Source organism: Phyllostomus hastatus, unplaced genomic scaffold, assembly GCF_019186645.2.
Source record: "Phyllostomus hastatus isolate PE091 unplaced genomic scaffold, TTU_PhHast_1.1 phas_contig_90, whole genome shotgun sequence".
Lineage (NCBI taxonomy): Eukaryota > Metazoa > Chordata > Mammalia > Chiroptera > Phyllostomidae > Phyllostomus > Phyllostomus hastatus.
The window spans coordinates 4,380,200-4,496,217 of record NW_025333984.1 but is presented as its reverse complement, the minus strand read 5'-3'; the positions used below and the strand labels follow the sequence as shown (position 1 = coordinate 4,496,217).

Sequence of the window (116,018 nt, the reverse complement as noted above, 5' to 3'; positions counted from 1 at the left end):
CCTGAAAATCACTAAAAGAACTAAATCAGCTTAAAAAATCACTTCAAATCATTTGATTCAATCAATAGGCAACTAGTTAAATAGCCTAGTTTTCTGAGCTTGAGATATTTACTGATGTACTCAAGGGTTCTTATGCTCTGAGGCACTGAATATTTGCTAGATAGAAAATTGTTGGAATTCTGGCCAAGATGAAGGTGTAGGTAGAAACCCTTCACTTCCTCACACAACCAAAAGGAGGATAACAATCAATCTAAAATCATCACTAAGTTACCCAAGATTAAAGACAAAGAGAAAATCTTAAAAGCAGCAAGAGGAAAGGAGAGAGTTACCTACAAAGGAGTGCCCATAAGACTATCAGCTGACTTCTCAAAAGAAACCTTACAGGCAAGAAGGGGCTGGAAAGAAGTATTCAAAGTCATGAAAGGCAAGGACCTACATCCAAGATGACTCTATCCAGCAAAGCTATCATTTAGAATGGAAGGGCAGCTAAAGTGCTTCCCAGATAAGGTCAAGTTAAAGGAGCTCATCATCACCAAGCCCTTATTATATGAAATGTTAAAGGGACTTATCTAAGGAATTAAAGAAAATAAAAAACTATGAACAGTAAAATGGCAAGAACCTCACAACTATCAACAAATGAACCTAAAAAAAAACATGGAAAACAAAAACTAAGCAAACAACTAGAACAGGAACAGAATCAGAGAAATGGATATCACATGGAGGCTTTTCAGTGGAGAGGGAGAGAGGAGGAATCGGGGGGAAGGTGCAGGGAATAAGAAGCATAATTGGTAGGCATAAAATAGACAGAGGGAGGTTAAGAATTATATAGAAAATGTAGAAGTCAGAGAACTTATATGTACAACCAATGGACATGAACTAAGAGGGGTGGATGTTGCAGGGTTGGGGGATGCAGGGTGGAGGGAGGATAAAGCAGGAAAAATTGGGAAAACTTTAATAGCGTAATGAAATAAATATACTTAAAAACAATAACAAAAAATTGTCATTTTACCTTCAATATTTTATCAAGGAAAGGAAATGTGTACTACCTAAAACATTCCTTCTATTCTAATGTAATAATTAATCTATTCGGGTAGCTATACTGGAGAAAATGGAGGAAGAGGAAGAAGGAAATAATGCCAAGAGCTAGAACAATTCCAAGACTGAACGACAATATCCCTCACTTCTGAGAAAAGCAGGTACATTTTAATCATTTTGAAGTTCTGCAAAAGGAAAGGCCACTTTACTACTGGTATTTACAAGTATATTTTTCATAAAATTAATGGTATTGGATAAGTAGGGAAGATTTCTGGAAATGAATTCCTGGTAATTATTACTAAAAAAGTTTTCTGTAAAAAGGGATTCTCTAGGCACCCTAGGAATGTTTCCCTCCCAAAAAGATTGGATTCTCTACTAGTATGCAACAAGGCAGTGTTGTTTCATAGTCTTTAGACAGGAAAAAACAGAACTAGACTCATTTCTGACATTAGAGAATTATACCACATGTAATGGAAGCACTGTGATAAAAAGTCATCCACCCAGAAGTTTGGAGGAATATATTGCGAGACCTGGAACTATAAGCCAAAGTTACAGATAACCACAGTGCTTATGGACTCCCAGTAAAACTGTCAATGAGAAGATTCCACTGCTCTGTAGTTTCCACGGTCTCCTCTCAGCAGTAGTAATGGTAACAGCAATGACAGCAGTAACAGTGGGAACAGCAGCAGGAAGAGTGCTGACATTAGTGATAGTTGTGTAAGCAGCAGCATGTCATTGCCTACTTTTTGACAGGCCAGTGGCAAATTTATCTATCTGCCTGTCTCTGCCTGCCTGCCTGCCTAGATAGATAGATAGACAGATAGATAGATGGATAGATAATTCATGATCCTTATTATTACATGCCTTCCACTGATAAGGAAGTTGAGACTTGACAAGTTTAGGTAATTTACTTGAGGCTACCCAGCTGGTTAGATACAAAACCAGGATTTAAATCCAGTTTATTTAAACCTTATTTCAAGGCTGAACTCCTTTCTCACTACCACACATCACAGCAGTGTGGATAAATAGATATTTTTCAGTGTGGAGGGTTAAAAATAGTAGAAGAGATGCACAGTAGCTTGTTGAGGACAGCAAGCTTTTTTAATCGTTTTAAACCCCTGTTATTTCCCACCTGAGTTAACACAATAGTGATCCTAGCTGATTTCCTTGATTCTGCCCTTGATCCCCTGAAGCTTATTTTCAAGATAGCAGCTAGATTGGTTCTGTTAGGACTCTATTTAAGGAGTTTTGTTTTTCGTTGAGGTGTAACACACTCCTCTGATCAAAATCCACCAATGGTTTCCTATCCCAGGATAAAGGCCAAATCCTTGCAATTAGCTTTAAGGTCCTATACCACATGGGTCGATATCACACCTCAGGCCACATACTGTACTACTCTCTCCTGCAGTCCACCCCCACCAGCCCCCCACCCCCGACACTCTACTGTAGTGCCATCAGTCTTGTTGCTCTTCCTCGAGTCAGGCATGATTCTCCTTTAAAACTCCTTTTTTCTCCCTTCATCATTATGTTAGTTGTAGACTGTTATTAGGTTAGGTTAAGGAGTTTGACTTCATATTCCTAGTTTTGGTACAAGATTCACATATCATAAAATTAACCATCTTAAAGTGAACAATTCAGTGGCGTTTTGTACATTCACAATGTTGTGTAACCACCATCTCTATCTAGTTCCTAAACATTCTCATCACTGGAAAAAGAAAAAAAAAAAACTGTACCCATTAAGAAGTCACTCCCCATCCGCCCTCCCCTCAGCCCCTAGCAATCACCAATCTACTTTCTGTCTCTATGGATTTGCCTATTCTAGATACATATAAATGAAAGTATACAATGTGACCTTTTCTTATTTTTTCATTTAGCATCATATTTTTGAGGCCCATCCACATTGTAGCATGTATCACTACTTCATTACTTTTTATGGCCAAATAATATTCTATTGTATGGATATACTACAATTTATTTCTCTCTTCATCTGCTAATGACATTTGGGCTGTTTCTACCTTTGGGCTATTGTGAGTAGTACCATTATGAACATATATGTACAAGTACCTGAGTCCCTGCTCTCAATTCTTTTGGATCCATACTTAGAAATGGAATTGCCAGGCTATGTGGTAATTCTATGTTTAACTTTCTGAGGAATTGCCAAATTGTTTCCCAAGGTGGCTGAACCATTATACATCCCCATCAGCAATGTATGGTGATTCCAATCGCCCCTTCAGGGCTTTTGCATTTGCTATTCTCCCCTGAAGGCTTTTCTGATAGATACCTAAGTAGCTCACTTCTTCACCTCCTTCAGATATTTACTCAATTGTCATCTAATGGAGGTGACCCTGACCATCAAATTTAAAATGGCAGCCTCCCAACCCCTACTCACCATACTCTTTCCTTAATTTTTCTCCATGGTATTGATCATCATATAACATACTATATAATTTTCTATTTTCTATTCTTTGTCTTCCACCACTGAAATGTAGGCTCAATGAGGGCAGAGATTTCAATCTGTTTTTCCACTACATAGAACAGTGTCATGTACATAGTAAGTGCTCACGTAATATTTGCTGAAGTGTTTTGGCAAAGTGTGACAATACAAGAGCAAGAAACTAAGTCTCTGTACTTTAGAGATTATTTTTCTAATATGGTAATGGATTGAAACTGAGTCAATCCCACCTTTTATTCAGCTGTTACCAAAAAGCACACATGCACGAGATGGCTTTTTCTGAATCAGGTGAAAACATTACTATTAGAATATGCTGAAGGTAAAGGGCTCAGACTGTCAAACCAAAACTCTCAGCACCAATTAAAACCCAACTGACTATAATAAGTAAGCTTAGTACTGATTGTCTAAAATGTTTTATTTAAACAAGTAAAAATTATGCTACAGGACACAGAACTTTAAGTGTATTATACTTTAAGAAAATGAATACATCCCATGAGAAATATGATCATATGGAAGAACACAAATCTGTACCCCTATCTAAAACATTGCTATAGCAAGAATGTAACTTATAATTTTGAACTGTAACAGAAGCAGATAAAATATTCACATAAAAAGAGAACTTATGTCAAAATCACAAAGAAGTTATTTCTGGGCAAAAGCTTAAAAATTGATGTAATTAATACTGCTGAATTGTTCACTTGAAAATGGTTTAAATGGCAAACTTCATGTTATATATTTTTATTACAACTTTTGAAAAGTAAAAAAAAAAAGGGGGGTAGAAAAATGGTGGATGAAAAAACATCCTAGAGACAGATATGGAAATAAACAGTTGAGTATCATCAAACCCATTACTAAGAAAGAAGCCACTTTTGAAGATTTTGGAAAATCATTTATAGCAGAAGTCAGTCTGGAAAATTAAAACTAAATAGATTCAACTCTTTTGACCGTTAATTTCAAAGATTAGACTATATAAGAAATGGTCATTAAAACTGGTTTTCAATATGTTTGTTATAGGCTGAATATTTGTGCCCCCCCCCCCACCAATTCAAACACTGAAATCTAACACCCAATGTAATGGTGTTTGGAGATGGGGCCTTTGGGAGGTGATTAGATTATGAGGGTGGAGCCCCCAGGAATGGGATTGTAAAACAGACCCCAGAGAACTCTCTTAACCCTTCTACTGTGTGAGGACACAGTAAGAAGATGACCATCTATGAACCAGAAAGTAGGTTCTCACTAGACACTGAATCTACCATACCGGGATCAGAGACTTCCCAACCTCCAGAACTGAGAGAAATAAATGTCTATTATATGTAAGCTACTCGTCTATGATATTCTGTATAGCAGCCCAAACAGACTAAGACAGTTTCATAGTTCAAGGGTTCTGACGTTAAGAGAAAAACCACTCATGACTGAATCAAACTTCAGAGCCTACCCACCTTCATGGTTCTTAAGATCACAAAGGAACTCTTGTCAGTGTTTAAAGTTCAAGAAATTAGTAAACTATAAACAGCGGGCTTTTAACTGTGCTGGATGGAAAAGAGTAACATGTACTCAGTAGATAGAGCTCTCCGTCTGTAGGCTAAATAATCAGGCTTCCATGTAAGAAGCAAAACAATGTTCCTAATGGTATGATGAAATCTACAGCTTTTATGTAATGGTATTTGTTAGAAAATAATTCCTGAGGCATTTTAACAATACAAATTTTATTAAAAAAATAGGTAATAACATCAAAACTGTTCACCAAATCTATAGTCAATGTAACCAAAATACACACCAAATTAAAAAATATATACATCTATGTATATATGTGTGTGTATATATATATATACACACACACACACATATGCAAGAAACAAGTGCATTTTTGGTCCCAATAGTTTTGAATATATTATCTTTATCCAAAGGAATTACATTAATGGCTAAGAAGATATTATGCATTACATGTACAGAAATGTAACTTTAAAATTTGTTTTAAGGTCTACAGAAAGGGTTTTTTGCCAATTCCTTATGTCTTTGAACTCACAATCACTAAAATAATGTTAATAATAGTTCTAAGATTGACAGAGGGTGTAATAATGTCTAATGTGTGAAAAATAACCAAATTAAGAAGATACCAATAGGTAGCTACATCAAATCTGTAGAGAAGTCTAAGGAATTTCTTGGTGTTCTTAACAAAACAAAATGAACGCAAAAGTTGTAAAGAAAAGAAATAAAAGGTGGACAGAACAGAACAGACCTCAATAAATTTGTTGAAGAACAACATAAAACCAAGATAAAATTAAGTTAAATTAAAAAAATTAAAGCCCTGGCTGGTGTGACTCAGTGGATGGAGCTTTGGCCTATGAACCAAAAGGTTCATAGAAGCAACCACACACTGATGTTTCTTTCCCTCTCTTTTCTCCTTTCCTTCCCCGAGTTCTAAAATTAATTAATTAATTAATTAAAAAATAAATTACAGTTCCAAATTTACAGTTATTAGTACTGCCATTTTAAGTTTTATCCAGTATTAACCCTAGGGGTTTTTGGCAATACTAATATTTTTCAAATTTTTAAAAAGGTTTTATTTATATTTTAAGAGAGAGGGGAGGGAGGGGGAAAGAGAAGGAGAGAAACATGGATGTGTGAGAGAAACATTGACTGGTGCCTCTTTTATACCCCCTACTGGGCACCTGGCCAGGAATCGAACCGGCGACCTTTTGGTTCTCAGGCCAGTGCTCAATCCACTGAGCCACACCAGCCAGGGCTGGAACTGTAATTTTGGAAATTTGTTTTCCAAGGGCACAATTTTACAATCTACACAGGCAGATTTTATAGTCCTTGAACTGCATACATGACAGAAGAAGATTAAAGGGCAGCAGCCTAAATGATTAAACTTCAACTTGGGTGTTAAAAGCATTGATTTGATGGGCTTTTCTTGGTCAGAACTGAACTATAAGCTTAAGGTAAAAAACCAAAGCCCCCAGTGAGAAGTTGTGTTCAATTTGGTGGTCATCTCTGGCCAAATTAGCATGATCCACCATGAAGGAACGGACTCTTCCCAAGATATGATTTCCTAGGGCCACAACCTAGAGGAGGTCTCACAGTTAAACAATTCATATTTCTTGGAAAGAGAGAACAGGCATCAGTTGTGTCCAACGAAGGGGGACACTGACCAGGAGTACCCTGGACATTTTTGAAATTTCTGTGTTGCTTCTCCATCTGAAAAATATGAAAAACAGAACAATGACAGACAAAGAACAAGAAGAAAGACAGCTACCTGGCCTAAAAATGTAAGATTTGTATGAAATTAACTATGAAATCAGACAGACAAAAAAAAAAAAGATGAACAGCCACAGCATTTGAAATGCAATATTCTGAAGGCAAGTACAGCAGAGAAATACACAAATTATTTTAAGCAAAGCGATAAAGACCATAACAAACAAAAGTTATTTTTGGAGAGAGCCAACTGGAGGAAAAAAGCATATGTTAAGATATGTTAACCTGACACAAAGATAAGGTGGAATAAGAATCTAGTGCCATCTGAAAGCTGAAAAGAGCTGAATGAGAGCTAGTGTCATGGACTTGGCTATTTAACCGTTTTTGTGTGAGCAAACACTTCAGAACTTTGAACTTAGGAAACTGGTTCTGTGTAAAAAAAACACTTCAGAACTTTGAACTTAGGAAATTCCAACTTGTCTTGCACCAGGTTGCACGAGCTCCATAGAGCAGGAATCTATTTCAACAAGCAGCTTTAAAAACAAAAACAGAAACAAAATACTTTAATATTTTTCATTTCTATTAATGATACATTAAAAATATGCAAGTGTTAAAAATCCATCAAAGAAAAATACAGCAAATGAAAATTCAACTTACTCAGAAGCAGGTTCAGAAGTTGAGGTACTTTTGGGAACTGAAATTAGAAGCATTTAACACTTAAAATAGCACACGTGATGAGTGAGACTATCAACTTAATAAAATTAAGGCCTCATATTGTGGTTGATCCAAAATAAAGGAATAAATATCAGAAATCCAAAACAATGCAATTATATATACATACCATTCTCTGTTACAACTTGGCAAGTATGATTTTTACGTTGACTTAAGTGTTTAGCCATACGATCTAAACTAGAAGAATCAGCCAGGAAATCACATTTAAGGCACACAAGAGTAATGCCCCTATGGAAAAAAGAAGAGAAAAAGAAAAGTGTTTTTATCTTTCATAAAAATCTATACACAGGTTCAATAATTGTTTTTCCATGTAATAACTTTTTTCCATTTTTATTTATTTTTAGAGAGGGAAAGGGAGGGAGAAAGAGAGGGAGGGAGATATCGATGTATAAGAGAAACATCGATTGTGTGCTTCTCACATGTCCCCAACTGGGGACCTGGCCTGCAACCCAAGCATGTGCCCCGACTGGGAATCAAACTGGTGACCTTTCAGTTCACAGGCTAGTGTTCAATCCACTGAACCACACCAGCCAGGGCAATAACTCCTACACCAGCCAGGGCTCCATATGTAATAACTCTCGATTTTCTTTTTATGCAACATGACCATTACTTTTCAATTTTGTTATATAAGCCTGATATATTTGAAACGGTGCTTTAGAAAATGGCATAGCCATGTCTAAGTTATGCTAACATTTAGTGCTTTATAAATTGTTCGCTCTCAGACCAGTTGCTAAAAGATAAGAGTCAGGAGACCTAAAGCCCAGTTGTGGATCTACTAATGACTTGTATAACTTGTGCAAGGCACAATATTTCTGTGCCTTTGCCCATCTGCAAAGCAAGAATACAACATTCATTCATGCAATATATATTTGTTGAGAACTCTTTTTTCAGCGATATTTTTATTGTCGTTCAAGTATAGTTGTCTCCATTTTCCTCACCACTCCCCGCAGCCCCACACATCCCCACCTTTCACCCTTGAACCTACCCCCCTTTGGCTGTGTCCACGTGTCCTTTATACCTGTTCCTTGATGGCCCTTCCCTTATTATCCCTCTCCCCACTCCCCTCTGGCTATTGTCAGTTTGTTCTTTATTTCAATGTCTCTGGTTATATTTGTTGAGGACTTTATGTACTTTGTAGAGCCTACAATATAAAATCTTAAGCGACAACAAAATCATAAAAAATGGGAATGCTTTAAAAGGAAATCATTAAACATAATGTAATTATTGTTATTATCAGCTTATGAACAAAGTGTAAATATACTTTCACAATTCATTTTAAATTTAAGTATTTGATGTATCTAGGAATAAAAAACATTGGTATACCTTAGACTGACTTCTCCCCTGCAGCTCTAGTCTTAATAGTTTGTTGTGTATTTATATCTGGCTGTCACGTTAGCGCATCAAGAAGGATCTTCATAAGAATGTGGCGTGGAGAAAATTAGGAAAAGCTGAACAACCCAAGGAAACTACATGTCTGACTTGTAGCTTTCCATGAGATCAGATAAGCTCTTAGGATTTTTCCTTTTTCTTTTTTTTTAATATTTTATTTTATTTATTTTTTAGAGAGGGAAGGGAGGGAGATAGAGAGAGAGAGAGAGAGAAACATCAATGTGCGGTTGCTGGGGGTTCTGGCCTGCAACCCAGTAATGTACCCTGGCTGGGAATCGAACCTGGGACACTTTGGTTCCCAGCCTGTGCTCAGTCCACTGAGCTACGCCAGCCAGGGCTGGATTTTTCCTTTTGCTAAGTCATTCCAAATATGAACATTAAGTAAGTGATCATTACTTGGAGAGGTGCTTCCTGGGTCTACTTGAAAATGATAGGTAGGCAGGGGCATTTTTGATGCCGGGGACCAGATAGTATTGCTGTGAACTCCCTGGCATTCTGTTCTGTAACCTGAATCCTGATGGGGGATAGGGTAGTCCAGTCCAAATGGAAAACCCACTAGTTTCTTAGTTTAATGGCTAAAGAAAAGGTTGGGTGCCCTCTAGTGTGAGTCCCCCTTATTTCATGACATCTCATTTAGATACACAGGACTGCCACAAGATGAAGAAAGACTCCTTGAGGAGCCTGGCCTTACATCAATCAGAGCCCCTACCTTAGTACTAACTTAACATTGCTGGGAGAAGACTGATGGTTGGATTAGAAAACAATGGAAATTTGGCAGAGGCCATGAGTGTGCTGGTCCAGAAGTGCAGAATGTGCTCGGGCTGTCAGACTTTGTATAAGATCTGGGAGGTAGCGTTTTAGATCAGTGGACATTCTAAAAGAGCACTTGATGTTATTTTCAAGGAAGACTAGAAATTTAAAGCCAAGTTCGTGAAGAGATGGGGAAGCACGATTCCAAGTCAATGGGATAAAAGCAGAGATTAGTCAAACACCACTTACAAAGCAAGAGGAGAGGGTGGAGCAAAGGAGATTCACCCAAAGGTCTGGTTGCTCTCTCAGTTGGATCTTATTGACCTACCCATGTTTTGGGAAGCTTTGGGAAACCATCTCTGAGGCGGTATTTAAAGGAAAGTTTTAGCCCTGGCTGGTGTGGCTCAGTAGATTGAGCACTGACCTGTGAACCAAAGGGTCACCCGTTTGATTCCCATTCTAGGGCACATGCCTGGGTGGTGGGCCAGATCCCCAGTTGGGGGTGTGTGAGAGGCAACCAATTAAAGGAAACATTTATGACACATAATTCACATGCTATCCATTTCGGTCATTTAAAGAGTACAATTTATTGAATTTTGGATTGTTCACAGAGCTGTGCAACCATCACAACAATCTAAGTTTAGAACATTCTCATTACCTGAAAAAGAAACTCCATATCCCATGTCCCACATAAGCATTCACTTGCCCCTACCTTTCCTAACCCCCAGCACCCCAGCCCAAGGCAATCACTGATCTACATTTTGTTTCTGTAGATTTGCCTATTCTGGACATTTCATATAAATGGAAATACACAGTATGTGACATTTTGTGACTGGTTTCTTTCATTAATAGGTTCAATGAAATTCTATTTTCTCTGTTTTGCATGTGTATGTATTTATTATTAAATTTAGACTATTTTCCCCACTAATAAAGTATGTATATACATGGAAGTGTCCTGATTAAGAAAGGCTATGGTTACTATGATCCAAATTTTAAAAATTCAAATAAAGTAGTGTCACAGGTTCGATTCCCAGTCAGGGCACATGCCTGGGTTGCAGGCCACGGCCCCCAGCAACCACACACTGATGTTTCTCTCTTCCCCTTCCTTCCCTCTCTAAAAAATAAATAAATAAAATCTTTAAAAAATTTCTATAAAAATTCAAATAAAGTATAGTACATAACATTAAAAAGTGATCTTCATACAACTCAAGTCATGTGCTTTCCTCCCCACCCCTGAAAGTCACCCCTCCCAAATGGTCTCTCTTATGATGTCATATCAACAACACTCCCTCAAAATTGTAGTTTTCTCTGACACCTTTTTATTTAAAATTGTCAATATTTCAAACATTTTATTTTATTTTTTAAAGATTTGATTTATTTACTTTTAGAGAGAAGGGAAGGGAGAGAAACATCAGTGTGTGGTTGCCTCTCATGTGGCCCCCACTGGGGACCCAGCCTGCAACCCAGGCATGTGCCCTGACTGGGAATCGAACTGGTGACCCTTTGGTTCACAGGCTTGCCCTCAATTCACTGAGCTACACCAGCCAGGACAAACATTTTATAGTATTAACAATTCATTGAGCACTTACTGTGTCAAGCTGAAGGTTTAACATATCATTTCATCTAAATCTTAGAGAAACCCAAAGAAATAGTTGCTATAATGATAATTTTTAAAAATAGAGGACAAGGCCAGGTTTGTTAACTTAGCAAAGCAAGGGCCAGGTTTGAAACTCAGCCCTTAGATTCCAGAGCCCATATTCTTAAACATGATGTAATACTACCTTGCCACCTTAACCCAGGTTATTAAATCCGTTTTAACCACAATAATAGTCTTAACTAGTCTATGTGCCCTACACAGCTACAACTGACTTTTTATACCCCTCCAAACTGACCTTTGTTCGGTACTCTTGGTTCTGCACAAAACACCAGTGGTTTCCCCAATGTCTTCAAATTAAAATGAAGCTCAAATTCCTTAGCCTTTTCCATGGCTTCCACAATCTGGATCTAAGCTAAAAACTATTCCCTCAGACTTTGATCTCAATACTATTTATATAAACTTCATGCTCTATCTAAATTGTACTATGACTTCTGCTTTTCTCCTTTCTGCATTTTTATTCATGCTGTCTTCTACCTAGAATGCCCTTGTGCCCCTTCATATAAGTAGAAACCTCTCTTTCCTTTGAAACCATTAACTCTCATGGCACTCATTATAAACCTCCTTGTATTACTGTAGTTATTTAGTGGATTCTGAGCTAAGTGTGTGATATAACCAAAGTTAATTATAAGTACTTTTAGAAATGTTTGACAATTCCTTCTGTACAGTAAACAAGTTGTGCATTTTCCTTTATTTCAAAAACAAAAAAACCTTACAAATTATGAGGCTATCTATTGATAAAAAAGTGTTAGTTACTTTACTAGGAATCTTAGATATCTTTTATATTCAAATATTGTTGGAGAGCCTGAATTTTTATTTTTTATTGCAAAGCTACGAAAGTTTCACCTTAATGACCAACACCACTGAAACACAGTTCAGTCAGAGACTATATTCCCTCTTTGATCCAAGGATATAATGAACAGAACTCTATATATCCAGGAGCAATCATTTCATTTTCCAAACGAGGCACTCTAGCATCAGGTTAAAAGAAGTTACTCTAGTCTGGACCGGTGTGGCTCAGTAGGTTGGACACTGTCCCACAAAGTAAAAGGTTGCCAACTTCAATTCCTGGTCAGGGCACATACTTAAGTTGTGGGTTTGATTCCCAGTTGGGGTGTGTATGAGAGGCAACCAATCATTTCTCTTTCACATCGATGTTTTTTTTTTAAGATGGATTTTTTTAAAAGTAAACATTTTATTGTATCTTTTCTTTTCTTTTTTTTAAGATTTTATTTATTTATTTTTTTTTAGAGAGGGAAGGCAGGGAGATAGATAGAGAGAGAGAGAGAGAGAGAGAAACATCAATGTGTGGTTGCTGGGGATTATGGCCTGCAACTCAGGCATGTACCCTGGCTGGGAATCGAACCTGGGACACTTTGGTTCCCAGCCCACGCTCATTCCACTGAGCTACGCCAGCCAGGGGTATTGTATCTTTTCTATTATTTTATTCTTGTTATACCCTCTTCCACTTCCACCCATCCCCTCCTTCCCCCACAATCATCATCATTGAAGTTTCTCTCCTTCTTTTTCTCCCTCCCTTCCCCTTTCTCTAAAACTAAATACAGCCCTGGCTAGTGTAGCTCAGTAGACTGAGGGCAAGCCTGCGAATCAAAGGGTCACTGTTCGATTCCCAGTCAGGGCACATGCCTGAGTTGTGGGTCAGGTCTCCAGTGTTGGACATGCTAGAGGCAACCACACATTGATGTTTCTCTCCCTCTCTTTCTCTCTCCCTTCCCCACTCTCTAAAAATAAATACATAAAATATTTAAAAAACAAAAATAAATAAATACAACTAAAAAAGTTAGGTACTATAATTTTTCAATAGAGAGAATGAAAAAAGATCAACTAGTTACCTGAGAGTTCTACAATGCTTCTTAAAAATAGAAAACTGTTTACTTGGATGGCTGCTATGAGAGCTGGAAAATTAAGAGACAAATGAGATTTTATTACATAATAACTTGTATTAATTTTATGATCATATTTCAAGTCTATGTACAGTTTATTAGTTTTGAATAAAAGACTCTGGTCTAAATTGTAAAATTCTATTAATCATCTGTTTACTTCAAAATTTTTATTTTATATCACTCTGTACCTGTGTATTTTTAACAATATACTGCCCTGAGAATATTCTTAAATGATCAGTACCACAATATTGTGTATAAAAAATCTCATAGTTAAAATACAAAGACCATCAAATGGAAATTTCCAACTATTAAGAGTTGAAAACAATGTAAAAGATATTTGCTAATAATGCATTTTGTTATAATATAAAGTTATGAATAATAATGATCACTTTCTAATCATATTGAGTACTTAGTGAGTAGGGACAATCTAAATGATCCTCAAAGTAACTGTTACCTGGGCTAAATGACATTACTTACCATTAGTAAAGCAAAACATTTAAATAATCTTTTGCAATTACTAGGAGAGCTTTTAAGGAAAGTGAATTAAGGGAAGCACAGCTCAGGAGTTAAAACAGTAATTCCTATACACATAGAACAGAAAACCACTAACCAAATTTTGTAGCCAATGATAATAGCTTTTATATTCCCTTTTAAATTGATAAGGAAAGCTTTCCTATATTAGAAAGCCAGGCAGGATTAGCTACGATTGGCATACCACAGTAGTATTAACCTAAAGTGTGGTCCATTGGACCAGCAGTGTCTGCATCACCTAGGAGCTTATGAGAAATACAAAGCCTTAGGTTCCACTCCATACCTACTGAATTTATCTCTGGCAGTAGGGCCCAGAAATCAGTTTTAACAAGTTTTCAGGTGGTTATTATGCATGAGGGAACATAGCTAAACATGATAAAGGCCATATATGACAAACCTACTGCCAGCATCATACTCAGTGGGCAAAAACTGTAAGCATTCCCCTTAAGATCAGGAACAAAACAGGGATGTCTGCTTTCATCTCTCTTATTCAATGTAGTACTGTAAGTCCTAGCCACAGCAATCAGGCAAAAAGAAGAAATAAAAGGCATCCAAATTGTAAAGGAAGAAATAAAAGTGTCTTTGCAGATGACATGATACTGTACACAGAAAACCCCAAAGATACCACCAAGAAACTATAAATGAATAAATGAATTCAGCAAATTAGCAGGATACAAAATTAATATTCAGAAATCAGTTGCATTTTTATATGCCAATAATGAACAGGATAAGAAAAGAGGAAAACAATCCCATTCACAATTGCTTCAAAAAGAATAAAATACCTAGGAATAAACCTAACCAAGGGTATAAAAGACCTGTACTCAGAAAACTATGACACTGAAGAAAGAAATTGAAGAAGATACAAATTAGTGGAAGCATATATACTGTGTTCATGGATAGGAAGAATTAACATCATTACGATGTCCATATTACCCAGAGCAATTAATAGATTCAACACAATTCTTATTAAAATTCAAATGATGTATTTCACAGAACCAGAACAAATAATTCAAAAATTTATATGGAACCACAAAAGGCTCCTCATAGCAACAGCAATCCTGAGAAAGAACAACAAAGTTGGGGGACTTATACTACCTAATATCAAACTATATACTGTAAGACCATACTAATCAAAACAGCCGGGCACTGGCAAAAACAAAACAAAACAAAAACAGAAACAAACAAACAAAAAAACAGATACAAAGATCAATGGAACAAGAGAGACAGCCCAGAAATAAATCCACATTTTATAGTCAATTAATATTTGACAGAGGAAGCAAGCACATACAATGGGCTAAAGACAGTTTATTCAATTAATTGTGTTGGGAAAATTGGACAGATACGTGCAGAAAAATGAAACTAGACCATCTTCTCACACTGCACATAATAAAAAATTCAAAATGGATGAAATACTGAAATATTAGACCTGAAACCATAAAAATCCTAGAAGAAAATATGCACAGCAAAATCTTGGACATTGCTCATAGCAATATTTTATCAAATATATCTCCCTAGGCAGAGAAAACAAAAGAAAAAGATAAACAAATGGGGCTTCATCACACTAATAAAAAGTTTTTGTACAGCAAGGGAAATGGTAAATAAAATAAAAAGGCAACCCACTGATTGGGAGAACACATTTGCTGATACATCTGATAAGGGGTTAATATCCAAAATGTACAAAACTTAATACCAAAAAAACCAAACAACCCAGTTAAAAAATGGGAAAAGGACCTGAATAGACACTTCTCCAAAGAGGACACACATATGGCCAATAGACACATGAAAAGATGCTCAATGTCACTAATTATCAGGGAAATGCAAATTAAAACCACAGTGAGATAGCATCTCACACCTGTTAGAATGGCTATCATCAATAAGTTCATAAACAAGTGTTGGCAAGGATGTAGAGAAAGGGAATCCTTTTGCACTGTTGGTGGGAATGCAGACTGGAGCAGCCACTGTGGAAGCAGTATGGAGGTATCTCAAAACATTAAAGATGGATCTGCATTTTGACCCAGCAACCCCACTTCTCAGTATATCCGAAGAAATCCAAAACACTAATTTGAAAGTACATCAGCACCCCTATGTTCATTGCAGTGTTATTTCAAATTGCCAAAAAATGGAAGCAGCCCAAGTGTCCATGAAGACATGAGTGGATAAAACAATTATGGGACATTTACACAATGGAATTCCACTGAGCCATAGAAAATAAGAAAATTTTACCCTTTGCTACAGTATGGAGAGACCTGGAGAACATTAGGCTCAGTGAAACAAGCCAGTCAGAGAAAGAGAAATATCATAAAATTTCATTCATATGTAGAATCTAATGAACAAGCTGAACTAATAAGCAAAACAGAGATAGACTCATAGATGGAGAACAGAGGACAGCTAATGAGGGGGAGGTTAAGGGGTGGAGAGAGTGAACGAAAAGGAAAAAGGACTCACAGACATGGACAGCAAGTGGTGATTGCTGGGGAGAGGGGATGTAAGGGGACTAAATGGTAATGTAAAAAAATTAGTAAAGATTACATTAAAAAACCAAAAATTGGATAAAAGATTGAAGGATAGCAAGGTTAAACATGACTAAGATATAAAGGATTACGGGACAAAAACAAAGCAACATTCAAACAGATGATTTTGAGGGTGAGGTTGACTATAACGATGGATTGGTGCCACTATTTAAAAAGATGGATTAAGATGGAAAGTTGTGGAGTAATGACAATTCAAAATAAATATTGTATATGATGAGTTAAAAGGGGAGGGTAGTAAAGAGAGGGGTAGAAAATGTCACAGGTGGATGTGAAGTGCTGGCTTAAAAATGTCAAGGTACCATGAGGTCAGGCTGATCATCAAGGAAGGAAAAACCTTGCAAGGCAAGTGCCAAAGCCATAAAAAAATGTGGGCAAATCCTAGGAAGTAGAAGCTAACTATGCCCAGAAAGTAACAAAGGTCTCATCATGATTTATGAGAAAATCACTTTTATAGGTTATATCTTATTTCTGAATAAAAATAAGTAGAACTACTTTAATTTGAATAATCAACTTAGCATAGTTATATAAAAAATTTTTGTCTATTAAAAAAAAATTCATCCTGAGGAAGAGCTACAAATGAGATCCAAATGAAAGTAATGTGGGCTCTGAAGGCTTTTTCTAGTATAAAGTATATGAGGTCTGTCCAAAAAGTATCCAGCCATGTAATATGAAAAATAAGAGACATTTATTGAAGGTATAAAATACAAGAAACATTGTACATAGGAAAATGACACCTCAGTCCCCTTCAAAGTAGGCTCCTTGGGACCTCACACAGTTCTCGCAATTGCCATCTACTTCCCCATAGTATTTTCCTGAATCTTATTAATGGTCTGAAATCTCTTCCCATTCAAAGGTGATTTTAGTTTTGGGAAAAGCCAGAAGTCTCAGGGCACCAAATCTAGGCTATAAGGGGGCAGAGTCACTTGGGTGATTTGATGTTTCACAAAAAAATCTCTGCATGAGACGTGATGTGTGAGGGGACGCATAGTTGTGATGAAGCTGCCAATCACCAGTTGCCCATAGCTTTGGCCTTCTGAATCATCTGAATAGTTTCCGCAGAGGAATGTTCAAACTTAATGCAAAATTTGATGTAGATCTGTTGGTCTACTTGCTTAGTCATTTTGAATGTGACAGCCACACAGTACACAAGCTCACTCAATGACGTCTATAGCCCCCTAGTACAGTGAGGTTGTCATTGTTTCATGCATGTGCATTCCAGTCCACTCTCTTTGGCTGCCAGGTTACACCAATGTCATGCAAACTGTTCCTGTTATATTAACAATGATTGGACTTTTTCTGGACAGACCTCATATGGTAAGTGCTAAAGTACGTAATTTAAATTGAGTGGATGTATGAAAAGAAATTCCAATAGTAGCATCACGAATATTCCTGTAGTCTCTCATGTCACATTTCACTGAATGAAAGAAAAGATGGATGACTTTAAAGGCGAATGGACAGAGGGATGGATGAGAGACAAGGGTATGAGGGAGAGGAAGGGGTAGATAGAAACAGAGAGCATGCATATGTAATCACCAATAATGGGTCTTACCATCTTTGACAAATCTGATGTCTCTCAAAGTGACTGCTCACTTGGGTTACATGTATTTATTGAATAAATATTTTTAAAACATTTAAAATTTTATGTTTGGAAATAACCACTTTTTGAAAAAGTTAGAAAAATAAATTTCCTTAATAAACTTATTTTAATTTCATTTGCCTAACCTCTTGAAACTTTTGTGCCATTAATTTCATGAGTCATTATGCTAGCAAACAGTATTGGGTAATATCTTAGAATCCCTATTGGTAGATCCCTTTAGCTCTTTGATGTGACAAACTGGCTTCTAATAGGATAAATTTGGTTTAAAACAAAAAACACAGATACCTTGAATGGCAGTTTTGATTGGCAATGTATAAGTTTAACTCACCTCGCCATATGATTTACAAAGGCTTTGTTACAGTTAGTGTTGTATTTGCAAAAATTACAGTGGATATATATTGAAAAGTGGCTTGCAAAATCTTTTATTTTGGAATGACACTCAATGCACTTGTGAACTCCTCGACAACACCTTATGGAGACAGAAAAAATGATAAAATTTATATTGTAAAATAAAAATAATAAGGTAAAGCTTTATTAACATTTTATTAACTGAAGCTAAGATATTTAAGCTAACATCTTTAAATAGAGATTTGTTAATTTGAAATTTTTCTATGAAATAAGCTAGGATAAATGTAAAAAATCTAACAGCAGTTAACTTTTCCCTGAAAAGAAAAGGATCATATTAACCAATTCAACTATCATAAGATATAAGCACAAAATATAAGGTTAGTGTAAAAGATGACAATTATACAAACAAACATAGTAATTCAAGTTCTGCCCAACAGTTGTAAAAAGTACCTTTTTACTTGCTTGATGTTTATGCCAGATAAAATCAACACATAAATGTGCAAGAGTTTTGTGATATGGTAAATCATATTAAAATAAACCTTTCATATTTAACATAAATTGAAATTGCAAATCAGGAATAAAATATATTACCTTAAATTCTTCAGAGCTATGCTGATTTTGTTCTTTCTGTTGCGTTGTTTCTTTTGCTTGTAAGAGGTTTTTGCTTTGCATTTAGATGCACCTCTACCTTGCTTACTTGCATTGGATGCTTTACTTGCAGTGGACGCAGTTGCACGAGGCTTACACATCCTAGCCTTAGTTGCATTAGATTTTGTGGAATTTTTAGCAGTGGTATTTTTAGACTTTGGAGGTGAGACCTGAAGAGAAGAAGTGCTTGGAGTATCACTGGAAGATGTAGTTGATGGTTTTGAATGAAGGTGTCCCAATGATGCTCGAATAGTAACCTATAAATATGATGGCAATGTATGTTTTATAAAATTAATCATCACCATAATATTAAAAAGATCACTGCAAGCACTCACAGTATGATCCATTTCTTTTTGACAAGGGTACCAAAACAATTCAGTGAGGGAAACAATAGTCACATTAACAAATGATGCTGGGACAAATGGATACCTACATGCAAATGAATGAGGATCCCAACTAGATACGAATATTAACTCAACAGGTATCAAAAAAACCAAACTGTAGGTGCTAAAACTATAAAACTTTTAGTAAAAGGTGAAAGATTTATATGATTTGTAGAGAAACCAGAGCATAAAAAAAACTATACAAGTTTTAGAAGCAAACCTAATAAATCTTTGTGACCTTGGGTTAGGCAATAGTTTCTTAAATGTTACACTGAAAGTATAATTAGCCAAAGAAAAAAATAGATAAATTGAACTTCATAAAAATTTAAAACTTGTGCTTCAAATGACACGATTAAGAAGAGAGTGAAAAGATAACCCACAGAATGAGAGAAAATATATGTAAAACATATACCTAATAAGGAACTTATATATAAAATACATAAAGAATTCTTACAACACAATATAAAAACAAATAACCTGGGGTGGTGAACACACAATACAGTGTACAGATGATGTGTTGTTGAATTGTGCACCTGAAACCTATATAATTTTGTTAACCAGTGTTAATTAAAAGCAGCAAAACACAAATAACCCAATTTAAAAATGAGCAAGTATATTGTAATAACTATGTATGGTGCCAGGTGGGTACTGGAAATATCAGGGGTAACACTCTGTAAAGTATATAATTGTCTAATCACTACGTACTACACCTGAAACTAATACAAAAATACTGAGTGTAAACTATAAAAAAATTTTAGAAAAATGAGCAAGTGATCTGATAAGCCTTCCTTCAAAGAAAATGTATGCATGGAAAATAAGCACATGAAATATGCTCAATATCACTAGTCATCAAGGAAATGTAAATAAAAACTCCAATGTGATATTACCTCACACCATCTAGAATGGCTATAATAGAAAAGGCAGATAAGGGCAAAGATGGAGGCATAGGCAGATATGCTTCACTTCCTCACACAACCAAAAGGACAACAGGAAATTTACAAACAAACAAACAAACAAAAACCAAACAGCCAGAACTGTCACAAAATGGAGCTGTATGGACATCTGACAACCAAGGACTTACAGAAGAAACATTCATCTAGACAGGTAGGAGGGGAGGAGAGGTGTGGGCAGCTGGTGGAACGGGTGGTTCCACGTTTGTGTGTGATAAACCAGGAGGAACAACTAGGGAGTGAGACAAACCAAACTACCCAGGGTTCCAGCACCGGAAATAAAGCCTCAAAACCTCTGGCTCTAAAAACCTGTAGGGGTTGCAGCAGTGGGAGAAACTGTCAGTCTCATAGCAGAGTCTGTTGGAGGGGCTTATGGGGTCCTAGAACATGCACAAACCCACTCATCAAACAATCAGAACCAGAAGGGTGCAGTTTGCTTCTGGGTAGCAGGGGGAGTGACTGAACACCAACCAAGAGCTGAGCAAGTGGTACTGTCCCCTCTGAGACCCCTCCTGCACAACACAGTGAAGTGGGTTGCCCCACCCTGGTGAATACCTAAGGCTTCTCCTCTTACAATGTAACAGGTGTGCCAAGACAAAGAAATAGGGCCCAAATTAAAGAACAGATCAAAACTCCAGAAAAACAACTGAGTGAGCAACAAGGAGATAGCTAACCTGTCAGATGCAGAGTTCAAAACACTGGTAATCAGGATGCTCACAGAACTGATTGAGTTCAGATGCAAAATAAAGGAAGACGTGAAGGCTATACAAAGTGAAATAAAGAAAAATATATAGGGAACCAACAGTGAAGGGGAAAAAACTGGGACTCAAATCAAACATTTGGAACAAAAGAAAGAAATAAACATTCAACCAGAACAGAATGAAGACACAAGAATTCAAAAAAAAAGAGGAGAGTCTTAGGAACCTCTGGGACAACTTTAAATGTTCCAACATCCAATTTATAGGGCTGTTGGAAGGAGAAGAGGGAGAGCAAGAAATTGAAACCTTATTTAAAAAAATAATGAAGGAGAACTTCTCCAGTCTGGGGAAGGAAACAGACATGCACGTCCAGGAAGCTCAGAGATTCCCAAAAAAGATGGACCCAAGGAGGAACACACCAAGACATATCATAATGAAATTACCCAAGATTAAAGATAAGGAGATCATTTTTTAAAGGTAGCTATGAGTTTAAGATTTTATTTATTTATTTTTAGACAGAGGGAAAGGGAGGGAGAGAAATATCAATGTGTGATTGCCCCTTGTGCGCCCCCTACTGGGGACCTGGCCTGTAAACCAGGCATGTGCCATAGCCTGGGAATTGAACTGGTGACCCTTTGGTTTGCAAGCCAGCGCTCAATCCACTGAGCCACACCAGCCAGGGCAGGAGAGTATCTTAAAAACAGCAAGAAAAAAAGAGTTACCTATAAAGGAGTTCCCATAAGACTATCAACTGACTTCTCAAAAGAAACCTTACAGACAAGAAGGGGCTGGAAAGAAGTATTCAAAGTCATGAAAGGCAAGGATCTACATCCAAGATTACTCTATCCAGCAAAGCTATCCTTTGGAATTGAAGGGCAGATAAAAGTGCTTCTCAGATCATCACCAAGCCCTTATTATATGAAATGGCAAAGGGATTTATCTAAGAAAAAGAAGATAAAAAATATGAACAAGTAAAATGACAACCAATTCGCAACTCTCAACAACTGAATCTAAAAAAACAAAAGTAAAAACAAAAACAAACTAAGCAAACAAACAGAACAGGAACAGAATCACAGAAATGGAGATCACATGGAGGGTTATAAATGGTGAGGGGAATGGGGGAGAGTGGGGGAAAAGGTACAGGGAATAAGAAGCATAATTGGTAGGTACAAAATAGACAGGGAGAGGCTAAAAATAGTATAGGAGCCCTGGCTGGCGTAGCTCAGCGGATTGAGCGCGGGCTGCGAACCAAAGCATCCAGGCTTCATTCCCAGTCAGGGCACATGTCTGGGTTGTAGGCCACGGCCCCCAGCAACCGCACATTGATGTTTCTCTCTCTCTCTCCCTCTCTTTTTCTCCCTCCCTTCCCTCTCTAAAAAAAATACATAAAACCTTTTAAAAAATAGTATAGGAAATGGAGAAGCCAAAGAACTTATATGTATGACCCATGACATGAACTAAGGGGGACAGTGGTAGAGGGAAGGGGGTACAAGGCAGAGAGGGATAAAGGGGAAGAAAAAAGGGACAACTATAATAGCATAATCAATACAATATACTTTAAAGAAGATTTTATTTATTTATTTTTAGACAGAGTGGAATGGAGAGAGAAAGAGAGGGAGAGAAACATCAATGTGTGGTTGTCTCTCACACACCCTCCCCCCTCACTGGGGACCTGGCTCGCAACCCAGGCATGTGCCCTGACTGGGAATCAAACCAGCAACTCTTTGGTTCACAGGCCAGTACTCAATCCACTGAGCCACACTATCCAGGACACAATAAAATATACTTAAAACAAGGCAGGTAATAACGAGTGTTGCCAAGGATGTGGAGAAATTACAACCCTCATTATTTCTGGTTGTACAGTAGTTTTGAAAAACAGTTTGGCAGTTCTTCAAAATATTAAACATAAGAGGTATACAACCCAGCAATTTCACTCCTAGGTGTTCCATTCTAGCAATTTCACCCAAGAGAAATGAACTACATTCACATAAAAATGTGTGCATGAATTTTCAGAGAAGCATTATTCATACAGCCAAAACCTGGAAACAATCCAATGTCCATCAATTGGTAAATGGATAAATAAGATATGGAGTATGCCTACAATGAAATAACATTCAGCTATAAAAAAGAATGAAGTACTGAAACATAAGTGGTGGTACATAAATACTGGTACAGCCATAAGAGGGAATGAAATATTGATACAAGCTACAATGTGGATGAACCTCAAAAACATTATGCTAAGTGAAATATGTCAGACATAAAAGATCACTTATTGTATGATTCCATTTATATGAAATGTTCAGAGTAGGAAAATCCACAAGGGCAGAAAGAAGGTTAACATTTGCCTGGAGCCAGTGGAGGGGAAATAGGAACTGACTGCCAATAGGTATGGGGTTTCTTTTGGGGGTGTTGAAAATGTTCTAAAATGGATGCTAGTGATGGTTGCACAATTCTGTGAATGTGTTAAATTTTAACACCGAATTGTACACTTTAAATGGGATAATAGTATGGTATATGAATTATATCTCAATAAAGCTGTTTCAAAAATACAGCAATACAAAAAGTTAAAAATCATTCCTTTGAAAATGACAAATATAAAATACAATCAGTTAAATCTTCCATTTATTCTGAGTGGTTATACCAGTTAAATTAAATTTAGATCAATATTTACTTACTGTTATATTACAGTGTTATAGTGATAGTATTTATATGATAACATAGGTATTAATGGATAATTAGGGATTAGTGTTAATTATTATCATCATCAAAAAAGCATATTCCATGGCTATTTTATGCTCTGATATAGCTAAATAGCTTTCACAAATTAGAGGTCAAAATTTGAATCTCAAAGGCTTGAAATAACAACTCTGGAAAGGCCTATATCACTCTTTTTTTTCTTAAGATTTTATTTATTTATGTATTTGCTTTTAGAGGGAGGGGAAGACAGGGACAAAGAGAGGGAGAGACACATCAGTGTGTGAGAGATACAACTGGTTGCCTCTCACACACTCCCAACTAGTGACCTGACCTGCAATCCAGGCATGTGACCTGACTGAGAATCGAACTGGCAAACTTCTGGTTCTCGGGCAGCACTCAATCCACTGAGCAACACCACCCAGGGCTAGAAAGGCCTGTATTACTCTTTGATGACTATAAAGCAGATCTCCAGATCTCCAGTAAATGTGACCTGCTTTCTCTGGGGGCTCACAGAGCAAAATTTATGGCTCCAAAGGTTACTGTGGAGGTTATATCAATTCATCATATATCATGGAAAGTTTCATAATATTCAGAATTTCCTTTAAGGGAGCTAATATAAAATTTATCATTTAGTATTTAAAAAAAGAAAATGTTCAATTACACCCATTGGTTAATAATGAAAAGCACAGTTGTCTATTTACCTTCTCTTTAATCGTTACTTGACTATGCAACCTCCATGTATTTGAGAAGCAGCCAATGAAGACGTCATATGTAATACATGTGGTTTGGTATACTATAAAAACCACTGAGCTAGGAGTCAAAAGACCCAAAGTGAAGTCTCAGTACTACCTATTCCTAGCCATGTGACCCTGAGTAACGTATCCTCTCTAAGCCTCCTCATTTATAATAAGGGAATCATACCTACCTTGTCTACCTCATTAAATTGTTACATGGATTAAATAATGGAATGTATGAAAAAGCACACTGAAACCTTAATTCTAAAGTACTGTAATCACTATGATTAATATTATAACGTAATATACTAATTATTACTACTAGTATGAGAAGATCTGAGGGAGGACTGCACTGCTTATATTAGAATTCTGCACGTCTAGTCCCAGCATGGAAGGAATGGACTGCATGGAAGGAAGGATACTGGATAGCTTCTCTGGCTCTACATATTCAGAGCATTACTTTACATTATTTTAGTTCATTGAAATAGTAGACATATTCACATTCAAAGGTAAGTACTCAAAACCAAATATAAATGTTTGGGAATTTTTTCAATTTGGATTAGGCATCCCTCCACTGGAGCACAGCCGCCAAGAGCTGACTTTACATAAAGAGGTCAGAAAAAGTGTACACAAGGCAATCATGGAAAAGGAAATTTGCAGTCAAATGTGTTTGTGCTCTTACAACAGCAATGCTACTCAGAAGCAGAACCTGCTTTTCTGAGAACACTCAGTAATACCAACTTCAACAAACCATGGCATTCAAGGAACTGTGACACATGCTAGAGACACAAAGATAAATTAAACATGATTCCTGACCTTATAGTCTAGTGGCTGAAGCAGACATATATGCTGCCAACTGCAATAGCTCAGAAAGAGACTATAGAATATTGAAAGACTATTCTACCCGTTGACTCAGGCTGCAGTTAATCTACTTGCACTCAGTACAAAGAAATATGATCCAGGTTAGTACACGTCAATCAACTCAGAAAAGAATGGATAGAAGTTTTTCTTTCCAAATGTAAGATAAATCTTAAAATTAAAATCTTACTATTATATTCAATAGATAAAACCAGGCAGGAGTTTATTCCTATTATCATACAAAATGTTAAAATACAACATATTTAAAACTCACTTTTGAACCAGGAGGCAAGCCTTCTAGCTCTTTAGGTTTTATAAATGTCCGATGCTGTGCCTTGTGATCCAGTTTCTCCTTGCAGGTCAAAAACTGTAGTCTGCATTTTGTACAGCGATGAACTCCTTTTTTCTGTTTACAAACAATATTAGAAATAAAAATTTCTACTACCACAAAACCTGGGACCTGAAATTGCTCTTAGTTCTAATAACTAAACAATTTAAAAATCAGTGTTTTGCCATATTCCATCATAAATAACATCAAAATATCATTTCATTATATAAAAGCACTTCTTGCATTAGTATTTGGGTTTCAAAAGCATTTGTTACTATATAGGCAATCAACATGAAAATTATAACAATTAGGTTCCAATGGGACAAGTTCTATAGCATTTATAGGGTGAAAGCCTTTTGAATTTACATTTGAAGTAGAAATTATTCAAACACATGGTAACATGAAAATGAGCTAGACTGTATTTTTATCCATGAAAACAGATATTCTTTTTTAATGTTGTTATTTCCATTTATTTCACAAGTTGGTAAAATACATTGAACTTTCTAACACCAAAAAATTTTACCCAAACTCTCCCATAAAAGTTATGTAGAAATGGTTGTATAAAGCAGGGCTGCCCAATAGGACATTCTAGACTGATGATAATGATCTACAAGTGCACTGTCCAGTTTGGTAGCCACTAGCCACATCTGGTTATTGAGCACTTAAAATGTGGCAAGTCCAACAGAAGACTTAAATTTTGATTTAAAGAGACACATATGGCTAGTGGATCAGCTGAACAGCTGATTCCAATCTACTGCTTGAGAACCCCTCAACTGCGTTCCCTCTCAAACCCAGTCCTGTTATTATTTTACCAATGGGAAATAGGACCCAAGAGATACCTAAGTGATTTGCTTATAGCTAGTGTTTTTCTACTATAAATTATATATTATCAATTTCAATCTTTATATATATGCTTTCATTAATTAAAGTTATATTTTATGTTTATATGTAAATTTAAAACAACATACAGATACAAAATAACTTTTTCTCTAAAGCTGTCTCTCTTTAGGCCCATCACTATTTACATTTGAAACAAATAATCATTTAGGAAAAGCAAACAAGGTAAGGTACATGAAAGTACCTAACAGTTTCTAGTGCATAGCATGAATGTTATAAATAAAAATTCTTTACACATTTCAAAGCAATATATAAATATAAAGTGTTTATATTACTAGTTTAGTATAATTTTATGACGTTAATTTTTTCCTTTTATTGATTCTAGAGAGAGGGGATGGAAGGGAGAAAGAGAGGTAGAGAAACATCAATGTGAGGGAGAAACATTGATTGGTTGCCTCTTGCAGTGCCCTGACTGGAGATCAGCCCCATAACCCAGGCATGTGCTCTGACAGGGAATTGAACCTGTGATCTTTTGATTTTCAGGACAATGGCCAGCCAACTGAGTCACACTGGCCAGGGCTCATTTTAAGACTATTTTAGAAGTAAGGTGCATTGGATCATACCATAGGTACAGGCAATATAAACAGATGCACCTATATGTGCTCAAAAGAGAGAAAGAGGGGGGAAAAGTCTCAAACAAACAAATCAGTAAAATAAAACCAGAGGCATGGAAACAAGGGACAGAATGACAGAGACCATAGGGAAGGTGGAGAGGGATGAAGGGGGAAAGAAGGGGAAGGGTCTGATGAACGAGCATGTATGAATGACCCATGGATATGGATAACATTGTGGGGATTGACTGTAGGAGGGGGAGGGTGGGTGGGGCAGGGGAGAGCAACAGGGAAAATTGGGACAACTGTAATAGAACAACAATAAAAAACAGCAAGATAAAAGGAAAGATAGGAAGTTCCCAAGTATAGTTCTCAGAATTTTTTTCCCTCTACTTGTACTTATACCTACCTCATCCAGTTTCGTGATTTAAAATTATCACCCATCCAACTGTCTCCTCAATGTCATTACTTGTTATCTAACAGGCATTTCAAATCAACATGGACAAAACTGAACTCTAGATTACCCCCCAGCCACCCTGCAAAAAAAAAAAAATCTGTCCCCTCCTAGTTTTTCCAATCTCAGAATACGGGAACACCATTCTTATTTATAGCTGTTTGGGACAAAAGAACTTGGTCATTCTTAACTCTTTCTTTCACACCTCACATCCAACCTATTAATAAAACCTGTCAGCTCTGCTTTCAAAAACAATCTTTTCACTTTTCATCCCCCCATCCACTGCCACCATACCAGTCTAAGCGACTCATCTGGACTCTTGCAATAGCCTTCTACCTTCCCCTTGTTTCCATTTTTTCCTCCCAACAGTCTACTCTCTCCATAGCTGCCAGAGTAATCTCTCACATGCTTAAACCCTCCAATGGCTTCCCATAACACTCCAAAATCCTGACTCTGGCTTATGATGCCCTATACTATCTGCCCTATATTCTAATGCTACCACTTAATTTCCTATTATTTTTCCTCCCAGTTGTTTACTGCGCTTCAGCAATACTAACTAACCTCTTTGCTGCTCCTTGAACATTTAGATACATGCTCACCTCACTGCCTACTTACTGTTCCCTCTACCAGGGGCATTTTCTCCCAGATATATACATGGCTTTCTTAATTTTTTTTTTTTGGAGAGGCTCTCTTTGACCACTCCATTAAAAAAACCCCAGAAACTACTCATTTACCTCCTAAGCCCTGGCACTCCCTATATTTTCTTCCCATGGTACTCATCACCAACTGGCATACATATATTCAGATATCACATACACACTCTTCTCCACTATAATGCAAATCCTAGAAGGCACAAACTTTGTTTTGTTCATTTCTGAAAAACAGCCCCTGGCATATATTAGGCACTCAATAAATACAGGGTGGGGTAAAAGTAGGTTTACAGTTGTGAGTATGCAAAAACAGTTTATTCTTGTATTATTATTTATTAATTATTGTATTATTTTCCATATGAAGAATTGTAAACCTACCTTTGTCCCACCCTGTATTTGATAAATAGTGAGACATACAGCAAGAGACTGACATAGAATGCACATGAAAAGCAGGCACAGTTTAACTAGTTCGAATGTCTGCCATTCCATTCCATGAGCATCTGCCCAGAGCCCTGAGATGGGAGCCCTGAGCAGATTAATCTACTGTTCCTTTAGTTGGACTCAACTCTGCATACCTATTTTACTCACGCATGCTTGCAATGTGCTAAGGACAATAAAGTACATTTTTTAATAGCATAGTATGTTCAACCAAAGACAATAGTGATCTGTTCCAGGGACAAAGAAAAGTATCTGTTGAACTTTTGACAAGTGTACTGTATCGTTTGGGTGATCTGAAGGATTTTCAAGGTTAATCCTGACTACCTGTAAATCTGCCTTCAGACCTAATATCAAAGAATATGACTCTGAGATAAAAGCTTTGGCTGTAAGACAAATTTTGGTCCTGCCACTTACTAGAGAATGTGACATCGGGCAAGTAACTTATTTTCTACAAAGCTTTGTTCCCTCATCTATGAAATGAAAATGACAATATGCCTGTTTTGTAGAGTGGTGGTGAGGATTAAACAAAATACAAGTAAAAACATTAGTAACTGTCATACAGCAAGTGATTAGTGTAAGTTAACTGCTCATTATTATAAAGATCTACTGAGGCTATATAATACATCTGAAATCCTTCATCCTTTCTTAAAAGTTGTACAAGCTGTACTGTTAGCTCTAAAATCACTCAAAACATAATACATTCTTTTACAAAAAAGTTACAACCACAGTCTTCAAAAAGAATCAAATTTTATCTAGACTGAACAATTCTTGTGTAAAATTGCACTAATGTCATCACAATTACAAGCTTATAATCCTGCCACGGTTTCTGAGTATTTTGTGAACAATTATACAAATTATTTGAAGGATGCCTGATGACCTTTCATATTAATAGAGCCTTTCCTCTATTGACTCCTGACCGCCTCCCTCTTAAGTACTTGAAACTTACAAAAAAAATGGGTACGCAAGGTTTGTAGGTAGTCCCCAAGACTACTCCCAGGTTTGATGATCTAGTACAGAGGTGTCAAATTCATTTTCACCAGGGCCCCATCAGCCTTGCGGTTGCCTTCAAAGAGCTGAGTATAATTTTAGGGCTGTATCAATGTAACTACTCCTTAACAGTTAAGCAAGAGCTCGACACTGCTGCTGGACAGAAACAAGGTGCCAGGCTGGATAAAACAAGATGGAGGGATGGATTTGGCCCATGGACCTTGTGTTTGCCACCTGTGCTCTAGTAGGAGGAATTAAAAGACTTAGAAGTTGTGATACCCACAGTTCTGATTTATTACAGTGAAAGGATACAGAGAAGGATTAATAAAGGGAAAAAAGTACACGGGAGTCTGGAGGATACTGGTGCCAGTTTCCAAGTGCCTTCTCCCAATGGAGTTGTATAAGACACACTTAATCCCCTAGCAACATCTATGCAGTGTTTTTTGTTTGTTTGTTTTGCTTTGTTTTGTTTTGTTTTGTTTTATTTATTTATTTTTTTGGCTAAGGAAGCTCTCTTGAGTCTAAGAGCTGAGATTTTTTCATGGGTTCAGTCGCCAAACCTTTAGATGCCCAGAAGAAAAGCAAGTGTTCACCATAATTGTATTTTTTTGCACAAATGATCTAGAAAATCTGGTACAATGTGGTTCAAGGTTGCAGGCATGTAAAACACTTCTCATTTAATAACAAAGGTTCTAGGAGTTAGCCAAGACCAGTTATGCAAGTAAACCCTTCTGAAAATGTGCATGATTTGAGCAACTCAGTCCTGCTAGGTTAACTCTTTCCTAGATACATGGCAGGTTCAGATGTACAACTTGAGGTATGAAGAGTGACCAAGATCATATGAACCACTTAAGAGACACAGTCCACATAGCAGGCCCATCCTTCTTTTTCTTACCTTTCTAAGCATGTATTACTCCCTCCACACCCACACTTTACCCTGGAGTTTAGTAAAGCATGGGAGATAGAATTATGTTAAAAACTTCATAATGAAATAGAGCTTTTATCTCCTACTTCCTTTCAAAATCAAAGGTCAAAAGATTAAATACAGAGCACCAAGACCATTGTTTCCCAAATCCTAATCCCCAAGAAATGGTGATAGGTATTGAGCAAATAAAGGTTTCAACGGTCAAATAAATTTTGGAGATAAAATATACAATACCCCTTTGCTTGGACATTTATGATTTTTAGCGTATTAAAAGCTCTGAAAAGTTTTATTTTAAAAATAAACAAAAGTCAATCATTTAATTTTATAAATCTAGCCATTTACTGAATTTTTTCCAGGAACAATTTTAGAGCAGACGTCTACTAACATTTGACAGAACTTTGGTGCAGACCCTAGAACAGAAAGATCTTGTCAGAGGTTCTTAAGGGTAAGGTCGCATACCAGGATAAAAAACTAAGCATGTCGGTACCACCCCAGTCATAACATAGATGGTCCTAAATGTATCTGGATATGCTGATTTTATGATTTTTTCCAATTAACAACTACAAGTTGATTTTATGATTATCAGACAACTGGAATTAAAAGCAATGTTAGCAGTAGTGCTGAATAAATCGGCTGTGACAATGTAATCAATAATATGTAGTAAACTGATCTGTGAGGAGACAAACCTTGATTGCATAATCAGATTCTGTGAATTCATGACTTCTGGTTTTGGCAAAGGTACCACTGCTTTTTCAAACACTCAAGAATAGGTTTACATCAATGTTTTCAGCCAAAATAAAGGATGGTCTAATTGTGTCAGGAAAATAGCAAGAGGCATAAAATGAGAATTCAAAGGAAACATGAAAGCAGTAATACGGGCATCTGAGAGATTACACAGCAGGACTGGCAAGTCATCCAGAAAACAAGTTATAACGTAAACATAATTCTCTGGCATAGTTCACATATCTAGAAATAAATCTCATTGCTGTTTCCTTTGTCACTGACTGCTACAAAAGGCCATTTCAAGCCACTGAAGAGAACCACATCTTTGCATAATTAGAAATGGGCTACAAATTGGAAATAATGTTTGAAGAGAAAAAGGAAAAAGATTATGAGCCCTAAATCTTATCTTACTCAGTTCATACTTATCCCTTTCCCTGCTCCTGATTAACTACTTTCAGAATCAGTCCCATTCTTACCACTCTTAGACCCCTGGAATAGCCAACTTAATATTCCACTCACATTCCATCTTCCCCTCCATTCTAGGGTTCCTATGTCTACCTGTCCTTCAGAATTTTCCCTATCCATGAGCCTCATCATCACCAGGAAACAGACAAATAAAGGAAGTGGAAATTTCACAAGTAACAGCATAAATTATAAATGGTATCATTTGCAACAAATTTGCTTTCCTTCTAGAACAAATCTAGCCAATGCTTTAAGTGACATGTGCGCGCGCACACACACACATACACACATACACACACACACACACACACACACACCTTTTCAGTAAGACAAAATAAACACATAAGAACTGCTAAATCTCACCTGATGTTTCATGTAATGATTCATGTACGGGGTTGCCATTCTACTAACTTTGAGGCAAAATGGACACAGCAAGTTCTTTGTGTTTTCATGGGATGCTCTAAAATGACTTTCTACATCAGAAAATGTTGATGATCTAAACTGGCAAACCTAGAAATATAAAGAAGGTTTAGTTTAACTTCAAAATTTATAACTGATACACAATTACATCAAAATAGCAATGATGAATCCTTTGTTCAGAGGAACATTACATTCTACTAACTCAGCTCTGCTGCCTATATGATGAAGAATCTTATTACTGTAAATAATAATGATAATCTTTGAAACAGAGAAGTTATCATTCAAAGTTTAAAAATATATTCCTAAATGTAACTAGATTTCTTTCTTTTCAGATCTACTACCCCTTCCCCTGACTTAAATTTTCAAACTCTGATACCTCTTATCTTATAAAGTTTATCCAGCTATATAAAATGGAGTATTCTTTTCTTTGGATTTTAAATAGCATCCAGGATATGACAGAGGCAATTTATCTTTATCTTGCTATCTTATTGGGAACCAGTTCAAATTCTGGGAAAATAAAGGCCACAAAGCATTTAGTTGAGTTCCCCATAATTAGCAGCATTTGTTATTTCTCTAGCATGTCCATATTGTTCCCTACTTGGTAATTAATAAAGTCCATACGTTTGTCTTTTTCCAACAGAGTATTCTGTTTTTCTAGTATAGGGGCCAGTAAACTATGACCCACAGGCCAAATCCAACCCACCACCCACACATATGTTAATTAAACCAAGGGAGTTTCCATGACTGAAGAGGCTCTTCAATTTTAGTAACTTTTCTTTGAATAGTTAAAAAATTCAAAAAACAACATTATTTCATGGCACATGATTAATTAAATGAACACCTAAGTACACAATAAAATGTGTGTGTGTACCTGGCAAATATATGGCATTTCACCGGGTTTATGAGTGTCCTTCATATGTTGTAAAAGAGTATGTTCTGTTTCAAATGATAATTCACAGATTTTACAAATAGCTGAAATTGGAAAAAAACATATTGCACCATATTAAGGATGTATATAAATAAGAGGTTCATTTTGTACACCTATAACAATAGCAACAAGTAATAATAGTAACAGTGATGATGGTTCCAACAATTCTATAGTGTTAACACTGTTAATGCTGTTCTAAGAACTTTACTTGTATTAGCTTACTTAATAATTCCCATTCCATCATTGAGAGTGACTGCTATTTTTATTCCCATTTTTCAGATAAGGAACCCGAGGCACAGAAAGATTAAGTAACTGGCCTAAGATCTTGCAGTTGCATTAAGAGGCAGAGCTGGAATTTGAATCCAAGCCATTTAACTCCACACTCTGATTTTAACTTTCATTGCCATTACTTTTCTTATTCAAGTATAAATCAAGACCATTGATTTCATATTTGCAAACCAGGGAATCTGGTTTTCTAATTTAGCCCCTTATACACAATGCATGAGTTATGCCCTACTTACAAAAGGAACTTCAATTTTAGCAAGTAATTGTATTGAAAAGTTTCTACAAGTTAAAACTTGTTTTCCAACTTTGCCCTCAAACTACCAAGTCTATTTCTTATTCTTATTTTTTTCTATCAGATTTCTCAAGGATTCCTCATAGTTTAGATGATGAAAATCATTAACGCTCAGGACTTCAGTAAAATTGTGACTTACTAGAAAACTCATGAGGTGTGTGTGTGCTCTCAATGTGACACTGCAGCTGGAATGGTGTGGGATACTGACGGTAACAGTGCTGGCAGGTGGTGTGGCTTTCCCAGCTCTCACTGTTCTGCTTCTCAAGTTCTAAATGGTGTTTCATGTGGTTCATAAACCTATAAATAATTGTCAACAGGTGCGAATATTCAGATTTACAACCAACGAAAAACCTCACAAATAAGTATCTGGGCCTAAATGTTAAAACAGCAGTTGTATTACTCAAAATAATATCTCCAAGCCACAAAATCGTCTAGAAAAGTATGCACTTTATGTTTTTTAAAGATTTTATTTATTTTGCACAGAGAGGGGAAGGGAGGGAGAAAGAGAGGGAGGAAAACATTGACCGGTTGCCTCTCGCATGCCCCCAACCAGCCACGTGGCCCACAGCCCAGAGTTCAACCCACTGAGCCCAACCAAACAGGGTGAAAAGTGTGCACTTTAAATAATCACTTTCATTAAGTGGCTTAGTAAATCTGTTTGTACAAAATAATCTCTTTGTTTTAAAATAACCCATTAATAGTTAATATGAAATACCACTAATTTGCTAGAACTCTCCACCATTATTTCAGGTTAATTTTTTTTTTGTAAAGAAAAACAGCAGGCTTTTTTTCCATATATGAAATACAATTTACATTTTAAAGCAAAATACTTAAAGGAAGGAAACCCTACCACCAAAAGCAGTTACTATAGAGTCAGGAGAGAAAACTTCTGAAGGCCTTAAATATATAAAACAGGTTTCAGCTGCTTAAAGGAAAAATTATTAGTATTTTTATGTGTCTTGGTTTCTAAATGCATGTAATGCATTAATAAGTATTAAATTATAGCATTTTAATACTGATAATTTAATGGTACTAGTTTCCTTTTAGCAGAAATTATTCCTTTTAACTTGTGGGCTATGAACTTTTTTGTACAATGTCATCCATTTCTAGATTCTACTATGTCAGAGTCCCAAAAAGGCTTCTCATAGGAAGGAAGTATGACCTTCAATGGCAGAGAGTACTATTGAAACAGGCATATCTATTTCAAAGGCTCACTGAAACTTTTTACTTAATTTCCAAGAAAAGTTAATCCATCAAAACAAGACTGTGTCAAATATTAACCGTTATTCACTATTAGTCCCTAAAGGAAGTAATGAAATGAATTGATAATGTCATCAATCTAATAGCAATCATTGTGGAGGCTTTGACATTTATCTTTTCATACTTCCAAAATACTAGTTCATTTTAGAGCTGCTTATGGTGCACTTTGAAACGTCTTTGTTCCTCTCATTTTAACTTTACCTCTATTCAAATTTATTTTAAAAGTTTTAGTCTTGCCTAAATACATATAAAGGACATAAGCCACTCAACTTTCAGCTCATGACTTTAAGAAATAAAATCTATTTGTATAAAATAATCTCTTAATCAACTAGCTATCTTTCAATTATTACAATGCCCCTATCAGCAGCTCACACTGCTTAAACCCCTTACAAGGCTGTTCTCAGAATAAAATAGCCCTATATTGGTTATACTCAATGTAGAAAAAAATATCCAACAATATGTTGATAGGGCAGAGAATAGAAATCTTGAGCTATTAGCTTCTACCATTCTCTAAAACCAACAATTTGCCATCCTAGTTTTTACTATTAAGGTAAAATGTTATTTAACACATACGACAGTGTTTACTGCTCAGGTTTCATTTACTAAATAATATGTCAAAAAAGCTACAAAATTCCTAGATATTATAAAACATGGTTAGCTTAAACTTTCTAGATAGTCTGATAATATAGAAATCTGTAACCAGTCTTTTGAAATGATAACAAAAAGAAAATTTCTTGTTTAATATTAAATGACTAGTCTTAAGGGAAAAGCCAAAAAGCTTTTGCTAAATAGAACTTCTACTGTCATATGTATAACATTTAAGTATAATAAGGAACTTAACTGTGAACTACTTTCCATGAGTTCTACCAAAATTACTAATGTATTTTCTGATGTGTTTTACTATAAACATGGCAAAAACATGGAAGGAGGTCACAGTGTTTCAGTGTTACATCTCAAAGTACAACTTCTCTTCTGTTAAGCTACTGAAACCATTAGCAATTGAAAGCTATTAGGGCTTGATAAAAAGGAGGTAAAGAAGTGTGAACACTCATATGAATAATATTTGAAAAACCTTTGGAAGTTATAAAGCCCTACCCTAAACATAGTATTCATAATTTGGTTTATGCTTATATTATAGTACAGTTCAGCATTTTTCTATGTACTTCATTCTAAATCTAAAATTCACCAGAAAATAAAATAAACCCTGGGCTTACAAATGACCTATAGGATGCCTATGAATGTTACTTACATATGATGGTTATCAAGGGTAAATATTTTTAAAAGTTTACATATGTGTATGAGTCACAATATAGGTATATGTATTTCATGTAAGGGAAGAGCACTGATGCCTGCAATTTACTCTGAAAAGTATAAAAAAAAATCAGATGGGTCTATGGATGAATAAATATGTAGTAATACAAGTATAGTAAAATGTTAATGGCAGAACTGAGGTGGATAAATACATACAGATGCTTTTTGTAACATTTTCAATTTTGCTGAATAGTTGAATTTTTATAATAAAATATTGGAAAAACAATGTCAGGTTATATGGTATAAACAATGAAAATTACCTATCAATGTCTGGTTACTTTGTTTTTGTTACTATCTCACTTAGGATGATAGATATGTAATATGTCATACAACTCAAAGGCTGTCAAGTATAAATTCCTAAAATTTAAAGCATATATGTATAAACCTTCAAAATTCCACTGAGAATTAAATCTCTACTTTTAAAATGTGCTAAACTACAAAATCAAAGCAGACATGTTTCAAAGAACTGGCCCTCCTCTAAAAAATCATTTTGTCCCACAAGGTAAATGTGCTAAAAGTTATAAATATGAATTAAAAAATTAGTGCATTAAATAAGACTATTATGAAGGAAGTCAAACTGGATTAAGTGGTTCTTCTTGTGATAGAAAAAGTAAGATTGAAAAGCAACTAAAAAATAAAAATGTCATTTCCCCCTAAATTAAAACAAATTTTGTCCTTTCTTAAGTTATCTGAAAGAAATACAACTAAGTGGACCCAATTGTCAAAATCCTAAAATACAAGAAAGGACAAAGGCTTTTCAGCATGATAATCACCTTTGCTCTTTGTAGAAAGTGCTAAAATTGCTAAAATGGCAACAAAATAAATATACAGTATTATATCCGTAGCATCCCAATTTTCAAACAGAAATAGAAATATATACATACCTAATATTATTTTTAAGAACTTTCAAACAACTGAAGCATTTAAAGGTTGTGTAAGTTTTCTGCTCATTGTCAACATCTCCTTCATGTTTTCCGTAGTAAAAGTCACTAACTAACATGATCAACTTTTCCTTCTCTGTACCAGTCTTATCTTTACTTTCAGTATTTGAAATTTCTACTTTGATCATCTCCAAAAATTTATTTAGCATGTCCGGACAACAACGCTGAAAGAGAAAAACATATAAGCCATACTTACATCTCTTTTAAAAATTAGACAACAAAAAATGATTTTGAGTTTAAAACTAGGGCCAGTTCATGTAAAACTGTGCTTGGCACTATACCTGGAATGATAGTCACCAAAATGTTGGCTTCTTTCTTTATATAGTCTAAAAATTTCAAATAATATACACCCTTTTTATCTTCATAAAGAAATAAATAGAAAACTTTAAGGTCAGGGATGGCTATATATCAACTTTTTTCCTTTCAATTAAATTTTATTGACGTAAATATCTAGTAGTAATTTGCAAATTGGCCAAAAATCAAACATTTCATATATGTGTCAAAATATAGCTCAACATAGTAGTATTTCAGTAAAGTCTGGTTGGAACTAGACTTTGAGCACAGGTAAATTGCCATTCCCCAGACTCAAGGTACCTAGAAAATGTATGGGACCCAAGGAAAGAAGCACCAGTTGCATCTTGAAAACCTCAACACATTCTATCTAGAATGCTGAAATATCGTGGAAATCTACTTCATGAATAAAATCAATGCTGCATATAAACTGACCCTAATGGTGAATACTTTCATACACGAGTTTTTTATTGCCAATGAGATAAATTGTGTATAGTAATCCCCTTACTGTACACAATTTTCAGTTGTAGAATTTCCCCGTTGTTCTTTAATAACTATTTCCTAAACATACAAACTACATATACACAATGCAATCACAAAGTGAAAGACTTTAAAAAATAAGTTACAAGAAAAATTATGACAGAATCGAGACAAGTAAAACCTATCAAACCAATTAAATCTATCCTACCAATGAATACCAATGTTTAACTCAACCACTACAAACAAGCAACCAAAACAGAACCAGGCACACTGAAATAAAGAACAAACTGACAGTAACCAGAGGGGAGGAGGGAGATGTGTAACAGGGGAAAATAGGGGAAGATATATAAAGGACACATGGACAAAGCCAAATGGGGTAGGTCTGAGGGTGGGATAAAAATGGAGACACTCATACTTGAACAACAACAACAAAAAAGAAATTTCATGTAGGATCACAAAAGAAAAAACAACTCTGGTGAAAAAAAAAACGATTAGCGTTGAAAATAAAAAAGATAAACACAGATTATAACAGGCAAATGAACATCATAAGAAAGCAGAGGTTGTGAGCCTGATATCAAACAAAATAGGATCAAAGCCAAAAAAGGGACAGTTTATAAAAACACAAAAGGGTACATTCATAATGAAGTTTATAAACATAGGTTCACCTATATTCGTAAATGGCAACAACTGTAAAACAGAACTGGAAGATATCAAAGAAAATAGTGGTGATAATGTGAGACTTTGAGACCTTCTCAATCCATGACAGAACAAGCAGACAAATATAAGCGAATATATAGGAACCTAAATAACGTATTAGTACATTAGATCTGATTGATAACTATCAAATTTCATACCTCCCCCAAAACATCCCTTATTTTCAAGTTTCCAAATAACAATCATATATTTTTAAAATGGAAATCTCTACTGTAATCTTATACAATTTTAACTGATATGTCTCCCATAGTTTTAATCACAAGCAATGCTACAATAAGATAAAAAAGCTACACATCGGAGAATGTTTGCCACTTTCTCTAGATGCAGGGGTATATATAATACGCTATGTTTTGTGCATAAAAGGAATAAAAAATAAGAACATTTATGTGTGCCTGTATATAGAGAAAGCAAATGAAAGAGGATATAAATTAATAAAAGTTATTTCCTTTGTGAGTTGTATTGGGAACTAGGCAAATAAGGAGAGGTGTGAGATTCTTCACTGTATACCTTCTTATACTTTTTTGAATCATGTGACTGTATTACTCCCAAAGTTCAAGAAATTAAAAGTAACTAAGAAACTCAGCCTTTTTCTGTCTCTCCATCTAATGCAAAACATAAAACATCAAGTATCTGTATATAATATTACAGAGATCAGAAAACCAAAAGCACCTGTACAAGTTACTTCTTACATAAAACCAAACCCAAAGTCTAGTTGGCAGGCATCACTCAGAAAGGTCAAAATAGTGATAAATCAAATACAGTTTTACATAAGAAAAAAAAAGATTGCATTTGGAATTTTGGGATGCCCCTTTGTTTATAACATGTTTTTAGAAAATTCTGAATTTCAATGAAAAATCTGTCAAACTTTGAAATAGTAATAACCTTTCCTAATTTGCTTCTTTGCCTTGTCCTCTTCTTATCCCTTCTCTCCTGAATATAATCTACACTGCCTTTTTTCTTGCCTCCTTTCCCCCTTCTGTCATTTATGCTGGGCATACAAGAAGAATACAGATTAGCTTTATAGATCAGACACACAGAACACTGTAATATCTACTAAAATATTTTAAGAGGATCGATATATAAACCCCATACTTCATTAATACTTTGAAAATTACCAAAAACCTAATTCCAAGAGCTTCCTACACTAATATAAAGCTAGAATTTATAGCAACTATACAAACTACATTCTGGATTGAGTTAAAACAATTGTTTAAATAATATGAAATGATTCACCATTAGGAGTTTACATCTGAGTGTTAAAAATTAAAATGCGTGACAAAAAATTTCATTAAGTACTGTGACATGCATATGAAAAAATGGACAAAAAATAAAAAAGGAAATTTTTAAATCACATATAAGATTAAGCACTTGAAATATTCTGATTAGTACATTGTTTTCATTAAAAATTAAAATGCAATGTTATACTATAGTGTATATAAACTTAATTTTTAAAATTTGATACTTGAGAAGGATTTTAAAATCTTATATGAAGATGATCATTATAAATATCAATTTTTACTTAAGTTATATGAAAATACCAATGAGGAGATTTATCTAAATGTCTAGACAAACTAGTATTTACTATTTATCAATCCTTAATATTTTTAAATATTTTTATTTCTAACATAAAAATTTGAAAAATTTTACCTTCATGTGATATTTCAAAGCATCCAAAAGATTGAACTGAACATTGCACTTTGGGCAAGGTCTTTGAAAAGGCATTCCAGTTTTATGTTCAATTGATGAGGTATCTGAAATAAATTAAGGATTTTTATGATTCAAATTTTTCATCTTAAACCTTAAACAACCACTAATAATAGTTTCAAAATTTCTCATAACTTCTGACACTTATATTTCTTCTTTGTACACCATATTCATGTTTACCTTTTGATGTCATAACTGGTGAGGATGTCACTGAAGGAGAGCTGTCTAAAGATAACGAAGCACAAGAATCTATTTCAGAAACATCTTCGTTGGTCTTTGGCTTTTTTGGATTAAGTCTGCTTGCTATAACAGAATGTTTTTTTATAGGCAAAGTTTCATCCAGAGCTACAATTTAAAAAGTAAAAAAAAAATTGTGAATATTTTAGTACAGAACATTGCTTACAAATGCTACTAAAATGGTCTTACATTTAAAACTTCAGTAAAAATACTTCAGAGTTAAATTAAAGGCAATACAACTGAATTACCATATCATACAAATGACAATAAAGAATGATCAAAATTTGCCCTGGCTGGAGTAGCTCAGTGGATTGAGCTCGGGCTGGGAACCAAAGTGTCCCAGGTTTGATTCCCAGCCAGGGTACATGCCTGGGTTGCAGGCCATAACCCCCAGCAACCGCACATTTAAGTTTCTCTGTCTCTCTCTCTCTCTCTCCCTCCCTTCCCTCTGTAAAATAAATAAATAAAATCTTAAAAAAAAAGAATGATCAAAATTTATATGATCAATAGGTAGAAACTGCACAAACAGCTATTACAAACTACACATATTTAAACTCATAAAATAAACTTGTAAGCAAAAAATTCTAAAGACACTTTTGAATAAAGAAATATATAAATAGGTAGCAGGAAAAAAAATCAGACCAAAAAATAGCTTCCAAAATTAAATCACAGAGAATATTCTAAACTCAGTTCCAAAAATGAATTTATTTTTAGACGTGCAAATGCTTTTGTGCTTGTAAACAAAAACAATTTCTAATCTAAAAATTTAGAGAAACATTTTAAGATACTTATGGAAAACTCAAGTTTGTTCTTTTTCCACTTAACAAGCTGACTGGTGGTCTAAATGATCTGTTTATTCCCCTGAGTCTAATGCAGGGATGTCAAACTCATTATCACTGGGGGCCACATCAGCCTCGGGGTTGCCTTCAAAGGGCTAAGTGTAATTTTAGGACTGTATAAACGTAACCACTCCTTAACAGTTAAGCCAGAGCTTGGCGCTGCCGCTGGGTAGAAACAAGGTGAGGCCAGACAAGGTGTGGCTGGGTAAAACAAGGTGGAGGGCCTTGTGTTTGCCACCTGTGCCTTAAAGGCTTCTGGATGATGCAATTCAGGGCATTTGCAAGAGAAGTGGGGCTACTTAGGGTACAACCAGATCCAGCAGAAGTCCTTTAGAAATGAAAACACAATTGTAATTTGTGATAAAAATTCTAAAACTTCACATCAAATCCGTGTTTTAGTTTTTGAGATAACATAGAAGTAATTTTTTCCATCTTCAAATACATCATACTGCAGGAACTTGGGACTGATTTTTGTCTGATCACACTAACATTGTTCTCACATGCTTAGGTTACCTGAACAACCAATGAGCGCTGGTTATTTTGGACTAGGCAACTGAGTATCTAGCAGGCTGTACAGTAAAAACAGACTTTTATATATAATTTTTTAAAGTATGGGTAAATTTCCAAGTTAAATAAAATCACTCTGGGCTCAACAGTTTAAAATGCTGACTCTAACTTATTTATATCTGTTGCTTTTGACTTGTGCTGTTCACTAGCCTCAATGATGCCAATAAAATCCTGTTCTCATTCTCCAAAATTAAGTTCAAGTCCAATCTTCTCCAAGAACCTTCTAGACAGAAGTCTAGTAATCATTCTTCTGAACACATAGCACATATTAGCATCCATAATTCTCATGTGAACAATTGTTTATTGTCAAGTCCTTTAAGGCTTTAATGTATTTCTTGCTTCTCACTTATCTCATTTGAGCCTCAAAAAAGCTCTAAGTAGAGCAGGAATTAAAATTGTATCTCCAAATGGCTGATTTCAGGTCTGAAGAATGCATTATGTGAGAAAAATAAAAGTATTTATTTTAATAATATGAAAAAAATAGGTGTAAAGATGGTAGTTCATTTGATAAAGGCTATGAAAATGTTTACAATAGAGTCTGAAACTTCTATCTTCCTAATCAACTATAACCTTATTTACTATCAGGGCAATGTTCTGCTCCTCGTAGTACTACAACTTATGGAGAGAGAGTAGGAGTCACTATCTTTACCCCTTAGAAGCTTCAAGAATTCAGGCTTTTTTATGAATAAAGATCATGTGCTGCCCTGGCCGGTGTGGCTCAGTTGGTTGGAGTGCCTCCTGTAACCGAAAGGTTCAGGGTTTGATTCCCGGTCAGGGCATAGGCCTACATAGTGGGTTTGGTCCCTGGTCCAGGCATGTATGTGAGGGCAACCAATCAGTGCTTCTCTCTCACTTTGATGTTTCTCTCCCTTCACCTCTCCCATTCTCTAACAGCAATGAAAAAATGTTCTTGGGTGAGGATTAAAAAAATAAAGACAATGTGCTTTTAAAAAAAAATATTTTATTTATTTATTTTTAGAGAGAGAGGAAGAGAAGGAGAAAGAGGGAGAGACAAATATCAATGTGTGGTTGCCTCTCGTGCGCCCTGTACTGGGGACCTGGCCTACAACCCATGCATGTGCCCTGACTGGGAATCTAACTGGTGATCCTCTGGTTCGAAGCCTGTGCTCAATCCATTGAGCCACACCAGCCAAGGCAAGACCATGTGCTTTATAAAATCAGATTTCGGACAAGTACTTTTCCTCCTAATTTATTTTGGTTCTTGGCTATTTTACTCACTATATCCATATACCTAGATAGATGACTATCAAACCAAGTATTATCAGAATGGGAAAATATTTTTGGTATACATATTACCATAAATTTCTCACTATTTTTGGTTTGTCAAATGCATACCAATTTGTAAAGTAAACAAGTTAAACATGCAAAAAAATTTCTTCTGAACGTATCTCCATTTTAGTGAAATATATCAAATTTGCTAATATAGAAATAGAAATTGCTTTGATTATAGGGAATTCTCAACTAGACAAAATTCCTTTAAGAAATACGAAGAACAATAATAAAACCTTGAAAAGTATACCAAGAATGGTAGCTCTTCTTCAACTGGAAATTTTTATTACTCTTTAAATGGATATTTATTTACTATTTCTTATATGTAAATCAAAGTTTCTTTAGTACTGCCATTTTATAATACCACTCTATAATCATATTTAACTGTCACATCTCCATCATTTATTTGGATAGAAAGACACTAACTGAGCTTGTGAAGAAATCAACTACAACCATGCAATTTTTCTCATACTAAAAACCTCCCAAATAATTAATACTTAATCTATAATATTAGGGCATCAAGGGACTCCCCTGACTCACAAAAATTAAGATTTTTTTCAGCCTATGACTGGTTCCAAGTGAGAATGAGGTCAAAGAATACATGTTAGTCAACTTAACAGAAAGAAATAAAATATTCTATTATTAAATACAATGTTATATACAATCACCCAAGAAAGTCAATCATAAAGTATTAGCTTCCATCTTATAATATATGAAAAACTTAACATGAAGGCATGGGCTTCAGAATAGAAATTCATTCCATACATATATTCAACAGTTCTCTTTATGTATTTATAAAAAAGTGCTAAACCAAACCTTCTATATAAATTGTTGATCTGTCTTGGGACAGTGGCACTGTGTCCTGGGTCAGGTCAAACAGTAAATCTGAAGAATCATCCGATTCAACCTGTGATGAGTTCTTTGTAAAATCCTGTAAAAAGTTATAGGTAATTATTACTCTGTCAAAATTAGCATCTACTAGGTAAGGAGTATATGGGAACTCTCTGGATTATTATTATAATTTTTCTGGAAATATAAAATTAGTTAGAAATAAAAGTTAAAATTAAAACAATGATATTATTGGCAAACTAGTAGTTGTATTTTGGTAAAACTTTTCTGCAAGAAATTTTGGCAGTATCTAACAAGGGATTTTAAAAGTTCCTATCTTTTGATCCAATTGTTTCAAATATTCTGCTTCTAAGAATTCATGCTAAGGAAATGAAAATATTTAATGAAGAATTATTTGTTATAGCAAAAAAATGAAAATCTGTATGTCCAACAATGGAGAAATGGTTAAATTAAATCAGAGACAATCATGCAACATCATGTTTTTGAGAAATATCCAGTGACAAAGAAATGTTTCCAATATAAATTTCACTGAAAAAAAAGAATAGTAATCTGCACATAAAATACAATCCTGATTAATGATATATTCTATATACTACGCTAACCATTTGGAGAAACAAAATCAAAATACAGTCTGCATCCTCTTCTGTTTCTTCTCTACCTCCCAAACATACTGCCTTCATAATGGGAATATAAGAATCTTGCTTGAGCGTTTTGTGCTTCACAGATGAGAGACAATCAAGTTTTAATAATCTTACTTTGCTCCTAAGTTTTCTGTTGACTGACCCAAGCCATTCCATTCCTAGAATTGAGGTACTGCAGGCAGATTTCTGCATTTGAGACTTAATATGTATTATATAAAATCAATGTCTTTATGACTTAATTGTAACCAACCACAATGTTACTGCAAGGTAGATATTTTTCCAAATGTCCAATATAGTTCTTCAACAGAAGTTCCTCCAAATAAATGTTAATACTTTAAACCCTTTTCTAGGTGATAACTCCTGTAAATTAAGTACCATCATTTCAGGGAGCAAATAACATGCTAAAATAATTCTCCAAGTGGAAATTTTTTGAATCTTATAAAATAGTTCAGAAAGATACAAAATACAATAGTAAGGTACCTAATACTATAAATAGGTAACTTAAATACGGTTAAGTAAGGTTCCCAACACATCCCAGCTTGTTATTGATGATAAAGTTGGAATTAGAACCTAGGTTGACCTGATTACAAAGCCTGTGCCCTTAAGCTTTATCACACTGACTTTAAAAAGTATAATAGTAATTATCTCCCTGATTGCTCAAAAGAGTTGTTGAGGTAAAGAGAATGAAAAAGTTTAAAAATTTCAGAGAATATCATAAGAATCTCAATTCATTTGAGAATATATATGGGTTCTATTCAACCCTGGCTGTACATTAAAGTCACCTGGAGAGTTTTTTTAAAAATCTATCATGCCCAGGCATCACCTTACCCCACAGGAACTGACAAAAACCTCTATTTTTAAAAAGCTCTATTTTCTAAAAGCAGAACTGGGAACCTGATTGGGGAGCTTTGATTAAACAACCATGCTCACAGAAACAAAAATTCTGAGTTTGAATAAGCTCTAGTTTCTAACTTTTCTAACATGAAATATTCTACCCTCTACTCTCTGCTAATCTTTCTCCCTGGGTCCAATGTAGGGATTATTTTCATTTGTCTGCATTTAAATCATGATGTATCCTTTTTGTTCCCCCCCCCCCCAGTGCCAAACAGCTTAGGGCAGTGTGAAAACACCACTAGGTTAATCTGATTCCAACTAAAATAAAATAATTTACATTTCTGGTAGCCTGCCATCTTCAGATACACCTATTAAGTTTTTCTTTTGTTTTAATTAATTTATTTTTAGAAAGAGTGGAAGATACGGATATAGAGAGGGAGAGAAACATCGATGTGTGAGAGAAACATCGATTGGCTGCCTCTCACAGGCCTCCAACCAGGGAGCAGGCCTGCAACCCAGGCATGTGCCCTGACCAGGAATTGAACAGGTGACCTTTTGGTTAGCAGTCCAGCACTCAATACTGAGCCATACCAGCTAGGGCTTAGTTTTTTTTTTTAAGTATTAAAAACAGTCCATGGATGCTTAGAGGCTCTAAATTTGAGAGCCAGTAGTCTGATTAAATGTTCTGATTTCAGAAAGGGAGGCCCAGGGGGATTGTGACAATATTTTAGTTAGGATCAAAGGCTGAATCAGTACTCCTGTCTCCTCTCATTTTCAATCCTGGTTTCTTGAACTACTACTCCAGAGCTCATATTATTACTGGTAAGTGTTTCAGAATGCAGATACAAGTTTACCAAATTTCTATTTTTTGCTTCAAAGTTCAAATTTTATCATGGGCATGAACACTATTAGTGCTTTTCTGTGATGGGCACACTTTGCACATTTTTGAGGACTGAAAAATTGTGTGTTTCAGACAGTCTCTAAGTAGCCCCCAAGGCTCCCTCCTGATATTTACACCCTTATATAATCTTCCCTAGAGTATGTGTGGGACCTGTGACTGTTTCTAACCTACAGAATATGGCAAAAGTGATGACATGTGTATGATTGTTACAAAGCCCATCTTGCTGAGGACTCTTTTCCTTGCTGGTTTTGAGGAAGCAACTAGTCATGCCAGGAAAGCCTACATAGAAAGGAACTGAGGGCAGTTTGTGGCTGACATGAACAAGACACTGACACTTTTAGTCTGACAGCCCACAAAGAACTGGATACTACCAACAACCAAGTGAGCTTGGAAGCAGTCTAAGCAGTCTTAAATGTTACTGCAACTCTAGCAAACATCTTGATTGCAGCCTCATGAGACCTTGAGGCAGAGAAGCCAGTTAAGCCATATCCTAATCCAGACTCACAGAAACCATGAGATAATAAGTATATTGCTTTAAGCTTTGAAGTTTGTGGTATTATTGTTATTCAGCAGTAAATAATTAATATATGGTGCTTTGTCCATCATTCTTTCAAATTAAAATGACATTCCATTAAAAAAGACAGTGAGGTCAATTTGCAATTGAATCACACAAGTGATTAAGAAAACCCTATACTGCATATACAGAAATGCTTTATGCACCTTACCCATTTCATTACACAGAATATTTAAAAAGAAGTATATTCAAAGCTCAAGTTAATAAAATCAGTAAAAAATATTATTTCTTCAAGGATATTCTTAAATGAAATAGTTCTCTTTTAAAAAGATTCTATCCATTCATTTTTAGAGAGAGGGAGAGAGAGAAGGAGAGAATATCAACATGTGGTTACCCCTCATGTGCCCCCAACCAGGGACCTGGCTGGCAACCCAGGCATGTGTCCTGACTGGGAGTTGAACTGGAGACCCTTTGGTTCACAGGCCGGCACTCAATCCACTGAGCCACACCAGCCAGGGGATGAAATATATTCTTAAATAAAATTTTTCTACTGTGGGTGCTCAGCGGTCACCAATACAAAAAACTACTAGTATAGTTTGGGTCCTTTGCCTTGATTCATATTAAGGTACAAGAAGTTTTACCCTTCATTGCTTTTGTATCAGTAGTGCAAATGTTGACAAGTGAAAAAGGAAAATATCTTACTATGACGAGTTTTAACTTCACAGAACCCTGAAAGAGTCTCAGGGAACCCCAATAGTCTGTGGTCCACACTGTTGCCCTAAGGCACAGGTGGCAAACACAAGGCCCGTGGGCTGAATCCAGCCCGGTACCTTGTTTCTACCCAGTGGCTGCACCGAGCTCTCACTTAACTGTTAAGGAGTAGTTACATTTATACAGTCCTAAAATTACATTTGGCCCTTTGAAAGCAATCTCAAGACTGATGTGGCCCCCAGTGAAAATGAGTTTGACACCCCTGCCCTAAGGCAATGCTTCTTTTAAAAAAATATATACCAAAAGGGATAGATGTGTGTATGTGCATATTTTAAAAACTCTCAGTTCACCCTGCCTGTTGTAGCTCAGTGGATTGAGTGCCAGACTGTGCACCAAAGAGTTGCTGGTTCGATTCCCAGTCAGGGCACATACCTGGGTTGCAGGCCAGGTCCCCAGTTGGGGGAATATTAGAGGCAACCACACATTGATGTTTCTCTCCCTGTCTTTCTCCTTCTCTTCCCCTCTCTCTAAAAACAAACAAACAAACAAACAAATAAATAAATAAAATAACAAACCCTTAGTTAACCTGGATTGAAATTGCAAATCCATCATTTGCCAGCTGTGTGGCCTTGAATGGATTATATAGCCTTTCTGAGTCTCAGTTTCCTCAGCTATAAAGTAGGGATGATTACTGTGCCTACATCATAAAAAAGTGGTAAGAATTAAATGAGATTAACTTATTTGTAGCATTTAGAACAAAGCTCCATATTAGCAGAATAATAAATAATATTAAATATTACCATTATCACTTCTGTTAAACATATTGAAAATTAAACTTCTGAAAACTATGTTTCAGAGTAAAGAGCAACAATGACTTTAGAACAGTCTTTCAATTAAGAATAGCTGGTTCAATTTACTATCTTAAGAATTTTGCCATTATGCGATAGTCACTACTGATTATACTATTTAGATAGCATAGTTTTCAATATTATACCTATTTAAATTAAGCTAAATATAATTACCTGATTTATTAACAGGTCGGATAGTTAGTTAATACAGTCATTACTTTGAATATTGAGTTATCATAAAGATGGTGATATTTTCTTATAGTGATTATGGTTCTACAGAAACGGTGACTAGCTCTGATAGACCACAGTTCTAACCAGGTATTATAATATTCAACGTGTCCCTGAGGTAATTGAGGTTTCAGAAACACTTACCGATTTAGACACATTCTGAATAACAGAGCTAGGTGAAGATTTAGATTCAGGATTAAATCTAGGTAAGGCAGCCACTGGATTTGATGATGGGTCTCCATAATGTTGACTTGTAGGCTTGAATGCATCAGTAACACCTGTATTTTAAAATTATACAACAAATTAAATATTTTTCTATACAACCAATTTTGTCAAAATATTATACTTTAAAGTTAATATAGTACAATAATACTATACCTTGATTGAGTAGTTCATTCTTTATTCCCTTTGAAGATGAGCTGGAGTTACCTCTGTTCAAAATATCTATAAAAATTACATTTATTTTAAATGAACAAACACAACCGAAATGCACTAATAGACACAGATTGCCGACCTGTGGTTGCCAGAAGGGATTGGGGTTGGGGGACTGGGTGAAAGAGGTGAAGGGATTGAGAAGTACAGATGAGCAATTACAAGAGTCATAGGAATGTAAAGTACAGCATAGGGAATGTAGTGATAATATTGTAATAACTATGTATGGTGCCAAGTGGTTACTGGAAATATCAAGGGGGACACTTCGTAAAGTACAATTGTCTAACCACTATGGTATACAGCTGAAACCAATACAAAATGATACTGAATGTAAACTGTAGTTGAAAAATAAAAAAAAATTTTAAATTTATTTGGATGTGTAATGTATAAAAGATAATAGAGCGAGTTTGTATGTAGACCTGTGTTCCTGTGACTCAAGCCCTTCCCTAATCCCCATGCCATATTCATACCTCTAAAAGCCTAGAAGATTCATTATGCGTAAGCAGATTGGATTATCTGTACCATTACTCATAAGTTCTAAAAGGAACACTGTCAGAGACTACAGACTAAATTGAACCCAGAGTATACGAGAGTATCTCAAATCTATGACTACACCAATAGTAAATCTGAGACTGACGTGACCCTCTAGATCAGTTTAACACTGCTCACTCTTGTACCCATGTGAACCCATAACTTCTAGGTTATTGAGGAGTCAAATGAAAATTTGCCAGAGTAGAGATTTGCCTAAAATTGCTAATCAGTAAAAGGTACACAGCATTAACAAAATCCCCAAAACTAAAAAGTTTTTACACAGCAAAGGGAACTATCAACAAAATGAAAAGACAACGTACTAAATGGGAGAAGATATTTGCCAATGAGACATCTGGTAAGAGGTTACTATCTAATATTCATAAGGAACTCATGTAACTCAGCACCAAGAAAACAATCCAATTAAAAAATGGGCAAATGACCTAAACAAACACTTATCCAATAAGGACATACAGATGGCCAATAGATACATGAAAAGATGCTCACTGTCACTAATCATCAAAGAAATGCAGATTAAAACTATAATGAGATATCACCTCACACCCGTGAGAACGATTACTATGAATAAATCAACAAATAACTAGTGTTGGTGAGGATGTGAACAAAAGGGAACCCTTGTGCACTGTTGGTGGGAATGCATATTGGTGCAAGTGCTATGGAACAGTGTGGAGGTTCCTCCAAAAATTAAAAATGAAACTGCCTCATGACCTAGTGATTCTATTTCTAGGTATATATCTGAAGAAACCCAAAACACTCATTAAAAAATATGTACACTCTTATGTTTGTTGCTACATTATTTACAATAGTCAAGATATGGAAGCAACCCAAGTGCCTATCAACAGACCAACAGATAAAAAGTGGTGGTGCAGCCCTGGCTGGTGTGGCTCAGTGGACTGAGTGCTGGCCTGTGAACCAAAGGGTCACTGGTTTGATTCCCCATCAGGGCACATGCCTGAGTTGCCAGCCAGGTCCCCAGTATGGGGTACACAAGAGGGAACCACACATTGATGTTTCTCTACCTCCCTTTCTCCCTCCCCTCCCCTCTCTCTAAAAATAAATAAATAAATAAATAAAATCTTTAAAAAAAGGGGAGGTACCTAATATAGAATGGAATGTTACTCAGCCATAAAAAAAGAATGAAATCTTGTAATTTGTGACAGCATGGATGGACCCAGAGGGCATTATGCTCAGTGAAATAAGTAAGTCAGAGAAAGACAAATATCATATAATTTTACTTATATGTGGAATCTAACGAACAAAATAAACAAGCGTATTTGAAACATACTCCTAGACATAGAGAGCAGACTGGTGATTGTCAGCTGGGAGGGGGTTTGGAGGACTGGGAGAAAGATGAAGGGATTGAGAAGTACAGACTGGTAGTTACAAAATAGTCATGAGGATGTAAAGTTCAACACAGGGAATAGAGTCAATAATATTGTAATAACTATGTATGGTGCCAGGTGGGTACTGGAAATACTGGGGGACCACTTTGTAAAGTATTCAATCTATGATTGTCTAACCACAACGCTGTTCACCTGAAACTAATACAAAATAATATTGAATGTAAAATATATATATATATAATATACATATTAAATTAAAAAATCCCACAGAATGCAGACTGGTGTAGTCACTGTGGAAAGCAGTATGGAAATACCTAAAAAAACTAGAAATGGATTTACATTTTGACTCAGTAACCCCACTTCTGGAAGTATATCCAAAGGAACTCAAAACACAAATTCAAAAGAATGTAAGCACCCTTATGTTCACTGCAGTGTTATTTACAATTGCCAAGAAATGGAAGCAGCCCAAGTGTCCATCAATAGATGAATGGATAAAACAACTATGGGACATTTATACGATGGAATTCTACTCAGCCATACAAAAGAAGAAATTTTTACCCTTTACAACAGTATGGATGAACCTGGAGAACATTATGCTAGGGGAAATAAGCCAGTCAGAGAAAGAGAAATATCATATGATTTCATTCATATGTGGAATCTAATGAACAAACTGCACTAACAAGGAAAACAGAGACAGACTCATAGATGGAGAGCAGGATGACATCTAGTGGCAGGGGGAGGTTAGGGCGTGGATGGATGAGAACGAAAAAGGATTCATGGACATGGACAACAGTGTAGTGATTGCTGGGGGGTATGTAAGAGGAATAAATGGTAATGGAAAATATGTAATAAAGATTAAATTAAAAAATCTCATTAAGACCTCAATAAATTTCCTTTCTTTCCTCCTAGTAAAAAGAACCAGATCTTCATAAAATAATTTATAAAGTAAAGGGCCACATGGGGTTGTTTTATGATGATGGAAATGCAGTGCTCTATGACTAAGCACTACTAAAGTCACCTAGGAGAAAAATCTGCAAAAACAACTTGATATTGTTTGCTTTCAGAAATTCAAGGTATTTGAAGAGCTATTAAAGAGTTATTCCTATAGTACTTTTTGGTGGCAGCAGTCTGTCAAACAAAAGTTTTTAACCCCTCCCCCATGGTGGATTGATATAAATATTTAGCTCATGATCCATATGCTAAAAATATTTTATGGCTGACACATAAAACATCAATAAAAATCATTTAAATTCTGAGTTAAATTAGAAAAGAAATTTCACTGGGATCAACTTTTTGATAGAACCACTTACAACTAATACACTTTATTCTAGTTAAGTGCTGTTAACAGTCATTTATAGTTGATATAAATCTAATTCGAACTATCATGTTTTCAGTAAGATAATTTGAGTAATAATTTTGAAATATGATAATATTTCCATATAAAAATAATCATAGTGACTAGGAAACAATAATTAAGAGAATATAATATTCTGTTCCACTATCAACAACAAACATGCTAACATGCCTAGTTCATTTTATAATTGAATTGGCACTAAACTTAGCACCTCTCAAATTTGGCACAAGAAATGATTATGAGAATTAAATTAAAATAAATTATTCTACCTCTGATGAAAATGGAGAGAAGTGCTATTTTTAGTTTAGAGTCAAGAGAAGCAAGAACTAGGCTTTCATAAAATTAAAAACTTGTCTGTCAAGCACACTATTATGCACTGCCATGGTAAGTAAGAAAACATGTTTCCTCTTTCTCCCCTGATGTTCAGTATGTTGTTTTTCTGTACTTTACACATTTTATTGGACATTTAAGGTAGCATCATCAATATTTTCACTTTAACATTATTACAATGTTAAATCTACTTACTGTAATTGAAATCTAATAATCTACAAAGATACTGGTCATGTTCCCCTAGAAAGCCATGAGGATTAAATGTGCTGACTGCCTGCATTACTGAAGTACATGGACTGATGACTAGGTTCTCCTCCTTTATAAATATAATCAGGAGTTGCTGCAAGATGACAGTGGTCAGAAGCTATAGCCCATGTTGGTACACAGACCAGATATCATACAATCACGTAGTGCCTGTTCATTTTGTAGTCTTGAATCAAAATGACACTGCGATGTGAGAACCCCCTCAGAGACTAACACAAACTCATTTAGTATTCTAGTATTTTAAGCAAAGTATTCCAAACACTTCCTTGTCTAGGTGCATTTGGACGTTAGGGAGAAAAATAAAAATTAACACGTAAACAGGTATAAATAGGCCACTTGGTTCCACTAAAAATTATGATTTCCAATCTCAGAAGGCCTACAACATTGTTAAGTACAAGTCCCAACCACATTCTCCCTCTGATTCTCACAAATTCTTATTGATCTCTACACTCCTTCTCATGAGTAACAAGGACATGTAAGATAGCATACAGGTTTTTCCATGGGAAACATCTTATGAAATTTCATCAAAAGTAAATGATTACTTGTAGGGGACTGACCATGGGCAAAAGGGGAGGGCTGGGTGGAGGCAGGCAAAAGGGGAAAAATTGGGATGACTGTAATAGAAACAACAATAAAAATAAAGTAGAAAAAAAGAAAGTAAATGCTTACTTGAAATGGCTGGTTTTGAACTTGATATTTCTCCAACAAAGATTAGCTCATCATCATCCTCATCCTGATTTTCTTCTATTTTCTTCTGCCATGGTTCCAGTTCTTCTTCTTCACATTCCATAAAGAGTTCTGCCATTTTTGAATTATCTAATTTTCAAAAGGAGAAAAGCAAATCTTATTTTAAATACATTTTTTACAATATATACTATGATATTTAACATGTAGTTTAATAATGCTAATAGCAATTACTGAATTGATATTTGTCAGTAAATGGTAGCAAAATTAAGAAACTTCAAATTCAACCTCTAATATCTAAACTAACAAAAGTAAGCTAGACAGCTACATAATGGATGACAATAGTTATCTGCAGTGGCCAATAAGTTTTAGGAATAATCAAATCCAATCAAACTGAGTTTTAGTTTTATGACTAGAATATAATTATATCTATGAAAGGGACTGTACCTATTATCTTAAAAAAAAACTCCACAGACTTTGGCATTAACAAAAGGGAGATAAACTAGGAATAAGAAGCAACAGGTGGGAGATATAATAGAAAAACTGAACAAGACTGAGATGTACCAGGCACAGAGCAAAGAAGGAATGAGGTGCTAGAATGAAAATAGAAATACTAAGTAAGGCTTACTCCTTCTCAAGACAGATGGAGACATTTCTCACATGAAGAAACTAAGCAAAGAACATATTGTGAAAACTACCAAGCTACAAGTGTTGACCAAGCACACAGAGCTCCTTGTGATCATTTTGGTGCCTCATTCTTTTTTAAAAACTTAATTTTTTATTTTAATTTTTAATTTTATTATATTTCCCCCATTACTATTTATCTCCCCATACTCTCTTCCACCTTCACTCACCCCTCTCCTCCTGCAGGCACCACACTGTTGTCCATGCCTGTAAGTTCTTTTTCCTTTTTGCTCAATCCCTCTACCCCTCAAACTTCCCCCTCCAGAGCTTGGTGCCTTATTGTAAATATGGATGCACAACTACTGAGAATCAGAAATATGACTAAAACCTCCAATGTGAAATACAAAAGCAATAAAACAGAAAGAAAGACTGTTAAAAAGACACAGATAATATACACGGCAGGAGAAAATATCAGAGACGATATAATTAGTGATTTTAGAGAGGTAAGACAAGAATGTTATAAAATACAACATTCAGAAAACAAAAAAGTTTATATTAATCTGGCCAAAATTCAGTAAAATATCAAATGCCAAAGTTGAATAAATGTCCCAAAAGTAGAACAAAAATATACATGTAGGAGTGAACAAAATTAGATTTACAGTTGTAAGTATAATACAGTAATTAATATATAATAATACAAGAGTAAACTCTGTCCTTGGCCGGGTTGCTCAGTTGGTTGGGGCGTCATCCTGTACATCAAAAGGTTGAGGATTTGATTCCCTGTCAGGGCACATACCTAGGTTTCAGGTTTGATCACTAGTTGGGGCACATACCGGAGGCAGCCGACTGATGTTTCTTTCTCACATCGATGTCTCTCTCTCTTCTTTCCTCTCTCTTTAAAATCCTCGGATGAGGATAAAAAAAGAAAAAAAGAATAAACTCTGTTTTGCATACTGACAACTGTAAACCTATTTTTGCCAAGTATATATGGAGAGAGGGAAAGAGGGAGGGAGGGAGGGAGGGAGAGGGAGAGAGGGAGAGAGAGGGAGAGAGAGAGAATACAAGATTGTTAAAAAATCAATTTCAAAGTTACAAGTCACCTAATAAAAGTTCCAGAAAAAGAACAAAGAAAAAAAGGGGATGTAATCAAAGTAAAAAAATACAAGAAAAAATCCCAGTTGTAAAGGATATAAATCTCCAGATAGAAAGGGCTCACCAGCACCTAGCACAATAATTAAGAAAAGAAAACACCTACAGTAGAGAGACATATTATGAAATTTCAGAATGCTGGAGATAAGGGAATAGTATTACATCTGAGAGTGAGAGTGGAGACAGAGAAGAAAGTTAAAATACTGCTTTCAAAAGTCTTACTAAAATAAATTTCAATTTAAAAATCTATACCCAGCCAAGATTTTTGTTAGACATAAGGTACATATTCTTTTATCAACAATGAAGACTGGAAACATCAGACAGAATTTACCTTCCATTCACCCTTTCTTAGATGGAATCCACCAATATGAGACTTAAGGAAGAAGACTTAGGATGCAGAAAACATGCCATTTAATGTAATAGAAAGAAAAAGGAAAGTCCCAGGACAATAGCCATTCAACAGGTCTAGAAAGCAACCAGACAATGTACAGCAGGAGAACATTACTCTCAGGAGGAATGTCTCCAGGAGAACACACACATACACATTATATACTAAATTGTTAAATTGCCTTACAAGTTTTACCGTGTAAAAAATTGAGTTAAGAGGCTACAGAAGGGTGTGAAATGCCTTTGCGATAGACCTTAACTAAATTTAGCAAATTTTAAAAAATGAAAAATTTAAATTATTGGATATATTTTTAAAGAGAGAAAAATGTAAATGTACCCATAACATATTAATACCATAGTACTATGCTCATCAGGGAACAATGTTTATTATGGTCATCATAATGGAAACATCAAATATAATTTAACCAAAAATTCAGATATAACTACATTAGGTGATGCTTGGAGGGAGAGGTAAGTGTAAGAAATCTAAAATCTTCATAGTGTTCTACAGGAAAATCATTAGATAATGGCAAAAACTTACAATTCAAGAGGTTGTGTTATATATGTGTGTATTAAATTTTTATAAATATGGAAATGATTATTAGAAAAACAGCTAAACTAGTAATAGTGGATGCCTTGAAAAAAACATAGGAATATATAGGCCCAAAACAAAGCCATGTTCATGTGAACAATCCTCTCTCTTGCTCTTTCACATCTTCTAAGAAATGGTAGTTATAACTTTCAGATTACATATTTGTCTTTTTAAAATGAGGCATGTATTGTTCTGGTTAAAAAAGTATTGAGGAAGCAACTAAAATTAAAATAATAGCAATAGGAACAGATAAAAATGGTGCTCAATACATGGAATGAGATGTGGACAGGGAACAACTGAACAATAAAAATAAAAACAAAGCAATAATTCCAGGGTTTAGGCTTAGACAAAAAGATCTCATTTTTCAGACAATTATCTTTAATTCATCTTTTACATGCAGTAGTTTATAAAGGTAATTTTGCTGGATCAAAACAATGTCATTTCTACTTTTAACTCAAAATTAAAAGGTACTAGGTAAATAAAATAATTTGGGGATTGCATACAAAAGAAACACCTTAATAAATGCATGCTACTTAAAAAAACTGTAAGTTCCAGCCAAGATGGAGGCATAGGTAGAAACCCTTCACTTCCTCACACAAACAAAAGGAGGATGACAACCAATCTAAAATCAATAAACAACCAGAAGTGCCAGAAAATCACACTGCATGGGACTCCAACAACCAAGGAATTGAAGAAACAATCAAACAGACCAATCAGACCAGTAAAGTGGAAGACAGATAGAAATCATGGCGAGATGACGGACTGTGTGGGCAGGGTTGACTGAACAGGAAACTGAGACTCAGAGCTGACTGTGGACTACGGTAGGGGTTGCTATGGTGGCAGAAACTCCCAGTCTCACAGGAGAGAGTTCATTGGAAAGAGGGGGCTACAGCCGAGCAAGTGAGCTGCATTGTTCCCTCTCTGGTCCCTCCCCCACAGGCAGTGCCACAGCCAGCAAGGAGGGTCACCCTACCCTGGGGAATACCTAAGGTCCCACCCCCTTACAATTTTACAGGTGGTCTGAGACAAAGAAATATGGCCCAAATGAACGAACACAGCAAACCTTCAGAAAGAGATCTAAGTAATGAAGAGATAGCCAACCTATCTGATGGAGAATTTAAAGCCCTGGTAATCAAAATGTTCACAGAACTGATTGGACTTGGTCACAAGATGAAAGAACAAATGAAAGATACTCAAAATGAGATAAAGCAAAACATTCGGGGAACCAAAAGTGACAGGAAGGAAACGAGGACTCAAATCAATGATTTGGAACAAAAGGAAGAAATAAACATCCAACTGGAACACAAGAAACAAGAAGAAATTTGAAGAAACGAGAATTCAAAAAATTAAAGAGAGGCTTAGGAACCTCTGGGACAACTTTAAACCTTCCAACATCTGAATTATAGGGGTGCCAGAAGGAGAACAAGAGGAAGAAATTAAAAACTTATTTGAACAAATAATGAAGGAAAACTTGCCCAACTGGGCAAAACAAACAGACTTCCAGGAAGTCCGGGAAGCCCAGAGAGTTCCAAAGAAGTTGGACCTAAAGAGGAACACACCAAGGCACATCATCATTAAGTTACCCAAGATTAAAGATAAGGAGAGAATCTTGAAAGCTGCATGAGGAAAAGAGAGAGTTACCTACAAAGGAGTTCCCACAAGACTATCAGCTCATTTCTCAAAAGAAAACTTACAGGCAAGAAGGGGCTGGAAAGAAGTATTCAAAGTCATGAAGGGTAAGGACCCGCATCCAAGATGACTCTATCCAGCAAAGCTATCATTTAGAATGGAAGGGCAGACAAAGTGCTTCCCAGATAAGGTCAAGTTAAAGGAGTTCATCATCACCAAGCCCTTATTATATGAAATGTTAAAGGGACTTATCTAAGAAAAATAAGATAAAAAATATGAACAGTAATATGACAACAAACTCACAACTATTAACAAATGAACCTAAAAAAAAAGAAAAAAGAAAAAACAAAAACTAAGCAAACAAACAGAACAGGAACAGAATCAGAGAAATGGACATCACACAGAGGGTTTTCAGTGGGGAAGGGGAGGGGAAGAATGGGGGAAAAGGTACAGGGAATAAGAAGCATAATTGGTAGGCATAAAATCGATAGGGAGAGGTTAAGAATGGTATAGAAAACAGAGAAGTCAAATAAGTTATATGTACAACCCATGGACATGAACTAAGTGGGGAATGCTGGAGGGCTGGGAGGTACAGGGTAGAGGGGGACAAAGGGGGGTAAATTGGGAAAACTGTAATAGCATTATCAATAAAAGATACTTTAAAAATAAATAAAATATAAAATGAGGGGCAAAAACCTTTAATATCATTTTCCCTTCTATATAGGTATGTCAAAATCATTTATTGGCACGTTATTTAATGTTTAGTAGTCCACCTACCATTAAATAATACAAAAAACTTTCTCACCCTCCCCAATGTAACCAACTTTATGAACCATTCCATTTCTTTTCTAAACTATACTTTATATATATAACACATATATATTATACACACACAGAGTGCTCTAAGTAAAATTAAAAAGTAATTCACATCATTTGCATGTTCTGACTACTTAAAAACATCATTCTCATTATGTTGCTTGAAGTACTCATTTGTACTGCTTCTTCCATCTAAAATATCCTTTCTTCTTACTGTAGACTGTCTACATTACTTAAGTATAGTAGAAATAGCATGAACTTGACATTAAATAGAATAGTTCAAATCTTCACTATACTACTTCTAATCATGAGACTCTGGTGAAATTGCTTGGCTGTTTCCTCATTTCTAATATTGGTTTAATATCAACCTAATTGAAGTGATAAGGTAAATTCAAGAAAATTCATGTAAAGTACCTAACTTAATACAGATCTTCAACAAAATATTTATTTACTGCCTCTTCCCAACTCTTAGTTCAATTTTAACTTACTCAATAACCCATTAGACCTTGTTTTTCTTCCATCTCTTACTACATTGGCAGTCTATTCCATGTAATTCAAGATTTACTATATATAATCTCAAATGCTCACTATTAATGTGTTTGAATTGTATATGTCTAACTCCAAGGTAAGCTCCTTGAGAGTGAAGAGTATATTTTTTCTTCCTTTGTATTTTCTCTTAGACACAGCAGTCTACTGGACATGCAGTAGGCGCTTAATGTATGATAATTTATGAGCTAAGAAACTAGGCAAAGTCAGGCAATACTATCTTTTAAAAATGAGGGAGACCCATATATACTGATAATAAAAAATTATTTACATCTGTGTTCACAGGTCTTCCTTATTTTTTTTTTACTAGGTGCTGCTACTGTCAATATATTTCAAGGTAGATTGTTGAGTAAAAATTATTTAAAGACACATAATAGCATATATAGTATGATTTTATTTAGAAATAATATAGTTTTTGTCAACACATAAAAGTTTGTGATTATGTATAAAAAGCATTATCTCTGGAGATGAAGAAATACTTCATTTCTAGTTTACTAACATTTTTATTGTATATTTTTTTCACTATGAGCATATATTAGTTTAATAAGTGTGTTATTTACTTATTTTAGCATAGACATTTTTATTGTATTTTTCCACTACCATTTATCCCCCTTATACCTTTCCCCCAGCAATCACCACACTGTTGTCCATGTCCATGAGTCTTTTTTCACTTTTGATCAATCCCTCCACCCTCTAACGCCCCATTGCCATCAACCTGTTCTCTATCTATGAGTCTGTCTCTATTTCGCTTGTTAAATGTGCTCATCTCTACCTTTCTCACCTGTTCTCATGAAGCAAAGTTATAAGTACAAAAGTCACACATACTAGCATCACTTTCAGCAGCAATACTTACTTTTTGGTTGAAAAGGTTTATTGTCATCCATCAAGTTGCAGAGTCACCTAAGCACCAACATACAACATCAATCAATTTTATGAGTCACTTTAATACCAAATATTAAAACATTAAACTTGGGATTCAGAAATCTTTGGGTCTGATTTTGATCTCCAGCAAACTTACCTACCATGAGACTCCAGACAAGGTAGCAAGTTAGGTCTCAGCTTTTGGACCTATAAAATAAACATACCTACTGTTAGAGTGGATTTGTTAAATTAAGTATATACATACATTTACTCCTTTTCTCTTACAAAAAGCTTACCTTTTGAGTTCGATGTTTTTGATATACATATGCTACTCACTTTCTATAACTGGTTTATTCCTCAATGAATGCGAACTTAATCAAATGTTGAATGTACAAAGTATTTATTAATTACTTGAAGAAATCTAATGAATTATTAAATTACAAATAATCTTTGAAAGGCATCCTTTTGTAAAAATGAGGAATTACCCTTTAATATGTTTTATTGAATCTAAATTTTGAAATGCTAAGTAACAATAATCTTTAACTGTTGCCTATTTTTCACATTAGAAATAAATGTTTTGAACATCAATGATTGACTGGGTTCAATTCCCAGTCAGGGTGTGTATGAGAGGGCAGCTGATTGATGTTCTCCCCCCCCCCGCTCCTCTTTTTGTAAAAGAAGTGAAAAATGTCCCTGGATGAGGATTTAATTTTTTTTTTAATTACTCATTGTCTTCTGTGCTCAAGGTAATGTGAAAACTAAGATGAATAAATCATAGCTGTGCTTTCAGAAATTTACAATCTTATGTGTCTATGATTCTTTGGGCTTTTAAAAGGTGGTATATTAGGCTCTGGCTGGTGTAGCTCAGTGGATTGAGCATGGGCCTGTGAACCAAAGGGTCACCAGTTCAATTCTCAATCAGGGCACACGCCTGGGTTGTGGGCCAGGTTCCAGGTAAGGGGTCCATGACAGGCAACCACACATGGATGTTTCTCTCCCTCTCTTTGTCCTTTCCTTCCCCTTTCTCTAAAAATAAATAAAATCTTTAAAAACAAAAAGGTGCTATGTTATTTCCTTAAAACAAGAATATGTGTTCTGAATTCTCATGTACATACTAATTTACACATAAAATAATCATACTTAGAAACTATTTCAGTTATAAAACAAGTAAAATATTAGACATCAGAAATCTAAAGTATTAGGATAAATAGCTAATTGAGTCTTCATATTTATCTTTAATCTTAGACAGCAAAATTAATCTTCCCCAGTTTTTCCAATTCCAAAATTTTCTAGACTGAATTAGACCAAAGGGAAAAAAACTATTTTAACTCTAGAAAAATCTGCTATAAATGCCTGAATTACTATTACAAGAATCTCTAGTGAATTCAATACATAAGCAAATTTCCATAGTTCTGAGGTTTGACTATTTTCTTGAAAGATTTTAGTTATTTATTTTTTAGAGAGAGGGGAAGGGAGAAAGAGAGGGAGAGAAACATCAATGTGTGGTTGCCTCTCACACACCCCCTACTAAGGACCAGGCCTGCAACCCAGGCATGTGCCCTGACTGGGAATTTACCCAACAACCCTTTGGTTCTCAGGCTGGCACTCAATCCACTGAGCTACATTAGCCAGGGCTGAGGTTTGACTATTTAAATCTCTAACTCAGTTATTTGATAGTTATCACTTGTCTTGCAACTAGAATTAAGGTAATACATATATATATGTTGAGTAGATAAATACCTGATAATTCTTTCTCAGCATTAAGGACCTACTACTGATTCCAAGAATACAGAATTTCATTTTTTTTAAATCCTCACTTGAAGACATGTCTTTATTGCTTTTAGAGAGAGGAAAGGGGAAGAGTTGGAGGGGGGACAGAGAGAGAGAGAGAGGAACATTGTTTGGTTGCCTCCTCCATAAGCACCTTGACCAGGGATTGAAACTGAAACCTAGGAATGTACCCTGACCAGGAATTGAACCTGCAACCATTTGGGGTACAGGACAATGCTCCAACTGATTGAGTCACCTGGCCAGAGCCAGAATATTTTTTGTTTAAGTCAGAACTGTACAGCCCATGAGACTCATAAAAAACACTTTTATTAAATGGTCATACAAAATATCTATTGATAGATATTACCACAAATACCTTAAAATTGGTACTAATGTAAAAACAGTATACATAAACATATCCGGTCTACTGCCTATGACTAACTACGGAGATGGCTTTTGGGGCCCATAGCAGCCATGAAGGAGCCTCAATTAATACATTTGCAAACATTCTAAAAAGTCAGAAATCCTCAGATGACATTTAGAATCACAACATCAGTCTAAAGCTGTGCTATCCAATAAGGTAGCTGAGCCCTCCAAAAATATCACCACAAAATACTCAAGTCATTACTTCAGAGTTTTGGTGGCAAGGTAAGGAATTCCGTGGGAGATTAATCTGTTAGAGAAATAAAATATTCAGCAAAATGTGCAGTTAGAAACTTGGTGCTCCTATAATAGCAACTCCAAAGGGTCTCTAGGTTATACAACTCAGAGTTGGCATCAAACTGTAGGAGTAAAGAACTCTCCATTCCAGCTGCTGACTCAGATGCAGATACTATACCCATGTTTAATATGCTGTTCCAATGGGAGAATAATGAATCCCAAGTAACTGACAAACACCTCTTGGAACACACTATTCAGTTTTTGGAGACTGCCTGTATTAATAATTATAATTACTATTTAGATAGTTTCTGTTTTTGGGTTTATATTTTTAAAATTCAACACTTTTAAGAATTGCATAAAGAATTGCATAAAAATTTAAAAACATTAATGTATTAAAATAGTTTAAATGGTTAATTGTATTTTATGTGTATTTTACCACAGGAAAATATATTTAAAAATTAACGGATGCCATTTCACATCCACTAGGATGGCTATAATAAAAAAAGACAGAAAATCACAAGTGCTGGCAAGGATATGGAGAAAAGGGACTCCTTTTATACTGCTGCTGGAAATATGAAATTGTGCAGACACTATGTAAAACACTTTGGTAGTTCCTCACAAAGTTAAACATAATGTTATCGTATGACTCAGCAATTCCACTCTTGGTGAGAAATGAAAACATATGTCCACACAAAAACTTGTACACAAATGTTCATAGCAGCATTATTCATAATACCCCATAATGGAAACAATCCAAATGCCTGATTGATGAATGGATAGCCAAATGTGAAATACCTATAGAATTAAAAATATTCATTCATAAAAATGAATGAAGTACTGATACATACTATGATACGGGTAGATCTTGAGAACATTATACTAAGTGAAAGAAGCCAGTCAAGAAAAAACGATGTATTATATTATTTCATGAAATACCCAAGAATAGCCAATTCATAAAGACAGAAAGTAGAATAGAGGTTGCTTAGGATTGGGAGGGTTGGGGGAAAATGGGGAGTGACTATGAATGGGCATGAGATTTCTTTTTGGGGTACTGAAAATATTCTAAAATTGATTATCGGTAATTTTTTCACTATGTTGTGAATACACTACAACAAATGAACTGTATACTTCAAATGAGTGAACTTTATGTTACATGAATTATCTCAATAAAGCTGTTAAAATAATAAGCTGGTAGGATATAAGGCTGGGAGTTGTGGAGTCACGATGTGGAGAAAGACTACCTAAGAAAGAAGCTAACAAAGAGAAGAGCAAAACCATAGATTCTGGGTTAGAGAAAAAGAGGGGAGGTAAGGAAGACATTCAAGTTTGATGTTATCATTTAAACACCTGAAGCTAGCTATGCTTGAAGCAAATTAATTACTAAATTTTAAAAGGGAATTTAAATTTAAAAAATTTTTAAATTACTAAATTTTCAATTAAGAGAATAATTGTTCACTTCTGGTTTCATCTATTTTGAGCAAGGTTTCTGGTACTTGTATTGAAGAGAATACTCTTACCAATGGACTATGCCAACATTTTTCAAACTAATAGATCTCGAGGAAAAATAGATATGTTCCAGATGGTGCAGGAGGTCTCTAAAACAATACATTGTTTTGTTATCTAAAAAATTAACATTAGCATACTCAGGATAACCTGGATGACCACCTTATAACTAAGCTGTCATAATTTCAATACTCATGGTTTTTAAAGTTGAGATATAATAGATGTATAGCATTATATTAGTTCCAGGTATATAACATAATTCAATATATGCATACTATAAAATAATCACAATGTCTAGTTAACACCCATCACAAAGTTACAAATTTTTTTCTTGTGGTGAGAGCTTTAAGATCTACTCTCTTAGCAACTTTCAAACATTCAATAGTCTTATTAGTTATAGTCACCATTGTGTGTATCACATCCCTGGGACTTATTTATAACTGGAAGTTTGTATCTTTTGGCCAAGTTCACCCAACCACCAATCTGTTTTGTATGTCTATGAGTTTACTTGTTTAAGAAATAAAACAGTATTTGTCTTTCTCTGACTTATCTCACTTAGCATAATGTCCTCAAGGCCCATCCATGTAGCTGCAAATAGCAGGATTCCTTTTTTTAATGGCTGAATATTGTTCCATTGTGTGTGTGTATCACATCACATCTTCTCTATTCATTCATCTGTCCATGATGTTTAGGTTGTTTCCATGCCTTGGATATTGTAAATAATGCTGCAATAAACATGAGGGTGTAGATATCTTTACAAGTTAGTGTTTTTGTTTACTTCAGATAAATTCCCAGAAATGGAATTGCTGGATCTTATCAGTACTCATACTTTGTATTTACTACTGCATTGTCATCAAGTACATTCATTGCTGCTGTCTATTAATAAAAGATCAGAGGGAGAGAATATTTAAATAATGCATGTGCACAAAATGAAGGGTAAATGGCAATATGGTTAGCTATAGAAATGAAAGTATTGAAAAGGTTCAAACAGAAAAATCTTGCAATTGTTTAGATAGATATGAAATATAGGTATGAAAAACTCAAAATACGCAGTGACTGTTTCATCAAAATACATTATTCATTCCATGTATTAAAATTGATTTAAATAGTACTGATTTCATAGTTTTAATTACTTTGTTTTTTGGCACATTTAATTAATTTGTTTTTTAGTAAATTTATTAATATGTGTTTGCACCATTAAAACTTATGATCTTGGTCTTTCCTTTTTGCCTTTGTGTAAGGCCAAAAGAGAGAGTGGTACTTTGATGACCTTAAAGCAGACTTGTAGGAATGTTACTAACAGCATGACCTTTGAGAACAAATCCAGCAACTAGAACCTCACCATTTTCCTCAATAAATTTTAAACAACCATCATTGGGTACAAAGGTTGTGATTCATTCATTCATCCATTCATTCATTCATTTAGCCAATCTTGATCAGCTGGACCCTGACATGCCTTCTGATGGCAGAATTGGTTGTTTGGCTTTGACCCCTACTTTTTCCAGCAAATTCCCTTTGCATGAAAAGCACCTCCAAAGAGTGTTTTACGATTGTGTAGGTACTCTAAGAATATTCTACATTTTAAGTAGGAGGGTGTCTTGTGAAAATGTTTCCCCCCTTGTTTTTGTTTGCTTTTATTTTTGCTTATTTGTTTCTATTTATTTTTAATATTGTTATTTTATTACAGTTGTCCCAATTTTACCCCTTTGCCTCCTCCACCTAGCCCACCCCTACCCTCCAACTCCCACAGTCAATCCCCACACCATTACAACAGGAATTAATCGATACAGTACTGAAATCCAGTAAACACTGGATTATACCTTTGTTCTGTAGACAATTTCACTGGCATTTAAATAATTCAAACTCTCAAACCAGGTTTTGGGAACAATTCACATGTAATTTAGAAGCAAAACATAGGCTCACCATCTTTCCTTTGTCCAAGAAGTTTTAATATTGTGGGGATTAGATATTTTCTTGAAAGCCTGAACACATGAAGTTCAGGTACACTTTGGAAAAATATTTCTGCAGTAACTTTATTATTTTGCCCCAATTTTATTTAGGTTTTCAACTTATGTCTCTGTTGACTTTCTTCTTTTTTATATATTTTATTGATTATGCTATTACAGTTGTCCCACTTCCTCCTCCTTTATTCCCCTCTGCCCTGCATCTGCCCTCCCACCCACATTCCCCCTTCCCCTTAGTTCATATTCATGGGTTGTACATATAAATTCTTTGGCTTCTCTATTTCCTATACTATTCTTAACATTCCCCTGTCTATTTTGTACCATCATTTATGCTTCTTATTCCCTGTACCTTTTCCCCCATTCTTCCCCCACCCCTCCCCACTGATAACCCTCCATGTGATCTCCATTTCTGTGATTCTGTTCCTGTTCTAGTTGTTCGCTTAGCTTGTTTTCGTTTTCATTTTACGTTCAGTTGTTGATAGTTGTGAGTTTGTTGTCATTTTACTGCTCACATTTTTCTTCATCTTCTTTTTTCTCAGATAAGTCCCTTTATCATTTCACATAATAATGGTTTGGTGATGATAAACTGCTTTAACTTGACCTTATCTAGGAAGCACTTTATCTGCCCTTCCATTCTAAATGATAGCTTTGTTGGATAGGGTCATCTTGCTTTTCATCACCTTGAATACTCCTTTCCAGCCCCTTCTTGCATGCAAGGTTTCTTTTGAGAAATCAGCTGAGAGCCTTACGGGAACTCCTTTGTAGGTAACTATCTCCTTTTCTTTTGCTGCTTTTAAGATTCTCTCCTTATCTTTAATCTTCGGTAATGTAATTATGATGTGCCTTCATGTGTGCTTCCTTGGGTCCAACTTCTTTGGGACTCTCTGAGCTTCCTGGACTTCCTGGAAGTCTATTTCTTTGGCCAGATTGGGGAAATTCTCCTTCATTATGTTTTCAAATAAGTTTTCGATTTCAGTTCTTCCTCTTTTTCTTCTGGCATGCCTATGATTTGGATGTTGGGATATATAAAGTTGTCCCAGAGGTTCCTAAACCTCTTATATATTTTTTAATTCTTCTTTCTTCATTCTCTTCAGGTGTAATGTTTATTTCTTCCTTCTGTTCCAAATCTTTGATTTGAGTCCTTTTTTTTCCCTCTTCACTGCTGATTCCTTGTACATTTCTCTTCATTTTACTTTGTATCAACTTCACTTTTTCCTCCATTTTGTGACCATACTCAACCATATCTGTGAGCATCCTGATTACCAGTGTTTTGAACTGTGCATCTGATAGGTTGGCTATCTCTTCATCACTTAGTTCTATTTTTGGAGTTTTCATCTGTTCTTTCATTTGGGCCATTTTTTTTGGTCTCTTACAGCTGTTACACTGTAAGGGGTGGAACGTTAGGTATTTGCCAGGGTGGGGCAACCCACATTGCTGCCTTGCGCTGGTGTATGTGGAGGAGGGGTCCTAGAGGAAACAATGCTCCCTGCTCATCTCTCAGCAGCTTTCAGTCAATTCCCCTGCTTTCCACAAGCAAATCTGGGCCCTTTTGGTGCTGATTCCGGGTGGGCAGGTGTCTCCAACGAACTCTCCTGAGGCTACGAGTTTCTTCTGTTGCTACCACCACAGGTTTTTACAGCCAGAGGTTTTGAGGCGTTATTTCCTCACGCCAGAACTCTGGGTTGTGCTGTTTCTCGGTGCTCCCCAGTTGTTCTTCACGGTTATCTGCTTGCAAATGTGGGCCCGCCTAGTCTGCCAGCTGCCGACTTGCCCATTTCCAGTTATTGCCTTGCCACAGGTCCTCTCCACCCCTGCGGCCCATCTCTGCCCCTCCTACCAGTATGCATGAATGTTTCTTCTTTAACTCCTTGGTTGTCAGACTTCCATACAGTTTGATTTTCTGGCAGTTCTGGTTATTTTTTGTTTTTAAATTTGTTGTTGCCCATCTTTTGGTTGTGCAAGGAGGCAAAGTATATCTACATATACCTCCATCTTGGCCAGAAGTCAAAAGATATGTCTCTGTTGACTTTCATACTTCATTTATTGGTAGAAAACAGCTAGATGACCGACCCTAAAGATATAAAATTCATTGGTCTAATACTTTGCAATTATTGCCTATATTTTAAAATATTTTTATGTTAGTTTTTGGGATTGGGCACTATAGTAAACCTTATTTTCTGCAAAGTAATTTTTATATCACATTCAGGCTAAAGATTTTATCTATAAGAATATGCTTCATTATAATTCATTTGTAAAAGATAACCAGGAGAAAAAAACTAATGCATAAATGGCCTTTCGAAGCCAAACTATATAGTATTTTATAAAAGTTTCACAAAATATACTATAATGACTAATTTCTAAAATAACCTCAGGATTGTATTATTAGTTAATTCACATCTTATAGGGGTAAACTTTTTTACAGGTTTTGTAAATTAATTTTTAGAGAGAGGGGAAGGGAGGGAGAAAGGGGGGGGGAGAAATATCAACGTGCAGTTGCCTCACATGCACTCTCTACTGGGGACCTGGCCTGAAACCCAGGTATGTGTCCTGATTGAGAATTGAACTGGTGACCCTTTGGTTCTCAGGCCTGCACTCAATTCACCGAGGCACACCAGCTAGGGCTTATAGGGGTAAATTTTATCCACTAGGGAAAATGTCAACTAAAAAACTACAGTATAGGGATGAGAACACTGGACATAGGCTGAATAACTAAGTGGGAATTTGGACTCTATTATTTTCCGGTTGCCAAACCTATAGGATGTTTAATCAACCTCCTTGACCTTAGTTATCTATCTGTAAAATGAAAACAGTAATATCTACTGAGAAGATGAGAAAACAAAATTCTAGTTCAGATAAAAAAAATGTTAATATATTGTCATAAATGAAGTATACAACATCAGTAGTTCTCAAACTTTTTGGTCTAAGGAACTCTTTGCATTCTTAAAACTTAATAAGGACCTCAATGAGCTTTTAGTTTATGTGGATTATATCTATTGTAACTTACCACATTAGAAATTAAAACTTAGATTGGAGAAAATGGTGGAGGAGTGAGGGGAAGTTACACTAACCTTCTCCCAGGACCAATCTGGAAATACAACTAAATGGTGGAGAAATCACCTGGAATAAACAACTGAACAATAGCAGGAGAGAAGCCTTATAACTATATACAGAAGAAACAGCTTTGGCAGAACATGACTGGTAGGCAGTGCAGTGGAGACACGAGAGGACTAGTTGGGCACCTATAGGTGGCAGCTGAAGTGACAGAGGGATATTTAAGTGGCCAGTTGGATACACCTGAGAAGTGTGAGGTCTAAACCCTAAGCTAGACTCTCCAGCCTAGAGCACCAGAGCCTGAAAAATACACAAATATCACCCAGCTACAAAAAGTAGAGGGGTTTCTCTCTGCCAGAGACATTTGGCTGGAGACTCAAAGAACTCTTTAAAGGGCCAATGCATAGATTTCATTTGCAGCCACTTAACCAGGGCTCCAGCAAAGAAAGAGGCAGAGCGGACTGGAGATACTTGAGGAGAGTCGGGGAACAGGGACTTTGGGGAGAGAACTGAGAGAGCAGCTGTGAGGATCCTGGTGCTGAGTCACCCCCATACTGCAGGAGCCATCTTGCTCAGGCAGATCACTCCCCTCCAAGTGGCAGCAGCCAGAGGGGAAGCAATAGCCTCATCCCCAGGAGGGACTCGGCTCCAACTATGGTGCTTAAGCCTGACTGCTGAGTGCAGAGTGACTAGATTAATAACTGAAGGACTCAGCCACAGAGTAGATCCCTGGTAGTCTCAAATAGGCTGCCTAAGGCAAGATGGGGGTCACCATCTGATATCACCAGAGGTGGATCCGGAAAGCAAAAACAGTGGTAAATACTAGATGCTATCAAGAGGAAACCCACCATAGTCTTCTCCATGATTTGTGATATTTTCTTTCCTGTATAGCTTTTAACATTTATTTCTTGTCTTTCAAGTTTGTGCATATTAAGTCACTAGATATTATAAGTTATTTTAATTCACATATTTTGCTCCTCCCTTCTCTTACCCCATTTACCTCCTTCTTTCCTCTATTTTCATTTTAAATTTTGTTTTTTCTCTTGCTACAATGTGTTTCCATTATGCACTTACTATTTCTACCCTATCCACCCTCTCAAAACCAATTTTCTTGTCAAAGGTCATCTCACATTCTTTTTCCTTCTCTTAAAATACCCTATCTCTCTCTCTCTCCATATTTAGCAATCTTTGCTTGCTGGTTGTAGATAAGGTAGTTGTTGCATTTTTTTTCCATTTTATCTCTAGAACTTCACTATTTTTGTATTTCAAATCTCAAATTTTACCTTTCCCCTCTCCTACTTTTTTGTCTGAAATTTTACTTTGTCCCTCTCTTATTGCCCCCTTTTTTCTTTATTGTTTCTCTTTCATCTCCAATTTTAATTTTCCCTGTCTTAGCCTGGTTTTCATTCCTCACATTTGCTATTCCCTCTCCCTCTACCATCTCAAAAGCCCTTCCCTTTCCTCTAGATATCTCTTAAACTTTTCTTTATTCATTTCCCCCTGTAATTCTTACCCTACCTGTATTAATTTTAGCTCATTTATTGCTGGTAGTGCTGTGGTGGATCCTTTTCTCCAATTTTGGTTCTTATTTTTTATTATTTACTTCCTTTTTCCCCTTTTTGTTTCTATTTTACATTTTAAAATTACTGTTTAAACCTAGTACTATACACTCCCCTTCTCTTACTCCATTCTGCCTTCATTCCCTTTTTTATTTACCATGTGAATTATACTTACTCCCTTCTCATTGCTCCGATTCCTTACTCTTATTAGTGTTCCTCCCTCTATCCTCTCAAAATCATTTTTCTTTCAGTAGGTCACATCATATTCGCTCTCCTTTCTTACAATAATCTTGATCTCTTTACACCCTCAATAACACTGGTTCATTTACTGTTGATAGTGGGACTGTGGATGTAAACTATTTTTGAAGACGTGGCTTTGTTCTGGCAGCATCTGCACAACATTATACAAGACGTGGTGGGTGGAGTGACCCTAGTCAACCAGTTGGAGGGAAGGACCCACCAAAGAATGACCCAACAACAATCAAAACCCAATTACATCCACAGAGCCAACATAAATGGGATAAATGGCATCCCAAGAGCATCAAGTTCAGGAGATCATAGAGAATGGACCACTGAATCACACAGGTCTCCACCACAGAAATTCACACCACAAAGACACAGAGTTAAAGCAGATAATTTAAGAGGTAGAAGCAAACAAGAGTCTACCAAAAAATGGGAAGACAAAGAAACAACCCCGAATAGAAAGGAAAGGAGGAATCCCCAGAAAGAGTGCTAAATGAAACAGAGGCAAGTAAGCTATCAGATATTGAGTTCAAAGCAATGGTTATAAGAAAGCTCAATGAGCTAATTGAAAATTACCAAAGACTACAGAGAAGGTACAAGGAACTTACTGTGAACTACATCAGCATGAAACAGGACACAGAAACTATCAAAAAGAGCCAGGAATAAATGAAGAATACAATTTCTGAATGGAAGGATTCTTTCTACACAGTACAAGGAATCAAAACCAGGCTAGATGAAGCAGAGGATAGATAGAATCAGTGAGCTGGAGGACAAGGTAGAAAACAACTTCCAGAAAGAGCAGCAAGAAAAGGAAAAAAGATTCATAAAAAAACAAGAGGAGTTAAGGGAACTGCAGGACAATATGAAATGTAATAATATCCATATAATAGGGACACCAGAAGAAGAAGAGGAGCAAAGGGTAGAAAACCTGTTTGAAAAAGTAATTATGGAAAATTTCTAATTTGATGACAGAAAAAAATCACACAAGTCCAGGAAGCACAGAGGGTAGCAATCAGGATGAACTCAAACAGGCCCACTCCACAACACATGTAATTGAAATGGCAAAATTCCAAGACAAAGAGAGAATCTTAAAGGCAGCAAGGGAGAACAGGAAGTAATATACAAGGGAGCCCCGATGAGTCTAGCAGCTGACTTCTCAATGGAAACACTACAGGCCAGAAGGGAATGGCAAGAAATATTCCAGGTAATGAAAAGCAAAGGCCTGCAACTAAGACTACTCTATCCAGAAAGGCTCTCAATTAAAATGGAAGACCAAATAAGGAGGTTCCTAGAGAAAGGAATGGTAAAAGAATTCACCTCCACTAAACCAGCACTGCAAGATATGTTAAAGGAACTGCTTTAAGAAGATGAATAAAAAGAGTGAGAGAGAGGGGCACACATGTAGAAAAAGGAAAAATGGCAATGAGTACGTACCTATCAATAATAGTCTTAAATGTAAATGTATTAAATGCTCCAGTAATAAGACAAAGGGTATCTGAATGGATAAAACATGACCCACACATATGCTGCCTACAAGAGACCCACCTCAGAACAAAAGACCTACACAGACTGAAAGTGAAGGTTTGGAAAAAAATATTCCAAGCTAATGGACAGGAAAAAAAACCTGGGGTAGTAACACTTATATCAGAAAAAATAGACTGCAAAAGAAAGGTCATAAAAAGAGACACAGGAGGATACTCCATGACACTCAAGGGAAGAAGCCATCAAGACATAAACATTGTAAACATATGTACACCCAACATAGGAGCATCCAAATATAAAAGGAAAATCTTGGAGGATGTCAAGAAAGATACAGGCAGCAACACATATATAGTAGGGGATTTTAACACTCCACGGACAAAAATGGTTAGACCTTCCAAACAAAATATCAACAAGGATAGCGTGGCACTGAACGATGCACTAGATCAAATGGACTTAACTGACATATACAGAACCTTTCACCCTAGAGAAGGAAAATATGCATTCTTTTCGAATTCACACGGAACATTTTGAAAGACAGACCACATGACAGGACACAAAACAAGCCTCAACTAATTCAGGAAAACTGAAATCATACCAAGTATTTTCTCAGACTACAAGGGCTTGAAACTAGAAACCAACCTCAAGGAAAAAATTGAAAAACATTCAAATTCATGGAGAATGAATAGCATGCTATTAAATAATAAATGGGTTAATAATGAGAACAAGGAAGAAATGAAAATGTTTCTGGAAACAAATGAAAATGAACACACAACAGCCCAAATCCTGTGGGACACAGTGAAGGCAGTCCTTGGAGGGAAGTTCACAGTGATACACGCCTACCTAAAAAATAGAAACATTTCAAACAAACAACCTAACACTATGCCTACAAGAACTCGAGGAAGAACAACGAAGACAGCTCAGAGCAAGCAGAAGGAAGGAAATAACCAAGATCAGAGCAGAATTAAATGACATAGAGACTAAAAGCACAATTCTAAGAATCAATGAATCCAGGAGCTGATTCTTTGAAAAGATAAACAAAATAGACAATGCTTTAAGCAGGCTCATCAAGAAAAAAAGAGAGAGGACCCAAATAAACAATCAGAAATGAAACAGGAGAGATTACAACTGATACTACAGAAATAAAAAGGATTGAAAGAAATTACTACAAAGAATTATATGCCAAGAAATTTGAAAACCTAGGTGAAATGGACAAATTTCTAGAAAAATATAATCTTCTAAAACTCAATGAAAAAGAAGCAGAAAGCCTGAAGAGACCAATAACAGCAGACAAAATTGAAGCAGTAATAAAAAAACTGGCATATAAAAGCCCTGGGCTGGATGGTTTCACGGGAAAATTTTTACAAAACATTTAAGGAAGAGCTAACCCCTAATCCTTGTCAAACTGTTCCAAAAAATCCAAGAAGCAGGAAGACTCGCAGACTCTTTTTATGAGGCCAGCATCATCCTAATCCCAGAACCAGATAAAGACACAACAAAGAAAGAAACTGCAGGCCAATATCGCTGATGAACATAGATGCTAAAATCCTCAACAAAATATTGGCAAACTGCATCCAGTAATACATGAAAAAGATCATACACCATGATCAAGTCAGATTCTTTCTTGGGATGCAAGGATGGTACAATATTCACAAATCAATAAATGTAATAATACATCACATTAAAAAAGGAATGACAAAAATTATATGATCATACCAATAGATGCTGAATCAGCATTTGATAAGGTACAGCACCCATTTATGATAAAAACACTCAGCCAAGCGGGAGTAGAGGGTGCATACCTCAACGTAATGAAGGCCCTATATGAGAAACCTGCAGCCAACATCATATCAATGAACAAAAACTAAAGCATTCCCACTAAGAATAGGAACAAAACAAGGATGTCCGCTTTTACCACTTCTATTCAACATAATAGTGGAAGTTCTAGCCACAGTGATCAGAAAAGAAAAAGAAATAAAAGACATCCAAACTGGAAAGGAGGAAGGAAGCAAAACTCATTGTTTGCAGATGACATGACAGTATACATATAAAACCCTAGAGACTCCACCAAAAATCCACTCAACCTAGTAAGTGAATTTGTCAAAACAGTGGGATAGAAAGTCAATGTTCAGAAATCATTGGCAGTTTTGTACACCAACAATGAAATATCAGAAATAGAAATCAGGAAAAAATCCCAGTTGATATAGCAACAAGAAAAATAATGTTTGTTTTTTTTAAACCTAGAAATAAACCTAACCACAGAGGTAAAAGACCTGTACTCAGAAAACTATACAACACTGAAGAAAGAAATTAAGGAAGACACAAATAGGGAGCAGTGGGGGTGGGAATGCAGACAACTTTAACTGAACAACAATAAAGTAATGCAAAAAATTAAGCGGGCTGAGAACCAAAGTGTCGCAGGTTTGATTCCCAGCCAGGGTACATGCCTGGGTTGCAGGCCATGACCCCCAGCAACCGCACATTGATGTTTTTCTCTTTCTCTTTCTCCCTCCCTTCCCTCTCTAAAAAATAAATAAATAAAATCTTTAAAAAAATAAAGTAATGTAAAAAATTTAAAAATAAATTAATAGTTAGTATGTTTTTTGTCTTAAAAAAGGGAAGACACAAATAAATGGAAGTGTATACCATGTTCATACATTAGAAAAATTATCATCAAAATGTCCATACTACCCAAAGCAATTTATACATTCAATGCAACCCCTATTAAAATACCAATGACATATTTCACAGATCTAGAACAAATATTTCAAAAATTTATATGGAATCATAAATGACCTTGTATAGTCTCAGCAATTTTGAGAAAAAACAAAGTAGGAGGGATCACAATACCTAACATCAAATATATTACAAGGCCACTGTTATCAAAACAGTCTGGTACTGGACTAATAACAGACATATAGATGTATGTCTAGACATATGTAACAGAATTGATTTCCCAGAAATAAACACATGTCTCTATGGTCAATTAATATTCAACAAAGGGGGCAGGGACATAACATGGAGTAAAAATAGTCTCTTCAACAAATAGTGTTGGGAGATCTCAAGAGCCACATGCAAAACAATGAAATTTGACCACCAACTTACACCATACACAAAAATAAACTCATGGTGGATAAAAGACTTAAATACAAGTTGTGACACCATAAAGTCCTAGAGAAGAAAACAGGCAGGAAACCTTCAGATATTCCATGAAGCAATATTTTCACTGATATGTTCCCTAGAGCAAGGGACATAAAGGAAAGAATAAACAAATGGGATTTCATCAAAATAAAAAGCTTCTGCATGGCTAAAGAAAATATCAGCAAAATGAAAAGGGAATCAACCATGTGGGAATATATATTTGCCAATGACACCTTGGACAAGGCTTTGATCTCCAAAATATATAAAGAATTCACACGACTCCATACCAGAAAGACAAACGATCCAATTAAAAAATGAGCAAAGGTCCTTAAGAGACACTTCTCCAAGAAAGACATACCAAGGGCCCAGAGACATATGAAAGGATGCTCAGCACCACTAGCCATCAGAGAGCTGCAAATTAAAACTCCTTGATGGCTCTGGCTAGTGTGGCTCAGTGGATTGAGCACCGGCCTGTGAACCAAAGAGTTGCTGGTTTGATTCCCAGTCTAGGGCACATGCCTGGGTTGCAGGCCAGGTCCCCAGTTGCGGGCCCACGAGAGGCAACCACACACTGATGTTTCTCTCCCTATCTTTCTTCCCCCTTTCTCTATGCCTAAAAATAAATAAATAAAATCTTAAAAAAAGATTAAAAAAAAAAACCTCAATAAGATACCCCTTCATACCTGTCAGAATGACCGTCATAAACAAATCAGCAATCAACAAATGCTGGCAAGGTTGTGGAGAAAAGGGAACCCTAGTACACTGTTGGTGGGAATGAAGACTGGTGCAGGCACCGTGGGAAACACTATGGAATTTCCTAAAAACAAAACAAAACAAAACAAAACAACAACTAAAAATGGAACTGCATTTTGACCTGGCAATTCTACTGCTGGGATTATACCCTAAGAATCCTGAAACACCAATTCAAAAGCAGCTATGCACCCCAACGTCCATAGTGGTGTTATCTGTAATACTCAAGTGCTGGAAAAGCCTAAGTGCCCATCAGTAAATGAGTGGATCAAAAAACTGGTATTTTATACAATGGAATACTATGTAGCAGAAAGAAAAAACTCCCCCTCTTTATTGATAGCATGGCTGGAAATGGAGATTATGCTAAGTGAAATAAGCCAGGCAGTGAAAGACAAATACCATATGATCCCCCCTATAAGTGGAACCTCATCACCAAACAGACAAGAGAACAAAATAGAATGAAAGACATGGAAATAAAGAACTGACAGTGACCAGAGGGGAGGGAGGAGGGTTATAATGGGGAAAAAAGGGGAAGGGTCAAGTCAAAGAACAAGTATAAAGGACCCATGGACAACGACAAAGGGTGGCAGGATTGAATGTGGGAGGTGGGGGTTTGGTAGGGCAGGGGAGAGTAATATGGAAAAATGGGGACAAGTGTAATTGAACAATAATTGTTTAAATCCAAAAAAAAAGAAATTAAAACTTAAAAATTTAATATTTATTTATTTAAAGCACAAATAAGCCCAATACATGTTCATATATAGTTTTAATGAAAATACTTTTTTCAAACAAAAAATTTAATGAGAAGTGTGGTACTGATTTACATTTTTGCAAATGTCTTTAATATCCATCTTAATAAAAGACAACTGGATTCTTATGTAAGCTTCTGAAATGTATCTTTTGTTTTTCTAATTATATACAAAGGAGTACACCATGAATAAATCCTCATTAAATATTTAATAAAATTGGTTTCACTATTTTGTGATTCTTATGTAAGTTATTTGTAAAATGACTTAAAACATAAAAAATAATGTAACAAGTTCCATTGGAGCCAGATTGTACATAGTGATGACTATTTTTCCTGACATATCCAGAGTGAATAAAAACACTCCTTAAAAGAAAACTGCTTTGCAGAAAATGAATCAAAAAGTCTAGACACACATTTTTAATACCATTACAGAATAAATTAAGTGTTTTTGAGTCATTTAAAATAACCTTACTGAAAACCAAATATTTTTAAATCCTTCTTGATGTAGGAAGACAGAATAGGTAATACATATTTCTGATCTTTTAACTTAGTTTTGAAATAACAAAATATTTTAATATATATTTCCAATATCCTGTCACTAAAACTACGGATTTCTTTTATTTCCAAAAAATTGCTATTCATTTAGGTATTCTCCCTCTCCTATTAGTATAAGAGTGACAGAAATATTTTGGTATGGTTCTTTTAAAAACATTTTATTGTAGTTTTTTTCCATTACTATTTATCCCCCTTATACTCCCCTCCCCCCTGCAATCAGCACACTGTTGTCCACGTCCATGAGTTCTTTTTCCTTGATCCCTCCACTTTGTATGATTCTAAATGTCCCCTTGAATAAAGAGAACAAATAGGAGAAAAGAAGAGGTACAAAATTATATATCCTTATCCCCTCATTCACTTCTTCAACTAAAAATGCTGATGCTAAGTAGTAAAACACTGGGCTGAAGAAATTGGATTGGACTAGAAAACAACTGAGGAAAGAAAATAGGTTGAAACTGTACTTTAACAATTAAAATAAAATTAAAAAAAAAAGAAAATAGGTTGAATAGGGGAAGCTGAAATTTGGAGCCCTTCAACATGAAAACTTTTTTTCAATGTGTTATTCTTCAACTTTTCCACATGCTTGGAAATAATAATAGTTTAAATACTAAAAAGGTGAAAAGATGTAAAATATTAAAAATAAAAATATAAAGGAAAGGGGAATTGGAAAATATTTCTTCTGTTTTTAGGGGGTGAGCATCCTTTTTTATTCTCCTTTATCACCTCAGTCCCGTGAAAAGTGTGGCATAATACAGTAAATTGAACATTGGCCGAAGACTTAGAAGATCTAGGTTTAAGAACAGGTCCTATCAATTCCTACCATTTAAGACTTCGGTACAATCTCCTTGAGGCTGTTCCCTCACCTTCCACACAGTTCTATCAGCACCCCACAGCCCACCTCAAAATGGGTAATAATCAATGAAATATACAAATGTAAAATACAATTATAGTGGAATTTGTACCAATGTTAAAACATCAAGGGCATACAGCCGTAACTTAATAAAACAAACCAGTGCCTTCATAGGCTCTGAAAATTTATCCTTAAGGAGGCGGTTGGAGTTTTCACGGTAACCCCCCAAGCAGGACATCTCATGAATGCAAAGAGGAGACTTTTGTAGTTTAAAACTCTATTTCTTGGTTCCAATTTTATATTTAACGGCACTAGAAGACATTAAAATTCACAGACCAAAACTGAAAACAAAAGGCAAAATTTAAGTCCACATATTTAAAAAAAAAAACAACAACTAAAAAATCTTTGCAAACAAAGAGAATCCCTTGGAAGAAGATCTCCCATGCTTCCAGAAGCTGGTACACTTGACATTTTATTCTGATTTCTCCTTAATAAAAAGCACTAAAACTTGAGATAAGTCAAGAGGAACTCTCTCCGTGTCTAGAGAAGGATAAAGCCTGAGAATGAGATATTTTTTTCCATTAAGTAAAACCTGCAAAGCTCACTGCTAAAAAAATTGTGTATCGAACTCCACGTTTCTTCTCAAGGCTCTTCTCCTCTAGACAATAACGGAATGGAGCACGATTTCTATAACGGAGGAGCGAAGTCCCTTTGGCAAGAACAAGGATTTGAGCACTCTACGACCATTAACCTGGGTCGGGGGAGCCTGGACCTAAACGATGGGCCCAAAGGCCCCTGAATCCTGAAAGTTCGGAACCTTCCCTGGTTTCTTTGCCTACGACTTTAGAGACTTAGGGATAGGCGGATGTCGCCAAACGTCGACATCAAAAGTATAAAAGACCAAAGGGAGCTGCCTCCAAAAAGAAAAGACAAAACCTGTCATGGGACAGATGCACAGGTCCCAAGAGCTGAGGTGGCAGTGGCGGCGGCCCGCGCGACCACGGCCTGAGCTGCCCGCCAAACCCTGCCGCCGAGCAGCTACCTTCCTTAGATCCCTCCCCCGCCAGGAATGGCGCAAGATGGTGGCCCACCCGGCACCGCGCCACCTCGCCGTCCCCTCCCCCGCGCCCCGGGCGATCCAGGCGACTCACGCCGGAATTCAGACCCTCAAGACTCCCGCTGCCTTCCTCAGCGCTAGGCCGCTGTTGCCGCCCTCAGGGCAAGGCGGTCACCGCCGCAAGCGAGAGCCTCCGCCAGCTTCCCCGAGGCGCAGGCGGGCGTGGGGGGACACGTACCGCGAACAGAACCGGTCAGCCAAACTGGGACTTGAAGGAGGAGGAGAAAGAGGAGGAGCACAAAAATACCGAGCGGCGGCCAAAGAAAAGCAGCAGCCTCGGTGACTCCAGGCGTGGAATGATCGACTCAGACCTCGGTGGAGGTATATAGCTGAGCGCGCTGCCTCATGGGTAGGGGACCGCGCCTCCACCACCCCCATCCGGCCCACTGCACATCCGGGTTTCTTTTCTAACGGATGACGGAGGGCGTTCGCGGACATGTGCAGGGCCTCACAAATTCTCGAAGGCAGCGGCAATTTGGCTGTGCGCTGTGGTTGGTGGGTCGCGGGCTGCGAGCCCTGGAGAAGGCGGGAGGCTGAAGCCGAAATCTTTCTCAATCCTCCTGTCAACCAGGGTTGCAGTTCCAAAATTCGGGCTGCACCCAGTATCTCAGCACATGAAAATGTGAATTCTGGATCCTCCCTGTGTGTAATGGGGAGAGGCAACAATTTTAAACATACTATAACTGGGAGTTGAAGACCTAAACTAGATGAATAAAAGGAATAAAAATCAGGTTGTTTAAATGATTGATTAATTTCACTAAATTTGTTTTAAACTAGTCGGTTTGCTTGCATGTTATTCCTATCATATAGATGTCTATAATAGTTATTAGAATGTTAAGGAAAAAATATGTTTACAAGAAAAATATTTGCCAAGATACTGCTTGCACAAACATTTTCTAAGGATTAAATTTGAATGGTAAAGAAAGTTTCTTCTCACAGTTTTCCTTACAAGTTCTGTGGCAGTAGTGGTCATTCTCTCAACAGTTACCTAGACTTAAAACCTTGCCATAATAGTTCCTTGACACACATGCAAGTTTAGTGAGTCACTGAATCCTACCAATACTATTTGAGCTAGTTTTTTCTTTCTCATCTGAACTTTCTTTTCCTACTGGCCTTGAAAATAAGCTTTACAAGAAAAGACAGTGAGTAATCAAAATAACAAACATGGAAAGTTAAAAGTTGCAAAATCTTGGAGCATTTATAGATAACTCCCCACTTCTGGGCAGGCTGATAAGAAAGCCCAGAGCTTGCTTTCTCCCTTGTTGTCAGTGTAGTCTAGAGACTATAAAGTTGCAACACACTCCCTCTTCCTCTCTCTTAAGCCAGTCCAGAGCTGCTTGGATCCCCTCCTTTCCCAGGGCCCCTTGAGTAATAAATTTATTTCAGATTTTCTGGGTGTATGTGGGTGTATGGAGTGTCAAGATCCTCCACATTAGAACTAAAATCAGGAGGGGGGAGGGTCAACTATGCCTCAGTGGGATGACTAGAAAACATTTACAAACTAACTCAAAATTCTAAATCAATTCATTCTTTTTTTATGAAAAAATATAATGGCCAAGAAGACCTGAAAACTCTTGTCAGTAAATGCGCTTCTAAAAAATCCCCACTATTTTATTTGGTTCTTTTGACTAACTCACCATGTGCTTCTTCTTCTTCTTTTTTTTTTTTTTTTGACTGCCATTAAATCAGGATTTACTCTTATATACCCTTTCTGGGAAATTTTTAAAATTAAGATAAATCCACATAAAACAACCATTTTAAAGTGTAAAATACAGTGGTTTCTAATATATTCACATTATTGTGTAAAATCATCACCACTATCTAACTCCAGAATGTTTTCATCATACCTGAAAAGAACTCCCATACTTGTTCATAGCTACTCCCAATTTCCTCCTACCCACATCCCCTAGAAACCTTTAATCAATTTTATTTTTCCACAGACTTGTCTCTTTTGGACATTCCATATAAGGGAAATCATACAATATATAGTTTTTTGCATTTTTTTTTTGCATCTGGCTTCTTTCATTTAGCATGTTTTAGAGGTAGATTTATTTGTGTGGTAGCATGAATCACTAATTCATTCCTTTTTATGGCTGCATAATATTCCACTGTATAGCTATACCATTTTTTAATGCATTCTTCAGTTGATGGATATTTGGGTCATTTCCACTTTTTGACTATTATAAACAATGCAGCTATGAATGTTGGTGTATGATTTTTTAAATGGTATTATGAAGATATAGTTCACATACCATACAATTCACCCATTTTAAGTGTACAGTTCAATGGTTTTTAGTATAATCACAGGTATGTGTGACCACCCTCACAGTCAACTTAAGAACATTTTCCTTTTTTAAGATTTTATTTATTTATTTTAGAGATAGGGGAAGGGAAGGAGAAAGAGAGGGAAATATCAATGTGTGGTAGCATCTCTTGTACTCCCTACTGGGGATAGGGGACCTGGCCCACAACCCAGGCCTGTGCTCTGACTGGGAATCGAACTGGCAACCCTTTGTTTCACAGCCCGAGCTCAATCCACTGAGCTACACCAGTCAGGACAAGAACATTTTCATTACTCCAAAAAGAAACCATATATACATTAACGACCATGCCCCTTCCTGCCCCAGCATATCCTCCCGCCCTATACTACCACTAGTCTAATTTCTGTCTCTATAAATTTCCCTGTTCTTGACACTTCATATAAATGGAATTATATAATATACCATCTCTTGTTACTGGCTTCTTTTTTTTTTGCATAATGTTTTAAAGGTTCATCCATGTTGTATTTTATTCCTTTTTATAACCAAATGATATTTCATTGCATGGATATACCAGAATTATTTATCCATTTGTCAGTATATAAAATAAATAATAAACATATGAAAACTATTATTAAAGGTGAGTCAATGAAAATCTAGGAAGGCTGAAAGAGTTGTCCAATATCACACAAGGGACAAGAGAAAAATGGCAAGATGAATACTAAAACCTAGGTTTCCTTGTTCCCAGTCTAATTTGTATGCAATGGCTGGCATTAAAATTTTCCTGTTCTGTTTCTCACCCCATCAAAAACAAAGATACCAAGTAGTATATCTGATAAAGTAACCAAAATTTATATGCAATGGTCTGGCATTAAAATTTTCCTGTTGTTTCTCACCACATAAAAAAACCCCACAAAGATGTCAAGTAGTACATCTGATAGAGTAACCTAAGTTCCTGGGAATGTATGTTTATTCTGAGTGGACCTTCTAGAGGAACTGTCCCCACAGAACACTTTAAAGAATGGAAGAAACTGAATATAGGAAAGACAGGAGAGGTAATTCTATGGACACTTGGTATGTAATAATAACTACAACTGTGGCTAAAAAAATTATGTAGCACTTATTGTGTATGAAGCACTGTTCTCAGTACTTTATAAATACTAATTATTTTCATACAGATTTATCAGGAAAGCATTATGTTTATTATCCCCATCTACAGATGGCAGAGATAGTAAGTACTTTGCAGTCACACAACACAAGTGATAAAGCCAGGGTTTGAACCCAGGCATTTTGGTTCTGGCATCTGGACTAGCCATTACAGTCTTTTTTCTCTTTAGATTTTCAGTAAATATATGTTTTTTTAAATGTTTCCAATGAGTTTAATGATGAAACCGTGCAGATGCCAAACTAGGGAGCCAGGAACATGGTCCAGAGGCCTCACGGAAGCTCTACCACACGGGCATGGGGAACCGTTCGCCTAATGCCAACAGCAAGGGAGGGGATGCCCACTGGCACATCAGACCTAAGACATTCCTTGGAGGGGGTGGGGGATATTCATTGTACCCCCAGAGCAGGAGCAAGATGGCCACCTTCACTCCTGAACATAAATTCTTGTGAAGACCACGTCATTGGTGCCAAACGACAGTATCAGCTCATCGTTGGCTAGCTCGCGGGGCCAGTGGGTTTTGGGGCCATCCTCCTCGAGGAGAGTTTGTGTGCAGTGGATCTTGTTTTCATTCTCCCAAGTGGCCAAACTCCTGCACTTGCATTCATCCACAGTCTCCTCTGCAAAGCCTTCTCCGACCCTGAAGTTGACCTTGGTGGTGCCCACCATGGTGGATGTCTTGATGTAGACGGATCAAGACAGTCCTGGAGGATCTCCATGTGAGGCTTGGGTACTGCCTCCATGGCCACCTTCCGCAGCATGGTGTTCACACCAGGGCCTTGAGGAGCTCTTCAAAGTTCTCATTGCTGCGCATCTTCCAGGTGATGGTGAAGTTAGGCATAGTGGCAGCAGTAGTGGTGGTGGCTGTGGCGGGTGCACTCAGAGCTGCACAGCCAAGACTGCCTTCAGTAAATATATGTTACATGAGTGAATAAATGTATAGATAGTATGAAAAACTTGGATCAAAGATCCTTTGGGAAATATTAAATGACAAGGGGTATCAAACAATGCTGGCTTCATGTAGAATAAGTACAATAGAGTAAATAGTAGAATGAATCTCCCATTAAGACAAAGTCACTCTTGTCATACATTTTTGTGGAATTAACACGTTTAGTCACCTACATCTCTAAAATTCCAGTTAGGACCTTTCTATGTTTCTCACATTTCTGATTAAACCACTTTAGCAGTAGAGGGCTCTTGACTAAATCTCAAGGATAATTCACCCACATATATAATTTCTAGGTAAAGAGAGTTTTCATATTCCTCTGGTAACTGCATGCAGAGATTGACAGCCCTTCAGAATGGAAAGGTTTAAATGTTTGTAATCAGTACTTTGCATTATGCTATATTTTAGAGGGGGGGCACAAAGAAGTATACAAAATAAATCCTTCTCTTATTGCATTAACATCTAATTGGCAGGTTAGGCTCATCACCCCAGACATGATTAGTGAGCAGTTGGCAAACCTGCATAATCAAGTACACTAGCTTCGTGTGGTTCAGACTTTCAAGTGCAGTGACAGTTCAGAGAAACAGGAAATTAGAGTAGATGGAAGCAGATATGTGAGACCTGGTCTTAAGGTGAGTTTAGACTAATCAGCGTCTTGAAGAATGGATACAATTTGATAAGGCAAAAAAGAGACACTTTATGTAAGAGTGGAAACACGAAGGAAAGAAAATGGGGAGACAAAAATGAGAAAAATGCTTTTCTGAAACAATAAAGGGACCAGTTTGATTAGAGCAGTTGTTGTAAATTAGGGACATTGAGTTTGGGTATTCATTCATTTATCCATTTACTCATTCATTCATGAAGCAAATGCTTACTGAACACAATGTCAGGTGCTGAGAATATTGAGATAAATGGGACACAATCCTTGCCTTCAAGTTGCTTTCATTCAAATGATAGGAACAGGTTCCTAAATATAAAGTACTGTGATAGAGGTATACTTCAAGTGGGCTCCTGACTCAGCTTGGGTGTGTCAAAGGAGGCTTCATGAGGGAAGTGATAGCTGAGTTTAAATGACTGGCAGTCAACCAATCAAAAATGGGGTGGCCAGAGGGAGTGTCAGCTAGAAAACCATGGGGATAAACTATAGGGGTAAAAGCATGTAGCAGCCATGGCAATACCCTATTCAGATCTTTCTATAAGAGAACCTGCTGCAGAGATCATTGATGACTGACAGACTCAAGCTATATAACCTTTGAATCTATTGCAGTGTTCCCACCTGGCCATGCTTCCCCCTGGGGAACTCTCAGACAATGACTAGGCATGGAAGATTACTAGTACCAGACTATTATCGCCTGTTGTGGGATTCTTCTAATGGACAATTTTTGCTTGGGTATCCCCAATCACCCTTGTCCAAGACTTTCTTAGAACTGCATTTCAGTAAGATGCTCTTCCTACTCAATCCTTCTTTCACAAGTGTCAGACCATGGTTTCTAAGTTATTCCCACATATTTCTGCTTCTTCCTCCTTTACCTTCTATAGGTGGTTCTCCCATGAAATATTTGGCATGTCTAATTCCATCTTAACATCTGCTTCTCCAAGGAACTCTACTGAAACAAAGCAGCAAAATATATTCAGGAAAGCAAGAAACTGTGCAAGATTACTTGTGAGTAAGGACCAGTGGTAGATGGAGGTGGACTGAGGACACTGAATGACTTTACCAGGAACTTGAATTTAAAATCTGTGGACATAGGAGCCATTGAAAATTTTGATGGAAGAATGAAGTGCATATTTGTGATTCAGTTTAATCTGTCTGAACTTGAAAAAGAAGAGAGACTTAAGAGTTAAGACTAGATGCAGGGAGATCAATTAGGATGCTTCAGTGGTAGTTTTGAAAGGAATAACACAGGCAGTGATGATAGGAAGGAAGGGTAGAAGATGGATTTAATTAATATTTAGAAATAAAATTGGGGGGCGGGATTGGTGATTACCTTGCTGTGGTGATTAAATGTGAAGGATAAGGCTCAGTTCTCTATCCTGGGTTTCTAGGTAGAGAATATGGGAAGAATAGTTTGTTTTTAGTTGTATTTAGAACATGTTTAGGTTGTTTGCCCTATGGGTCATCTATGAGACATTGAGACATGTAGTGTGTTGTCATATATGGAAGTCTATAGCTAAAGGGATAATTCTGAGTTGAAGACAAAAATTTTGGAGTAGGATAGTGTATGTGTATAAACTCACCTGAAGTAATGTGTTAAGTGAGAAGAAGAATAAGCTGAAGATGGTTATAGAAGTGACAGCATTGTGTATAAAAATATGTTATAAATATTCCTTAAAATATATCTGATGGAATTTGAATTCAATTGAGGTTTGATATTTACCACCATCCATTAAAAAATACCAGAAGTCCCAGCCATTCCATTTCTAGACATCCAAGACCAATGAGTATATATATCCATTATGTAATATGTATGAGAATATTTATAGTATTTTATACATAATAAGGAAAACCTAGAGAAAAACTAATTGTCCATCAGCAGTAGAATGGACAAATAAATAATGGTACATACAAAGCTATGGTTCTCAGAATCTTTTTATATTCTTAAAAATTACTGAGACCCAAAGCAATTATGGATTCAATGCAATTCCTATCAAAATAGCAATGGCATGTTTCACAAAACTAGAACAAATAATCCAAAAATTTGTATAAAAACATAAAAGACCCCAAATGGAGAGCAATCTTGAAAAACAAGAACAAAGTGGGAGGTATCACACTATCTGATATCAAGTTATACTACAGGGTTACACTAATTAAAAAAAGCATGATACTGACATAAAAACAGACACATAGATTAGTGGAACTGAATAGAGAGCCCAGAAATAAAACAATGCCTATATAGTCTGTTAGTCCATGACAAAAAAAGGGAGAACATACAATGCAGCAAGACAATCCATTTAATACATGGTGTTGGGAAAATTGGACAGATACATGCAAACAAATAAAACTAGACCACCTTGTACACAATACAAGAATAAACTCAAATGGAATAAAGACTTAAATTTCCTGGCCAGTGTGTCTCAGTTGCTTGAGCATTGTTCTGCAAAGCAAAAGGTCATTGGTTAAATTCTTGGTCAGGGCAAATTCTTGAGTTGTGACTTCATCCCTGGTTGGAGAGCATGTGAGAAGCAACTGATTGATGTTTCTCTCACACATCAATGTTTCTCTCCCTCTCTTTCACTCTCCCTTCCCCTCTCTCTAAAAATAAATAAATATTTAAATGTAATACCCGACACCATAAAATTCCTAGAAGAAAACATAGGCAATAAACTCTCTGACATGTAGCAAGGTGGAGGCTGGCAGACCAGGTGGGTGAGGCGGTGGCTGGTGGATCTGGCGGTCTACCATTCATGTGTGGATAAATTGGGAGGAACAACTAGGGGGTGAGACAGACTGCACAACCCAGAGTCCCAGAAGGGACAAGAAAGCCTAAAAACCTATGGCTGTAAAAACTGGTGGGGTTGTGGTAGTGGGAGAAACTTCCAGTCTCACAGGAGAGTCCATTGGAGGGGCCCATGGGGCCCTAGAACATACACAAACCCACCCACATGGGAATCAGCACCAGAAGGGCGCAATTTGCTTGTGGATAGCAGGGGAAATGACTGAAAGCAGGGTGAGAGCCAAGCAAGTGGCATTGTTCCCTCTCTGACTGCCCCCCCCCACATACACAACAGTACCACAACACAGTGAAGTGGGTTGCCCCACTCTCATGAATACGTAAGGCTCCACCCCTTACAATGTAACAGGTTTGCTGAGACAAAGAAATAGAGCCCAAATGAAAGAACACATCAAAACTCCAGAAAAAGAACTAGGCAACAAGGAGATAGACAACCTATCTGATGCAGTGTTCAAAACACTGGCAATCAGGATGCTCACAGAAATGGTTGACTATGGTTGCAAAACAAAGGAAAAAGTGAAAAGCTATGCAAAGTGAAATAACGAAAAATATTCACAGAACCAAAAGTGAAGGGAAGGAAATTGGGACCCAAGTCAACGGTTTGGACCAGAAGGAAGAAACAAATATTCAACCAGAACAGAATGAAGAAATAAGAATTAAAAAAAAATAAGTAGAGGCTTAGGAACTTCCAGGACAACTTTAAACATTTGAATCATAGAGGTGCCAGAAGAAGAGGAAGAGCAAGAAATTGAAAATTTATTTGAAAAAATAATGAAGGAGAACTTCCCCAATCTGGCCAAAGAAATAGACTTCCAGGAAGTCCAGGAAGATCAGAGAGTCCCAAAGAAGTTGGACCCAAGGAAGCACACATTGAGGCACATCATAATTACATTACACAAGATTAAAGATAAGGGGAGAATCTTAAAAGCAGCAAGAGAAAATGAAACAGTTACCTACAGAGGAGTTCCCATATGACTATCTGCTGATTTCTCAAAAGAAACCTTGCATGCAAGAAGGGGCTGGAAAGGAGTATTCAAAGTGATGAAAAGGAAGGACCTACCACTAAGATTACTCTATCCAGCAAAGCTATGATTCAGAATGGAAGGGCAGATAAAGTGCTTCCCAGATAAGGTCAAGTTAAAGGAGTTCATCATCACCAAACCATTATTATATGAAATGTTAAAGGGACTTATGTAAGAAAACAAAGATCGAAACTATGAACAGTACAATGACAGTAAACTCAGAACTATCAACAACTGAACCTAAAACAAAAACAAAGACAAACTAAGCAAACAACTAGAATAGGGACAGAATCACAGAAATGGAGATCACATGGAGGGTTATTGGCAGGGAAGGGTGGGAATAGGGAAAAAGGTACAGGGAATAAGTAGCATATATGGTAGGTAGAAAATAGACAGGGGAAGGTTAAGAATAGTATAGGAAATGTAGAAGCCAAAGAGCTTATATGTATGACTCATGGACATGAACTAAGGGGGAGGGGTGTGGGTGGGAGGAGGTATGCAGGGCAGAGGGGAATAAAGAGGGAAAATGAGACAACTGTAATAGCATAATCAATAAAATATATTTTTAAAAGTGCAAGGTTAATTTAACTCCAAGAAATCAATCAATGTAATTCACCATATTAATAAAATAAAGGAGAGAGCCCATTCAATCATTCTGAGAGATGCAGAAAAAGCTTGTGACAAAATTCAATATCCATTCCTGATAAAAAAAAATTCCAGAAAATTAGGAATAATAAAAAACTTCTGGAAGTGAATAAAGGTCATCTATAAACACAGAGAGCTAGCATCATAATTAATGGAGAAAGATTGAATTGATATTTCCTAAGATAGGAGTGAGGCAAGGTTGCCACAATTACCACTTCTATTCAACATAGTACTGAAGGTTTAACCCATTGCAAAAAGGAAAGAAAAAAAAAAGAAACTGTAGGCATTAAGATAAAAGAGGTAAAACTATCCCTATTTGTAATGATATATTTATTAATGTGGAAAATCCCAGAGAAATAAGAAAACAAATATTAGAACCATTAAGTTAATTTAGCAAGGTTATAGGATGCCAGCTTAATATACAAAATCAACTGTATACTAAAAACAAACAATTGGAAAATGGAACTCCAAAAATAATTCTACTTACAATAGCATTAAAATTTAAAATATTTACAAAAGCCCTGGCTGGTGTGGCTCAGTGGATTGAGAGCTGGCCTGCAAACCAAAGGGTCACTGGTTTGATTCCCAGTCAGGGCACAAGTCTGCATTGTGGGCCAGGTCCCCAGTAGAGGGCTTGTGAGGGGCAACCACACATTGATGTTTCTCTCCCTCTTTTTCCTTCCTTTCCTTCTCTAAAAATAAGTAAATAAAACCTTAACAAAAAAGAAAGATTGAAAATCAGCTTTTAAAAAATTACTAATAAATTTAATTAAATTCTTCTATATGGAAACTACAAAACAAAGCTGAGAGAAGTTAAAGAATACCTAAATATGGAGATACACCATGTTCATGAATCAATATTGTTTATGTGATAATTATCCCTAAATGATGTGTAAGTATAACACAAACACAAGCACAACTGCAGCACTTTTTTATCCTTAAAATACATTATTGAAAAGGCAGGCCAGATACTGGGAGAAAATATTCGCAATACATAGCAAACAAAGGAGTTACATTCAGAAAAAAAATATATTCACGCACACACTCAATAATATGAAGACAAAACATTAATGGGCACAAGATATGAATATACACTTGATAAAGGAAGATATATAAATGAACAATAATGTCATGAAAAAATACTTAACATCATTAGTCATCAGAGAAATGCAAATTAAAAAGCACAATGAGGTACCACCACATACCCATATAGAACAGATAAAAATAAAAAAAAACTGATTATACCAAGTGTTAGAAAAGATGTGGGGCAACTGGAAATCTCATATTCTGCTGGTGGGAATGTAATATGATACAATCATTTTGGAAAACTGAGTTCAAGATTTTCAACATAAACCTAGTTTATGACTTAGCCATTCCACTTCTAGGTATTCACTCATGAGGAATGAAAATATGTCTACATTAAAACTTGTACACAGGACTGCCAGCCAAGATGGAGGCATAGGTGGATGCACTGTGCCTCCTCGCACAACCAAGATAGGGACAATAAGAATTTAGAGACAGAATAACAACCAGGACTGACAGAAAATTGATCTGAATGGAAGTCGGACAACCAAGCAGTTGAAGTAGACCCATACATTCAGACCAGTGGGAGGGGCGGAGTCAGGCAGCCAGGCGCTAGTGGCCACGGAGAGCAGAGAGCGTTGGGATGGGGGCCTAAGGCCTCCGGAGGCACGTAAGACCGCAGTGGGTGGACCTTGAGTGCGCAAGTGGCAGCTGGCAGACCCTGGCCTAGGGGTGGCAACCGGCAGACCCAGCAAGGCAGTGATTGTGAAGCAAGACACTGCGCGCAGCCCAGGACCCCAGTGCTGGGAAATAGAGCCTCAGGGTACTGATTGAGGACACCCGTGGGAGTTGAGGTGCACAGAGAGACACCCAGCCTCACAGGAGAGGTCCTTAGAGTGTCCCACGGCATACACAAGCTCACCCACATGGGAATTGGCACCAGAGGGGCCCAGTTTGCTTGGGGGAAGCAGCAGAAGGGGCCAACGTCCCACAGAGAATGAAGCAAGCGCCATTGTTCCCTCTTGACCCCGCCCCCATATACAACGTCACAACCCAGCGACTGGGGTGACCTGCCCTGGTGAACACCTAAGGCTCCGCCCCTCACTGTAACACGCGCAACCAGACCAAAAAAAAAAAAAAGAGAGAGAGAGAGAGAGAGAGAGAGAGAGAGAGAGAGAGAGAGAGAGAGAGAGAGAGAGAGAGAGCGCGCGCGCGCGCTGGCTTAAACACAAGACCAAATGAAAGCCCCAGAACCTATCCATTTCAGTGACTGAGAGATAGCCAACCTATCAGATGCACAGTTCAAAACACTGGTGATCAGGAAACTCACAGAATTGGTTGATTGTGGTTGCAAATTAGATGAAAAAGTAAAGGCTGCAATAAGTGAAATGAAGAAAAATACACAGGGAACCAATAGTGATGGAAAGAAAGCTGGGTCTCACATCAATGGAGTAGACCAGAAGGAAGAAAGAAACAACCACACAGAAAAGAATGAAGAAGTAAGAATTCAAAAAAATGAGGAGAGACTTAGGAACCTCCGAGACATTTTTAAATGTTCCAACATCTGAATTATAGGGGTACCAGAAAGAGAAGAGGAAGAGCAACAAGTGGAAAACTTATTTGAACAAATAATAAAGGAGAACTTCCCCATTCTGGCAAAGGAAATGGACTTCCAGGAAGTCCAGGAAGCTCAGAGAGTCCCAAAGAAGTTGGACCCAAGAAGGAACACACCAAGGCACATCATAATTACATTAGCTAAGGTAAAAATGAAGGAGAGAATCCTAGAAGCAGCAAAAGATAAGGAGACAGTCACCTGCAAAGGAGTTCCCATCAGAATGTCGGCTAATTTCTCAAAAGAGACTTTGCAGGCAAGAAGGGGCTGGAAAGAAGTATTCCAAGTCATGAAAGGCAAGGGCCTACATCCCAGATTGCTCTATCCAGCAAAGCTTTCATTTAGAATGGAAGGACAGATAAAGTACTTTTCAGATAAGGTCAAGTTAAAGGAGTTCATCATCACCAAGCCCTTATTTTATGAAATGTTAAAGGGACTTATCTAAGAAAAAGAAGATAAAAAACATGTATAGTAAAATGACAGCAAACACAACTATTAACAACCAAACCTAGCCCTGGCTGGCGTGGCTCAGTGGATTGAGCGTGGTCTGTGAACCAGGCATCGCAGGTCCGATTACCAGTCGGCGCACATGCCTGGGTTGCAGGCCCTGGCCCCCAGCAACCACACATTGATGTTTCTCTCTCTCTCTCTCTCTCTCTCTCTCTCTCTCTCTCTTCCTTCTCTAAAAATAAATAAATAAATAAAAATTAAAAAAAAAAACAACCAAACCTAAAACAAAACCAAAAGAAACTAAGCAAACAACTAGAACAGGAACAGAACCTCAGAAATGGAGATTACATGCAAGGTTAGCAACAGGGGAGTGGGAGGAGGAGAGAGGGGGATAAGGTACAGAGAATAAGTAGCATAGATGGTAGGTAGAAAATAGACAGGGGGAGGGCAAGAATAGTACAGGAAATGTAGAAGCTAAAGCACTTATGACACATGGACATGAACTAAAGGGGGAATGTGGGTGGGAGAGGGTGTGCAGGGTGGAGGAGTGTGAAGGGGGGAAATGGGACAACTGTAATAGCATAATCAATAAAATATATTTAAAAAGTTAAAAAAACTTGTAACAAATGTTCATAGCAATTTTATTTGTAATAGACAAAACTAGGAACAACCCAAATGTACATCAAGAGATGAATGGATAAACAAATTTTGGCATACAATAGAAATTGGGGGTATATCCATACTATGGAATACAGAAATAAGAAGGAACAAATTGTTCACACATGTAACAACATAGATGCATCTTAAACTCACCCATGCTGAGTAAAAGGAGCCAGAAAAAAAGTACATAATGTGTGATTCCATTTGTATGAAATCCTAGAAGGGCAAACTAATCTATGGGGCTGGGTATGGAGGGAGAGATATACAAACCTGAAGCATGAGAAAACTTTTGGGAGTGATGGAAACTTTTTAATTTTTTTCATTAAAAATCTACTTATTTACTTGTTTCCATCACCATTTATCTCCCCTATACCCACCCCCACATTCACTCCCCTATCACCACACTGTTGCATTGTTGTCAATGTCCATGAATTCTTTCTCTCTCCCTTTTTTTTTTGCTTAGTACCTCCTCACCCAGCCTCCCCCATGTCCAGCTATCAGCCCACTCTCTATGAGTCTCTACAAGGATATTTTGCTTGTTAGTTCATGGAAATGATTTATACATTTTTTTCTTTGAACTTATTTTTCATTCTGTTCCTCTACAGAATTTTATTCTAGTGAAATATAATTCTAAACATCCTAAATACTTCTATGCAATAAAATCATAGACATTCTCAAGCAAATAAATTTTTGTAAAGAATTCGTAATGAAGTATAGAGTCTTGGAATTCTATTAAAAAATCCTCATCTAAGGACATTTTAAAAACTGCTTTTAGAGAGAAGGGAAAGGAGAGAGAAACATCATTGTGAGAGAGAAACATTGATTGGTTGCCACCCATGAGCACCCAGACCAGGGATTGTATGCACCTAGCCTGGGGATGAAACCTGCAACCTAGGTAATGTGCCCTGATGGGGGAACAACCAAAACCCTTCAGTTATAGGACAATGCTCCAATCAGCTAAGCCACATGGGCCAGGGCAGAATCTTGGGATTGTAGTTTGAAAATGATGGACTATATAACATTTGTTTGGCACTTACTACACATTGCTAAATAACTTATCTATGTACATCTTATTTTACTACATGATTAATTTTTTGAAGGAAGGAAAGTATGTCAGACCTTTTTATCACATGAGACCTGGCACACAGTAGATGGCTCATTCACTCATTTTCTCATGAATCCCAAGATTTCTAGAGCATTTATGTTTAAGGTACTTAACTAGGCCTTGGGCATGTAATGATGGGTCCATGCAGGGCTCAGTAAATTCCTCTTGATAATTGATTGACAATTATCAGGTACCTTTCAGAAAGGCTGTAATTGTCTTTTCTCCTACAAGGGGAGGTGCAGTACAGGCCCTATTAATTCTGTTGTAAAAGCAGGGACACCAAGACAGAGATTAAGTGATTCATTTAGAGGCATGCACTTCGTTGTGAGTGAAGTGAAAGATTAAGACCCTTATAGGCTCTTTCCTGAACAAAGGTGCTAGAGAAATTAATTCAGTGACTGGGGTTCATATTTCATTTAAATGCTCTCATTTCATTTCTGCTACATCTACCTTCTTACACTAATATATTTTTTTATTGAGGTAATATATGTTTATAACATTACATAAGTTTCAGGTGTACAACATCTGGCTGCAACATCTGTCAACCCATTGATTGCCAGATTTGTATTTCTGAATTGCTTATTCCACTTCAGACACTGTCAGGATAAATTAGACATCTAGGGTTCATGATATCATCTGAAGCAGAACTACTATAAGTAGAAAATATTAAAAAGCAGTTTTGTATTTTTGTATTTTGTATTTTGTATTTTTGTATTGGGCTTTTTTTTACTATGAGTGAAAATGGGAAAATAAAGTTGGGTCAATTTTGAAATGTAAAAATAAAAAGAAAATAAAATTCTACTTTATTATATAAAAGTGTAACAAAAGGACAGATAACAGTAAACATTTTATCTTCAGACAATGCAGCTACAAACTATTCTGCTGAATAATCTGGTAGATTCCTGGCTATGAGCAGAGAAAGGGTAAAAACTCCAGCGATATATAAAATTGTATCAGATACAGGCTTCATCCATGGCCTAGCCCACTCAGCTGACAAGGTATGTTGTTAACAAAACATGTTATACCACAAGTACATTGCCCTGTCCTGTGTTTATCTTGTTGGAAACTGTAATTATCTGAAACAATTGCCTCAGTGAAAATTGTGATATGAATTTTATAAAAAGCAAAACAATTTGGACTCCTTATTTCTTTCTGGCAAAATCTGATGTTGTTTGGAGTCTATTCTGCCACATACCCCTGGAAGACAATTTCTTTCCACGGAGCAAGGGGTACATTTTGACTTGTCTCATTCCCTTCAGGAGGAATGAGTTTCAGATGGGTGTGTGACACAATTTTGGCCAATGGGACTCAAGGAAATTATGCTATAGGCCTCCTCAAAGGCTATTTTCCCCTTGGGATGGGGAGGAGAGAGAGAATATCACAATATCACAGGTATGGGAGGCAATATTCGTGTTCTTTGTGAGATGCCCCTACTTGCATCTGGTGCAAGGAATGCTGAAGCCAAGATACAGCCCTAACAGGTGATGACAGGAGATATTACCATCATGCTGAGGATGGTACAGCAGAAAGAAGAAATCCACTTGGGTCTTCGATGACATATTTGAGGTACTCAATTAACTCATCTTAGAACCATCTTTCCTAGACTTATTTTATGAGATAATAAGTTTCTTATTTTTATTTTTTAAAATATTTTATTTACTTAATTTTAGACAGAGGGGAAGGGAGGGATAAAGAGAAGGAGCGAAACATCAACATGTGGTTGCGTCTCTTGTGCCCCCTACTGGGGATAGGGGATCTAGCCTGCAACCCAGACATGTGCCCTGACTGGGGATCGAATCAACGACCCTTTGGTTCTCAGGCCACTGAGATCCACTGAGCAACACCAGCCAGGGTGAATTTCTTACTTTTTAAAAGTCAGAAAAAGTCATCTCCAGTCAGGGATTCTGTTGGGTTGATGCCTTGATCTTTTCTAGTGAAGAAATGAGAGTGTGAATGATAAATATAAAGTGTGGGATTTGAAAAATTTGAAAGAGATATTTCAGGTTTTACCTATAGCCCTCTTCTTCTCCTTTCACCTCACTCCATCCCTACCCCACCTTACATACACTGGACTCAGACAAGGGCCAGGAGATATGGTGGGAGACAGAGAATCTTTCCCTTCTGATGACCTAATCTTTGTTTTTGGCTCAAGCTTATTGTGTTTGGCTCTTTCTTCCTTAAGGACATCTTCTGTACCAGGAGGCTCCTCAGTCACTAAATTATCATACATGTGTAAACTCCAAGCCACAGCTTGGATCAAGTGGGGTGCCTCAATTTCTGCATCATTTTGTGGCTGTATCTGGAATGCTCTGCTCCCTCTGAGCATGGATAGAGAAAGAATAAAAATGGCCCACACTCAGGGTTGGGAACTGGCACTGGCATGGGAGATGGTCACAGTATGCAGGAGTTATAGCATGGCTTCAGAAGATTGTAACTCCTGTGAAGGCCATATAGCACACAGCCTAGAATGCTGAGTATAGACTTAGTGCTCAACAGATGCATACAGAACTTAATTGAAACAATTGGTTTCTAAACTGAAGGTTAAATGGGTTTCTTTTACTGAATCTTCCATTCAGAGAGTGACTTTCACCCACCAGTCCCTTCCCTTTTAAAACAAAACTGTAAATGTTTTCACCTCAATTATCTAAGTGTATTTTATTACATACTTGTGAGATAGGAGATGGTAAGAACAGTTTACTTTACCAGGAAGAAGTGAAGACATAGTTGCTCTAACTTGGCCAAGGTTGCAGAGGGCATTTGTGGCAGAGCATGAGTGACCCATTAAGCCCTCAGGTTCTCAAGCCATTGTTCTGATGTTCCTGTAAATACTTGTTTGGATAGCACTTTCTTAGTTCTCTCTTGCTGGTCTGCTAATTACCCATGCCAATCATAATTGAAACACCAAGGGCCTACAAGTCAGCCACAGTCTCAGGAAGATATAATAAAAGTATTTTTTAAGCAAGGCACAATATAGTATATTACTTCTTCAAATGTGTATATTGGTTGGCACATCATAAGTCTAAAAATGTGTGCAGGAAGGAGTGGTGCTGTTTTTTTCCTCTTGATATAAAAAGAAAAGGATATATCAACTATTTTGAATGAAACACAGCTGAAAACAAAGTGAGAAATTCACCAGTTTAAGATCCTCTTAATTGAGAACTCTTTTAAGATCTCCTGAAAAAGAGTTTTCTGCCTGTATCTAAAGGATCAGGAGGGATGTGTCTTTTCTTCCTCCTCACCCAGAAGGTCCCATGTCATCGCTCTCTACATGCACTTTATTAAGAAAGCCTGGACGATGCTGGAGTGTTTAGTATAAACCTTGACAGAAATGCAAATTAACATTCTAATAAACACTCAGTCTTTTTCCTCATTCATTTTTACTTTATAAAGAAATATAAAGGTGTTCAGAAGACAGCATCTGGAACTGGAGAAGATTCAAAGGAGAAATGCTGAGGAAGGAAGAAAGCCGGGTGGGAAGGGAAGCATGTGTGGGGGTTGAGACTGCTCATGTGAGACGATTCTGGATTTGGGCTAATCTCCTGCCACTCATCCTGGCAGACAAAGGCACTGGGGTACCAGAGCCTCTGAATTCCCACTGCGCCGGACCAAGCACAAGGACAAATAGTCCCTTATTAGAGGCTGCTTCATCGCCCAGAGGCCGGGGTGGAGGAAAGTGAGTGGCCTGGATGGCAGCTCCTCTCAGGCTGAACTGCACTTACGTGGAAAAAGCGTTCCATCTTGTATCGTTAAGTATGATGATTTACTGCAGTATAAAGTTAGCTGTAGGATTTTGTAGATATTCTTTATCAAGTTGAGGAAGTTCCCCTCTATTTCTAGCTACTGAAAGTTTTTATTATGAATGGGGGTTGGATTTTGCCAAATGCTTTTCAGTGTCAATCGATATGACGATAAGATTTTTCTTCTTTAGCCTGCTGATATATTTTGGTTACCTTGAATGATTTTTAAATGTTGAGGCAGTCATTCATACATGGGATAAATCCCACATGGTCATATTGGTAGAGGTGGTTTGCTAGTTTTTGTTGAGGCTTTTTGTATCTAAGTTCATGGGAAATATCCATCTGTAGTTCTTTTTGGTACTGTCTGTCTGATTGTGGTATCAGGGAAAGACTGGCCTTATAAGTTAAATTGGGAAGTGTTACCTCTTATTCTATATTCTGGAAGAGGTTGGGTAGAATTGTTATTTCCATTGAGATGTTTGGTATAATTATTCAGTGAAACCATCTGAACCCAGAGATTTCCTTTTGAGGTTATAAATTATGAATTAACATTCTTTAATAGTGATAGAAGTTTGCAGAGTATCTATTTTATCTTTAGTGAGTTTTGTTAATTTGTGATTTTTCAAGCAATTGGTCTACTTCATCTAAATTCTAAAATATACATCTGTAGAATTGTTTGTAATATTTATTCCTTTTCTACCCTTTTAATGTTTGCAGGATCTGTAGTTATATTCCCTGTTCCATTCCTGATATTGGTAATCAATTTTTTTTTTTGGCCAGCCTTGCTAGAGATTTTTCAATTTAATTGATCTTTTTAAATATTCAGCTCTTTGTTTCACTGATTTTCTTTATTGCTTTTCTGTTTTTAATTTTGTTGATTTCTGCCACTAGGCATAGGCCTTTTGGAAACTCACTACAAAGCAGAAAAAGCTTATGTAGCAAATAGTTATAATTGTATGATCCTATTTATTTGAAATGATCAGAAAAACCAAATCTATAGACACAGAAAGTATCTGTGTCTATAGATAATTTGCACAGGTCTGACAGAGGATATGGGAATTAACTAAATGTAAATGGGCCTGAGGAATCTTACTGGAGTAATGAAATGGTCTAAAACTGAATTGCGGTGATAATTGCACAACTCAGTAAATTTACTAAAAGGCATTAATTATATTGTACACTTGAAATGGGTGATTTTTATGATGTGCAGCTGGTATCTTTTTTTAAAGATTTTATTTATTTATTTTTAGAGAGAGGGGGAGTGAGGGAGAATGATGGCAAGTGAAACATCAGTGTGTGGTTGCCTCTCGTACACCCCCCACTGGGGACATGGCCTGCAACCCAGGCACGTGTCCTGCCTGGGAATCAAACCAGCAACACTTTGGTTCGCAGGCCCACGCTCAATCCACTGAGCTACACCAGTCAGGGCTGGTATCTTAATAAGCTTGTAAGAAAGAAATAATTGTGAAATAATGTGAATAAATGTAATAATAGAATCATGTAGTCTTGCTCCCCTTTTACAAGCAAATGGAGACTAAGTGATTTGCCCAAAATCACATAACTAATTAGTGATACGATTAGCATATGAATCTAATCCGATTTAGCCAAGATCAGTCATCACTAGACATAATGAGAAGTGACATAGAAATATATACCAGGAAATGGATATTGTTCCTACAAGTGGATGTTGCCCCTCTCTCAGAATGGTCCTCACCCTGTGAAGCAAAGATCACTCTGAGGGGTAACCTACAGGGCATCTCACACACATACTGCCAATTGACAGGGCTGTGCAAGCTAGCTAGCCTCTATCAGAGCTTTAGCTTGATCAGATTTCTTAGTTTCAAGCCACAAATATCAATTCTGAGTGACTGGGGTAGGAAGAGAATTGAGCAGCACACAGAATCATTATTGGGATTAAGAATCAAGCTCAGAGCTGTGCAGCTAGGAACAATGCCTAAAATCATGCTACAGATTCAGCCCAGTGAGAAGACTGCTGTTACTGATATCTCTGTGCTTACTGGACTCTGTCCCTTCCTCCAGCACCACTACCACCACTCTGGGAACTCAATTAAGATACAACTGTGGCTGTTGCAAGAGAGAAAACTCACTTTGATCATACTTTTAAATGTTACTACCTCTTGACTCAAACTTCTATGCAAGAGCTTTTGATTGGTTCAGGTAGATCATGGAATTAAATTGCAAAGCAGGCTCGTAATATGAACCTTTAACACCTTCTATAAGCTTCCATAGTGGGAACCAGGCTCTACTTTCCTCTAGTAATCATATGTTGGTGAATTCCCTACATACACAAAGTGAATTCAGATGCTAACCAGCCCACACACACACACACACACACACACACACACACTATATATATATATATCTCAAATTTCCACTAGCCTTGCTCAAATTGTGGTACTCAAACCAGCTTTATTGGCATCAACTGTTAAATCCTCTGGTCCTGCTCCACACTCTCGGAATCCACTTTTTAAACAAGTGCCCCAGATTAATTTGTATGTACATCAGAAGTGCTGCTGTACATTATAAAATGTGCAGTCCTTTTTAATTTCCAAAGATTAGTGACTACTACTCTCTACTCATCCATAGGGTTGTCGGGTTTAGCAAATAAAAATACAAAAATCCCAGTTAAATTTGAATTTCAAGATAAATGATTAATAATTTTTTAGTATAAGAACATTCTGTATTTTATCTGGCAACTCTACTCATTTATGTGTGCCTCTCCTCACAATTGACAAAATGAACAAAAAGAAAAATTAATATAACATACTACAGGAATGCATGTACACTAGTTTCCTATTTTGGCATGGCTGATTATAAACAGCATGATCATAAACAGGTAGATCATAAGCAGACCATATAAACTTTGCACTGTTTCAAGCACACTGAGTTCTGCATGAGCATCCCATGCCTGAGGTCTCTATAATTTTGAAGAGTGAGTGGCTTCTATTAACTGTTCCATAAAATAAATTCTTTTTTTCCAAATACACCTATGAATTGTAACTACTTTTGTTGCAGATGGAGACAGGGTCCAGGCCCTTGGTGGTCATGAACAAAGAGTTGGACTGACCACACAGATATTGTAAAGCAAAGCAAGCAGGAATCTTATTAAGGAAAGTACACTTTCCAAGAAATGGGAGCTGACATCTCTTGCCAGGGAATTGCTTTCTCCTACTGAAGGGTTCCGGGCTTTATAGGGTTTTTACTTAAGCTTCTGCACATGCAATTTCCTACAATCCTCCTCGATTGCCCACTTAGGGAGTAAACCACAATGCTAATTATCATCGGGTGTCAGAAAGCGATTCTCAAAAATCAGAATGCTGACTGATGACAGTTGCATTGCTTCAGAGTTTCCTATTCTATCTCCTGTCTCATTTTTGCTTAATGAATTTTGACCAACAGCACCTTTATCCCACACAACCCAACTTACATCCCTTTCAAAATATGGATGAAATAAGTCTTAAAGAAAATAAAGAGAATATGTGGTAAGAAAAGAAGATGTGAAAATACACACTGGCTTTCCTCTGGAGAATGCTTCATTTTATTCCTAAAGAAAAGGGCTTTTGGACTTCTGGCCAAGATGGAGGTGTAGGTAGACACACTGTGCCTCTTTGCACAACCAAAATAAGGTCAACAACAATTTAGAAACAAGATAACAACCAGATCTGACAGAAAATTGAACTGTATGGAAGTCGGACAACCAAGGAGTTAAAATATACACATTCATCCAGACTGGTAGGAGAAGCAGAGTCAGGCCGCTGGGCAGAGAGGGGTTGCAGCACAAAAAGTGGTGGCACCGGATGCTTAAGGCATCCCGGGAGCAAGACCCCAGCAGGTGGACCCTGGGCACACAGGTGGCTGGCAGACCCAGCGAGGTGGTGACTGTGAAGTGAGGTACTGCATGCAAGGTGCCTGGCTGTCCAGGCCACATTCGTGCACAGATAAAGCAGGCAAAATTGGACAGTGAGACAGACCGCGCCACCCAGGGTCCCAGCACCTGGAAATAAAACCTTGGACACTGACTGAAAGCACCTGTGGGGTTGAGGCACAGGGAGAGACTCCCAGCCGCACAGGAGAGTGCATTGGAGAGACCCATAGGGTCCTAGAACATACACAAGCCCACCCACACAGGAATCAGCACCAGAAAGGCCAAGTTTGCTTGGGGGAAGCAGTGGAAGGGACTGAAATCCGACGGAGAGAGGAGCAAGCACCATTGTTCCCTCTCAGACCCTCCCCCCACATACAACATCACAACCCAGCGACTGGGGTGCCCCACCCTGGAAAACACCTAAGGCTCTGCCCCTCACTACATAACAGGCACAATCAGACCAAAAAGAGGCTCAAACGGAAGTACAAATCAAAGCCTCAGAGCCAATACTTTTAAGTGACCAAGATAGCCAACCTATCAGATACACAGTACAAAGCACTGGTGATCAGGATGCTCACAGAATTGTTTGAATTTTGTCACAAATTAGATGAACAGATGAAGGCTACAATAAGAGAAATGAAGAAAAATGCATAGGGAACCAATAGTGATGGGAAGGAAACTCAAAACAATAGAGTGGACCAGAAGGAAGAAAGAAACAACCAAACAGAAAAGAATAGAGAAATAATTTTAAAAAATGAGGAGAGACTTAGGATCCTCCAGGACATCTTTAAACGTTCCAACATCCAAATTATAGAGGTACCATAAGGGGAAGAGCATAAGCAACAAGTGGAAAAGTTATTTGAACAAATAATAAAGGAAAACTACCCCAATCTGGCAAAGGAAATAGACTTTCAGGAAGTCCAGGAAGCTCAGAGAGTCCCAAAGAGGTGAGACCCAAGGAGGAACACACCAAGGCACATCATAATAACATTACCCAAGGTAAAAATGGAGGAGAGAATCCTAGAAGCAGCAAGAGACAAAGGGACAGTCACCTACAAGGGAGTTCCCATCAGAATGTCAGCTGATTTCTCAAAAGAGGCCCTGCAGGCAAGAAGGGGCTGGAAAGAAGTATTCCAAGTCATGAAAGGCAAGGACCTACATCCAAGATTGCTCTATCCAGCAAAGCTTTCATTTAGAATGGAAGGCCAGATAAAGTGCTTCTCAGATAAGATCAAGTTAAAGGAGTTCATCATCACCAAACCCCTATTATATGAAATGTTAAAGGGACTTATCTAAGAAAAAGAAGATAAAAAATATGAACAGTAAAAAAAGACATCAAACTCACAGTTATTAACAACCAAACCTAAAACAAAAGCAAACTAAGCAATCAACTAGAACAGGAACAGAACCCCAGAAATGGGGATCACATGGAGGGTTAGCAACAAGGGAGTGGGAGGAGGAGAGAGGGGGAAAAGGTACAGAGAATAAGTAGCATAGATGGTAGATAGAAAATAGATAGGGGGAGGGTAAGGATAGTATGGGAAATGTAGAAGCTAAAGCACTTATGACACCTGGACATGAACTAAAGGGGGGAATGTGAGTGGGAGAGGGTGTACAGGGTGGAGAGGAGTGAAGGGGGGATAATGGGACAACTGTAATATCATAATCAATAAAATATATTTTAAAAAAGAGAAACATTAGAGGGCCTGGAAAAAAAAAAGAAACATCAATGTGTGGTTGCCTCTCAGGTGCCACTGCAACCTAGGCATGTGCTCTGACTGGGAATCTAACTAGTGACCCTATGTTTTGCAGGACTGCGCCCATTCCACTGAGCCACACCAGCCAGTGTACCCATTTTTTAAATCCACTCAACTACTGATGGGCACTTGGGCTGTTTCCAACACTTAGCTATTGTAAATAGTGCTTCTATGAACATAGGGCTGCATAAGTCCTTTGAATTGGTGTTTCAGGATTCTTAGGGTATATTCCCAGTAGTGGAATTGCTGGGTCATAAGGCAGTTCCATTTTTAGTTTTCTGAGGAAATTCCATACTGCTTTTCACAGTGGCTGCACCAGTCTGCATTCCCACCAACAGTGTACTAAGGTTCCCTTTCCTCCACATCCTCATCAGCACTTGTTATTCATTGATTTATTAATGATGGCTGTTTTGAGAGATGTGAGGTGATATCTCATTGTGGTTTTAATTTGCATCTCTCTGATGGCTAGTGATGTTAAGCATTTTTTCATATGTCTATGGTCCATCTGTATGTCATCCTTGGAGAAGTGTCTGTTCCTGTCCTTTTTCTCATATTTTAATTGGATGGTTTGTCTTCCTAGTGTTGGATCATGTAAGTTCTTTATATATTTTGGAGATTAAACCTTTTTCCAATGTATCATTGGCAAATATTTTCTCCCATACAGTTGGTTCTTCTTTCATTTTGATGGTGGTTTCTTTAGCCGTGCTTTTTCATTTGATGTAGATGCATTTACTTGTTTTTTCCTTTATTTCCCTTTCCCTAGGAGATACATCAGCAAAAAATTGTTACATGGGATGTCTGAAATTTTACTGCTGATATTTTCTGCTAGGGCTGTTTCATGACTTACATTTGAGTCCTTTATCCATTTTCAGTTTATCCAGTGTATGATGTAAGTTAGTGGTCTAGTTTCTTTTTTCTTTTTCTTTTTTCTTTGCATATACCAGTCCAGTTCTCCCAACACCATTTATTGAAGAGACTGTTTTTTTTAATTTTAAGATTGTATTTATTTATTTTTAGATAGAGGGGAAAGGAGGGAGAAAGAGATGGAGAGAAACATCAATGTGCAAAAGATACATTGATCACCTGCCTTCTGCACACCACCAAGTGGGGACCCAGTCTGCAACCCAGGCATATATCCCGGTTGGGAACTGAACCAGTGACCTATCGATTCACAGGCCAGCACTCAATCCACTGAACCACACCAGCCAGGGTGAAGAAAGATGGTTTTCACTACATTGTATGCCCATGTTCCCTTTTTCAAATATTACTTGACCACAGAGACATGGGTTTATTTCTGGGCTCTCTATTCTGTTCCATTGATGTGTGTGTCTGTTTTTACACCAGTACCAGGCTGTCTTGATTACAGGGGCCTTGTAATACAGTTTGATATCAGGTATTGTGATCCCTCCTACTTTGTTCTTCTTTCTCAAAATTGCTGAGGCTATTTGAGGTCTTTTTTGGTTTTATATACAGTTTTGAAATATTTGTTCTAGATTTGTGAAATATGTCATTGGTATTTTGGTAGGGATTGGATTGAATCTATAGATTGTGTTGGGTAATATGGCCATTTTAATGGTTAATTCTTCCAATCCATGAACACAGTATATGCTTCCATTTATTTGTATCTCCACAATTTCTTTCTTCAGTGTTCTATAGTTTTCTGAGTACAGGTCTTTTATATCCTTGGTTAAATTTATTCCTAGGTACTTTATTTTCCTTGTTGCTGTAGAAAATGGAATTTCCCCCATAGTTTCTCTTTCTGATACCTTATTGTTGGTGTATAAAAATGCCATTGATTTCTGAATATTGACTTTGTATCCCGCTACTTTGCTGAATTCTCCTATTAGGTTGAGTGGTTTTTTTGAGTGGAGACTATAGGGTTTTCTACATATACCATAATGTCTGAAAATAATGAGTTTTACTTCTTCCTTTCCAACTTGGATACCTTGTATTTCTTTTTCTTGTGTAATTGTTGTGGCTAGAACTTCTAGTACTGTGTTGAATAAGAGTGGTGAAAGTGGACACCCTTGTCTTATTCCTGATTTTAAGGGAGATGTTTTTACTTTTTGCCTGTTGAGTACGATGTTGGCAGAAAGTTTCTTGTATATGGCCTTTATTATTTTCAGGTATGCTCCCTCTAGTCCCACTTTGCCGAGTGTTTCTTTCTTTCTTTTTTTTTTTGTCATAAATGGGTGCTGGATTTTGTCAAATGCTTTTTCAGCATCTATTGATACAATCATATGATTTTCGTCTTTCATTTTGTTTATGTGATGTATTATGTTTATTGATTTGCAAATGTAATACCATCCTGGCATCCCTTAGATAAATCCCACTTGATTGTGGTATATGATCTGTTTAATGTATTGCTGGATCAGGATTGCCAGTATTTTATTGGGGATTTTAGCATCTGTATTCATCAGAGATATTGGCCTGCAATTTTCTTTCTTTGTTCTGTCTTTAACTGGCTTTGGAATTGGGAAAATGCTGGCTTCATAAAAATGAATTTGGGAGTCTTTCCTCTTCTTGAATTTTTTGGGATAGTTTGAGAAGGATAGGTGTTAATTCTTCTTTGAATGTTTGGTAAAATTGACCTGTGAAGCCATCTGGTCTATGGCTTTTGTGTGGGGAGTGGTTGATTATTGCTTCAGTTTTGCTAGTTGTGCAGTCTGTTCAGACTTTGTGCTTCTTCATGAGTCAGTTTTGAGAGATTGTATGTTTTCAGAAATTTGTCCATTTCACCTAGGTTGTCCAGTTTCTTGACATATAGTTGTTTATAGTAATTTCTTACAATCCTTTGTATTTCTGTGGTATTGGTTGTTAATTGTCCTCTTCTGTTTCTTTCTGTTTCGGATTTTATTTATTTGGGTCCTCTGTCTTTTTTCTTGATTAATCTGGTTAAAGGATTGTCAATTCTGTTTATCTTTCCAAAGAACCAGCTCCTAGATTCATTGATTATTTGGATTGTTTTTTTTTCAGTCTCTATGTCATTTAATTTTGCTCTGATCTTGATTATTTCTTTTCTTCTACTCACTCTGGGCATTGTTTTTGTTCCTCTAGTTAATTTTTTTAAAAAAAATATACAGTTGCTATTTTTAAAAATATTTTCATTTATTCATTTTTAGAGAAGTAAGGGAGGGAGAAAGAGAGAGAGAGAAACACCAATGTGCAGTTGCTGGGGGCCATGGCCTGCAACCCAGGCATGTGCCCTGACTTGGAATCGAACCTGTGATGGTGTGGTTCACAGTCCACGCTCAATCCACTGAGCTATGCCAGCCAGGGCTGTTCCTCTAGTTCTTTTAGATGTAGTGTTAGGTTGTTTATTTGAGATATTTCTATCTTCTTTAGGTATGGCTGTATTGCTATGAACTTCTCTCTCAGGACTGTCTTCGCTGTGTCTCATGTGCCCACATTTTAATTCATTGTTTGCAGAAGGGAGATGTCTCTAACAGATGAATCATGCACACTAGTTTATTGGTCAGACCATAAATATGTCAATTGACTAGATTTTTGTTAAATATTAGATAATATAGAAAACATTAATAAGCGTACCATCAATCACTTATATATACTACTTCTATAATAACTCTACTTAATTTATAATACAGAATACTTAGAAACTATCTAATCTGTTTCTTTCCAAATAGTGGACTGGTTAAATAAATAGTAGACATCTATACAATGTAGCCATTTAAAATAATATTTTCCAGATCTCCTTGGAGATAAAGCCAACTCCATGACTGGAGGAGGACATTACAAGATGGTCCTGGAACATCTTATCATACTGAAAGGTATCAAAGGACCCTGGGTCATGCTAAAAATAACTCAGGAGTCAACTTGGAGATTTTGCTTTCCAAAGAGGGAGAAATTTGTATATCAATGAGAATAATAACCTTAATGGAGTAAGACACTGACATCTTATTAATATTGTGTCTTCCAATATAGCATATCTTTCTAAGTCTTCTTTAGTTTCTTGTAATAATCTTTTGTAGTTTTCAATGTACAGGTCTTGCACTTTTTTCATCCAATTTATCCCTAAGCATTTCATATTTTGATGCCATTTTGAATGTAAATCTTTGGATGGCCGGTATTTATTGCTAATACATAAAAGTACAATAGATTCTTATATACTGACTTTATATCCTGAAACCTTGTTAAACTTACATATTAGTTGTTACAGCTTTTTTTGTGGGTATATTCTGGAAGATTTTCTGTTTGGAAAACTTATCATCCCTGTATTATGAAATTTAACCTTTCCAGTTTAGATGCATTTTTATATTCCCTTGTAGCACTGACTAAAATTTCCAGTACAATATTGAATAAAAATGGTACAAGTGGATAGCCTTGCCTTGTTTCTGATGTTAGAAGGAAAGCATTTAGTCTCTCATCATTATATGTGATGTGAGCTGTAGATCTTTCATAGATAACTTTCTCCAGAGTGAGGAAGATTCCTTCTATTCCTAGTTTGCTGAGAGATTTTATCTGAGATTTTATGCTAACATGTTGCATTTTGTCAAATGCTTTCTCTGTGTCTGATGAGATAATTATGTTTTTTTCTTTATTCTTTTGCTACTGCTGATGAATCACAGTGATAGATTTTTGGTTGCTAAACCTACTTTGCATTCCTCAAATAAACACCATTTAGTTATGATGGAGTACTTTTTTTGCATATCTTTAGATTTGATTTGCTAAATTTTTGCTAAGAGTTTTTGCACCTAAGTTCTTGAGGGGTATTGGCCTTTGTTTTCTTTCCTATAATGTCCTATAATGTCTATGTGACCAGTAATGCTGGTCTCATAGAATGAGTTGGGAAATATTCTATTATCTTATATTTTCTGGAAGAGTTTATATAGAAGTATAATTATTTATTACTTAAATGCTTGGGAGAATTTACCAGTGAAGTCATCTATGCCCAAAGTTTTCTTTGTGGGAAAGTTTTTAAGCTACAAATTAATTTTTGTAATAGCTATTGGGCTATTCAGATTACTGATTTCTTCTCAAATGTGCTTTGATTGTTTGTATATTTTAAGAAATTTTTCCATTTGTCCTTCTCATCAGTTGTCAAGTTTATTAGCATAAAGTTGTTGATAAGATTTTCTTTCTTTTTTTTTATTATGGTACCTGTGGGTTTTTTTAAGATTTATTTATTTATTTTTTAGAGAGGGGAAGGGAGGGAGAAAGAGAGAGAGAAACATTAATGTGTGGTTGCCTCTCAGGTAGCCCTCAACCCAGGCATGTGCCCTGACTGGGAATCGAACCTGTGATGCTTTGGTTTGAAGCCCGAGCTCAATTTACTGAGCTACACCAGCCAGGGTGATAAGATTTTCTTATCATTTTAACATTTGTATAGTCATCTATTTCTGTACAACAAATTACCACAAACTTATTTATTATTTTACAGCTTCTCTAGTTTAGGAATCTGGTCACATCTTTGCTGGGTCCTGGACTTTTTACAGGCTGTAATCAAACTGTCAGCCAGGACCAGGGTCTCATGTAAACACTTTTTTAAACATTTTTTTTATTTTTTAAAAAGATTTTATTTATTCAGTTTTAGAGAGAAGGGGAGAGAAGGAGAGAAATATCAATGTGTGGTTGCCTCTCCTGTGCCCCATATTGGGGACCTGGCCTGCAACCCAGGCATGTGCCCTGACTGGGATTTGAACTGGTGACCCTTTGATTCCCAGGCTGGCACTCAATCACTGAGCCACACCAGCCAGGGCTCATCTAAACACTTGCCTGGGGAAGGATCCACTTCTAAGATCATGTTCTTGGCAGGATTCAGTTCCTTGTGGGTTGTTGGACTGAGGGCTAAGTTTCCTATTGTCTGTTGGCAAGAGGCTGCCCTCAGTTCCTTACCATGTTGCCTCTCCAACATGGAAGCTTGCTTTAGTAAAGCCATCAATAAACAGGGTGTAGCAAGTTAGTAGTCATAGCCTAGTCAGAAAGTGAATCCCATTTCCTTTGTCATTGTTGTTGGTTAGAAACAAGTCACTAGGTCAGTTCATTCTCAAGGGGAAAATTACATAGGGACAAGAATACCTGGAGGCAAGACTCAATGGGGACCATTTTAGAAACTACCTGCAACAATATTTGTAGGATCTATAACTTACGTTCCCTCTCTTAATCCTAATATTATTTAATTATATCCTTTTTGTCCTGATCAGTCTAGCTAGAGGTTTGTCTATATTATTGACATTCTTAAAGAATGAGCATTTCTTTGTTTTTCTGTTTTCAGTATATTTGATTTGTGCCATCTTTACTTTAGGTTTAAGTTTGTTTACTTTAGGTTTAATTTGCAATTTGTCTTCTAGTTTCATAAGGTCATTATTTTGAGATATTTAACATTTTCTAATATACACATTTAGTGCTATAACTCTTCTAACCATATCTTTAGCTGCATCCCACAATTTTTTTAATGTTTTCACTTTAATTTAGTTCAAAATGCTTTATAATTTTACTTTTGATTTCCTCCCTTGTCCTATCAATTATTTAGTGGTATGTTATTCAGGTTCCAAATATTTGGGAATTTTCTAGGAAACTTTCTTCTTTTGATCTAATTTAACCTAATATAATAAAATCAATTAAATTTTATTTTGTCAGAGAGCATGCCTTTTTTTATCCTCACCTAAAGACACCTTTTTTCTTTACTTTTAGAGAGAGAGGGAGTGTGGGAAGGAGGGAGGGAAAGAGAGAGAAACATCAATGAGAGAGGGAGATATATTGATGTGAGAGAGAAACATCATCATAAGGCTGCCTTCCCTCACATATTCCAACCAGGGATAGAACCCAAAGCTCTGATACATGCCCTGAAGGGGAATCAAACCCTTGACCTTTGGTCTAACTGATGACACTCCAACCAACTGAGCCATGCTGGCCAGGGTGAGACCATTCTTTGCATAATTTCAATACTTTTAAATGTGTTGTGTAAATAAATAAATGTATGTATTTGCTTGTTGGCTTTAACTGTGTCCCAGTGCTTGAGTATAGAACCTCTGGACTGGAAACTATTGGGCACTGAAGACATGATGCTGAGAGGGCCAGAGCCCTTTCCTTCTGCCTCTCTACATTACAAGGACCAGGACCTCATGCCCAACCCCCACCAGGAAGAGGAGTTTTGTTTATTTAATTATTTTATGGCTGAGAATATGGTCTAATTTGTTCATTGTTCAATGGCCATGCAAAAGGAATGTATATTGTGTTGTTTTTTGAAGTGTTTTATAAATGTCAGTTAGGTCAAGTTGATAGTGTTGTCTTCTATATCATTATTGATTTTCTATATACTTTTACTATCAATTATTGAGAGGTGTGTTGAAATCTTTGTGTATTTGTTTATTTTTCAATTCTATCAGTTTTTGTTTCATATATTTTGAAGCTCTGTTATTAGGTGTATAAATATTTAGAATTGCCCTGGCTGGTGTGGCTCAGTGGATTGAGTGTCGGCCTACGAATGAAAGGGTCGCTGGTGCAATTCCCAGTCAGGGCACATGCCTGGGTTGCTGGCCAGGTTCCCAGTAGGGGATGCATGAAAGTCAACCACACATTGATATTTCTCTTCTCTTTCTCCTTCCCTTCCCCACTCTCTAAAAATAAATAAATAAAATCTAGAAAAGTGCCCCCTACTGGGAACCTGGACCACAACTGGGAATCAAACCAATGACCCCTTGGTTTGTAGGCCGGCACTCAATCCACTGAGCCACACCAGCTAGGGCAGACTACAGTTTTCTTTTCCTAAAGTTTTCTTTGTCTCTATATTCCAGTTTTCTTAAAAGACCATGGTTTTAAAATTTTCTGATCAGAAAAATAACTGACATATTCTTTTAAAAGGCTATGGTAAAATGGTGCAGCTGCTGTGGAAAACAGTTTGGTGGTTCCTTAAAAAGTTAAATATAGAATTACCATATGATTTGACAATTCCACTCTGAGGTATATAGCCAAAAGAACTAAAAGCAAGGGCTCATATTTTTGCACACCAATGTTTATAGCAGCATATTCACAATAGCCAAAAGGTGGAAACAACCCAAATGTCCATCAGCAGATGAATGGATAAGCAAAACTTGTGTATACATACAATGGAATAATTATTGTAAAAGGGAAGGAAGTTTTTATCCAGGCTACAATGTGGATGAACTTTGAAAACATTATATTAGGTGAAGTAAACCAGACACAAAAAGACAAATATAGTATGATTTCACTTGTATGAGGTATTTAGAATATTCAAATTTATTGAGACAGAAAACATAGTGGTTATCAGGGCTGGAGAGATAAGGGAAGGGGAAGTGGCTGTTTAATGGGTTTTTGTTTGGGATAGTGAAAACTTCTGGAAATAGTGGTGATGATTATACAACACAATGAATGTACTTGATGCCACTGAATTGTATACTTAAAATGGTGATTTTTTGTTATGTATATTTTACCACAATAAACAAAAACAGCAACAAAAGGAGAAAAAATTAGCCTTTATCTTATACACTCCTGGGCTTAAATGAGATAATTCATGTGAAGTGATTAGCACAATATTATAGGGGATTATGGGGAATCCTCAATAAAGGAAGGAGAAATGTTTTTTCTTATAATTAGGACCATTTAAAGATGCAATGGGCTTCCTTGGGGAGAGGATAGTGAGTTTCCTGCTACTGGAGGTGTTTAGTAGGAGGCAAAACAGACTTCTTAAATCACATATGTAAATGAATCACCTGGGATAGTGCTAAAATGAAGATTTCAACTTAAATAAGTTCTGCTCGGGGCCTGAGAATCTGCATTTCTAACAAGCCTCAAGTGACTCTGATGCTATCACTGACCACATCTGAGTAGCAGGGAGCTAGATGATACTTGGGGGGGGGTATATGCTGGAGAAGGTATGTGATAAATCATCAGATGGCACAGTGACTTAGATCTCTGTTGTCCAGTATGGTGGCTAACATGCCAATGTGGCTACTGAGCACTTGAAATGTGGCTGCTCTGAATTGAGATGGGCTGTGAGTGTAAAAAAACAGTGACAAACTTAGTATGAAAATAAAATGTAGGGGGATCCAAGATGGCAGAGGAGTAAGTGGAAGCTACATTAACTTCCTCCCAGGAGCAGGCCAGAATCACAAATAAATTGTAAAGAAATAATTCAGAATAATCCATTGAACACTAGCTGGAGAGAAGTCTGAGAACCAGGCTGTTAAACTCATTTTCACGAGGGGCCACATCAGCCTCGTGGGTGCCTTCAAAGGGCTGAATGTAATTTTAGAACTGTATAAATATAGCTACTCCTTAACAGTTCAACGAGAGCTTGACACTGTTGCTGGGTAGAAACAAGGTGCTGGGCCAGATAAAACAAGGTGGTGGGCCAGGTTCAGCCCATGGACTTTGTGTTTGCCACCTGTGCCTTAGAACCGTGGACAGATAGAAGAAACCACTTTACCACAATGTGACTGGTATGGATGGAGTGCAGAGGAGATGTGAGAGGACTAGCTGGGCTTCCATGGGCGGCAGCTGAAGTGCCAGAGGAATATTTCAGCAGTTGGGGGGTTCCTCCTCAAAAGTGTGGGGTCTAAACCCCAAGCTGGGCTCCCAAAGCCTACAGCACCAAAGCCAGAAAGGAATCCAGATAACATCCAGCTATGAAAAGCAGCAGGGTTTCTGTCTGCCAGGGAAAGACTGCTGAAGACACAGAGAGCCTCTTACAAGACCAATGCACACAATTTCATCTGTAGCCACTTACCCTGGGTGCTGGCAAAGGGAGGGAAGTGTGGACTAGAGATGCTTGAGGAGAGTTTGGGGTTGGTGACTCTGGGGAGAAAACTGAAGGAACAGCTGCCAGGATCCCTGTGCTGAGTCATTCCCCATTTGCAGGAGCAGTCTTGCACAGGCAGAGCAGTCCCCTTTGAGTGGAATCAGCCTGTGGGGAAGCAAGAACCCTATCTGCAGGAATTACTATGCCCCACCCTGTGGTGCTTAAACCAGGTTACTGATTACAGCTTGATTAGATGAAGAGGTCATAAATTTAATGACTTATTAGCTTAACAAGTAAGGCAGAAAATACATAGAAGCAGCCAAAATGGGAAGACAAAAACAGACCCCAAAGGAAAGAACACATGAATTTTCCAGAAGAACTAGATGAAATGGAGACAAGCAATTTATCAAAGAGAGGGTTTAGAGTAATGATTATAAGGATATTCAACAGCATGAAAAAAGACAGAAACCATAAAAAAGAACCAGTCAGAAATAAAGAGTGCAATGTCTGGGATAAATAATATACTGCAAGGAATAAACAGTAGGTTAGCTGAAGCAGAGGGTCACATCAGTGATTTGGAAGACAAAGTAGAAAAAATGTGCAGGCAGACCAGCAAAAGGAAAACAGAATTTTAAAAAATAAGGAGAGCTTAAGAAACCTTTTGGATAACACGAGGTGTAACAACATCCACATCATGAGAATAACAAAAGGAGAAAAGAGTGGACAAGGAATCAAGAATCTATTTGAACAAATAATGGCCAAAACTGCCCTGGCTGGCATAGCTCAGTGGATTGAGTGTGGGCTGTGAACCAAAGTGTCGCAGGTTCGATTCCCAGTCAGGCCACATACCTGGGTTGCAGGCCACAGCCCCCAGCAACTGCACATTGATGTTTCTCTCTCTCTCTTTCTCCCTCCCTTCCCTCTCTAAAAATAAATAAATAAAATCTTAAAAAAAAATAATGGCCAAAACTTCCCTAATCAGGTGAAGGAAAAAGTCATACAAATCCAAGGAGCTCAGAGAGTCCCAAACAAGTTGGACCCGAAGAAGCCTACACTGAGACACATAATAATTAAATTGACAAGGAGAGAATCCTAAAAGCACAAGAGAAAAGCAGGGAGTTACCTACAGGGGAGCACCAATTAGACTGGTGATCCGATTACTCAACAGAACATTTAACTCCAGAAGGGACTGGTATGAAATATTCAAGGTTATGAAAAGCAAGGACATACAACCAAACCTACTTTACCCAGCAAGGCTATCATTTAAAATCAAAGGAGAAACAAGGAGCTTCCCAGACAAGAAAAAGCTAAAGGAGATTGTTAACACCAAACCAGTACTGCAACAAATGTTAAAGGGCTTGCTAGAAGGAGGAGGAGGAAGAGGAGGAAGAGGAAAAGGTGAAGAAGAAAAGAAGGTGAAGAAGAAGGAAGAGGAGGAGGAGAAAGGAGGATGAAGGAGGACAAAGGAGGGAGAAGAAGAAAAAAGGTCAGAGGAATACAGTCTAACAATAAAATGGCAATACAGATGTATCTATCAACAATCACCTTAAATGTGAATGGCTTAAATGCTCCAACCAAAAGACAGAGGGTAGCTGAATGGGTAAGAAAACAAGACCCATAAATATGCTGCCTACAATAGACCCACCTCAGATTGAAAGATACACACAGACTAAAAGTAAAGGGATTGAGAAAGATATTCCATACAAATGAAAAAGAAAAAAAAGCTGGGGTAGTAGTATTTATATTGGACAAAATAGACTTTAAAACCAAAGCTATAGTAAGAGACAAAGAAGGACACTAAATAGTGATGAGAGGAACAATCCAACAAGAGAATATAACCTTGTAAACATTTATGCATCCAACATAGGAGCACCTAAATATGAGAAGCAAATCTTGAAGGACATAAAATACAGTCATAGTTGGGGATTTTAACACCCCATTGACGTCAATGAATAGATTTTCCAGGCAAAAAAATCAACAAGGAGACAGTGTCAAATGGATTTAATTGATGTCTTCAGAGCATTTCACCCCAAAGCAAGTAGACTATACTTACTTTTCAAGAGCACATGGAACATTTTCTAGGATAGGCCACATACTAGGACACAGAACAAGTCTCAATAAATTTAAGAAGATTGAAATCATGTCAAATATTTTCTCTGACCATAATACTATGAAACTAGAAATACATCACATGGAAAAAAACACAAAGACATGGAAGCTAAATAAGATGTCATTAAACAATGAATTGGTTAAGAATGAGATCAAGGAAGAAATCAAAAGATACCTTGAAACAAATGAAAATGAGGACACAATAATCCAAAATCTGTTGGACACTGGGAAAGCAATCCTATGGGAGAAATTCATAGTATTATAGGCCTATCTCAAAAAAAAAACAAAAAACAAAAAACAAGAAAAAGCCCTGGTTGGTGTGGCTCAATGGATTGAGTGCCAGCCTGTGAACCAAAGGGTCGCTGGTTCAATTCTCAGTCAGGGCACATGCCTGGCTTGTAGGCCAGGTCCCCAGTTGGGGACATGTGAGAGGCAACCACACATTGATGTTTCTCTCCCTCTCTTTCTCCCACTCTTCCCCTCTGTCTAAAAAGAAAGAAATAAAATCTTAAAAAAAGAAAAAACTTAAATGGGCAATGTAACTTCATACTTATAGTAACTTGAAAATGAACAGCAAACAAAGCCTGAACTGAGGAGAAGGTAGGGCATAATAAAGACCGGAACAGAAATAAACAAGAGTCTAAAAAATGATACAAAAGATCAATGAATTCAAGCACTGGTTCTTTGAAAAGGTAAACAAAATGGACAAATCTTTTGGAAGCCAAAACTGACAAAAATATTTATATTTATATAAGAGACAGAAAGACTGGAAGGACACACAAGATATATGAATGATGGTACTGGGTAATGGGGATGATTTTTACATTTTTACTTCTTTTGTAATTTTATCTTATGTATTTTTTTTGTTTTCCTTTTCCTTTCATCAAGATGCATAACTTTTAAAACCTGGAAATTCAGGACTTTTGGCCAAGAT

The 116,018-nt window shown here is 36.7% G+C and overlaps 1 protein-coding gene, 1 non-coding gene and 1 pseudogene across 6 annotated transcripts; all 3 read right to left on the bottom strand.

Moving 5' to 3' along the window:
- Positions 1–6,136: 6,136 nt before the first annotated feature.
- On the bottom strand, positions 6,137–79,879 carry ZNF280C (zinc finger protein 280C). Of its 5 annotated transcripts, none has more exons than XM_045852301.1 (21): positions 79,718–79,878; positions 60,307–60,356; positions 60,142–60,188; positions 55,003–55,073; positions 53,531–53,677; positions 48,968–49,033; positions 48,734–48,867; positions 43,880–43,994; positions 40,311–40,475; positions 40,074–40,177; positions 36,885–37,105; positions 33,569–33,726; positions 32,796–32,896; positions 31,868–32,014; positions 25,364–25,495; positions 18,713–19,026; positions 18,102–18,242; positions 13,064–13,126; positions 7,527–7,645; positions 7,343–7,379; positions 6,137–7,218 (listed from the first exon to the last, which is right to left on the bottom strand). In XM_045852301.1, the coding sequence occupies exons 5-21, from the start codon at positions 53,664–53,666 to the stop codon at positions 7,203–7,205; spliced, it is 2,169 nt and encodes a 722-aa protein (XP_045708257.1). In that variant the 5' UTR covers positions 53,667–53,677; positions 55,003–55,073; positions 60,142–60,188; positions 60,307–60,356; positions 79,718–79,878; the 3' UTR covers positions 6,137–7,202. The 5 variants fall into 5 exon arrangements, with proteins under 5 accessions (XP_045708257.1, XP_045708258.1, XP_045708255.1 ...); XM_045852302.1 differs by having other exon boundaries at positions 60,311–60,356; XM_045852299.1 differs by lacking the exon at positions 55,003–55,073 and having other exon boundaries at positions 79,718–79,879.
- Positions 79,880–83,388: 3,509 nt separating this feature from the next.
- On the bottom strand, positions 83,389–83,803 carry LOC123827827 (annotated as a pseudogene).
- A 26,414-nt stretch (positions 83,804–110,217) lies between these two features.
- LOC123827857 lies at positions 110,218–110,364 on the bottom strand. The gene has a single exon (XR_006787357.1). It is a non-coding gene; the product is annotated as a small nucleolar RNA SNORA57 (small nucleolar RNA).
- Between the last annotated feature and the right edge of the window lie 5,654 nt (positions 110,365–116,018).

Bases quoted from the DNA above. Each gene is read 5' to 3' on its own strand.
- ZNF280C (XM_045852299.1), bottom strand. From the start codon at position 60,172: ATGGATGACAATAAACCTTTTCAACCAAAAA. The intron at 40,476-43,879 runs GTTTGGTTTAGC...TTTAAATTGTAG, and splicing joins ATCAACAATTTATATAGAAG to CTCTGGATGAAACTTTGCCT. The intron at 40,178-40,310 runs GTAAACATGAAT...AATTTATTTCAG, and splicing joins ACCAGTTATGACATCAAAAG to ATACCTCATCAATTGAACAT.